This window comes from Symphalangus syndactylus, chromosome 20, assembly GCF_028878055.3.
Source record: "Symphalangus syndactylus isolate Jambi chromosome 20, NHGRI_mSymSyn1-v2.1_pri, whole genome shotgun sequence".
Lineage (NCBI taxonomy): Eukaryota > Metazoa > Chordata > Mammalia > Primates > Hylobatidae > Symphalangus > Symphalangus syndactylus.
Window position 1 is genome coordinate 53,183,267 of NC_072442.2, and position 117,457 is coordinate 53,300,723.

Consider the following 117,457-nt stretch of genomic DNA (forward strand, 5'->3'; position numbering starts at 1 on the left):
CAGATCTAGCACTTTACAGCCTAGCTGAGTCCCCTGCTAGGGAGGGGACCTGCCCTTTGTCTTTTGCCCCCAACTGTCAACCTTCTGCCCCCTACCTCCATCTGCAATCCCAAGAATGCCCTGTATGGGGAGGTCTGAGTTTAGGGAGCACCCGTGGATGCTCTGATGATGGCCATGGGTCCCGAGAGGGGAGAGAGTGACAAGGGTGACCCAGTGTCCTGGGTGCACATATGAGTGGGGCAGCTGGGTCTAGCCAGAGCAGTGACAAACGCATGCACACATGTGTTCACCCACATACACGTGCATGCTCACATGCACAAACACTGCACACACGCATGTTGACACTTCAGGGGGTGGAGGGTGCTGACTCTGGTCCCGGGTGACCCAGGCAGGGGCCCATTGTGATGGGTGTCATGACCTCACAATGTCACTGGTGCTGAGCACTCTCCCACCTGCCCACCTGCCGTCTCTATGTCTGGAGCTCCTGGACATAAGACCTAGAGGTATCTGGTTCTGAGAAGAGGAAGTTTTGCTAAGTGAGAGACACAGCTGACTCAACTGACTCAGGTGAGTGTGACCTGCTCTGTTCCCCCCCTGCTGACCTGGGGACAGTCATTACCTGATGGGCAGTGCTAGCCTCTGGGCAGGTGCCGAGGAGGGTCATCCCTGAGCACTCACCAGGTGCCTGTTCTGCACTGACCTGGTGGACTCTGTGGGGTGGGTGCTGTCCCCAGATGTACCCATTCCACAAGTGAGATGTCTAGGGTCAGAGAGGAGGTGACTGGCCAAGGGACCCAGATGTGATCCTGGGCTGTGCTCTCAGCCCTGCTCTGTGCATGCCCTGACCTCTGTGGCCCTAGATTCCAAATCTGCCCAGGGTTTTCTGGCCCCTGATGGGGCAGAGTCTGGCCCTAAAAGAGCCACTGGGATGGAACTCCTATGGGTGTGGTGGAGGGAGGTGTTACTCAGTCCAAGTCTGTGTCCTAAGCTGGGTCTCCGCAGGAGGAGGTCTCACCAACTCAGACTTCACGTGCGGTCACTGAGGGTCTCTGTGGGACCCACTGGACACATGGGGTCCCTTGTCTGGGAGTAGGGAGCCCTCTGCCTGTGGGCAGTTGTGGTGGAGGACCTTGAACACTGCTGCTCTGGGGCCTGGGCAGGGAGGACTTGGACAGTGGGGACCTGTTCGGGAAGGCCTGGTCACTGGGGGACTGGTCAGCGAGGACATGGTCAGCGGGGAATTGGTCATCAGGGGCCTGGTCAGCAAAGGCTTGGTCTCTGGGGCTTAGTGAAAACCTCATCAGTGGGGACATGGTCAGTTGGAGCCTGGTCATCAGGGGCCTGATCAGTGAGGACCTAGTCAGAAGGCCTGGTCACTGGGAAAACGGTCAGTGAAAGCCTGGCCAGCAGGGGTCTGGTTAGTGGGGGCCTGGCCAGATGGTTGCTGGGTGACCTCAGGCACGGGGTTTGTCCTTGGAACCTCCTTGCCTCCATCCATAGCAGAAATGAGTCATGGCACCCTGGAAGGCTACTGGGAGGAGGAGGTGAAAAGATGTGTGGAATCCGACCTTGCCACTCACACCCAGCATTTTACAGTCTAGCTGAGTTCCCCCTAATGAGAGGCCCTGTCCTGTGCCCTCTACCCCCTAGCCCCCATCTGCATCTTCAGGACTGCCCCGTGTGGGGAGGTCTGAGGTTGGGGAGGACCCATGGATGCTCTGACGCTGGCCACAGGCCTCAAGGGAAGGTGACGCTGATTAAGACTTGATGAGTACTTGGGTGCACATGTAAGTGGGACAGCCAGCCCTGGCCAGAGACGTTATCGTGCACACACATGTTCACCCACATAAACGTGCATGCTCACCTGCACAAACACATTTTGACACCTTAGGGGCTGGAGGACACTGACTCTGGGCCCTCTTGACCTGGGCAATGGCCCATTGTGATGGGTGCCATGACCTCACAATGTCACTGGTGCTGAGTTACCACCCACCTGCCCACCCGCCCACCTCTGTGTTGTGCAGCATTTGCACACAAGACACACACAGGTGTCTGGTTCTGTGCATAAACGACTTTTCTAAGTGAGAGACACAGCGGCCTGAGCAGACTCAGGTGAGTGACCTCTGGGCAGATGCCGAGGAGGGTCATCCCTGGGCACTCACCGGGTGCATGTTCTGCGCTGACGGCATGGACCATCCTCTCCTTTGTCCTCACAGCGACTCTGTGGCGACGGGTGCTGTCCCCAAATGTAGCCATTCCACAGGTGAGATGTGTAGAGTCAGAGAGGCAGTGACTGGCCCAGAGACCCAGATGTGACCCGGGCCGTGCACTCAGCCCTACCCTTTGCCATGCTGGACTTGAGCTTTGACCGCTGAGGCCTCCCTACCCTAGATTCCAAATCCTCCTGGAGTTCTGGAATTCAATGATGCAGGGTCTGGTCCTGGAAGAGCCACTGGGACAGAGCCCCTGTGGGTGGGGTGGAGGGTCCAATTCTTGGTCCAAGTCTGTGCCCTAAGCTGGGTCCCCACAGGAGGAGGTCTCACCAACTCAGACTTAAGGTACGATCACTGATGGTTGCTGTGGGACCCACTGCACACGTGGGGTCCTTCGTCTAGGAGTGGGGTGGGGAGCCCTCTGCCCTCCGGCAGTTGTGGAAAATGAAGGAGCCCTGGAGGGCTGCCCGGAGGGTGATGATCATCTCTCCCGGTCAAAGGGGCTTGGGGACTGGAACCCTCCTGCAGCGTCCCATTCTCTCTGTCTGATCCTCTAGAGGCCTTGCCCTCCGTTTGCCCCGAGTATTCCTGGAGGGGACAGTCTCCCTGGGTGTTCTCTAGGACTAAGGCCCCAGCGTTCTCTTGTTCTTTCTTGGTGACCCAGGAAAACAAAGTCCCCTCCTGTATTGACAGCTGGAAATTGTGGTGTCCACCGTCCTCGACCTGAGACGGGGTCTCCACGAGCACAGAGGCTGCTCTGGAGTCAACAGATATCTTTTCACCAAACCAAACTGCTTGGCTGGTGTTGTTCCTGAAGCGGCTTCACCGGCCAGAGTGAGTGAGAACTGGGGTAGAACGGAGCAGTCACCAGATGTCTTGCTTCCTACAGAAAACTGAGTATCTTCCTGGTCCCTGAAAGATCCTATAGAGACATCCAGTCCCTGACTCCACCTGCCTCCAGGTGCCCAGAACAGCCCATCGTGGGGACTTCACCCTCAGCAAGTGGACGCTGTTTGTCCTGCCGGGGCAGGTGTGTGTCTGCCTTGGGGTGTTCGGGGACAATAGGCCTCTATGTGCAGGTCCCCATGTGCTCAAATCCTCAGGAAGGAGCCCACCACTGGTTGGAGGCAAGGACTTCAGAGATCCAGTCGGGGTGGGGCCACTGAGTCTGGCCCCTTGTCCTCTGGGAGGGGTAGTGGAATGGGGCTCACCAGACTGGAGTGTGTCTGGGAGTGCAGCGCACGTGGTTTGGCTGTTCTCTGGAGCTCTTGGGTGTGGGAGAGCCTTGGGATGACTTTGTCTGGCAGTATGGAGATGGATGAGGACCCGGATAACCTGCCTGCCCAGGGGCAAGGCAACATCATCATCACTAAGTATGAGCAGGTACAGGTTGGGCCGCTCCCTTGAGGGAGGCAGGGCCTCGCCTCTCCCGCTGTGCCCTGGTCACAGGGCCCTGGGCTTCCTAAGATCACAGGGTGGGGAGGGGCTGCCCACCTCCCTGGGCCTCCCACACCTCTCACCTTGCCCCCCCTACCCTGGCCTCCTCTGGGTTTCAGGGACACCGAGCTGGGGACATGGGGCATGAGCAGGTTGATGTCGGGAAATACACCAATCACCTCGGGATTGTGCAGTAAGTCCTCTGTCCCCCCAACCCCAGCCACCAATCTCACCTCAGGGATGGGTTTTGTTTTTAGAAAGGCCTCTCTGAAGCAGGACATGTCTCCCTGGCTGGGCCAACCTCCTCTCCAGGGTGAGAACTCCTCCCAGGCTCTCCTGCAGGTCCAGCCTGGGGTCAGGGTTAGGGCACAGCCTCATGACACATTTAGGAAGCTCAGGAGAGGGGGTAGGGACAGAGAGGGGACTAGAGCAGGCCCGTGGGCTCTCAGCACTGTCGTCTCCAAGTAAGCCCGAGAGGAGGGGGCAGCCTGAGGATCTGGCCCTGTTCCCTTGGGGCCTGCCTTGGTGAGATCTGAGGGTTGTGGCCATAGGGCAAAGGGGCACCTGGCCTGGCCTTTGGGCAGTTGTATAGCAGATCTCTGAGGGCTCAAGGGGCTCAGCCATGAGGAAGGGGCACAGGGACTGTGAGGGCCTTGGCCCTGGCCCTGGTAGGTTGTGGAAGAAGAAGGGCAGGGCCCTGGCCTGGGCTTCTCACTGAGGCCAGGGTGACAACAGAGCATGCAACTGAAGGCCCCGGGAGTGGTGCAGGGAAGGGACCTGGGCCTGGTAATGGGAGCCCAGCCTGAAGCCGGCCGCTCAGGACTCACAGGATGGAGAGAGGGAGGAGCCTGGGGGAGGGGGGCAGGGTGAGCCCCTGAGACCTGCCACTTCTGGAAGGTACCTTGAAACATTTGCCCTTGGCTGGGTGTGGTAGCTAGTGGCTGTAATCCCAGCACTTTAGGAAGCCAAGGCAGTAGTATCGTTTGAGCCCAGGAGTTCAAGGCTGCAGTGAGCTATGAGCATACCACTGCACTCCAGCCTGTGTGAAAGACCCAGACCCTGTCTCAAAAAAAAAAAAAAAAAACAAAACCCAAAACTTTGCCCTTGTTAATCCTCCCTTCCCCCCTCCCCCCAAAACAACAACAACAACAACAACAAACCACAAAAAATAAACATTTGTTCTAGGGCAACCTGGCACTCAGCCTTTTGGGGAAAGATGGGAGTTCTAGGTAACAATGTTAACACCTAGAACTTGATTCACTTTTAGATTTCACAGGCCTTTATTTGATTCATCGTAGCAAAAGGAAAGCCTGTGAGAATGCAAGGGAGGCCCTGGCTGCTTTGCTGGAGCCCCTGGGAGGCACCCCACACCTCTGCCACTGCAGTCTGTGTGCTCCCAAGCAGCTGATGGCCTTCACATTAGGGAAACTGCAGTCCTCGTCACCCATGCCTTTGTCCTCCCATTCCTTCACACTCCCATTCACACCCACACAGGCTTGTCCCCCACAGAACTTGATAGGAGGTCACATGTGTGTGAATTGCCTGTGTCTGCTTTGCAGGGTTGAGCAGGCTGAGGGTGTGTGCCTCTGGGGACGCTGGGCTGACAGCAAATCCCGACAATATTTCAGCTTTAGACTGACTGGGCCTTCAGTGCTTCCCCAGGCCTCTGACATAACATGGGAAAAAGAAGCCCTTAGGGATGGGAGGTGAAGGCCCATTTATAATTAACAAAGAAGAATGCAGTTGCCCCCGCACCCTACTGGTCACCTCAAGTTGGTCAGAGAGATGGATTTGAGACTGAGCTCCCATCTCCTCGGCTCAGCACCTGATGAAAGCCTTCTTCCTTTGCAATACTCATCTCAGTGATTGGCTTTCTGTGGGTGAGCAGCGCAGGATCTAGGCTGAAGCCCTGAGGCTTCAGTGACAAAATCTGTTTTTCATAATGCGATCTGTCTTAATTGTCCTCAGGAATTAGTATTTGAGTGCTCTCTAGATTCTCCTTTGTCTGTTTCCCTCCCTCCCTTCCTTCCTTCCTTCTCTCTTTCCTTCGTTCTCTCCTTCCTTCTTTTCTTTCTTTTTTTGAGACGGAGTCTTGCTCTCTTGCCCAGGCTGGAGTTTGGTGGTACCATATCAGCTCACTGCAACGTCCACCTCCCGGGTTCAAGCGATTCTCCTGTCTCAGCCTCTGGAGTAGCTGGGACTACAGGCGCGCGCCACCACGCCCAACTACTTTTTGTATTTTTAGTAGAGACAGGGTTTCACCATGTTGGCCAGGCTGGCCTCGAACTCCTGACCTCTAGTGATCTGCCCGCCTCGACCTCCCAAAGTGCTGGGATTACAGGTGTGAGCCACCGCGCCTGGCCGTCACTTTTCTTAAATCTCACTGGTGCTCGCGGGCTGAAGGGTCAGGACGGACGAGAGGCGAGCAATCCCGGTGGCACCAGGCATTCCCCACCCGCCCGGGTCGCCAGCAGAACGGACCCTAGGCAAATGCGCGCGGCGGCTGCGGCACAGGGAGGTGAGCGGCTGCTCGGCCCCATCCTAAGGCAGCAGAATATGCCCAGAGCTGGTCCCTGGCTCCGGGCGCAGGCCGAGTAGGAGCTGGGCGAACAGAGGCGTCGGGCAGGCCCTTCCAGCCGGGCGGACAGCCCGCTCTCACCCAGCCATCCGACTCCGCTTGCGTCCTGGCAGCGCGGACCCTGGGGCAACTTCGCTGCGGTGGCCAAGCCCGGGGCGGAACTGGCCCGCACCCCTGAACCGAGCAAGCCTAGGAGCAGGTGCGCCGGCGGCGCTGTGAAGCGGCACTCATGACAGGCAGGCTGGGCGCCGCCACCCGGAAACCTCCGGCGGACCACCAGCCAGCCCAGGCCGGCGCTGGGGCTGCAGCGCCACCTGCAGGCCAAGGAGTTTTTTTCTGGGAGGCTGGAACTGCGGATGCAGTGAAGGCACAGGTTCAGTGACGTCACAGGTGCGCAGGCGCACTGGTGTGTAACGGATTGGCTTGGCCTTACCCGCGTGGCTTGGCCTTACCCGCGAGGCTTTGCGGTGGTTGCTTGGCTTGGCGGTGGTCGCTTGGCTTGGCGGTGGTCGCTTGGCTTGGCATTTCTGGCTTGGCGGTGCTCTTTTGGCAGATTGGAAACCGCGGGCTATCCTGCTGGGAGGTTGTGGCCGAGGCAGTAGCTCGCTACTGATGGCCTCCTGGGGTGGAGAAAAGCGGGGAGGGGCTGAGGGGTCTCCGGAGCCGGCAGTCTCCGCCATGAGGAAGACCCCTAGCGTCGGGAGCCAGGAGGACCAGTGGTCCTCGGGCTTCTCCTCCAGCTGGTGGAAAAACAGCGCCAGCAGCGAGAGCAAGCACGATGAGGGCGCCTTAGACCAGCCCCAGCATGACGGCCGCCTGGAAGATCTTGGCGAGCTCCACAGAGCTGCGCGGTCGGGCGACGTCCCTGGGGTGGAGGGCGTCCTGGCTCCTGGAGACACTGGCGTGGACAAGAGGGATGGGAAGAAGAGGTAATGGCCAGGCGAAGGAGACGGGCGTGCCGTCCTGTCGAGGACACTGGCTTTCTGGTGCCCACAGGCCCCACGGCACCCGGGATGGGGAAACGTCAGAGGGGTCAGGGGCCCAGGCCTCTTAGTGAGACGGGATCAAATATAAATGATTATCACTATTGCAAAAGTGTTCGTCTACTTTACAGGAGTTTTCTTTAAAAATATTGCACTTCCCAACTGTGTTTATCCATTTTCTCAATTTATTCATCAAACATAAGCTGAATACCTATTATACAGCAGACATATTCTACTGAATATAATTAGAACAAGATGTGTTTTTCTACCTGCTGGTTAATTGTTACGTTAACAGTAATTTTGTTAGAACAAGATATGCTGTTACCATTAGCCAAAAGATTATCATAATAAATATTCTGTATGCTGAGGACCCTTTTCTTAGATCGTGGAATGTCCCATATTATCCTTTCCCAGATTTGTGGCAGGAAGCCATCACCAGAATTCTGAGTCTCAAGTATGTTAGTTGGATTTAACAGAGCTAAGCCTCATCCGTGACTCATGAATATCCATGTATAAAAGGAGAGCTTTGGCAGGGCACAGTGGCTCATGCCTGTAATCCCAGCAATTGGGGAGGCTGAGGTGGGCGGATCACGAGGTCAGGTGATCGAGAGCATCCTGGCTAACACGGTGAAACTCCGTCACTACTAAAAATACAAAAAAAATGGCCGGGCGCGGTGGCTCACGCTTGTAATCCCAGCACTTTGGGAGGCCGAGGCGGGCGGATCATGAGGTCAGGAGATCGAGACCATGGTGAAACCCCGTCTCTACTAAAAAATAGAAAAAATTAGCCGGGCGTGGTGGCGGGCGCCTGTAGTCCCAGCTACTCGGAGAGGCTGAGGCAGGAGAATGGCGTGAACCCGGGAGGGGGAGCTTGCAGTGAGCCGAGATTGCGCCACTGCACTCCAGCCTGGGCGACAGAGCGAGACTCCGTCTCAAAAAAAAAAAAATACAAAAAAAATTATCGGGCGCCTGTAGTCCCAGCTACTCAGGAGGCTAAGGCAGGAGAATGGCATGAACCTGGGAGGCGGAGCTTGCAGTGAGCCGAGATCGCGCCACTGCACTCTAGCCTGGGTGACAGAGCGAGACTCCGTCTCAAACAAACAAACAAACAAAAAACTTGCTTCAGCAGCAAACATATACTAAAATCGGAACAAAATGGAGAGAAATTAGCATGGCCCCTGCCTGCATAAGGATGATGCACAGATTTTTGAAGTGGTCCCTATTTTGCGCAGTCACTAGAAGTTCATTTGACTATTTGCTGACTAGCTCCAAAGAAACAGTGTGAGTCAAAGCAAACTGGGTATCACCTAATATTAAAATTGTGATTTTTCACTACAAAAATATGCAGTAAGGTGATCAATGGAGCTGAGTAACGGGTGGGATGTTGTGTGCAAATACATTGTTAGTATGTATCTCAGAAATGAGAGAATGTCAACTTGGATCTCTTTCATGGAAATGAAAAAAAAAAAAGTAGAATGTTGTTTTCCATGTCAGTTGGAGATGAACATGGGGACTGAGCATCGTTCTAACAAAGATCTGCCAATTCAGAGTTGGAGTCTGTATGGAACAGTAGTCCAAGCTAGGTCTTGACATCTACTAGCTTTCTCCCCTTGGTGTGATTGATGAGCTCAGTAATAGTGGACAGTGATGTTACCTAGTTTGATGAAATAATATATTTATAAGTAAATTTAGTTACAAACTATGAAATAGCTGTGATGCCCCAAATTATAAGCCACAAAAAATAGAACTAATAAAACTAGAACTTAATAACAGTTTTGGAAAACTGCAACATTTGAATATTAGAACCTCTGGGAAAAATACACATTGGGTTTTATTTGTGATTCCAAAACCATTTCGGCAATAAAACTCAAGAACAAATTATTTCATTGCTTCACTGTTTCTCTGAGCATTTACAAAACGTTATCTCGTTAAATCTTTAACAACCTAGTGAAATAAGGCAGTAAAATCCTTGCTTTTTAGAAGAATACATTGAGCCTAAGAGAAGCGACTTGTCAGAGAACAAATAGGTGCTGGTAATAGAGCTAGGACGCTTTCCATTATGCCAAGCTAATGTGAATTAATTTACTGAGCTATACTCCCTTCAATTCATGAGTACTTCATCTTTTTTTCTTCTTTAGAAGCTTAAAGAGAAGTTGGTAGAACTCACAAATTGAAGTATATGGGATAATTAAAGTTCTGATATTAACTCTGATATTGTTTGAAATACTCTAAAAATTTAATATATATGGTATTTTTCATTTGTTTTAAAATAGTAATTTCATTTATTACATTTTTATCCATAGCATTCAGCAACTAGTTCCTGAATATAAGGAAAAACAGACACCTGAAATTCTTCCCCAAAATAACAATCCAGGTAAGACTTATGATAGTGAATTATTTTTGGTGGTCCTACCATAGATAAAAAAGAAGTAAGAGTAAGGAAGTTTTGATCATGAAAGAGCAGTTTAAAAAAATCTTTATTTCTTTCTTGGTAGGTTAGATTTCTTGGTAGGTTAGATTTCACAATTATTTAAAAAGTTAATTGTAGGTCATTTATTTTTTCAAACAATCTGGTCTGAAAAAAATTTAATTATGGTCCCTAAAATCCTATGTGATATATTTGTATAAATAAGAAAAAGATATTTTTAAGTTAGTAAGTTGTATGTTTTCTTTATGGTCACATTATAATGAATGAGACTTGTTATGAAATTGGAACTTCTGTTTAATTTTTAAAATAAATGACTTATGTTTAGTAAATGAATATCAATCACAGTTGACCCTTAGCAACATGGAATTTAGGGATGCTTGATTCCCTCTGCAGTCAAACATCTGTGTATAACTTTTGACTCCCCCAGGAATGTAACTACTAATAGCCAACTGTTGACCAGCAGCCTTACTGATAACATAAACAGTCAATTAAGATATGTTTGGTATGGTATATGTATTAATATGCCGTATTCTTACAATAAAGGAAGCTAGGGAAATAAACTGTTAAGAAAGTCATAAGGCAGAAAAAATACGCTTACTGTTCATTACATGCAAATGGATCATTATATAACTCTTCATCATAGTCTTCAAGTTGAGCGGGCTAAGGAGAAGGAGGAAGAGGAAGATTGGTCTTCGCTGTCTCAGGTGGTAGAGGTGGGAGAAAATCTGCTTATAAGTAGACCCCTGCAGTTCAAATCTATGTCGTTCAAAGGCTAACTATATTACACAGTGATTTGTGTCACTAAAAAAAAGAAATTAGTTTCAAAACTGGAAACTCAGCATACCTTTCTGGCACCATAAACAAATGGCAATAAGAACTGTGAAATGGCTAGGTGTGCTGCCCACACCTGTAGTCCCAGCAAGTTGGGAGGCCTAGGCAGGAGGATCGCTTGTGTCCAGAAGTTCCAGACCAGCCTGGGCAACATAGTGAGACCACATCTCTACAAAAACAAATAAAAAATTAGCTGGGTGTTTTGGTGCACACCTGTAATCCCAGCTACTTGGGAGACTGAGATGGGAGAATCGCTTGAGCCTGGGAGTCAAGGCTGTAGTGAGCTGGGATCATGATCACAACCTGGATGACAGAGTGACACCCTGTCTCAGAAAAAAACAAAAACAAAAACAAAACCCTGCCAAACATACCCAATGTGCACTAATACTAATGGGAAATTATTTATTAAAGATACCTTCTGAGTGCAGAAGTCAGAAAAGCAATTCCTTGTTGAGAAGAACAGGTCATGTTACATACTTATAAACCAACAAGGTGTCACTATTATTGACTTTCCCCCTAATCTGAAATCGAATGAGGTATATTTACTTCATTAGAACAAGATGTGTTCTTCTACCTGCTGGTTAGTTGTTATATTAACAGTAATTTTGTTAGAACAAGATATGCTGTTACCATTAGCCAAAAGATTATCATAATAAGTATTCAAATAGCCCAACTCTAGGCTCAACAAATTATAATAAAAGTATGAAAATGTTTCACAATAACAAAAAATGCTTCTGTGCTACCAAGATGTGATGCCTAATGCATTGGACAATCTGAACTGTAAGAGGACACCTTTAATTTAGTACATATTAATCAAAGAACTTCTCTAAGTTAGGTTTTGCACGTTATGGGAGACAAACATGAAATAGACATAGTTTTGGTCTTTGAGGTGCTCATAATAGAATAGAGCTTTCTCTATTTAATTTCTGTTTTTTTCAACAGAATTTTCAAGGAAATCATTTATTCATTTGTCCACTTAACAAATAATTATCAAATGTCTTTTAGGTACTAAGCATTTTTTTTCTAATGTTACAGAATACAAACATTCAAAAATACTGTTGGGGCCAGCCACAGTGGTGCATGCCTGCAATCTCAGCACTTTGGGAGGCTGAGATGGGAGGATCACTTGATCCCAGAAGTTCGAGACCAGCCCAGGCAACATGACAAGACCTCATCTCTACTAAATTAAAAAAAAAAAAAAAAAAAAAAATTAACTGGGCATGGTGCCAAGTGCCTGTACTTCCAGCTACTTGGGAGGCTGAGGTGGGAGGATTGCTTGAGCCTGGGTGTTTGAGGCTACAGTGAGCTATGATCATGCCACTGCACTCCTGTCTGGGTAACAGAGTGAGACCCTGTCTCAAAAAAGAAAAAAACGAACAAACCAACAAAACCCAGGAGCTTGTTATTATCATTGTCATTTTAATTATTTGCTGAATTATTTATTCAGCATGAATCTCTGTACCTTCTCGATTTTACTGTGAATCTAAAACTGCTCGGAAAATAATATTATTAATTTTAAAGCACATACTCACTGAACTTGCTATTACCCTAAATTATAAAAAGACAGAGTCACCTTGAAAATTGCAAATCGCCAAAGATCAAGGTAACAGAATATGAGTACTATCTCCCAAACTGAAGCATATAAAAACACATAAAGCAATTAATTTTAATTGCATACTTAGGCAAAAAAAATTCACAAAAATGATTGAATATCTAATCTTATTTCATAATTGTAAACAGGGATTTAGTACAATGTGAATCAAAACTGGTCCATCCATGAAAATAAAATGAAAGACAATTTTTATTCTAATTTTAAATCAGAACTTATTATGCCTACTTTATCCCACAATTTTACTGAAAGGTTAATCAGATAAGAAGGACAGATTATAATTACTTAATATTGCCATAGTAACTTATGTACCAATACCTGTTAAGTATTCACCAAATGTCAAAACTGTAAGCAGCGTTGCTATTTAATATGAATGATGCAACTGAAACCAGTACCATGTTATGGTCTATCATATTATTTGCTATTATATTACATAAAATTTTAAGATAAAACCAAAAATTTAGTCAGGGGCATAGCTGCTGGGCAGCAAAGAGGCAGAAGGATGATGTGGGCAGAAGATGGTATGTTTGGCAGAAGGAGCAGCGAGTGCAAAAGTAAGATGCTTGAGTGAACTTTGCAGAGTTTATGAGCAGTTCAGTTTTGCCAGTGCAAAACGTATGAGATGTGAATGGTTGGGAATGAAGTGAATACCTAAGGCAAGCTCATGACAGACTTTTTTTTGAGACAAAGTCTCACTCTGTCACCCAGGCTGAAGTGCAGTGGCGTTCTCTTGGCTCACTGCAACCCTGCCCTTACAGCTCTTATTTTGCAAATAAATGTATGAAGTTTATCCAAGTATTTGAAAGTAAATTCTGAAGATAGTGGTGCATTGAGGAAAGACCATCTCATTATAATTAAAATAGTTCTAAAAGTATATTTATTATGTTTTTATAAATCCTGTGTCTCTACAATACATAAATACAATGCTGTCATGTATATTTAAGCTTAAAATGGTTAGACATAAATTCTGTTTTAAAAAATTTATATCCATGAAGAATCTTAATGGAAAACAAAATATATAATAGAGACTGCTGAGTGAATGAAAGTAAGTAATAGTAAACAGTAAAAATGTAGAAAAGTGAGAGATGATAGTTAATTAAACTTACCTGGATGAATTGTAAGCATAGGACATGTAAAATGTAATAAGCCTGAATGCGTAGTGTGTTGTGGGAGAGAGCAGGATGTGGGACTGTTTCTGTGAAGAAAGCATGTATACAAGTTAGTCGAATTATTGTGTTATTTACATCCTAAAAATGAAAACTTCATTTTCGGATTTTTCAGATTGGCATCCTACTAATTTGACCCTTAGTGATGAGACTTGTCAGAGATCCAAGAATCTGAAAGTTGATGATAAATGTCCATCTGTATCACCATCAATGCCTGAAAATCAGTCAGCAACCAAAGAATTGGGACAGATGAACTTAACAGAACGAAGAAAGATGAACATTGGAGTTGTACTTCTCTTAGGGAATGATACTTCACATGACCTGTGCCAATCACAGCTACCAGAAAACAAAGAGAGCAAAGAAGGTAACAAAGAAGCATAGAGAATTCAGTCCTAGAGTGCCTCTGCTTGGCTGCATAGTGCTATAGTTCTGACTTAAAAAAACTTTTTCTGGTGAAATGTGCTTTGTGTTTACTCTCCTTTTGCACTGAATAGAATACCTTTTGGCAGGATATTTGTATTCTTCCTTTAACCAAAGCAACATCTAGATAACAGAGAATTAGGGGAAAGCATGATTTTCTTTAGGAAGTAGGATTATATTTAGAATGCAGGGACTAAGTATGTTTAGGGACTAACATAGGATTATATTTAGGATAACTTAGTAGAGACCTAAAGACTGCTGACTCAAACACAGTGTGGTTTCTTTGCTTTATTTTTACAGCTCTGAATTCACAGCTGTTAGTTCTAACTATATGCACTATAACTTAAAAGACACCTTCCCACGCCTGTAATCTCAGCACTTTAGGAGGCTGAGGCGGGTGGATCACGAGGTCAGGAGTTTGAGACCAGCCTGGCCAATATGGTGAAACCCCGTCTGTACTAAAAATACAAAAAAAACTAGCCGGGCTTGGTGGTGAACGCCTGTAATCCCAGCTACTCAGGAGGCTGAGGCAGGAGAATCGCTTGAACCCAGAAGGTGGAGGTTGCAGTGAGCTGAGATTGCGCCACTGCACTCCAGCCTGGGCAATAGAGGGAGACTCCGTCTCAAAAAACAAAAACAAAAACAAAAAAACCCCTTCCAAAAACAAATATTAAGTGACTTCCTATCGTTTCTATGACTTTATGTATTATATAATTGACTTTTCAAGTCAGTAATTAATAAGACTTTTTGAGAATTTGCTGCACAGTATCTCCTTGGCTGTGTCCACATGAGCTACCACCTTGCGTTAATAAATGTGTTCGCTAGGGATGTTGGTTTTGGCATTGACAGTGTTCTATCACCAATGCAAATAAGACCAGGGACCACTCTTGAGAATATTAATGTCCAAGCATCTTAAAATTATACATAAGGCTTTCATAATGTGACTTCTGCTCAGCTCTCCATCTTTAGCCCTTTCCCCCGTGTGCCCTTTCTCTGGCCTTACTGAACTGCTGGTCCTGTCCTGCTGACCCATCCTTTGATTGCAGGCAAACACATACACTCTTTCAGGCCTCTTTCTGCCTTTTGTTGCTGCCTCTCATGCTCTCACTCTTTCCTGTCCCCTACCCCTTCTAATTAGGCTAGTCTCACTCTTTAAGCCTCAGCTCGGGCAGGATCTCTAGAAAAGTCATCTCTGACATGCTTTCTTTTCACTCTTTAAATCCTAGTGCCTAGCACATAGCAAGACTCAATACATAATTGCTGAGTAAAATAGATAATGACCCTTCGTACAAAAATGATTTTCAAGATTGTTCCCTACAGTCAAGGAGCAAAGGGAATAGATGTGCAAAGCAATAATTGACAGTTCGGGTGGTGGAGATGCAGTAGAAAAATCAGTAAAGTTCTAGGGCAGCCCTAAGGAAGGAGATACCTAGATACCTGTTTACCTGGGGAAAGATAGCCAAGATGAGGGTCAACTTCACCTAGCAGTCTGTTTTTTATTTTATGTATTTTATTTATTTATTTTTAGCAGTCTGTTTTAAAAGATGAAAACATTAATACATTTGTCAGAATAATACAGGGAAACATTTCAGATGTTAGGAAGAGGTTGTACACCAATAAAGGTGTCCCCAGTCATTTTGGAAATCATTAATAAGGTATTATTATGAAGTGGAGAACAGTATGCAGCATTGCCTAATAATATTGCTACTGCATTCCAAAATTTTGTTTTGTTTGTGATGGCTTTGTTCATTGATGTTGGGTGGATGAATCCGTGAGTGAATCTTCAACATGATTGTATATCTTTAACCTGGTGGCATCTAGTGTCTCCCAGAAAGTGGTTTGTTGAAGTTTTGGAGAATTAGAAGTATTTCTTAAAGAACTAAGTATTCCACCAAAGATCAAGCTTCATTTAAACTCTCAATTTATGAAATAAAATGAAATGTAATTTAAAATCTATTTTTATAAAGACTATGTCTTTTATCTAACTGTTCTAAGTAGTTTAACTGAACGTTTGGATTTTGCAGCAGAACCAGACTTGGAGCTGGTATCAGAGGAAGCACAAGAAAGACTTAAAGGATGTGAAAATAAGCAGCCACAGGTGTGGAAACATTTAAACTAAAATCTAAATTTCTGGTTTAATAGTCTTTTTTTTTGCTTTAATAATACAAGCTAGCCCAAATGAAATTACCTCTCAGACTAGTCTTTGAGAATCAATAGATCCTTACTTAATTTTAAATACATTTAAACTAGTTATAAAACACAATATTGTTAGAATCTATCATTACTTATAGCTAATCTTTACCCTTGGAGTAGAGGCAAACATTCCAGAATTTTGTTTGCTCTTCCATTCTTACAATATCCTTACAGGATAAAGAAGGTAATGTCAATTATTGACTTATATTATTAAGCAACAGAAATTATGAACAATTTAACAGTGATGGCCACTGAGTTGGATTCATGGTAAAAGAGTAATCATGGCCAGTGGCTCAAATTTTGCAGTTTTATATTGCCAGTTACTAATGCCTAGGTTAAAGATGTATTCTGCCTTGTGGCCTTTCATTGACTTCACGGTCTACATTCAGTGAGAGTGGGGTTATGAAATCAACCCAACTGCCTATTAAGGGAATCATACCTTACAGAATGGGATCTTTGGTGTTAGGGTACAAACAATAACTTTCTAACTTTTTAGATGCAGAAACTTAGTAAGAACTATCTTTAAAGTTTTAGTTAGTGTTATTAGGGGATCGTAGTATATATTAGAACTGAACTGAAGAAGATAGTCTACATATATAACCCTATGATGTTACAGTATATAATTTGAATGAAAACTTAAGAACTTGCTTTTCTTTCTGATTGGTGTTGATTCGGGCTCCTAATAATTTAAAGATTGCCTACACTCCAGTTAGTAATCTATAGAAAGAGTACTTTACATGTACTGTAGGGGCTCACTTTTCAAGTGAGGAAGCCTTTGTAACACTAGAAATCATCTGCTAATTCATTTTTGGTAGATTTAACACATAATGAATTAAGTTTATTCCAAACAAACAGTGGCAAAGTTAAGTTTGCTGGTTCATATTTTTCTCCTCCTTTCAGCTAAGACAATTTTTTTTTAACTTCTTAGTTACAAGCCAGTGATATGGGAGTAGCTAAACCTAGATGAAGAAGTTTAACAGTTGAATTTTCATTTTAATTATTTGTGAATTTTTCTTTGTTCATAACTGTTATTTAAAGACAAAGCTATTTTTAAAACATGTGGCCCAACAGAGAAGACACCCAAGAAACAAAACAAGCAAATTAATCTTCCACTTTTGCATCTGCAGAAAACGTCTCAAGAACCAGAAATGGCTAAGAATTGTGATAGAGAGGATATACCTATATATCTAGTACTTCCTCATGTGCAAAAATCTGAGGAAATGTGGATTGAACAGGGCAAATTAGAGTGGAAAAACCAATTAAAACTCATCACAAATGAGTTAAAGCAGAGGTTTGGTGAAATTTGTGAAAAATACAAAATTCCGCCTTGTCCTGAGGAAGAGCCACTACTTGATAACTCTACAAGGGGAACAGATGTAAAGGATATTCCCTTTAATTTGACAAATAACATACTTGGTTGTGAGGAAGAAGATGCATCTGAAGTATCTGTCTCAGTGGTATTCGAGACATTTCCTGAACAAAAAGAACCCAGCCTCAAAAATACCATCCATCCATACTATCATCCATACTCTGGGTCCCAGAAACATGCTTGCCAGTTATCTTCTGAGCTTCATTTACGTGAAAATAAATTAGACTGCGACAATGATAACAAACCAGGCATTGGACATATTTTTAGTACAGATAAGAACATTCATAGTGATGCAGGCACTAAGAAAGCAAGGAACCCAGAAGTGGTTACAGTTGAAATGAAAGAAGACCAAGAGTTTGATTTGCAAATGACAAAAAATATGAACCAAACTAGTGACAGTGGCAGTACAAATAACTATAAAAGCCTGAAACCTAAATTAGAAAATCTGAGTTCTTTACCACCAGATTCTGACAGAACATCAGAAGTATATCTACATGAAGAATTACAGCAAGACATGCAAAAGTCTAAGAATGAGGTCGACACATTAGAAGAAGAGTTCCTGACTTTGAAGAAAGAAAATGTTCAACTTCATAAAGAGATAGAGTTTTACTTGCTGCCACTCTTTGTTTTTTCTCTATCAATTATCTGGTCCATTCTGATTTTCCACTTAGGAAAAGCATATGAAAAGCATACAGTTTGGTTGTCTACATCTGTAATTGTGTGTAGAAACAGATGATTTCTAAGTAATGGGAGTTTAGGAAAATTTTCTCATAATCTTTGTTTCTTAATCGACTTAAGTCTCTCTGTCAGTCTTCCAAGTGGCGTATGGATTGTGAAACTCATTTAGCCATATATCATGTGACCTTCAGAACCAGGAGAGGCATCAAGAAAATCGATAAAGGAAATGTGATGAGCTTGAGGGCTTTTTCCTTTCACTGACTTAAAGATGAGTTGTGTCTAACAATAAGATGGGAATACAGTAGAAAGGAAGCAATGACTAAGAGATATAAAAATGTATCTAGCAGTCATGGTGGCAAACACCTGTAGTCTCAGCTACTCGGGAGCCTGAGGCAGGAGGATCATTTGAGGCCAGGCGTTCTGGGCCGTAGTGTGCTATGCCGATCAGGTGTTCACGCTAAGTTCGGCATCAATATGGTGACCTCCTGGGAGCGGGGCACCACCAGATTTGCTAAGGAAGGGTGAACCAGCCCAGCTCGGAAATGGAGCAGGTCATAAGTAACTCCCGTGCTGATCAGTAGTGGGATCGTGCCTGTGAATAGCTACTGCATTCCAGGCTGGGCAACATAGTGAGACCTCATCTCTTACTAAAAAAAAAAAGAAAATTAAAAAAAAGTATCCAGCCCTGAGAGCTGCAGCAAATATTCCTGGCCAATGAATCTGTTTATTGTGCTTTTCAGGTTTATCTGTTTAACTCAAACTGTTGGAACTTAGAATTGCATCATGACCACTTTAAATATTTTTCAACAACAAGTATATACACCTTAATATATTTGTTAATATAACCACTCTCCACTGTTTCTGTTGAATCAGACCTTTATGTTATGTTGCTTAATAAAGTACAGTAAGTTTTGGCATATATATTTTTTTCATATAAGTAGCATAAATGCTCAGCCAAACACTTAGTATATGATGCCAAAGTAGAAAGCTGAGTCTTCTACATTGATTAGGGCAGTTCTCCCACCCTCCGCTAAGGCATTAAATTATTTTGCCCAAGTCACACTTTTAACCTATCTGATTAATTTGCTGAATTTGTCTGATTCAGCATTATGGAATTGTATTGTCTCTTTTGGTGCCACAAAATGCTAGGTAATGGCACTTTAGGGGTTTTGGATCAATCATTTTAATCTTTTTTGGCTTTAGCCCAGTTATCAATAGACAGTGAGCTAAAGTGGATTTTATACTGTATATCCTCCAGCTATAAACTTTTATGGCTATTGAATGTGAAATTTGGGAAGCATCTCATTTTCAGAATTCCACCCTAGCTCAGCAGTTTCACTCTGCTTTTTGTGTTGTGGCAGACTTGTATTTCAGTAAGCACCTTCACCTTTTTGATATCCCAGGATTCAAATGAAAAAAAAAAAAAAAAAAAGACAAAAGTTAGTGGGGGAAAAGAATAGCTTAGTGCAGAAAAGGGAAAGCTTCCTTTCTTTTCCTGAAACCCCACAGTGTCGTATCCTCTCAATCTGGCTGTTTAATATGAAAGTCAAGTGGCAAAGACAGAAGAAGACAATGCTTTGTGTCTTTGTCTTCTTATTTCCATGTTTGTGCCAGTCAAATAAGGTAAAAATTCATAATACATAGTGAAGGGTGGTTGGGATAAAAGCACAAAATTAAGACGGGCCCTGGTTGAAATTTTGGAAAATGCCATCTCATTCATTGAAACAGAAATGAAGCTGACTTTACAAAAATGTTGATGATAAAATTATAATAATTATAATTATATGATGATAGTTCCAGATGTGGTAAAATTAAAGCAAGCACCAAATATTTTAATGACTAAAATTATGATAATTGAACTGAGTCAAGTGATGAAATCAATGAAAACAGAAAAAAGTTCTTTGTATTGAATAAAGCAATAACATCCTGAACATCAAACTCTCACTCAAGGTTAAAGAAGAAATGGAGAAGCACAGAAGTAATAGCACAAAATTATCAGGAACCCTAACCGATGGTGCTACTGTTGGCAGTGATGATGATGGACTAAATCAGCAGATTCCTAGGAAGGAAAATGGAGAGCATGACAGGTAAGCCTATAGCAAGGTTTAACAGGAGACAATTGGTCAGGCGCAGTGGCTCACGCCTGTAATCCAGCAATTTGGGAGGCCAAGGCAGGTGATTCACCTGAGGTCAGGAGTTCAAGACCAGCCTGACAAACATGGACAAACCCCACCTCTATTAAAAATACAAAATTAGCCGGGTGTAGTGGTGCATGCCTGTAATCCCAGTTACTCAGGAGGCTGAGGCAAGAGAATCGTTTGAACCTGGGAGGTGGGGGTTGTGGTGAGCCGTGATCATGCCGTTGCACCCCAGCCTGGGCAACAAGAGTGAAACTCCATCTCAAAAAAAAAAAAGCAAAAACAGAAACAAACAAAAAAAAACAAACAGGAGACAATTATGTGCTATGAAATGAATCCTAATTTGGGCTAATATTCATGATGAAAAAATTTTATACTTTTACTAGGATATTCAGCCTTCCTTGGTTATCAGAAAAATGCAAACAATGAGACACCATGTTTTCCAATCATGTTGATATTTTATTTAAAAAATAGGAAGTATTGGCAAATGTGAAGAAAAAGGCATTTTCATACACTTGTTAAGTGAAATTGATGAATCCTTTTTGCAGGGTAATTTAGTAGCATGTATCAAAATTTCAAATATGTCACTTCTTTAACCTAACAACTTCACTCTTGGGATGAGATCCTACAGGAAAATATGACTTGTGTAAACACATACGCATATGTGTTAAGGACATTTATTACATGTAGTATGTGACATACAATAGGCTAATAGGTTAAATATATATAATATTAAGTATATATGATATATTTATGTTAAGGATATTTATATATGTTACATATATACTTATGTATAAGGATATTTATTATAGCATTGTAATATCAAAAAGTTGGAGATAGTCTACATCCTTAGCAATAAGGAAATAGTACAATTGTCATACCCCGAAAATAATGTAGCATGCAATCATTTTAATAAGTTGTTAGACCAGGAGTGTACTGATTATTTCACAATTAAAGTCTATTTAAAGCCTTTAGTTTGATGACACATCTTAAGCCAGTTTTGTTGGAATTCTCGTAATATCTGCTGAGTTACAAAAGGAAGCTAGCTACATGCTACATTGACACTGTACCTTGTTAGCAACAGAATTCTAGTTACTAATTTTTGTTTTTTGTTCTCAATGCGTGAGTGCTGAAATAACAGATCCTCAAATTAATCTGAATATTGCCAAGGGATTGCACATGGGGATTCATATTCCATATAAGCATTTCAATATACTGGGTAAAACTTACTAAAATACAACAGAGGATCTTAGCTCTACTGAATCAAGAATTGGACAGCTGTTTTTGTAAAGTGCCAGTAAATATTTTAGGCCTTGTGAATTATAAAGGGAATAAGTGTGGCTGTATTTCAAGGAAATTTCCTTATGAAAACAGGCAGTGGGCTGGATTTGGTCCACAAGCACCAATTTGTTGATCCTTGTGCTAAAACCAAGGTGCTGTTATGCAGTGAATCCTCTTTTTAAAGGTACCCTACATGCGTGCCATTATCCTTCCTTTTAAAAGATAATGTATTTCAGTAGGAAACACACCATATTTTTCAACAGTAGCTTCATATAATTTAGACAAATTTGATTTACAAAATAAGATTGTTTTCTGCACTTGTCCCCTTTTATTCTTGTTGTAGAATTCCATATTTTGACTATTACTTTGTATATTTGATGAGTATAAAATATTCTAGAGTTAGATGATTTTTATCAAGCAAGAAATACTTCTCCTGAAACTTTCAGTCTTCCTTGGTCTTTATGTATAAGCATGAGCAAAATGATAATCAGCTTATATAATCTAGAAATGTTCAAGAGGCCTTTTGGTTTTATAAGTTAATGAATTTTTATTTAATACCTTCATCGGGCATTTCAAAAATTCCATATAGATATGATTTTAAAAAACTTTTAAAGGGTAAAAATATAGTATATATTGAATTGAAAAATACAGCTATAGTATATAGCTGAATTGAAAAATACAGCTAAACAAGAAGAAAATTAGATCATCTACAGTCATGCCCGTAGGTATGTTGGCCTTGAAAGAATGGTTTATACTCATGGATTCAGATTTCTTGTCCATTCACTCTTGAGCTGACACCAGTAATTTTCACTCCCACCACTCTTCCAAGATTGTTGTTCTCAAGTTTACCACTGATTTGTAAATCTAGACATTGTTTCTCAGACCTCATTTTATTTAACCTGTCAGCAATATTGGACCCAAGGGAAAACTCTCTCCTCCATAACAGTGTCTTCACTTGGCTTTCAGGATCTCACTCACCTGGCTTTTCTTCCTGCCTTTCTAGTCCATCTATCATAGTCTGTTTTGCTTTCTTCTCATATCCCACCTTTTACACATTGATATGTCCCAGGACTCAGTCCTCAATCTTCTTTCTCATGACTTTTACTACCTTGTGTGTGTGCTAATGATTTCCAAATGTGTGTCTCCAGCCTAGATCTCTCTCCTTAATTCCAGACTTCTATACCAACCTGCCTACTTGACATCTCTGTTTGATTGGTCACGAACTGTTGGGTATCACAAACTTACCAGGTCCAAGATTGGGGTACCGATATTCTTTCTCATACCTACACCTCACATAGTCTTTCCTACTTGCATTAATGGCAACTCTTGCAGTTCCTCTGCTAGAAACTAAGGGGTCGTCCTTGACTCACCTCTCTCTCTGACACCTCACATCTAATCTGTCAGCAGATCTTGTCAGGAGCACCTGAAAATATATCCAGAAGCCAGTCATATCTTCCATTTCCAAGCCACCACCATCTGCTGTCTAGATGCATGTAATAGACTGTTAATTGGTCTGTGTTTTTTTTTTTTTTAAAGAAACCTCTTTTCATTAGTCAACTCAGTGGCCATATTTAAAACATAAGTCAGATGATGTCATTCCTCTGCTCAGATCCATCTGATTGCCTCCCATTTCACTCTGAGTATGTGTCAGGATTCCTCCTCATACCTAGAAGGCAACACACGATATGCCCTGTTCTCTCTCTCACTTTAACTTGTTTCTTATTCCCTTTGCTGTGCTTCAGCTACACTGAACTTCTTGCTCTTCGTTATCTATCACAGTTGCTTAAACACTCCAGGCACACCTTTGTACTGGGCAGTTCCCTGTGTCTGGGATGCCTTTTCCTCAGATAGCCTCCTGGCTTTCTTTTTCCATTCCTTCAGTTCTTTACTTAAAAGCCCCTCTCTCAGTAAGGACTTTTCTGGCCATCCTAGAATTCCCACTACCCCTCCTCTCACACTTGTAAACATTTCATTTTCCTGCTTTAGTTTTTCTCCTCTAACACTGTATATTTTGCCTAATCTATCTACGGTTATTGTTTCTTTCACTCCCATCAGTAGGATTTTTGTGTGCCTAGAAAAGGGCCTAGCCTGCAATAAGTAGCTACTCAATAAATATTTATTTATTTATTTATTTTTTTGAGATGGAGTCTCGCTCTTTCACCCAGGCTGGAGTGCAGTGGCGCGATCTTGGCTCACTGCAGGCTCCGCCCCCCCGGGTTCAGGGCATTCTCCTGCCTCAGCCTCCCGCGTAGCTGGGACTACAGGCGCCCACCACCTCGCCCGGCTAATTTTTTTTTTGTATTTTTAGTAGAGACGAGGTTTCACTGTGTTAGCCAGGATGGTCTCGATCTCCTGACCTTGTGATCCGCCCGCCTCGGCCTTCCAAAGTGCTGGGATTACAGGCGTGAGCCACCGCCCCCGGCCAATAAATATTTATTAAATGAGCAACTGAAGTTTACCCTTCGGGGTATTGTTTTAAACAGATTGATTCTCAGGTAAAAAAAAAAAAAAAAAAGAAAAAAAGAAAAAAAAGGTTTCATATGGATTCATTCTAACACTTTTTCCTGGAAATTATATGCATTTTTGGATTTTTTGGCTCTTTGTAATAAGCTACATTCTTTGTATTAACAGTTTTCCATTTAGAGAGAAAAGCTCAATATTGTGGTTACTCACTATTCTTTTACTAATAATCATGATAGTTTTACTTATGATAAAATGGATCAAAGGAATTACATAGTTCATTGGTAATTTATAAAGAAAATTAAAATATAAGGGTAGTAAATTTAATGGACTTAAAAATTGTTTCCAATCGATTATGAACCTTCAGTATTTGAAGTTAAAAGACCAAGTTGGAATGTGCTGCTTTCTATAAGAGAGCTATGCTCATCAGGCACTCTGTATTCTGACAGAGCAGCTGTTGACCTTACATAGGGTTGTGGGAGGAGCGGACTCGAAGCATTGGCAGACTCCCAGTGGCATAAGAGGGTTGACATCATCTGGAGAAACATGGCTGAGTGAGGCTGCTGTGGGTTGGTTATCACTCCCAGGCTTGTGGATTGGAGTGAGTTTGTATTTGATTGGCTGTCTTTCCGAAGCAAGTGGCCCACATTGATATTGGTTGGTGAGAGAGGCCAATGGTCACTGATGATTGAGTTCACCTGGTGCCTGGACGCCTGCATCCGAGAGCCGTTCGTGGACAGCAAGAGGGCGCGGGAGCTGCAGGGGTTTCTCGATGGAGTCAAGAAGGCCCAGGAGCAGGTGCTGGGGGACCTGTCCATGATCCTGTGTGACCCCTTCGCCATCAACACGCTGGCACTGAGCACTGTCAGGCACCTGCAGGAGCTGGTCGGCCAGGAGACGCTGCCCAGGGACAGCCCCGACCTCCTGCTGCTGCTCCGGCTGCTGGCGCTGGGCCAGGGAGCCTGGGACATGATGACAGCCAGGTCTTCAAGGAGCCCAAGATGGAGGTAGAGCTCATCACCAGGTTCCTCCCGATGCTCATGTCCTTCCTGGTGGATGAATACACTTTCAATGTGGATCAGAAACTTCCGGCTGAGGAGAAAGCTCCAGTCTCATATCCAAACACACTTCCCGAAAGCTTCACTAAGTTTCTGCAGGAGCAGCGCATGGCCTGCGAGATGGGGCTGTACTACGTCCTGCACATCACCAGGCAGAGGAACAAGAACGTGCTCCTCCGCCTGCTGCCAGGCCTGGGGAGGGCGACCTCTATGCGGAGCGCTGTTCCTGCGCCATGGACCGAGGCCAGCCCAGCCTGGAGCCTGCTGCCGCGGCCCCCCGAGCCTCGGGCCGGTGCGTCATCGCGCCCGTGCGCGCTGTGCTCCGCCTGCGCCGCCGGGTGTGTGTGCTACGCAAACGACACCTCCTGCAGCAGGGTGAGGGGCCCGACGTCGGGAGCGGGGCGCCCAGGCCGGGCTGCAGCCCCCAGGCGCCACGCGCGGACCTGGACCGGCCGCAGTTCTTCACCTTCGACGGCCCCGCGGAGCTACCCTCCAGGACGCCACGCAAGAAGCGCAGGCGCAGCCGCCTGGTGCTTTACCCGGAGACCTCGCGCAAGTATCGGCCGCCCGTGGAGCACAGGAGCTGCGCGCAGCGCTGCCTGCTGCTGCTAGTCACCATCGTGGGCTTCCAAGTTCACAACGCTATCGAGAACCTGGACGATAACGCGCAGCGCTATGACCTCGACGGGCTGGAGAAAGCGCTGCAGCGCGCGGTGTTCGGCTAGCCCGCTGCCGTAGCGCGCATCGTGGCGCTGATGCGGGACTACCTGGCCACGCATGTGCACAGTCGTCCGCTCCTCCTGGCGCTGCACGGGCCCAGTGGCGTGGTTAAGAGTCACGTGGGCCGCCTGCTGGCGCGCCACTTCCGCTCGGTGCTGGAGGAGAGGGCAGCTCGTGCTGCAATACCATGCGCGGCACCACTGTCCCGAGGCGCGCGCCGCACAGGACTGCCGCGAGGAGCTGGCGCGGCGCGTGGGCGACGTGGTGGCGCGGGCTGAAGCGGAGGAGAAGACCCCACTCTTGGCGCTGGATGACGTGGAGCTCATGCCGCGGCCGCTGCTGGACAAGCTGCACGGCTTCCTGCAGCCGCAGCGCTCCCACCACTTCCACAGCGCCATCTACGTGCTTCTCAGTGGCGCCGGGGTCACGCGCTTCGTGCTGCAGAACACGTCCAGCGCGCTGCCCTTGCGCCCCAACGGCTCCCGCAGTGCCGAGGCCGCAGCGGCGCAGGCGGAAGAAGACCTGCCCGCCAGCCTGCTGGCTCTGCTGTCCCGGGAGCATCCGCTGTGGCAGGCCGCGGCCATCGTGCCGTTTCTGCTGCTGGACAAGTGGGATGTGGTCAGCTGCTTCCGGGACGAGATGTCGGGCGAGGGCTTCTTTCCTGACCAGGCCCGCGCGGAGGACCTGGCCGCGCAGCTCAGCTTCTACCGCGTGGCTGGCCGCGAGTTTGCTGTCACCGGCTGCAAGCAGGTGGTGGCCACAGTGAACCTCCTGTAGTGGAGGCGCAGGACGGGACGTTTGGGTTAATGGCGGCAGTAGGAGGGCGACCAAGGACCTTGTGGGCTGGTGCAGGCCCCTGAGGTTTCTAGTGAATTTGTGGCTGCCCGGCTGGTGGGTGCGGATCAGCTTGGAGCTCTGCTTCCAGGTCCACACCCGCCTGAGAGTCCCGAGTCTGTCCCTGGGGGCGGCAGGACAGCAGCCACTTCCCTCCTGAACTCGCCCATTGCCCTGGGCGTCCCAGGCATGGTCTGGTGCGTTCTCCCTGTGGCCCCAAGAGGTGGGTTCCCATGGTACAAGGATGATCTCAGGGCCAGCAATTCCCGGAATCACACAGCTGGGACGTGACCCCGCCTCTTGGGGGTGGTCACGTGTTGCTCAGTGCTGGGGTGGAGTTCTCATTCCGGCCCCCCTGGAGATGACCCCGGAGGAGGCCACAGCCAACCATGACAGTGCTGGGGTCCTGGCTGTTTTCTCCACCCACCCCACCCCTCACTCAGGTCGTGTTTTCAGGAGCTCAAGGCTTGCGTGTCTTGACCCTAAGGTGAGGGGAGCGGAGGCGCCTCAGGCAGCCTCTCCCCCTCCTTCCTGGACCCCCCAACCCCGTGCCCGCCAGCCCTGGCTTGGGCTCACTGGGTGACCGAGAGCCCGCGGGGCAAGCGGGAGGTGCCTAGGCCTCTCCCCATCCCCTTCTTCTCCGCACGTGGGACCCTTAGCCCGTGGCGAGCCCCTTGGTCACCACGATTGCGCGACCTCCCTTTCCCTGGGGCCTTTTGTGCCCCGAGTTCAGCCCACCGGCACCCTCTGCGCAGAGCGCCATCCTCACGGCAGTCAACCCCACACTCTCCACGCTCCGCCTCCCGGAAGCCCTCCTGGACGCCTCCCGTGGATGGGCCCACCGCACCCACGGGTGCTTTAGGGGAAGGTGCTTTGGGCGCTTTTTTGCGCCGTGTCTCCTCGGGGGCGGCGGTTGCATCGGGACGGTTCTCGCCTCCTCCCGCAGCCCCGGTGTCTGGGACGCACCCGGCAGACTCACTGCTGCCGCCTTGTGGCGCGCCCGGCCCAGCCGGTGGCTTCTGTGGTCGCCGGGGGCGGAGCGCGCAGCTGGGCCCTGAGTACCCCAGGCCGCCCCTAGCCTCTGTCCCCGCTGCCGGCCCCTCTGCAGTCCCAACCCAGGCCTGCCCGGGAGGAGTGCGCGGGCGGCGATGACCGGTCCCGAAAGGGGTTCAGAGGGCAGCGAGGAGGTTTCACGCCGGCTCGGGGCGCAGTCGAGGTGGGGGCACCGTGAAGGTGGAGGCGGGGCGGCGCCAGAAGCCCCGAGTCGAGCGCACACGGCGCGCGCCCCTGGCAAGTGGGAATCCTTCAGCCCCGAGGCCTGAACTCAGCCCGAAGACCGTGCCCGCCAGCGCTGGTGTCCCTGGAGGGGCCCCGCTAGCTCCCTGAGCAGAGGTCCTGTGGGTCCCCGGAGGGTGTCCTATTCTCTCCCCCTCCTCGCATCCATTCTCGACCTGGTGGTTGGTGTCTGTGGTCCGGTGCGAGGGCCGTCTAGTGGAGACGGGGATTCAGGACGCTTCAAAGTCTGGGATCTCTGGGCGGATGGCAGCGGCTCCCGCGAGCTCGAGCTCGGCAGGCACGCAGGTCCTGGGCCCAGGGCGGGAGCGCTGGCGAGAGGGCTGCCCCGTCCTGCCCAGAGGATCCTGAGGACTCCCGCTGCTCCTGGAGTCTCGGGGAGGGGTCTGGCTCCACGGGGTGGGGGTGGGGGCTACCAGGAAACCTTTGCCTCCTGGGGCTGTGCAGGACCGGCTAGCCAGCGCTGGGAGCCAGGGCTGAGTTCAGCCCAGGTCTGTCCACCCCACCCCCAGGGCTAGGGGAAGGAGCTGGGAGAAGGAGCCCCACCTCTCCCAGGCGAGTATCTGTTCCAGAAGCCCACACAGAGGGACACCCAGCTCTGGTCTGGCCTTCGTGTTGGCTTCAAGGTGGTAACGAGAGAGCTGCAGAGTGGGGGTGTGTTTGCCAGTCCCTGCATGGGTGAATGTTGGGGTGCCCACTGCTCCCCAGGCAGGACTCCCAGGACTGTCACCTCCCCTTCCCACAGAGCACCCACCTGCAGGTGTCACCTGCCGGCAAGCGTGGGCCATTCATCCACCTGTCAGTCAACAACACCCACTGAGCATCCGCTTGTATCAAAAGGTCAGACTTAAGGGGAAATTTTATCTTTTTCTTTCTTTCTTTCTTTCTTTTTTTTCCCACACAGAGTTTTGCTCTTGTTGCCCAGGCTGGAGTGCAATGACATGATCTCGGCTCACTGCAACCTCTGCCTCCTGGGTTCAAGCGATTCTCCTGCCTCAGCCTCCCGAGTAGCTGGGATTACAGGCGCCCGCCACCATGCCTGGGTAATTTTTTTGTATTGTTGGTAGAGACGGTGATTCACTATGTTGGCCAGGCTGGTCGCGAACTCCTGACCTCGTGATCCGCCCACCTCTGCCTCCCAAAGTGCTGGGATTACAGGTGTGAGCCACCGTGCCCGGCCTCTTTTTATTTATTCCTAAAATATTACATTGAGGCCAATTTCTGTGCTTAAGAAGAATGGGCACCAAGTGCTGGGGTGGGGGCTGGTTATAAATGAGGCCACAAATCCTGCTTATTAATAAATTATGTGGTTCAAATCTGAAAAAAAAAAAAAAACACTTGAAAATAAATGTTACCTTCACAGCATATCATGAAGCACATGTTTTTGAGGCAGAATTCTTGGGTTTGAGTTCTGGGTCTGCTACTGAGCAGCTGTATGGGCTGAGGACAGTCACTTGGTCCTTCTGTGCCTGTTTTCTTTCTTTATAAAATTCTTAATATGTTACTGACCTCACAGAATTGTTATGAGGATTATATGAGTTTGACACATGGACAGTGCTCAGAATGATGCACAGTACCTGCATAGTAAGTCCAGAAAAAGCTAACTAATATCATCCTTAAAAAAGGGTTTCCCTTATGTAAGAATGTGAATAATATTTTCCAAATAGGTTTTAGTGCCCGTAAAAGCTTGTTTTTATTGAAAAGGACAACAATGAGAAGACCCTGGTATATTTATTTTTATCACGTAATACAGGTAACATGTTTTTTTCTTTTGGTTTTACTATGAGAAATCTTGACCTAAATTTAATTCTTTGTAATGATATTAGTAGTAGTAAGTTTCTTTATCCCTTAATGTTGCTGTTTCTGTTTATAGTTTAACGTCTGTTGTAGAAAATTACTGCATTTTACATTACCTGTAAAAAAATTACCTATACACTTGATGAATAGAAGTAACACAAATGCAGACATTTTATATGATAAAACAGTTGTATTAGATATTCTTTGTATTTTACATCTTTGCTATTTTTCTAAAAGGAATTGTTTTTTTTTTCAGGCCTGCAGATAAAACATCTAATGAAAAGAATGAGGTATTGTAAAAAAGTAAATGATCTAAAATATTATTTTTAAAACACAACTTCTAAAAGGTAAAAATGAAAAAAAAAGATGTTTTGTTGTAAAGCTGTTTGCTTAGAAAAAGTGATTAAGAAACAGTAACCATTGATAATGATACCTTTTAAGAACAATCTGTCGCTTTAAGAAGTACCTGTATTTTTGCTCATACAAAAAAACGGAGAAATACCGCTTCTGTGCATTTAGTACATGCTATAAATCTTTCGAGGACATTTTGAAACAGTATTATTTATCTTACAGGTCAAAAACCAAACACATCCTGAGGCTGACTTTGCCGACTCAATGGAGCCATCTGAAATAGCCTCAGGGGATTGTGAGTTGTCTCACTCTGTTTATGAGAATTTTATATTGCTAATTGAACAACTTCGAATGGAGTGTAAAGGTAGGACCATTGCATAAATGCAAGGCTTTTTGATGTATCCTGCAGTAGTGTGTGTATACATTGCTGAGAACTGACGTGTGATAGTGAAGCTCATCTCAGAAATATGCTCAGTGTTAAAATAGAGAACTAACTTATACTCTACACCAAAGAGCTATGATAACTCCACTGTACTTTTCTCAGTGTGAGTGGCACTCCCAGTCTTTTTGTTGACTCTGTTTCTCTCCTAATCCTTCCCCCAATGTAAGGTTACCATTTTTTTCTCCACCTGGAATACTGCAAGAATCTTAGGAATCTTAGAACTGTTTTCCCAAATACCGCACCTCCTAAAACCATGGTCTACTCTGCAATCATAATGATAAATTGTTAAAAATTTGGATCTGATCATGTTACTCCTTTGCTTATCATTCAGCTACTACTTCTTATTGCTATAAGGTTAGAGATCTGAATCCTCTAGCTTTATCCTGCATCATTTTTACTCTTCTCTTTCTCTGTGTCCCACCCTGTGTCTTAGATGTTTGTTCCAGCACTGATAGTTTCAGTGAGGTATAACTGATATATGATAGACTGCACGTATATAAAATATACAATCGTGTGCACATTTGAAACCACCATAATCAAGAGAGTTAACATGTTCATCATCCATAAAAGTCTCTTCTTGTCCCTTTGTATTTCTTTATTAAGAAACTGCTAAATTGTTTTCCAAAGTATTTATATTGATTTTGCATTCCAACCAGAGGTATATGACATTTCTTGTTGTTCTGTATCATCACAAGCTCTTATTATTGCTGTTTTTAAGTTTTGAAATTTTAGCCATTCTGATGGGTGTGTATTATGCATGTCATTATGGTTTTAATGTGCATTACCCTAAGGACTAATAATGTTGAGCATCCTGTATATGCTTATTTGCCACCTGTGAACTGTCTTTTCCAATCTATGTAGCTTATGAACATTTAAAATTGAGATTCGATTCAATCAGCTTTTTTATGTACACCAAAGATAGTCAAACCTTTTCATTTTCAAACTGTTATCTTACTAAACGTAGTAAATATTTGAAACTTGTGACAAAATGGTCTCTGTCACAGCCAATCAACTCTGCCATTGTAGTATGAGACCAGCCATAGACAATACATATGTTAAAAAACACAGCTGCGTTCCATTAAAACTTTATTTGCAAAAATAAGAAGCTGCCCCACAGGTTGGATTTTACCCGTCCCTATTATGTGATCATGATTGTGAATAAAGACAGTTTTACTTCTTCTTTTCAACTCAGGTAGCTTTTATTTCCTTTTGTTTCCTAACTGCACTGGCTTCAGTACAATGCTGACTAAAATAGTGAAAGGAGACATTCCTGTATTGTTCCTGATCTTACAGGGAAAGCATTCAGTTTTTCATCATGACACATGTTAGTTCTAGGTTTATCAGAGATGCTCTTTATCATGCTGATGGCATTCCCTTGTATTCTTTGGTTACTGAGAGGGATTTTTTTTTTTAAATCAGGACTGAATGTTGTATTTTATCAAATGCCTCTATCTACTGAGATGATCATATGGTTCTTCTCTTTTAGTTTTTAATGTGGTGAATAACTTATATTTTAATGTCAAACCAACCCTGTATTTAGGGATAAACCCCACTTGTTTATGATGTATTATCCTTCTAATATATCATTGGATTTGATTTGCCAAAGTTTTATTTAGAACGTTTTAAAAGACAATTTTTTAGAGTAGTTTAGCTTCACAGCAAAATTGAAAGGCACAGAGATGATCCCTGTACTCCCTGCCCCCACACGTGCGTAGCCTCCACAATTATCAATATCCTCACCAGAGTGGTACACTTGATCTCATTGATGTTCCTGAATTGATAATCATAATCACCCAAAGTCCATAGTTTATATTAGGGTTCAGTCTCGGTGTCTTATATTCTGTGAATTTGGACAAAGGTATAAGGACATGTATTTATCATTTAGTATTATCCAAAGTAATTTCAGAGCTTTAAAACTCCTTCGTGCTTCATCTGTTCATCTTTTCTGCCTTCGCTCCCCAACTCCTGGCAACCACTGACTTTTTTTACTGTGTCTATAGTTTTGCCTTTTCCAAAATGTCATATAGTTGGTATCAGACAGCGTGTAGCCTTTAGACTGGCATCTTTCACTTGGTAATATGCCTTTGTGGTTCCTTCATGTCTTCTCATGGCATGATCGCTCATTATCGCATGGCTGTACCAGAAGTTGTTCACTTACCTAAAGGAGGATATCTTGGTTTCTTGAGAAACTGGTTAAATTTTTACGTCCATATTCATGAGGGAGTTTTCTCTTTTTGTAATATCATTGTCAGATTTTGGTTCAGGGTAATGCTAGAGTGACAGAATGAGTTGTATTTCTCCTCTATTTTTTTTTGAGGGTACGGGGAGAGGTCATGTAAAATTGTTATATTGCTTCTTACATATTTGGTAGAATTCACCAGCATAGCTATCTGGGCCTGGAGTTTTCTTTCTAGGAAGGCTTTACTTGTGCTTTCTTTTATAGATATAGGACAGTTCATGTTATTCCTTCTTAAATTGGACCTTGGTAATTTTTGTTTTTCAAGGAAAGTGTCCGTTTTATCAAAGTTGTCATGTTTAGTCACGTAAAGCTCACCTTATTATATTGCTATTCTTTTAGTATCTGTAGAATCTATAAAAATGTCGTATTTGGCCGGGCGCAGTGGCTCACCCCTGTAATCCCAGCACTTTGGGAGGCCGAGGCGGGCAGATCACGAGGTCAGGAGATCGAGACCATCCTGGCTAACACGGTGAAACCCCGTCTCTACTAAAAAATACAAAAAAATTAGCCGGGCGAGGTGGCGGGCACCTGTAGTCCCAGCTACGTGGGAGGCTGAGGCAGGAGAATGGCGTGAACCCCGGGGGACGGAGCCTACAGTGAGCCGAGATCGCGCCACTGCACTCCAGCCTGGGTGAAAGAGCGAGACTCCTTCTCAAAAAAAAAAAAAAAAAAAAAGTCATATTACTATGTTTCTGAAATTAGTAATTTACATCTTCTTTTTTATGATCAACCTGGCTAGAGTTTTATCACTTTTATTGACCTCCTCAAAGTGTGTGGTTTTACTGATTTTTTTTCCTATTGTTTTTCTGTTTTATTGGTTTCATCTTTGATGTTGTGGTCTGTTCGTCCTGCTATAACAAAATACTATAGACTGGGTAGCTTATAAACAACAGAAATGGATTTCTCACAAAAGTCCAAGATCTAGGTGCTGGCAGATTCGGTGTCTGGTGAGGGACCAATTCCTGATTCATAGATCTCTTTTTTCCCCCTGTGTCCTCACATGGCGGAACAGGTGAATGAGCCCTCTGGGGTCTATATATAAGGGCAGTAATCCCATTCATGAGGGCTTGGCTCCCATGAGCTAATTACCTCCACAAAGCCCCACCTTCTGATAACATCACCTCTGTGATTAAGTTTAAGCATACTAGTTCTGGGAGGATGCAAATGTCAGACCATAGCAGATGCTTATTATATCATTTCCTCTGCTTGCTTTGAGTTTAATTTGTTGTTGTTCTTTTTTAGTTTCTTCTCTTTTTTTAGTTTATTAAGATAAAAGTCAAGACCATTGACTTGAGAGTCTTCTAATATAGACATTAAGTGCTAAAAAATTTTAAGTACTGTTGTAGCTGTGTTCCACAAATCCTGATATGTAGTATTTTCATTTTCATTCAGTTCAAAATACTCTCTAATTTCTCTTTGCATCATGTCTTTGACCTAGGGTTATTTAGATGTGTATTACTTTGTTTTAAAATATTTGAATATTTTGATGAGATATTTTGTTACTAATTTGTGATTTCATTGCCATGTGGTCAGGGAACATACTTTGTATGACTTAAATCTTTCTGACTTAATTCTTTCGTTAAGATTGATTGCAGGCCGGGTGCAGTGGCTCACGCCTGTAATCCCAGCACTTTGGGAGGCTGAGGCGGGTGGATCACGAGGTCAGGAGATCAAGACCATCCTGACCAATACGGTGAAACCCCGTCTCTACTAAAAATACAAAAAATTAGCCAGGCGTGGTGGCAGGATGAGGCAGGAGAATGGGGTGAACCCAGGAGGCGGAGCTTGCAGTGAGCCCAGATCCCGCCACTGTACTCCAGCCTGGGTGACAGTGAGACTCCGTCTCAAAAAAAAAAGATTGATTGCAGAACCTAGAATGTGGTCTGTTTGGTAAGTGCTCACGGGGTACTTGAGAAGCGTGGTGTTGTTCAAGTGTACTCCATTCTTGCTGATTTGCTGCTCCCTTGTTTTATCACTTATTGAGTAAGTGATATTCAAATCTCAGACTGTACTTGTGAATTTGTCTATTTGGTCTATTGATTTTTGCCTCATATATTTTGAAGCTGTTATTAGGTGCACAGACATTTGAGATTATATGTTCTTGATTAACAGAACTTTTTTTTTTTTATTTTTAGTAGAGATGGGGTTTCACCATGTTAGCCAGGATGGTCTCGATCTCCTGATCTTGTGATCCACCCACCTTGGCCTCCCAAAGTGCTGGGATTACAGGCGTGAGCCACCGCACCCAGCCGATTAACTGAATTTTTTAAAGTCATTAGGAAATGACTGTTTACAGCTAGTAATTTTTTTTTTTTTTTTTGCTGTGAAATCTACTTTGGTATTAACATAGCCATTTCTTCTCAGGCTTCTTTTGTCAACTCTTAGCCTGGTATATCTTTTTCCATTCTTTTGAACAATTTATGTTTTTACATTTAAAGTGCTTTTTTTTTTATAGGAAGCATGGAGTAGGTTCTTGCATTTTTATCCAGTCTGACAATCTGCCTTTTAATTGAGATTTTTAGGCCAGTTCCATTTATAATGTGCTTATTGATACAGTGAGGTTTGTCTGTCATCAAGCTGTTTGATTTCCATTGGTCCCTCCAGTTCTTTGTTCTCTTCTTTTTCTGCTTTCTTCTCAATTAGTCCAGTAATTTTTATGATTTATTTTTATCTCCCTTTTATGGCTTATTAGCGATAACTGTTTTTTTCTATCTTAGCAGTTGCACTACAATTTATAGTATATGATTTTAACTTATCACAGTCCACCTTCAAAAAATATTATGGCATATCATATATGGCATAAGAAAATTATGAATGAAAACCCAAACATTGTATGTTCTCACTTGTAAGTGGGAACTATGCTATGAGGATGCAGGGGCCTAAGAATGATACAGTGGAGGTTAGGGACTTGTGGGGAAATCGTGGGAGGGGGGTGAGGGATAAAAGACTACGGACTGGATACAGTGTATGCTGCCTGAGTGATGGGTGCACCAAAATCTCAGAAACCACCACTGAAGAACTGATTCATGTAACCAAGGACCACCTGTTACCCGAAAACCTATTGAAATTTTTTAAAAAAGAAAATTGGAATAGTATACTTTCATTTCCTCTCTCCCAGCCAGATACTTCTGGATTTGTAGGATTATGGTTTTCTTTACATTTAGAAAGTTTTGGCCATTCTTTTTTTTATTTTTCTGTCTCTCTTTTTCCCTCTTTGGGGACTTATTCCTGCTTGAAGTTTTTGCATAGTTCACTGATGTCTCAAATTTATGAATCTTCTCTTTGGTGATGTCTAATCTGTGTTCACTTCCATCCATTTTAGCTTTCATTCCTCACATTGTAATTTGAATCTCTACAAGTGTAGTTTGCTTTAAAGAAAAATCTTCCATGCCTCTGCCTGTCTGCTTGAGCTTAATTTTAATATACAGTTGAGTTCCATATGAACAGCTTGATCTTTCTGATCTTGCTTTTATGATTTGGTCTAATTTCCTGCTCCTGAGGCAAGATCTTTGTGATGACTCTATTCATTGCCATGCGAAGTCTGAGTTTTCCCAGCATCACTCATGGGAATGGACACTCTTTTTGGCACATTGTAAGCACCAGACATGTTTCTTTCCAGTGTTTTTTAGATGTTTTCTTCCCCTTGGTCTGGGGCAGTTTTCTGGCACACATGTGCTGTTTGTTACTCTGCTAGATACCCAGGAGGTATTTTTGCAGATCTTCAGTGTTCTTTCCCTGTACTCTGTCTCCTTTCCGGTGTTCTGTTTTGTGATCTCTGTCTGCCTTGGCTTTACCAGACTCTCAGCTTCATCATCTCATCTCAGGGAATCTGGTGGACTCTATGTCAGTTTTTTCTCTCTGTGCGGTAGCCAGGAAACTCCGTGAAGGCAGGGAGCTGGAGTGTTGGATGAATTTCCTTTGTTTCCTGTCTTACGGGAATCATTGTCTTCATTACCTAAAGTCCACTGCCTGGTAAATCATTGTATAATATATTTTGTCTGTTTTCTTTTTGGTTGTTTCAGGCAAGAAGGTAAATCAGTACTTGCTGTCCATCGTGGCCAGAGGCAGATTGCAGCAGAGCTTCAGCACCTGCTGTCGACTGGCAAAAATGCTTTTCTACCCCTTTGCTTAACTGCTTCCTTCTCACCCTTCATTTCTCAGTGTAGCCATCTCTTCCTCAGGGAAATCTTCCATGGGCCCATTATAGATCAAATTCTCCTATGTGATCATAGAACTCTGTTTTCTTACACCATCTATCTGAATTTATAATTGTCATTTTTGTTGTGTTTGTTCCTCACTTCACTTAAGGCTAAATGAGAGTAGAGGTCTTGTCTGTTTTATCTGCAGAGCTTAGTAGAATGTCTGCCACATTGTAGGCACTCAGTGCTTATTTGTTCAATGTATGAAGAAGACAATGTTAAAAATGCACAGTTTTTTAATACCTAAAAAGTACTCATATATTTTATTTCTACCTTGTTTTCTCCCTGACACAGATTCTGTTAGCCTACTAAGAATCCGAGACATATTTTGTTTGTGGGAATGCTTACTGAAATGTAACAATAATCACTGTGACCAACTTACAGTAAAAATTAAACAAATGGAAAATATGGTCAGTGTACTACAAAATGAGCTATCTGAAACAAAAAAGACAAAATTACAGTTAGAACTTCGAAAAATCGAATGGGAGAAAGAGCTGTACGATTTGAGGTATGACGTTCTAGTTCTAAAGAAATGTTTATACTAAAGACAATATATCAGAATTTTTGTAATTGCTGACTTACCTTCTGCAGATTAACGGGGGAGAAACCTTTTTGGTCTTGTGGAATATGAAATTCTTGGAAATAATAAAACAAATTTATTAACTGTGAACTCTTCTAATAAATAAATGTATATTCTTTGCAATCTAAATGGCCATATAGAAGTCCACCATATAAAATCTTGTTATTCATTTAACAAATTGTAATTTGGGTTTTAAAATTATCTTGTATTTATAATTAATGATGTAAGGAACGTCTTTTATCATTACTATTATTTGTAGACACAGGGTCTCACTCTGTGCCTGGGGCTGGAGTTCACTGGTGTAATCATACCTCCCTGCAGCCTTGAACTCCATCCTCCTGCCTCAGCGTCCTAAATAGCTGGGACTCCAGGTGCACGTTCTCATGCTTGGCTAACTTTTTAAGTGTTTTGTAGAGATGGGGTATCACTATGTTGCTCAGGATGATCTCCAGTTCCCAACCTCAAGCATTCCTTCTGCAAAATTGGCCTCCCAAATCATTAGTATGACAGACATGAGCCATCATGCCCAGCCCAGAACATTTTTTATACAAATGTTTTTCTACATTCCTAAACTGTTTGCTTTGAATAAATTCTCCAATATAGAATTATTGGTTGAAATATAGGAACTTTTTAAAAAGGCCTTTGATCAATATTTCTTAATTTTTCACAAGAATGTTTGTGTTAATTTATAGTTCAAGCAACAGAGCATGAACTGGTCACTTTTCTAGACGCAAAGTAATTTTCAAAAAGTTTATACAGTTTTATTCTTTCTGAAAAATTTTTTTTAATTTCATGGCTTTAGGGATACAAGTGGTTTTCAGTTAAATGGATGAATTGTATGGTGGTGAAGTCTGGGATTTTAGTGCGCCCATCACCCAAGTAGTACACGTTGTACCTCAGTAGGTAGTTTCTCATCCCTCACCCTTCTCCCACACTCTCCCACTTCTGATTCTCCGACGTCCATTATACCACTTTGTCTGCATTTGTGCGCCCATAGCTTAACTCCCTATTATGAGTGAGAACGTGGTTTTATTTGGCTTTCCATTCCTGAGTTAGTTCACTTAGAATAATGGCCTCCAGTCCCTTCCAAGTTGCTGCAAAAGACATTATTTCATTCTTCTTATGGCTGAGTAGTACTCCATGACATATATATACCACATATTTATTCCATTCATTGGTTGATGGACACTTAGGTTGATTCTGTATCTTTGCAATTGTGAAATGTGCTGCAATAGACATACGTTTGCAGGTGTCTTTTTTGATATAATGATTTCTTTTCCTTTGGGTAGATACCCAGTAGGGGATTGTTGGATTGAATGGTAGCTCTATTTTAGTTCTTTGAGAAATCTCTCTACTGTTTTTCATAGAGGTTGTACTAATTTACATTCCTACCAGCAGTGTATAAGCATTCCCTTTTCACCACATCTGTACCAACATCTATTGTTTTTTGAGTTTTTAATAATGAGCATTCTGGCTGGAGTAAGGTGATATCTCCTTGTTGTTTTAGTTTGTATTTCCGTGAATATTAGCGATGTTGAGCATTTTTAAATATGTTTGTTGGCCATTTGTGCATCTTCTTTTGAAAAATGTCTGTTCATGTCATTTGTGTACTTTTTGATGGGATTATTTGCATTTTCTTGCTGATTTGTTTGTCCTTTGTCAGATGCATAGTTTGCAAATATTTTCTCCTATTCTGTAGGTTGCCTGTTACTCTGATGATTATTTCTTTTGCTGTGCAGAAGCCTTTTCTTTTCTTTTTTTTGAGGCAGAGTTTCACTCTTGTTGCCCAGGCTGGAGTATAATGGTGTGATCTCAGCTCATAGCTACCTCCGCCTCCCAGGTTCAAGTGATTCTCCTGCCGCAGCCTCCTGAGTAGCTGTGATTGAAGGCATTGCCACCACGCCTGGCTAATTTTGTATTTTTAGTAAGACAAGGTTTCTCCATGTTGGTCAGGCTGGTCTTGAACTCCTGACCTCAGGTGATTCTCCCACCTAGGCCTCCGTGTCACTGCACTCCAGCCTGGGTGACAGAGCGAGACTCTGTCTCAAAAACAAACAAACAAAAAATATATATATATATATTTTTTGGTTTTGGGTTAAATTGATGAATTGTATGGTGGTGAAGTCTGGGATTTTAGTGTGCCCATCACCTGAGTAGTACACATTGTACCTCAGTAGGTAGTTTCATATATATACGTGTGTGTATATATATACGTGTATATATATATCCGTATATATATACGTGTATATATATATATATACACGGATATATATATACACGTATATATATACACACACGTATATATATATTTTTTTGGTAGAGATGAGGTCTCACTATGTTGCCCAGGCTGGTCTCAAACTTCTGGGCTCAAGTCATTCTCCTGCCTTGGCCTCCCAAAGTACCAGGATTACAGATGTGAGCCACATGTTAGGCCTAAGCCATCTTGAGTTAATTTTTATATATGGTGAGAGATAGGGATCCAGTTTCATTCTTCTACATGTGGCTATTCAATTTTCCCAACACCATTTATTGAATAGGGTGTTCTTTGCCCAGTTTATGTCTTTGTACGCTTTGTGAAAGGTCAGTTGGTTATACATATTTGGCTTTATTTCTAGGTTCTGTATTCTGTTCCATTGGTCTACATATGTACTTTTATACAAGTACCCCCCTTTTGGTTACTTTAGCCTTGTCATATGGTTTTAGATCTGGTAATGTGATGTCTCTGGACTCCTTCTTTTTGCTTGGGATTGCTTTGGCTATTCAGGCTCTTTTTTGATTCCCTGTGAATTTTAGGGGTACTTTCTCTAATTCTGTGAAGAAGGACAGTGGTGTGTTAATAGGAATTGCATGGAATCTGTAGATTGCTTTGGTTAATATGATCATTTTCACTATATTGATTCTCCTAATCTATGAACATAGGGCATATTTCCATTTGTTTGTGTCATCTATGATTTCCTTCAGCAGTGCTTTCTAGTTCTCCTTGCAGAGCTCTTTCACCTCCTTGGTTAAGTATATTCCTAGGTTTTTCTTGTTGTTGTTGTTGCAGCTATTGTAAAAGGGATTAGGTTCTTGATTAGTTTCTCACCTTGGTCATTCTTGACGTTTACTAGTGCTTCTGATTTGTGTACATTGATTTCGTAACATGAGACTTTTACTGATTTCATTGATCAAATCTAGGAGTCTTTAGGGTTTTCTAAGCTAAAACAGAGATAGTTTGACTTTCTCTTTTCCAATTTGGATGCTCTTTATTTATTTCTCTTACCTGATTGCTCTGGCTAGGACTTCCCAGTTTTATTCTAAATATGCATGAAATAAGAAGTAAAATGGACAGTAATTGATGATTATTTTATTCCATATCTCTCATATGCAGATAAAATTAATTCCAAATTCATTGTTGAAACACATATTATCTTTTACTTTTAAATTAAATATTAGATCCTGTCTTGTTCCAAAAAGGGATTTTAAAAAATTGGTCATAAAATACTTGAGAATCAAGAAGATAAGTTGAAAGTGTTACCAAAAAGAGAAACATAAAAAGGATGGGGTAACAGTTATAGACAGCTTAGGCTAGTCTTGGATTATAGTAATCTGCAGATACATGTTGTGTGAATGACATCTGAAGGTGTTATCTTACACTGTAAATCATTTTTATGACTACACATACACTATTTCATGAAGATGAAAACGCATTTCTAGTGAATTTCTAAACTTGTTTGTAAACAGTAACTTATTTTAAATTAGCTAACTCTAAATGATCTGTTCTAATTAATTTTCAACTTGCATAATGTGAAAAAGAAGTAGTTTTCAACTTGTAACTTCACTGAAAAATTTCAAATATGCTTTTCCATAATATTTACCAGGGTTACTAGTAACAGAAACTTACCAGTTAATGGAATATTTCTTTCCTCACTACCTCTCAAATATATATGTCCCTTGGAAGAGATCAAAGTGAGAAATTAAAAACATGAGAACTAGAAAGGAAACAAGAGCATAGGAGTTTTTATGAGGATAATAAACCCACATGGGAAGAGCCAGATCACAAAATAAACTTTTTTATTTTTTAACAAAAGACATTTTAATGTAATCCATGTTTAACTGCAGACTTGCCTTAAAACAAGAAAAAGAGGAGAAAAGAAATGCCGATATGTTGTATAATAAAGATAGTGAACAGTCAAGAATAAAAGAAGAGGAGTGTGGGAAAGTGGTTGAAACACAGCAACAACTTAAATGGAATCCGAGCAGACTTGTTAAGAAATTGAGGACAGTAAGAAATAACTTGGATCTGGTAAATTAATCTTTGGTGTAAACTTCATTTTTCTAACTTTATGTTTCATCAGTATTACTTATAATTTTTTGGCTTCACGTACATCATTTAGGTTTAAAACAAACCAAAACTGTTATTTCCTCTTAAGAATGAACTATGACATTTATAGATAAAATTATTTACTGTAAACCTTGGCACCTAATAGATGCTTAGTCTGTGTTTTTAGAATGGAGGATAAGTTGAGTTTAATCACTAACATAGCTGTTCATTTACACTTTTTTTTATGTTAAAATACAGGCTAAATAGCTTTGAAACTATAAGGACACTAGTTAAATGTTTTGAAAGAAATTTTATTTCACAATGCTGTATCTTCCCATATTTAAGAACTGTTTTTCCTCTTTGACAGATTTAGCTGTCATGTATGCAATTAAGATTTGAGTGATTCTTGAGGGATAAAAGTTCTTGTGTTTTAACAGGCTACTTCCTTTTAACCGTTTTATAAGAGAGGCTCTGCTCTTAACCTTTTAGATTTTCTTTTTCAGTGCTATTAGACCAAAACCTCCGTGTTATCTCTAGGTTGTGCAGGAGAGAAACGATGCCCAGAAGCAACTTTCTGAAGAACAGAATGCCAGAATATTACAATATCAGATTCTGACGAGTAAACAAAAGGAACTAGAAATGGCTCAAAAGAAAATTAATTCTGAGGTATTTTCTTTAGTCATTTTCAAATATGTTTTTGTATGTGAATATATTTTTAAAAAACAACTCTGTGCAACTTGGAAAGTACAATGGATTTTTGAACTCACACACACACACACACACACACACACACATTTGGGGGTGGTGATAGTGGTTCTGGTATTTTTGGCTCATTGAATAAAGTCATGTTCTTAATTCAACTCCATTTGTTTGCAAGAGTCAAGTAGTGACATTCACAGTGGCCTTATCCAAAGGAGAAACATTTGTTATTTTTCATAGAATTAATGATCTTTCCACAATCTCAAAATCCTTGCTACTAACAACAGATGTTCTAGTTTTCAGACATTATTTCATCTTCCTAATATATTAATGGAGAGGTTAGATTATTATTTCCACTGGTAGTAAGGATGAAATGTATAGCCAGTTCAGAGGCCATACTTCAGATGCCGTTTCCCTTACTTTTGAGGAGAGTAACAGTTTGCTCCAAGTAGCATCTCATTTCAGTGCAAAGAGCTTTGAAAACAATGATATGCCATAATATAAACTTGGTGATAATTTATTGGTAAGTGTTTTGTTCTTAGAAAAATAGTTCAGTGTTTGGGAGACTGAGGCGGGTAGATCACGAGGTCAGGAGATCAAGACCATCCTGGCTAACATGGTGAAACCCCGTCTTTACTAAAAATACAAAAAAAATTAGCCAGGCGTGGTGGCGGGCACCTGTAGTCCCAGCTACTCGGGAGGCTGAGGCAGGAGAATGGTGTGAACCCGGGTGGCGGAGCTTGCAGTCAGCCGAAATTGGGCCACTGCCCTCCAGCCTGGGCGACAGTGCGAGACTCGTCTCAAAAAAAAAAAAAAAAAGAAAAATAGTTCAGTGTATTTCCCCGTTTCATGCTTATTTCTGTTTCAGACATTATAAAGAGGAAACATAAGTTATTGTAATAACAGATAATCTCATGATTTTCTAAGAAAAGCTCTGTAACTTCTTTTTTACCACTGGTGTTTTGAAATAAGCCTCTTTTATATTTATATATTTACAACACAGAAGTAATCGTGGTTTGGTGGAAGAGCACTAGAAGTAAAGGAAGGGGACCTAGGGAAAATCCTGCAACTTGCATATTTTTTGACCTCTCCTTTCAGAATTGTGATATAAATGAGTTCAGTGATATATGTACACGTGCTTGGTACAAGGCCAGGTGAAGTGGCTCACGCCTGTAATCCCAGCACTTTGAGAGGCTGAGGTGGGTGGATCACTTGAGCCCAGGAGTTCCAGACCGACCTGGGCAGCATGGCGAAACCCCATCTCTACAAAAAGTACAGACAAATTTAGCTGCGTGTGGGGGCGTGTGCCTCTAGTTCAGCTACCCAGGAGGCTGAAGTGGGCGAATCACCGGAGCCCGGGAGGCTTGATTGCGCCACTGCCCTCTAACCTGAGTGATGGAGTGGAGACCCTATCTCGAAAAAAAAAAAAAAAGCCTAATGTAATGCTTAGATTTAGCATTTATGAATAAATGTAATTCTTATATAACTGATGAGAAAAATGTTAGAAAAATAAATAGCTATAGAATATTCTCAGGAAAAAAAGAACGTTGGAACATTTCCTCTGTCTGGATATATGCAAAGCTACAGCTTTTACTATAGGGTGGTGTATAGGTTAGATGTCAGAGTGTAAAGCCAATTTTTTAATGTAGTCAAATTTATTAATCTTTAATGCCTTTGGGTTTGTTGTAATTTGGAGACAGTCTTTTCCAATTCTGAGATGCTTAAAAATTCTCTAGTTATTTATATTTTACATTCATGGATTCATTGTCTTCAAATAAACTTATGAAGTTTTGGGAATTTATGCTCTACGAGGTTTGAAGTTTCGATAGAATATTTTTTTCCAGTTGGATATCCACTTATGGCAATCTTTTCATTGTATACATATATAGGTTATTCTTTAATTTCAGAGAAAATCATAATATGTCATTTTATTGAGTGCTACTGAATGTTTCCTTTCTTAGATTTCTCATAGGCATCAGAAAGAAAAGGATCTCTTTCATGAAAATTGCATGTTGCAGGAAGAAATTGCCTTGCTGAGACTGGAAATAGATACAATAAAAAATCAGAACAAGCAAAAGGAAAAGAAGTATTTTGAGGACATTGAGGTTGTGAAAGAAAAGAATGATAACCTTCAAAAAATTACAAAACTAAGTGAGAAAACATTAACAGAAACAATACTCCAGTACAGTGGACAGTGGAACAATCTGACAGCTGAGAACAAAATACCCAATTCTGAACTGGAGGATGGGAAACAGAACCAAGAAAGACTGGAAATAGAAATGGAATCATACCGTTGTAGACTGGCTGCTGCTCTAGGTGACTGTGATCAAAGTCAGACAGCAAGAGACCTAAAACTTGATTTCCAGAGAACAATACAAGAGTGGATTCGTTTACGTGACAAAATGAAGGTTGATATGTCTGGCCTACAAGCTAAGAATGAGATTCTTTCTGAAAAACTTTCTAATGCTGAAAGTAAAATCAACAGCCTGCAAATTCAGCTCCATAACAAAAGAGATGCTCTTGGAAGACAGAGTTTGATTTTGGAACGTGTGCAAAGAGACCTCAGCCAAACACAGTGTCAGAAGAAAGAAATTGAACAAATGTACCAAATTGAACAAAGCAAACTGAAGAAATACATTGCCAAGCAGGAATCTGTAGAGGAGAGATTGTCTCAACTACAAAGTGAAAATACGTTGCTTCGACAGCAACTGGATGATGCTCACAAGAAAGCTAACAGTCAAGAAAAGGCAATCAGTACTATCCAAGACCAGTTTCATTCTGCTGCCAAAAATCTTCGAGCTGAGAGTGAAAAGCAGATTCTTTCACTACAAGAGAAGAACAAGGAGCTGATGGATGAATATAATCATTTAAAAGAAAGAATGGATCAATGTGAGAAAGAGAAAGCAGGAAGAAAAGTAAGTATTAAGAAAGATAAAATATTTTTCAACCTTCCTGAAAGAAAATGTAAAGTAATATTTGGTTATGGCTAAATGTTATATCTAGTTGAATATAAAATATATAGATCATAAATGTATTTGCTGTATCAGCCTAGAAATGTACCAGTGAAAAAGAAGTTAAACCTGAAAGATGCTTTACTTTGCGTAAAGAAATTGTGTCACCTATGAAATTTTAAGTTCAGTTACAGTGTTAATAGGTACAGACTAATACTCATAATGTAGTCTTATGCTGCTGAAATGATCATTGCAATGCCTTTATGTGGCCATGTTTTAATACCATGATGAAGCAGGTAAACAGAAATGCTCATACCTGACATGAGTATTTTGAAATTAAGATTCAGTGAGGAGGGTTGCTTTGACCGTTAATTCCAGATTTCCCAGGTGAACTGAAGTATACTGCTGTATTTCATAATACTTTTCCTTCAGTAGTTTTGTAATGTATTTAAGTTGGTATAATTTTATTTTTATTCATATCAATTTGACTTAAATCTGAGACGATTTCAGTCTCAAATTACTTGTTATGACCTCTCAATTCTTTAAAGGCATTTACTTTTTTTTTTTTTTTTGAAATGGAGTCTTGCTCTGTAAGTTTTGTATTTTTAGTAGAGACGGAGTTTCGCCATGTTGGCAAGGCTGGTCTCGAACTCCTGACCTCAGGTGATCCGCCCGCCTTGGCCTTCCAAAGTGCTGGGATTACAGGCGTGAGCCACTGTGCCCGGCCTAAAGGCATTTTCTTTTTATTAAATCATAATTTGGGACAGATGTGAATTTCAGCAAAGCCATGTTACATTTAATCTTACCACTGGTGTTTATAATTTACTTTGAATGTTTTTACAAAGAATTTGCTCATAATTTTCATTTCAAGGCTCACTGCCTATCATTCGGATATAACTTTGACCGATACAAAGGTAATTGTGGCTATCTGTGATTTGTTTGGCATTGAGCCCCATTTTCAAACTAATCAGAGGTGGCAGGATTCACATATAGCAGGAATGGACTGAATAGGTGAGACAGCTGTAGGAGCTGAGGTCAGGAGGGAGGTAGAGGCCAGGTTACCTAGGGCCTCAAAGGCCATTGGAATTTTACTTGTATTCTGAGATAGGAATCTTTTAGAAGGATCTGAGCAGGCAATTGAATATGCAAGGAACTCTGAGGTTGATTTGAGCTTCTAATAAAAAACGGAAAACATTTTACAGTGTGGGAGGTACCACCCGCAGCCCCACCCACATACCAATTTCTTTTTGAGACTTCAGTAGGTTGTTAAGCATTGCAGATGTTTCAGGGAAGAGTGAGTAGTGGGCTGAATCTATTGCCTAAGTTAACAGAAAACTGATTTGGCAGGAAGATAACACCTTCTTTGTCCTTAACTAAATTCAATAATAAACAAGAATGTATGCACATGAGGAAAAGAAGGCGAATCATATATGTGTTGATATTTTTCAAAGTATATATGTTAAAGTTAAATCTTACTAGCATAATTTAATAATAAGGTGATTTATAAATCAGTAACAAAAAATACCTTCACAGGTAGTTATGAGACAATTCCAACAAGAATGGACCGATCTCCTAAAACAACAACCTACATCAGAGGCTACCTCACGTTGTCACATTAATTTAGATGAGACACAGGATTCAAAGAAGAAATTGGGTCAAATCAGAAGTGAAGTATGTATGAAACATAACATGTCAACAGTTAATCTATAGGTGGTGAAATAATGTCAGATGTTTTAGGATACTAATTGCAGTGGATAGCTTTTTTTTTGTATTTTTATTATAATTCATTTTATTACAATTTAATTATCTTTATAATACACTTGTTTCTTAACCTCTGGCTTTCATTCTGTCCTTTTCTCCTCATAAGTACGTACATTTTAAAAATAAGGATCATTTCCAAAGATCCTTAGGAAAATTGGGAATTGTTCAGTATGCCTCACAGAAGTTGAGAGGCTTTTTTTTTCCTGTGAAGTAGTATTTTTTTAGTGATTTCTCTATTGCCATGGTGAGGCAAGCCAGATTAAATTATAGGATAATGTTTAATAGAATGTTCCAGAAAATTGTCTTATTTCTTATCTTTACTTTTGTGAATGGGTACGGAATCTGTGTATATTTATTTCATGAATTTTAGGATAACTTGTACAGAAAGGCCATACTACTGTTTTCCAAAATGCAAATGTTTTAATTTACAAACTACTTGAAATGTTAGGTACTTTCTTCATTTTCCTTTCATTTTAAATATATTGTGCTTTTTTACAAATCATGTATAGTATGTACATCCAAAGTAGAGAATTAAGAGATATATCTAGATTCTACCACTGAATTTTTAAAAACAAGTTTACTGAGAGATAATTCTCATACCATACAGTTTACCTGTTGAACGTGTACAATTCATGGTCTCTTAGTATATTCACAGAGTTGCGTAACCATCACCATCATCAATTGTAGGACATTTTCATGACCCTGAAAAGAATCAGCAATCTATTTTGTTTCCATAGATTAGCCCATTCTAGACACACATCAATTGGATCACACAATATGTGGTGGTCTTTTGTGACTGGATTCTTCTACTTAGCATAACATTTTTAAGGTTCATTGTGTTGTAACATGTATCAGTATTTAATTTCATCTTATTGCTGAGTAATTTTCTACTGTATGGACATACCACTCATTTATTTAGCCATTCATCAGTTGATGGACCTTTGGGTTGCTTCCATGTTTTGGCTGTTATTAATCAGGCTGCTGTGAACTTTTATGTACAAGTTTTTGTGTTTGTATATGTATTCCTTTCTCTTGGGTGTATACATATGAGTTGAATTTCTGGGTCATATGGTAACTCTATGCTTAACCTTTTGAGGAGCTGCCAGTCTGCTTTCCAAAGTGGTTGCACCATTTTACATTCCCATCAGCATTGTATGAGGGTTCTAATTTCTCCACATCCTTGTCAACATTTTTCATATTTTTGATTGAAAAAGGATTCCAACCTAGAGGTATGAAGTGGTACCTCATTGTGGTTTTGATTCACATTTCCCTAATGATGAATGACTTTAAGCCTCTTTTTATGTGCTTATGAGCCATTTGTATATTTTCTTTGGAGAAATGTCTATTCAAATCCTTTGCCCACATTAAAATTGGGTTGTCCTAAATTTCTGAATTTTAAGAGTTCTTTATATACCCTAGGTGTAAGTCCCTTATCAGATATGTTTCCAAATATTTTCAATGGCTTTCCTTTTTATTTTCTTTTTTATGATTTATTATTTTTTTTCCTTTTTTATTAAAAAAAATCCAATTATAGCACAAATCTCTCAGCAGGGGTCAGTGTGGAATAAGAATAGCCAAAGTTAATGGACATGACACAGGCAAGATTAATGCCTAAAGGGTTTCAAAAGTTGTGTGATGCAGATTTTATTAACATTTTAATTGTAATGTATCTTCTTTTTTTTTGAGACGGAGTCTCGCTCTGTCGCCCGGGCTGGAGTGCAGTGACGCAATCTCGGCTCACTGCAAGCTCCGCCTCCTGGGTTCACGCCATTCTCCTGCCTCAGCCTCTCCGAGTAGCTGGGACTACAGGCGCCCGCCACCACACCTGGCTAATTTTTTTTGTATTTTTAGTAGAGACGGGGTTTCACCGTGGTCTCGATCTCCTGACCTCGTGATCTGCCCGCCTCGGCCTCCCACAGTGCTGGGATTACAAGCGTGAGCCACCGCGCCCGGCCTGTAATGTATCTTCTTAATCTTCTCTCACCCTAATGACTTTATATCCCCCCCCCCCCAAAAAAAAACAGAGAAAACTGCTGACAACAACAAAAAGTATCAATATACAAAATTTAACAAAGGCGCTTAGCTGTGCAATGGAAATGAAATTAAATGAGCAAAACTCTGTTAAAGCTGATTTTTTAACAGCACAAAAGTCAAGAATTCAGCAAAGATGGTACTTCCCCTTTCTTGGCACAGACACCAACTGGGTGGTAGAAGGGAGACAGGCACAGCCCCCAGGGCAGATGCCCAGGGACTGGGTGGGGGCCCTGGCCAGAGGGGATGCCTCAGGGGTCCCTGGGAGGAGAAAGATGTGGGACAACTTCCTTCTGCTCCAATCCAAAGGCAGGGCCAACACTGACTCCCTCAAAGACCGCCCCAGAAGAACCAAGGAAGGCCCCCAGCTGCCCCCTGACTCCAGGCAGTGCCCAGGAGTGAGGAGGTAACTCCTCCAGAAAACACCAGCCCACTGGAGGAGGCCCCAGGACAGTAGGGGTGGAGAGGGAGCATCTAAAGTGTCACTGTAATGAAGGGGGCACTAGCATTTTGTGGGGTGGGGGCTGCGTTGCTAGCAAGTCTCCTCTCAGCAGGCACCCAGCTCCCAACGCCCTCCATGAGGGACCCCAGGCAGCTCTGGCCAACAGCACAGCCCGGATTCCAGCCTCCAGCTTCCAGCATCAGCTCCTGAAATGTACTCAAGCCTGACTATGGAGGGCTGGGGGGGTTTTTATTTTCAGTCAACAAGGATTTCTTGAGGCATGACTTTGCTGAGGTTGATGCTCCACTCCTTCACAGACTACCAGGGAGGCCACCCCCAGCCCAGGGCCAGGCTGCCCTCGGGGCCCCGGTGGCTGGGCTGGGGCCAGCTAGCCCTGGGCTTGGGAGACATCCCTGCAGCATGGCTTGCTGTTCACCCCAGTGACTGTATATGGGCACTTTCAGGCCCCTTTGTTCCCCGCCCCCAGCCCTGCCTGCTTCCCAGGCACAGGGGCAGGAGCTGGGCGGGCCCAGTAGCTCGCGGCCGTCCATGGCCCTGTGCCCTCCTGGATGCCAGGGCCCCCCACTGGGGGAGGGGAGATTCCTTTAGAGAGACCTGGAGCCAGCCTCTCCTCTCCGTGGGTCCCTGCAAACAACGTGTGGAGAAAAGCCTGCCTCTCGTTCTCCCTGGAGACTCCATGGTGGCCTCCTCTTAAAGGGTAATGAGCCTCACATGGGATTCAGCAGCTTCACTGGCCCAACAGCCCCCAAGCCAGCCCCAGCCGGCATGAAGGCGGAAAGGGCTGGGCGTTCTCCCAGGAGACCTGAGCCCAGGGTTCTGGCTGCCAAGTGCTCCAGTGAGGACCCAGGCCCAGCAAGCAGACACTGGGGATGTGGTGGGGCCCCAGGAGCCCTGGGTCAGGGTCCCAAATGCCCTCCCCTACCCAGACTGGCTCCCAGGCTGATCCCCTGTGTGGACAGGGGTGAGTGCTGGTCCCGGAGTTCATGTCCCCGAATTATAAGCATCTAATACTTCCAGACAGATGCCTTCACGCCCGCCCACTGCTCCCTGCTGAGACCCTATACAAGGGTGTGTGCTTCCAAAACCCAAACTGTAAACAGCAAACGCAGGAAGGCCACAGCTGAGGGAGCTGGGGCTCCCAGCAAATGGGCAGCTGCAGGTGACACAGTAAGGGAGCCCCAGCCAGCCAGGAAGCATATTTTACAAATGATCTCATCTCACCAAGAGCCAGGGCTAGTGAGAGCAAGGATTTGCTAAAAAAAATAACAGAGGTCGCCAGGATCCCTGCCCTGCGAGAGAGGCGGGGGCAGGCATGGAGCAGCAGCCCCTGGCCTGGGTAACCCTGCTCCCCGGCCCCCAGAGCCAAGGCCCAAACAACCTTCCAGTGACATCTCGGTGACTCTGGACAGGCTGAAAGGGAAACGAGATCCACCTGGGGATTAGGGGGCGCCTCAGGGAGGCCGGCGTGGGGGCCACACACAGCTCTGAACTGGGGCCCAGTGGGGAGACAAGAGTAGAGAAACGCTGGCCAAGCTCCCCAACCCAAGGCCCGACTGCTCACCTCTGGGAGGACCAAGGGCGTGCCCAGAGAGGGTGCCAGGAAAGGAACAAAATGCTGGGGAGAGGGCACTTCGGGAAAGGTCCAGGACCCAGGGAGCTGGGTCTGCAGACACTCACCGCCGGGGAGCCTGACCGGAGATGGGGTGAGAGGTCCCAGTGAGCCAGCTCTACACAGGTTCCCAAGCCCCCCTCATCAGCCCCTAGTCAGACCAGACCCAATCAGACCTCACAAACTCCCGCACCTGCCCACACGCATCAGACGGCGGCTCAGATCCAGCGTCCAGACCGGCTAGCGCTACTTCTCCCCTGCCTTGGAGGACGCTCCACGGCCTCACACCACGGGGCTTTGCTTTTCCTTCGAGCCAGGCCTGGAAGCGCAGCCCCAGGTTTCCTCAGCCCAGGCCAGAAATGTCACCCTGAAGTGGAAGGCGGCCTACCTTGTCCTTAGAACCACAATGGGAGGCTCGTCAGCCTGGGCCACTGAGGCAGGGACATGTGCTACCAAGGTGAAGGTGGACTGGGCCGGAGGAGCAGCAGAGTCAGGGGGCCCCATAGTCAAGTTCCCAAATGTGTTCATTACACTGGGGTCTGTAGAAGGCCTTGGTTCTCCGGAGAAACATGCTGGTGTATCCTGGAGTAAGGGGTGCCACCTGCTGCCCTCCCGTGGACTCGGACCCTCATCCCACCGGCCACAGCCCAACTGGATCTCGGAACCCATTGCGTGACCCTGCAAAGGGGATGGAGTGACCCCAAGGGGCTGCGAGATGCAGAGAGGCAGCCTGGGGACAGTGTGTGGAGGTGGCCAGGACAGGGCTGGCTAAGGAAGGAACATGGGCTCTGCCCCACTGACGGTGGCCGGGGCCACTGGGCACTCGGTGCCCTGTGCGTTCCAGGGACACAGGTCAGAGGCACAGACCTCAGAGGAAGGGGCACAGGGTGGAACCTTGGGAACTCAACATCCCGGAAAGGACAACACCTTGGTTCCCGGTTCCATCCCTCAGGCCTGGGCGACCACACTGCCCACAAACCAGGAAAGCAGGACTCCGGAGGCAGAGGCCAAGAGGAGTGCAGGCCTGGAAGAACCGCCCAGCACCAAGATCGTCATTGGTGTTTCATGAATAACGCAGCCTCATGCCTAACAGCAGCCGGTAGTAAAGAACAGAGCCTGTTCTCGCAGCCTGTAGCAGCCCAGCTCCCACTGCTCCCAGCATGAGATCTCCGGGGTGGCTCCTCTGCCGCAGCGGCCGCCTTCCCGCCAGGCCAGGGCCAGCACCATCGAGCCCTGGGTGTGACCACTGCGAAAGGATCCCTGGCCACTGCGGGCGCCCGGCCCGGTCCGGCCTGGGCAGCTGCGGCGTGCTGCCCGCGGCAGGAAGTGCTCGGCTTCCCGGCGCTCCAGCTCCCATGGACTTTCTCCGACCTCGCCCAGCACCGGCGGCCGCACCGGTGGGGCGATTTATTATGTTTTTAAAATTTATATAATTTTAAATTGTAGAGAGAAGGTCTCACTATGTTGTCCAGGCTGGTTTTGAACTCCTGAGCTCAAGCAATCCACCCACCTCGGCCTCCCAAGTGTTGGGATTATAGGTGTAAGCCGCCATGCCCAGCCTCCTTTTCACTTTCTTGATGGTCTGTGTTCAAGCACAGAAGTTTCACATTTTTATGAAGTCCAGTTAATTTTTTTGTTTGTTTTGCAGTCACAAAGATTTATGGCTGTGTTTTCTTCTAGGAATTTTATAGTTTTAGTTCTTACATTTAGCGGTTCTATTTTGTTACTTTTAGATACGACATTTGGTGAAGTCCACCTTTATTCTTTTGCATGTGGATATACAGTTTTCCCAGAACCATTTGTTGAAAAATCTATTCATTTCTCATTTAGTTTTTTTTACACCCTTGTTGAAAATCAGTTGACCATAAAAGTGTGGGTTTGTTTTTGAATTCTCAATTCTAATATATTGAGCTATGTCTATCCTGATGCCAGTAGCAAATCACATTTTAGGAAAATTCGTTTTCAGTCCTGTTGCTTATTACCAGTTGTCTTATGTAAGAATAGAAATTCAATTAGTAGAATGTCTTTAATTTCACTTTTTGCTTCTTGAAGGAGTATATGGCCAGCTTATGCCTTGCTGACTCTATGACATGATGAGAGTCAGGCTTATGAAGACAGATCCCACTAACTTTTTTTCTCCAGTCATACCGTTTGTCTCTCACCCAGTGCCTCTCTCTTTATCCCATTTCCATCAAATCTTGGTCACAGGATATGCTGACTCCGTCTACTATTTACTGCATTATGTTTTTATTAACTCATTATAAGTCATAGAGTCATGTGTAGATTTTAACTATCTATGAAGGGCAAGATAAAGTCTAGGCTGTCATCTTTCCTCATTGGAAATTGAGCTAATTCATCATGTTGCAGTTTACAGTTAGATACTCTTTTGACCCAGCACCTGGTTCTCTTGTACACTCCCGGAGCTGAATCCTCTTCTTGGCACAGATACTACATTCTCAGAAACCAGAGTTCCCTGCATTTACCTCCTTTTGCTTAAATAGAGATGCATAGCTATGCTTTTATAGTTCAATACATAATTCATTGAATAAATACTTCAACCCATTCAAAGAACAACTTCCAGGAGTGCAGCAACTGGAAATCAGGTCATGTCCAGGCATTTATCAGAAACAAATAGTTGAATTAGTTGTATGAATTTCAAAATTTCAGAGCCAATTTGTGTGATATGGAGAAGCATTTTGATACAACATAAAGATGAGATGCTCTTCCCTTCTCCATACAAATGAGCTTGAAGTAAGGTAAAGGGGAAATTGCATTTAATAGCTTAACACTCAAAGGACACTACATTTGTTTTACTTCTGGTAAAGTAGTAAAGGATTGTTAAAACTGATTCCATAATTTTTTTTTAATTTTCTCATTGAGGAAATGGAAATGAAGATTGAATCCTAGATTGATTAATAATATCCAAAGCTGCTTATCACTTTTAGAATTTCAGTTCATTGAAATCAGGTACAATGTCTGATTTTTGGTTATTAATCAAATATTTCTAGTTTTTTCAACTTTATACTTCAAATTATATATCTCCTTCCTTCTTCATCTTCCTTATTTCATAACTTGGGGGACAAATTCTAAAAGCCTCACTGGCTTAGTCATCAGAATTTGTAATCGAAAGGAACTTTTTCTAAACTTCCTCTGCAGTAGTTCTTACATCCTTCTCCTGGTTGTCTGCTGCTTCCCATTAGAGTTGTTTGTCATTAATAAATTAACCTCAACATTTTTTAGATCTTACTTTAAAGGAGACTAATTTCTACTGGGTATGTTTTTCTATTTCTTATTGTCTCCTTGTTTAAATTTATTTTTCTGGTTATTTTTTCCTAACAAATTACCCAAAGTTGAGTGGCTAAGAACAACATTCGTTTAGTTCACCAATCTGTGGCTTGGGAAAACCTTGGCCAGGACAGCTTGCCTCTGCTCCCTTCTGCTTCACTTGGGATAAATCAAAGGCTGAGGGACTGGAATCATCTGAAGGTTTGTTCACTAAGATGTCTGTTGCTGATGGTGGCTATTGGTTGGAACTTTAGTTAGGGCAGGTTGCCCAAATATCTACATTGGAACTCCTAGGCTCTCTTTGTGGCCTAAGCTTCCTCACAACATGGGGGGCTGGGGTCCAAGGGTGAGCAGTCTGCAGTAGAGAGCCTCTTCTAGCCTAATGTTGGAAGCCACATGGTTATCACTTTCAACACTTTCTGTTTATTTAGAAGCAAGTCACTAAGTTTCACCCATAGTCTATATATAGGATGAATGATTTTGCTTTTATTTTTTGATGTATTTCTTTTTTAGACATGGTGTCTTACTATGTTACCCAGGCCAGCCTTGACCTCCATGGCTCAAGAATTCTTCCTTCCTCTGCCTCCTAAGTAGCTGAGACCACAGGAATGTGACACCACACCTGGCTTCCTTTGATTTTTTTGTGGACCTATTTATGGTACTTATTTATGGTATACACAGTGATATTTTGATATGTGTAAACAACGTATAATGGTGAAATCAGGCTAATTAATATATTCTATCACCTCAAACATTTACCATTTCTTTGTGTTGTGAACTTTCAAAATCCTCTCCTCTAGCTTTTTAAATATTAGCTAACCAAGCCAGGTGTAGTGGCACACACCTGTAATCCCAGCTGTTTGGGAGGCTGAGGCAGGAGAATGGCTTGAACCCCGGAGGCGGAGATTGCAGTGAGCTGAGATTGCACCACTGCATGCCAAGCCTGGGTGACAGAGCGAGACTCCGTCTCAAAAAAAAAAAAAAATTAGTTAACCATATTCACCCTACAATGCAACAGAATGCTAGAATTCATTCCTCCTATGTAGCTGTAATTTTGTATCCATTAACCAGCCTCTCCCCATCTCCCACCCCCCCCTTTACCTTTCTCAGCCTCTAATACCCACAATTCTACTCTCTACTTCCATGAACTTTTTTTAAAATTTTAGCTGCCACATGAGTGAAAACATACAGTAGTTATTTTTCTGTGCTTGAGTTATTTCACTTAGTGTCACTTAATGTCCTCATCCATGCTGTAAATGACATTTTATTCTTTTTTTATGGCTGAATAGTATTCCACTGTGTACATATACCACATTTTCTTTACTCATCAACCACATTCATCTGTTGATGAACATTTAGGTTGATTCTGTATCTTGGTTGTTGTGAATAGTGCTGCAATAAACATGGGAATACTGGTATCCCTTTGATATACTGATTTTCTTTCTTTTGGATAAATACTTAGTAGTGGGATTGTTGGATCATATGACACTTCTATTTTTAGCTTTTTAAGAAACTTCCGTGGCTATACTAGTTTACATTCCCTCCATGAGTGCATAAGAGTTTTCTTTTTCTCCCCAACCTCACGAGGATTTTTTCCTTTTGGTTTTTTTGTTTTTTGGTTTTTTTGATAGTAGCCATTCTGTGGTGAGATGATACCTCATTTGGGATTTTGTTTTCATTTTTCTGTTAGTGTTGTTGAGTACTTTTCCATACATTTGTGGACATTCGTATGTCTTCTTTTTAGAAATGTCTATTTAAATTCTTTGTCCACATTTCAGGGGGGATTATTAACTATTTTTACTGTTGAGTTGTTTGAGTTCCTGGTATATTCTAGATATTAGACCTTTCTCAGATGAATAGATTTGTAAATATTTTCTCCCAGTCTACAGTTGTTGGTTGTTTCCTTCACTCTGTTGATTGTTTCCTTTGTTGTGAAGAAACCTAGTTTTAATATAGCTTTACTTATCTATTTTTGTTTTTATACCTGTGCTTTTTTTTGCATATGCCCGTGATAACTTAGCTATGAAATCTTTGCCTTGACCAATGTCCTGAAGCATTTTCCCTATATTTTCTTGTAGTAGTTTTATAATTGTGGATCTCATGTTTAAGTCTTTAATCCATTTTGAGTTGATTTTTGTATATGGTGAAAGAGAGGGACCTGGTTTCATTCTTCTTTTTACAGATACCCACTTTTCCCAGCCCCATTTGAAGAGAGGGTTCTTTCCCCAGTGTATGTTTTTGACACTTTTGTTGAAAATCAGGTGTCTGTAAATATGTGGATTTATTTCTGCGTTCTCTATTCTGTTCCATCGGTTTAATTTTCTATTTTTATACCAAGACCATGCTCTTTTGGTTACTGTAACCTTGCAATATATTTTGAAGTCAGGTGGAGTGATGCCTCCAGCTCTGTTCTTTTCCCTCAGGCTTGGCTTGTATAGTCTAGCTTTTTTGCAGTTCCATATGAATTTTAGGATTGTTTTTTCCATTTCTGTGAAGAATGTTATTGGTGTTTTTTTGTTGCGAGTTATAAAGGGCATTTTATTTTTATCTTATTTATTCTTTCTCTTTCTTAACTTTTAGATTCAGGGGGTACGTGTGCAGGTTTGTTACACAGGTATATTGCATAATGCTTAGGTTTAGGGTGCAATTGAACCTATCACCCAGCTAATGAGCATAGTACCCGGCATGTCATTTTTCAACCATTGTCCCAACCCAGTCCCCCTTCTTATAGTCCCCAGTGTCTATTGCTCCCGTCTTTATGTCCTTGTGTACCCAATGTTTAGCTCCCACTTATAAGTGAGAACATGTAGTATTTGGTTTCTGCATCAGTTTGCTTAGGATAATGGCCTCCAGCTGCATCCATGTTGCTGCAAAGGACAGTACTTTGTTCTTTTTATAGTTGCATAGTATTCCATATTGTATATGTGCTACATTTTCTTAATCCAATGCATCATTGATGAGCTTCTGGTTTTATTCCATATCTTTGCTATTGTGAATAGTGCTGCAGTGAACATTAGGTGCATGTGTCTTTTTGGTAGAATGATTTTTTCGTGGTGGGGAGTGGGTATTTAACCCACTAATGGGATTGCTGGGTTGAATGGCAGTTCTACTTTTAGTTCCGTGAGAGAAACCTCCAAACTGCTTTCCACAGTGGCTGAACGAATTTACCATTTTCTCCAATAGTGTACTGGAATTCCCTTTTCGCTGTAGCAGCTCTGCCAAAATCTGGGTTGTTGTTGCTAATTTTTTGACGTTTTAGTAATAGCCATTATGTCTGATGTGAGATGGTATGTCATTGTGGCTTTGATTTGCTTTTCTCTGATGATTAGTGATGATGAGCATTTTTTCATACGTTTGCTCTCCACTTTTATGTCTTTTTTTGAGAAGTGTCTGTTAATGTATTTTGCCCGCTTTTATATATTTTTTTAAATTCTTGTTTGTTGATTTACGTTCCTTATAGGTTCTGGATATTAGAACTTTGTTCAATGTGTAGCTTGTAAATACATTCTTTCATTATTTAGGTTTCCTATTTAGTCTCTTGATTGGTTCCTTTTCCTATGCAGAAGCTCCTTTGTTTAACTAGGTCCCAATTTTTCATTTTGACTTTTGTTGCAATTGCTTTTGAGGGCTTATTCATAAATTATTTTCAGAGGCTGATTTCAAATAGTGTATTTCTTAGGTTTTCTTATAGGATTTTTATAGTTAGAGGTCTTTCAAGAGTATAATTCAGCTTTCATTAATTTTTGTATGTGGTGATAGCTAGGGGTCAAGTTTCATTCTTCTGTGTGTGGATAGCCAGTCATCCCAGCACCATTTATTGAATAGGGAGTCCTTTCCCCGTTGCATATTTGTGTCGGCTTTGTCAAAGACCAAATGGTTGTAGGCATGTGGCTTTATTTCTGGGCCCTCTGTTCTGTTCCATTGGTCTATGTGTCTGTTTTTGTGCCAGTACCGCACTGATTTGTTACTGTAGCCTTTGTTTACTGTAGTATAGTTTGAAGTTGGGTAATGCAATGCGTCAGGCTTGGTTCTCTTTGCTTAGGATGGCTCTGGGTGTTTGGGCTCTTTTCTGCTTCCATATGAAATTTTAGAATAGTTTTTTCTAATGCTGTGAAAAATGGCATTAGTAGTTTGATAGGAATGGTGTTGAATCTGTAGATTGCTTTGGGCAGTATGGCCATTTTAATGCTATTGATTTTTCCAATTCATGAGCATGGAATGTTTTTCCATTTTTTTGGTGCCATCTATTTGGCGTCATTATTTTTTTCAGCAGTGTTTTGTAGTTCTCCTTGTAGCCACCTTTAATCTCCGTAGTTAGATGCATTCCTAAGTATTTTGCTTTTTTGTGTGTGGCTATTGTAAATGGGATTACATTCTTGATTTCTCTCTCAGCTTGAACTTTATTGGTATATAGAAATGCTACGGATATTTTTACACTGATTTTTGTGTCCTGACTGAAGTCATTTATCAGTTCCAGGATAAATTGGCAAACTCTTTAGAGTTTTCTAGGTATAGAATCATATCATCAGCAAAGAGAGAGAGTTTGGCTTCTTTTCTTTTTGGATGCCTTTTCTTTCTTTCTTTTTCCTGATTGCTCTGGCTAGGAGTTCCAGTACTATGTTGAATACATGTGGTGAGACTGGGCATCTTTGATCTTGTTCCACTTGGCAAGGGGAATGCTTCCAACTTTTTTTGTTCTTTTTTCTTTAATTTTTTTCTTTACTATTTCATAGAGACAAGGTCTCACTGTGTTGCCCAGGCTGGTCTCAGACTCCTGGCCTCAAGTGATTCTCCTGTCTTCGCCTCCCAACATGCTGGGGTTACAAGCATGAGCCACTGCACTTAGCCCCCACTTCCAGCTTTTGCCCATTCTGTATGGTTTTAGCTGTGGGTTTGTTATAGAGTGGCCTTTATTATTTTGAGGTCTGTTTCTTTGATGCCTAATTTGTTGGGTGTTTTTTTCATGAAGGGATGATGGATGTTATTGAAAGCTTTTTTGCATCTTTTGAGATGATCATATGGTTTTTCGTTTTCATTCTGTTTATGTGGTGAAACACATTTATTGATTTGTGTACTTCGGACCAATTGCATCACAAAAATAAAGCTGACTTGATTGTGGTGAAGTAAGTTTTTGATGTGTTGCTGGATTTTGTTTGCTGACACTTTATTGAGGACTTTGGTGTCTACATTCATTGGGGGTATTGGGCTGTAGTTTTCTTTATTCATTGTGTCTTTGCTGACTTTTAGTATCAAGATGATGCTGGCATCATACAATGAGTTAGGGAGAAGTATCTCCTCAATATTTTGGAATAGTTTCATCAGGTTTGTTAACAGCTCTTCTTTGTATGTCTGGTAGAAATTGGCTATGAGTCAGTCTGATCTGAATCTGTTTTTGGCTAGTAGGTTTTTTATTACTGATTCAATTTCAGAGCTTGTTATTTGTTCATGATTTCAATTTCCTCCTGGTTCAGTCTTTGCTGGTTTCCAGGGATTTATCCATTTCTCCTCCATATTCTAGTTCGTGTGTATACAGTGGTGTTCATTGTAGTCTCTGAGGATCTTTTGTATTACTATGGGATTGGTTGTAATGTCGTCTTTGTTGTTTCTGATTGTGCTTATTTAGATGTTCTCTGTTATTTCTTTATTTATTTATCTAGCTAGTAGCCTATCAGTATTTTTATCCCTTCAAAAAGCCAACTTTTGGTTTCATTGATCCTTTGTATGGATTTTTGGGCCTCAAGTTTTCTCAGTTGTGCTCTGATTTTAGTTATTTCTTTTCTGCTGCCAGCTTTGGGGTTATTTTGTTCTTGTTTTTTAGTTCCTTTCGGCACAGTGTCAGATTGTTAATTACAGATCTGTCTAACTTTTCAACTTATTTGTTTTGCACTATAAGCTTTCCTCTTATGCTGCTTTTGCTGTATCCCAGAAGTTTTGGTATGATGTTTCTTTTTGCTTATTACAAATCATTATTTGATTTCTGCCTTAAATTCTTTCTTTTCCCAAAGTCATTTAGGAGCCAGTTGTTTGATTTCCATGTAATTGTGTGGTTTTCAGAGATCTTCTTGGTATTCATTTCTATTTTTATTGCACGGTGGTCCGAAATAATGGTGTTGTGTGATTTCATTTTTAAAAAATTTATTATGACTTGCTTTATGGTCAAACATGTTGTTGATCTTGGAGTATGTTCATTGCGCAGATGAGAAAAAAGTATATTCTGTGGTTGTTTGGTGGAGTATTCTGTAGATGTCTGTTAGGTCCAATTAGTCAAGTGTTAAATGTAAGCCCAGAATTTCTTTGTTAGTTTTTTGTGTCGATGATTTGCCTTAACACTATCAATGAGGTGTTGAAGCCCCCCACTGTTATTGTGTGACTGAGTCTTTTGGTAGGTCTGGAAGTACTTGGTTGTTTTTGAATGTGGGTGCTCCAGTGTTGGGTGGGTATGTATTTAGGATAGGGATGTCTTCTTGGTGAAGTGAGTCCTTTATCATTGTGTAATGCCCTTCATCCTTTTTTGGCTGTTGTTGGTTTAAAGTCTGTTTTATCTAAGAATAACAACCCCTTGCTTTTTGCATTTCATTTACATGACAGATCTTTGTCCATCCCTTTACTCAGAGCCTGTGGGTGCCATTACAGGTGAGATGTGTCTTTTGAAGATAGCAGACTGTTGGTTCTTGTTGGTTTGTTTTATTTTAGTTCAACTTGCCACTTTGTGCCTTTTAAGTGAGGCATTTAGACCATTGAATTCAATATTAATATTTATATGTGAGATTTTGATTCCGCCATGATGTTTTTAGCTGTTTGCTTTGTACTCTCGATTGTGTAGTTGTGTAATAGGGTCTGTGGGCTATGTACTTAAGTGTGTTTTTATGGTAGTGGGTATTGTTCTTTCTTTTCCATATTTAGAACTCCTTAAGAATCTGTTGTAAGTCTGGTCTAGCGGTAATGAATTTCTTTAGTGTTTGTCTGGAAAAGATTGTATTTCTCTGTCACTGATGAGGCTTAGATTGGAGTGATATGAAATTCTTGGCTGAAATTTCTTTAAGGATGCTGACAATAGGCCCCACTTTCTGGCTTATAAGGTTTTTGCCAGAAAGAGGTCAGCTGTTCACCTGATGCAGCTGTTCTAGCTGCCTGTGAGATTTTTCCTTTCATATTCCTTTCATGTTGACCTTGGAAAGTCTGATGGGCTGTGTATCTTGGGGATGGTTGTAGAGGTTCTCTGAATTTCTTGAATTTTTCCATCAACCTCTGTAATGAGATTGGGGATATTTTCAGGGACTATATCCTCAGATATGTTTTCCATGTTGCTTACTCTTCTTCTCTCTCAGCCATGCCAATGAGTCATAGATTAGTGTCTTTACAAAATCCCACATTCCTCAGATGTTTTGTTCATTTTTAAAATTGTTTTTTCTTTATTTTTGTCTGACTGGGCTGACTCAAAAGACTGGTCTTTGAGCTCTGTAATCCTTCCCTCCGCTTGGTCTCATCTGGTTTTGAAGGTCCCTCCTGTGTTGAATTTTGCAGCTCCAGGAGTTCAATTTGATTCTTTTTAAAAATGGCTCTGTCATGTTTCAACTTTTGGATGTTTATACTGGCTTCCTTGGATTGGGTTTCAACTTTCTGTTTAATCTCATTGAGCTTTGTTGCCACTGAGATTCTGAATCACATGTCTGTCATAAAGCATGTCATTACACTTTAATCTGGTGAGAATTTATTGCCAGGGAGCTAGTGTGATTTTTTGGAGGTAATGAAATGCTCTGATTTGTTGAATTGCTAGAGTTCTTGTGCTGATTATTCCTCATCTGAAAATGCCGATGTTTCTTTATCTTTTTGAAATTCCTGTCATTCGGATGGGGATTTTTGTTTTTATGTTCTTTTCTTTCTCTTGAGGGTTTGTGGTGTGTATTGTGTATAGTTGATTGGCTTTTTTTCTGGGTAGTTTCAGATGGCCAGGACTCTACACAGGTTCCTTCCTTGTGGCTACTTTCCTGCATTGGGTTTCACAGATGTGTGTTGAAGGTATATAATGATTTTTGTTTGGTGGTGTAATTCAGTCTGCAATCCAGGAGTTGGTGCTCTAGAGTACGGGCTGGCATGCCTCTTTTCTATTTCAGCATATTGGCAGCAGTGCTCTGGGGAAGGGGGAGAAGTAGGATTGAGAAGGCGAGAGATAACCCCCTCACCAAATCAGTTCCTGGAACTTGGGAGAGCCCCCTCCAATCACTGGTGCCACACCTGAATTTTGAGGGCTGCACACCTCCCACCCTTAGGGTGGTGGCCCAAGCCAAAAGTTAGGTTGCCGACAGACCTACAACTCTCTGGGGATGTGCTGGTCATCTGGGCTTGGTAGAGTCAGAGCAGGTTGTAGAGTATGTCTGCGGATCTGCGGGTGGTCTGTTGATATAATGTGGGTCAAGGGGGGAGGATCCCCGGGCAGGACTGTGGTTCTGTGGGTGTGCACCTGGTGTGGTGCCTGCAGCCCAGGGTTTTTTGCCCAGCAGACAGCTGTGGGGACCACTCAGCTCTCACTCACCCAACCAGGCCTCCCTCCAGTGTCTGCCCCCAGGGCAGGCCCAACTAGGTAGTTTTGTCCCCCAGCCTTCCGTGCCCAGATCAACTGGACTGTTAGCTGTTTCAGGCAGTGGTGTTCCCTCAGGCAGAGGCTGTGGACAGACAGGTTACACCCTTCCCGGACAGGTCTTGTAGAACAGGGTCCCCAATTCCCAGGTGGCAGACCGGTACTGGTCTGTGGCCTGTTAGGAACTGGGCCGCACAGCAGGAGGTGAGGGGAGGGCTGGAGAGTGAGCATTACCACCTGAGCTTCGCCTCTTGTCACATCAGCGGTGGCATTAGATTCTCATAGGAGCCCAAGCCCTGTTGTGAACGGTGCACGTGAGGGATCTAGGTTGCGTGCTCTGTATGAGAATCTAATGCCTGATGATCTGAGGTGGAAGAGTTTCATCATGAAACCATCCCCACCCCCGCCGTCTGTGGAAAAACTGTTTTCCACAATGCCAGCACCTGGTGCCAAAAAGGTTGGGGACTGCTGTTGTAGAGGGAACTCACCCAGCTCCCACACTGGCATATGAACTTGGGCCCTTTCTTCTCGGCATTGTGAGAGAGGAAGCTACTCCTCTTCTTGAGCTCAGGCCACAGATACCAGCTCAGTATACTTGAGCAGTGTGCTTGAATCCTGGGGGTATTGAGACCAGGTTCATGACTTTGTCTTCTGGTCCCATGGGGTTGGGCATTGGCTGTGCTGGGGGTGGGGGCTGAACTGCTCCCAGGCCTCTGGCAAAGCACTCAGATGGGGCAGTGGAGGCTGTGCTGTGTGCTTACGCCTGCGTGAGTAGCTAGGCAGGGGCCTTGGGAGGGGCTGGTGGACAAGAAGGTACACAGACCAGATATGCTGCAGTCCCGTGGTAAATGCAGCCCTACTGTGTTCTGGCCTGGCAGTAAACAGGAGCTAGAGTCACTCAGAGCAAGATGGAGAGCCTTGGGGAATGGGTGCCTATGGTCATGTTTTGCTGCAGCTGTACCAGGTGCAAAACCTTCTGGGCTGTATGCAGGTTTGAGCTCTGCCTTTGCCTATTCTCCAGCCAGTTCCTCTTGCCAGTTCAGATGTCTGTGTGGGTCCAGGGATCTCTGGGAGCTAGTATCCCAGAGTTCCTTGGTGGGAGTGTGGTGCTGCACAGTTCCTTCACTCACCCTTTCCTTAGTTTCTGGATTGGGGAGCAATCCTAGTGCTTAGTGATTCTGTGCAGGCTTCCCAGATTTCTTCCTCTTCAGCCTTGATGCCTGCATTACCTATCAAATTTCAGTGTTTTCTCTCCAAAGACCTGCTCGAAGTGTGATAATTTACTTAATATTTTGGTTTCTCTCTCACAGAGAGGCATTTCCTGGCTGCATGTGGTGACCATCTTGTCTTCCCCTAAAAACATCAAAATTGGTATTTAATAGAGCTTGCATTCAATCTGTAGACCACTTTCAGTAATAAGGTTATTTAACCAATATTCTTCCAGTCCGTGAGCATGCAATATCTTTCCATATTTGTGTCCTCTACAATTTCTTTCATCGGTGTTTTGTAGTTTTTTTTTTTTGTAAAGGTCTTTACAAAATCTCTCTGGTTAACTTTATTCTGAGGCATTTTATTATTTTGTAGCTGGAGTAGTGGGACTGCCTTCTTGATGTCTTTTTATGCTAGTTGATTAGTAGTGTATAGAAATGTTACACATGCTATTGGCATTATTTTTGTATGCTGATTTTGTGGTCTGCACCTTTGCTGAATTCTTTAGTTTTAACAGGCTTTTTTGGTGGCATGTTTATGGTTTTCTGTGTATGAGATCAGGTCATGTGCACAGGGAGACAATTTGACTTTCTGTTTTCCAATCTGGATCCCCTTTATTTCTCTGACAATTTTTGTATCTGTGTCCTTCAGGGATATTGGCACGTAGTTTTCTTTTGTTGTTGTGTCCGTGTCTGGGTTTGGCCTTAGAGTAATACTGACCTTTAGGATAAACTAGGAAGATTTTGGAATAATTTATGAAAAATTGGTGTTAGCTTTTCCTTAAAAGTTTAGTAGAATTCAGAGTAACTTATCCAGTTTTAGACCTTTCTTTGTTGGTAAACTTTATTCCTGATTCAATTACATTACTGTTATTGGTCTGTCCAGGTTTCCATTTCTTCTTGGTTCACTCTTGCTGGTTATGCATTTCCAGGAATGTATCCATTTTCCCTACGTTTCCAGTTTGTTGGCATGTAGTTGTTCATAATAGTCTCTTATGACCCCATGTATTTCTTTGCTATCTCCTTTTCTGTTTCTCTATGTACTTGAGTTTTCTCTTTTTTCTTGTTTAATATAGTTTGCAGTTTTGCTTTATTACTCTACCTCATTCAGTTCTGCCCTGCCTTTATCATTTCTTTCCTTCTACTACATTTGAGTTTTGGGTCTGTTCTTGCTCTTTTGGTTTCTTCAGGTGTGTTTTTAGGTTGTTTATTTGAAGTCTTTCTCTTTTTTGGATGTAGCTGTTAATTGCTATAAATTGCCCTCTTAGTGCTTCTTTTGTCACTTTCTATAGGGATTGATTTTTTCCCCATTTTCATTTGTTTCAAAGTATTTTAAATTTTCTTTCTTAATTTACTGATTGGCCCAGTTGTTCATTCAGGAGCATGCTGTTTAATTTCCATGTGTTTGTACAGTTTACAAAGTTTTTGTCGTTATTGATTTCCATTTTTATTCCATTGTGGTTTGAGAAGATATTTGATATGAGCTTTTAAACCCAATATATGGTCTATTCTGGAGACTGTTCTATGTGCTAATGAGAAGAATGTGTATTCTGCAGCTTCTTAATAAAATGTTCTGTAAGCGTCTGCTAGGTCCATGTGGTCTATAGTGCAGGTTCATTTCGATGTTTCTTTGTTGATTTTCTGTTTAGATGATCCCTTCAATGCTGAAAGTCAGATGACGGAGTCCCCATCTATTATTGTACTGGAGGCTATCTGTCTCTTTAGTTTCAGTGATGTTTGCCATATATATCTGTGTGCTCAGGTATTGAGTATATATATATATATATATACCTTTATGACTGTTGTATCCTCTTGCTGAATTGATCCTGTTATTATTATATAATGACCTTCTTTTTCTCTTTTATGTTTTTTTTTAAATTAAGATCTATTTTGTCTGATATAAATATAGTTACTCCTGTGTGCTTTTGGTTTCCATTTGCATGGAATATCCTTCCATCCTTTCACTTGCAGTCTATGTGTCTTTACAGGTAAAGTGAGTTTCTTGTAGGCAGCGTATTATTTGGTCTTTTTTTTTAATCAATTCAGTCTATCTCTATCTTTAATTGGGGAATTTAAATCATGTATATTCAAAGTTTTTATGATAAGTGAGGACTTACTCATTTCATTTTATTAATTGTTTAGTGATTGTTTTATCTATCATTTGTTCCTATCTTCCTCTTTTATTGTTTACCTCTACAATTTGCTGGTTTTCTGTAGTGATAATGTTTGATTCCTTTCTCTTTTTCATTTCTGTGCCTGCTCTACCAGTGAGTCTTACAGTTTTTTGATTTCATGGTGGTAGACGTTGTCTTTTTGCTTCCAGATTGAGGACTCCTGTAAGTATTTCTTGTAGGATCAGTCTAGTGGTGATGCATTCCTTCAGATTTTGCTTGTCTGAGACGTTATTTCTTTTTCAGTTCTATTTATTTATTTATTTATTGGAGACAGAGTCTCACTCTGTTGCCCTGGCTGGAGTTCAGTGGCATGATCTCAGCTTACTGCAACCTCTGCCTCCCAGGTTCAAGCAATTCTTGTGCCTCATCCTCCTGAGTAGCTGGGACTACAGGCATGAGCCACCATGCTTGGCTAATTTTTTGTATTTTTAGTAGAGATGGGGTTTTGACATATTTCCCAGGCTGGTCTTGAACTCCTGAGCTCAAGCAATCCCCCCACCTTGGCTTCCCAAAGTGCTAGGATTACAGGGATGAACCACTGCACCTGGCCCCTTTTTTTCAGTTTTAAAGGATAGGTTTGCTAGTGTAATATTCTTGATGGGCAGTCTTTTTCTTCCTGCATATTAAATATATCATCTCATTCTCTTCTATCCTCTAAGGTTTCTTCTGACAAATATGCTATTTGATATGGATTCCCTTGTATGTAACTTGGTGTTTTTCTCTTGCTCTTTGTATTTGACTTTTGACATTAGACTCTGATGTGCCACAGAGAAGACATTTTTTATTGTATTTCTTTGGGTGTATCCAGATGTTTACATCTCTCACAAGACTTGGGAGTTTTTCAGCTATTATTTCATTAGATAGGTTTTCTGTGCCTTTTCCTATCTCTTCTATTTCTGCAACTCCCAATATCCGAAAAAATTTTGGCTCATGATGGCCCATGTATCACATACACTGTCTTCATTCTTTTTATTTTCTTTTTGCTTTTTGTTTGCCTGACCTCATATAAAGACCTCTCTTCAAGTTCAGAAATTCATTCTTCTGCTTGGTCTAGTCTATTGCCAACATTCTCAGTTGTTTTTATTTTATGTATTGAATTCTAAGTTCCAGAATTTCTGTTTGGTTCCTTTTAATGCTATCTTTTTCATTGTTGAATTTCTTATTTAGATCATAAATTGTTTTCCTGATTCATTTGTATTACCTATCTTTCCTATCAGGAATCTTTCCTGATTCCTTTGTATTATTGTGTATCTTACTATGTTTCCTTAAGATCATTATTTTGAATTTTATAGGTTTTGTTTTCTTTGGGATCTGTTACTGGAGAATTACTCTGTTCCTTTGGAGGTGTCATGTTTCTTTGATTTTTCATACTTCTTGTGTCCTTAATGTTGACAACTGTGCAGCTGGTGTAACAGTCACTTCATCTAGTTTTAGGGGTTGACTTTTTTCTGTAGATGTATCTATGTTGTTGGTTGAGTATGGTGCTCTGGCTTTGATGATGGGTGGGTGCATTGGTGTAGTCTCCATATACTTATGCTTTCTTCTGCTGTAATCAACATCAGTGTCTGTAAGTTCCTCAGTGGCTTAAACGGTGTGGTTGTTAGTAGCAGGGGATGCTGTGGTGAGGCCTTGATGGTGATGGGGAGGACAGCAGGCCAGTCCTCAGGCGCATTGATGGCATACGTAAGGATGTATGTGTGATTGGCAGCACCAGGCCATGCATCCCAGTTTTTGGTGGCAGTGGTTACCTGAGTGGGCTGGCCCTTGGGCCTCCAGGTGGTGTGCGGTGGGATCAGAGGTGGCAGTAGCAGGCCAGCCCAAAGGACCTTGGTGACACTTGTGGCACTGGAGATGACAGTAGCAGCTGGGGGCCGGACCTTGGATCCCTTGGTAGCATGCATAGGCACTGGGTAGTGGTGAAAGCAGGCTGCGTGGGCATTTCCCTGGCCCCCTATGAGGAACATTTAGGTGGGTACCTAAGGCAGTGTGTGGAGCAGGCTTGTCCACAGGTTCACTGAAGACATGTGCAGGAGCCTTTGCCAGTGGCTGGTGAGGCAGCCCTGTCTTTATGCTCCTGGATGCCATGTTCAGGTGCCTATGGGGCAGTAGGACTCTCCTTGGTATTAGTGGTAGACGGGGCCTGGGTAAAGGCACACAGGCCTGGGTGGGGTGGGCTGCTCCTCAGGGTCCTGGACAGTGTATTTGAGCACTGATAGCAACAACAGCAGCAGCAAGCAAAGTGGCCTTGTCTTCAGGCTCTCATATGGCTCACATGGGCACTGCCCCTGGTGGGTGTGGCAGGGTTGTTCTCAGGCTCCTGCATGGTACACTTGAGTGGGCCAGTCCTCTGGCCTCCTAAAAGTAGTACAGGTATGCACAGCACTGCCACTGAAGGGGATAGGGCTGCTGTTGGTGGCAGTGGTGTCAGTCAGGTGGCTCCTAGGCTCTAGAGAGCACACACTTAGGATCCCTTTGATCTAGAGTAGTTTCCCTGGTAGGCTATTAGGTGACCATCTATTTCCACAGGTATATGGTGCTGTGGGGCTAGGGATATGGGGGAATTGGTCCTGGCTTTGAGATGATCCTGGCTGGGCTGGCTACCTCAGTTCCCTTTCCTTCTGTCATCAGAGGATCCCTATCAATTTCCTGCTGAATTCCAGTATACTCTCTTTGATGTTTTCCTCAAGGTGTGGTTGCCTACTTGCTGTTTTGGTTTTTCTTTTGGAAAGAGGTGAGTGCTGGGTATTCCCAGTCAGCCATCTCAATGACGTCTCTGTCTATGCTGTGCATATTAAGGAATGTATAGACATGTTTTAAAACCTGCCCAATTGACCCTATAACTATAATTTAAAAGATTTCTACCACTGGAAAAACACACTAATTTCTAGTTATTACCTCCCACCCCACACACAGGTTTTATTTAATGTGGCAGCAGGCTCAGGCTTAAAGTGCAAGACCCTAACCTCCCACCACACACACACAAGTTTCATTTAATATGGCAGCAAGCTCAGGCTTGAAGTGCAAGATCCTACCATCTTTATCACATCCAGTAGGGATGCACCCCGGGTTGTGGTTTCTGTGGTATAACCCCTTGAGTGCATTTCTTGTCAACACAAAGACTTAAGAACTAAAGGGACAAGTTGCCTACCACTCACCCACCCAGCATTCTCCTAAACTGCCAGAGACCCTCCTATTGAACAGAGAGAAAATGAGAGTCACAAAGGAAATACTAGACCATGGCAATTCTGAAATACAGCCTGATGTGTGCTTCCACTTACTTGATTTGGACTTCATGGGAACCGTCCTCTGGCTTTTTGTGGTACCTTCTTGGCTCTTTGTTGTATCCTTCTCATAAGCAATGACCTGTGTTTTCAGCTAAGTAGTTTCTTCGGCCAGCTTCCTCCCTGTAGAACTTCTTAGGTCCTAAGGCCTCTTTTCATTTTTACTGTCTTGGTGTCTTTTAAGCCAAGCTAGCAAGCAGTGCTATTGTTACTGTAATTCTCTTAGAGTCTCTTGTGAATTTTACTTGAGTTCTTGGCATTGGAAAAACCACTTGTCCAGATCTCTTTGAGATAAGCACTTCACCTTATGCTTCCTGTGAAGGAAGTACACTGTTTTGTGTAGTAGGACAGTGCCTTAAGGTGCGTATACCCTTAAGATCTTTAAGGGAATTTGAGGCACCAGCTTAACTCTTTCTGAGGTCTTTAAATAGGGTCTTACACTGACAGTCTTGGCTTCACCTTCAGACTTTCTCCTGGCAGCACCCTGGATTGATCTTATCTCAGAGGCCATTTATCTCAGCAATACAGGTGCTCCTCAGATTAGGATGGGTTTGTGTATGGATGACATTTGCATTTGTTATGTCTGATATTTGCAATTTATAGGCCATCATAAATTGCAAGTATCAGAAGTTGTGAGTGGGTTTTCCTTTTATGATAATTTCCATTTACAGTTACTTTATCCTGATGTAACCACCCCTGTAAGCCAAGAGGCTTACACATATCATTTCATTACTCAACACGTATCATTTTCACAGTATTATAAAAAGTCAGAAAATGGTGAGTCGAACCATGCTAAGTCAAGGACTGTCTATATTTGGGAATCTGACCTGTGGAGAGGCTATAAAAAGGAAACAGATACTTGAACCCAGAAACTCCTGGTTCCTTTATGTGTAGTAGTCTTTCTTTAGCTTATCTCTTGCATTGGTTTTTCTTTCAGCGGCTGTGTAGTAACAGTGCCCTTTCCTTCAGGTTCCAGTATCATTTTCTTCACTATCCTTGAAGCCCTTCCTACCAGCTTCTTCAAGGACCATCAGGCTTCCACTAACAGTCTCTTTAAAACTCTTCTTGTTTCTATGCTTATTCTTCTGTAGGTCCTTTCAGCTTCTGCTTAGCTCCTGGTCCAATGGTAATCCTACATGTTTTAGTAGTTTTTGTTGTTTTGTTGTTGTGCAAGTGTCAATATCTGTATCAGTTATTTCTTGGTATATAACAAAATGCAGTGTCTCAAAACAACATCTATTTTGTTCACAGTCTGCAGTTTTAGGCAAGGCTCAGTGGGGCCAACTCACTTTTTCTTTACTTGGCATTAGCTGAGGTGACTTAAAGCTGGGGACTAGAATCATCTAAAGGCTTGTTTATTCACCTGTGCAGCATTCGAAGCTGGCTTTTGGCTGGGACGTTAGGTAGGGAAGTCAGCTCGAACACCTACCTACGTGAGGATTCACGGTGTGGTTTGGGCTTTCTCATAGCATGTTGGCTGCATTTTAAGGACAAGCGTCCCTAGAGAGAAAGAGTCAGGTAGAAGCTGTGTGACTTTTTGTAACCAACCTTAGAAGTCACACAGCAGTTCTGCCACATTGTGTTCATGAGAAACCAGTTGTCAATGCCAGCTTGTATTCAGGAGAGGGAATGTCATGGGAGAAGTGGCAAGCAATTTGTAGATGTTTTAAAACCAACACTTCATTTACCTTTATAAAATAAAAAACAATCATAATTATTTCCTCTAAAGGAGGAAATTTTCTCCTTTAGGAAATTTCCAACTCAGCACCACTGAAATTTCAGTGCAATTTTTTGTTGTCATTGTTTAATGTGCTCCCTTATTTTGTATAAAGTAACAATGGATTACAAGGTTGTGCTACTGAAGTAAGGCATTTTTCTTCAGAAAAATGGTATGGATCATGCCATTGAACTTTTATACTGGGATATGTGATTGCTTCTTAACTCCAAGTATCATTAATCTTTGAAATTTAACTCAAATTAGCGTAAGACATTTGCAGTTCAGCAAAAGGCTTATGGTATTGGAATCCTTTTTTTTTTTTCAAAATGTATTATTTAGAGTCTTATTTTCAGAGTCTTATTATGGGAGCCATTTATTGACTCAGGCCCAAATAATTCAGTATGATACCCCTAAAACTTCTTTGCAAATTATGGAGAATGAGAGTGGGTTAAAGGAATAAGAGACTTTGTGCTAAAGGGGTGACTTAGAGCCATTTTAAGGAGGAAAGGCATGAAACAGTCATAGGAAAACAGAAGTCTAAGATCAAGTCCAAATGTTGTGTGGCAAAGATGATGAAAGTAAAGGATATATTTTTGTGAATTCTGGTGGTTTTAACTTTGTTTTTAATTTTCTGAGTAGTCCAAGGATCTGTATTTTATGAATCTACAACAGTATAGGTAACATTTTATTGCAACTGAATTTATTTCAAAAATTATTAGTTTTGGCTGGGTGCGGTGGCTCACGTCTGTAATCTCAGCACTTTGGGAGGCCGAGGCGAGTGGATCACGAGGTCAGGAGATCGAGAACATCCTGGCTAACACGGTGAAACCCCGTCTACTAAAAAAAAAAAAAAAAAAATTAGCCGGGGGTGGTGGTGGGCACCTGTAGTCCCAGCTACTCCAGCTACGCAGGAGAATGGCCTGAACCCGGGAGGTGGAGCTTGTAGTGAGCTGAGATCCCACCACTGCACTCCAGCCTGGGCGGCAAAGTGAGACTCTGTCTCAAAAAAAAAAAAAAAAAAAATTATTAGTTTTCTGTTAGACCATTCTCAGTCTACCTTCTTCATTACCAAACTATATTGTTTTACTCATGCAGGTTGACCTTACAGAAGCACAGGAAACTGTACCTTCACGATGTCTACATCTGGATGCAGAGAATGAAGTTCTTCAACTTCAACAGACATTATTCTCTATGAAAGCAATACAAAAGCAATGTGAAACACTACAGAAGAATAAGAAGCAGCTGAAACAAGGAATAGTAAGCCTCAAAAGTTATATGGAGAGAAATATGTTAGAACGTGGTGAAGCTGAACAGCATAAACTGTTGATTGAAGAAAGAGCAAGGAAGGAGATGGAGGAAAAATTAAACGAAGCCATTCTTACCTTGCAGGTTGGTTTGTTTATCTGTAATGTGCTTTCATTCATTTCGCTGCAAATTTTATTTTGGATATATACATTGTACATGTTTTCTCTACTTTCCTTACAGCAATTTGTTTGGTAGACTTCTAGAAGGAAGGTGGTATTTGTTTCTCCATTTAAATATTTTCGTTTCCATCATTCTTATAACTAAATTGATCTTCCATAAGAATAATTCTCACTAGAGAATCATTTAATTACTAAAGCCAGTTGGCATAAAACAAGACTAATAGAAAAAGTAAAAAAAAAATTGTGATTTAGAAATTATACCATACTCTTGAGCTGCTTTTAAGTTACATTGTTCCACTTTTAAAATTTTAACTTGGTTCTGTCATTCTTTGGAGAATTGTTCAACAATTCAGACTCAGATATTAATTCAGTTGGTACTGATGATAAATATGTTAAGCTTGAGCTTCTTTCTTTCTTCACATTTTTCTTAAAGTTGTTCTCTGAATCACTTACTTAAAATTTTTCTCTGAATCACTGACTCCAAACAAAAGGAAACAAATACACCGTAATTATTCAGGTTATAATTACTTTTAAATTGTTCTCTTTTAATTTATTTTAGAAACAAGCAGCAGTATCTCAAGAACAGTTAGCCCAGTTAAGGGAGGATGATACTACTTCAATAAAAACTCAGATGGAACTCACAATCAAAGATCTGGAATCTGAAATCTCCAGAATAAAAACTTCGCAAGCCGACTTTAATAAAACCGAATTGGAAAGTTATAAGAGACTCTACCTAGAAGAAGTAAAAGTTAGAGAATCCTTGTCAAATGAACTGAATAGGTAAGTCAATACACAGAATCATAGAAAATAAGTTAAGCTCATTAATTTGCCTTCAAAAGCATAACTTTTAGTGAGACAGGTTCATGAGATTTGTGGGAAGTGAAAGCTAACTAGATTATACAATTTTGGAAAATTGTAAATTATAAATAGTAAATGAACTTAACCTTTAAGTAAAATTGAAAATAGTAAATGAACGTAACCTTTAAAATCTTAGTCCAGGACAGTTCCTGTCTCTCCTGTTTTTTTGGTTTTATGTGGCTTCTCCCCACCCCTTAATATTCTTATATAGTTAACTTGATCTATTAGGGTTTCAGCTAAATATTTACGAAGCTTCATCATTTAGACAGTGATACCATTATAAAAATTGCTTGTCAGTATTCCCTTAATTCAAAATATTAATGAATTTCATTAATTTCTGGAAGATGACAGCTGAAAACTGAAAGGGTCAAGTACGACTACTCTGGGCACATTCTGTCACTCAGTAAATTCACTTTGCTTGATTGTGATCATTAGAGGGTGCCTTGAGAAGAAGTGTCCTGTATAGTTTTTCCAATCCACATAAAGGCACACTTGTGAAGCAGAGAATGATTAACTAGGGTTGAAGGGAAGTATAACTTACTAAGTGATAAAAAAATAACACCTTGATCAGCCTGAGGGGGTATGTGGAAGACAGAAAGGGCAGGCCTCACCTCTGATACATGGGCCACAGTGTTAGGAGCTGATTGTCCTCGATGCTGCTTTAGTTCTCTTTGATTTCAGCAGTCTTATTCTCCCCAAGGAGAAGTCACCTTGAACAATTCCTCAGTGCCAAATGCTCAATGTTTTCCAGATAATGGGTGAAATATACAAGGGTGGTGAAAGCAATTGTTTGAAAATGTCTTTGAGAGATAGTTCTTTAGACAATCTCTAACTGGTTTACTAAATACAAGTATTTCTAGCTTTTATTTTTACTTTTAGTTTTTTTATTGTATATATTTAAGGAGTACAACTTGATGTTTTGATATATTTATATGTAGTGAAATGGTTATTTTGTCAAGCAAATTAATATCTTCATCATTTCACACAGTTACCCTTGGAATACAAGTAATTCTAATGGCATCCTTAAGAATCGTATAAGTAGAGTCGTTCCAGATGGGCAACAAGTGTTAACTATGAAGCCATACATCATTGATAGTCTTTTCTGTCGCCTCCCTCTCTTTGAACTACTTGTTTGTTAGAAATCCTTCTAGAAATATATGTACTTCTTTAGAACAATGTTAAAACTATAATTGGATACAGTAGGCATGCTCTAACACATTTTCAGAGTTAAAACACGGCTTATGGTATATTCCATTTACTCTTAACGGCAACTTTTAGAACAATCGAAGTCATTTAGGAATCACTTAGGAAAAAATGAAATACAAAGCATTTGTCTTTTGCAATCTTCATAGAACTAATGAGATGATAGCAGAGGTCAGTAAGCAACTTACTGTGGAGAAACAGCAGACCAGATCCAGATCTCTATTCACTGCTTATACTACAAGGCCAGTCCTAGAGTCACCTTGCGTTGGAAATTTTAATGATAGTGAAGGTCTCAACAGAAAACATATTCCAAGAAAAAAGAGTTCTGCTCTTGAGAGCATGGAGAGCTACTTGTTGAAGGTTAGCTATCTTTTTTCCTTTGGCATTCAGATTTCTGATATAATTCTTGTATGTTATTTGGTAAAATAGTTACTTAATTGTCTTGTGTATGGTAAGTAAAAGTAATAATTACCTGTGTTAATAAAGAAAGGAAACAGAAATTTTACAGTTATTTTTAAGTCTCTGGAGCTCTCATTCATAAGAGATTACTCCTTTGTTAACTTTATTCAATAAATGTAACCTAACTGACACATTTTAAATTTCTTTAAAAACTGCATTTAAGTTAGATTTTAACCAAAGGTTTACTTTGATGTGCTTTGTCTTAATAATTGATTTTAGTTTGTCTGGGGTTCACTTTTAATGGGTTTAGTGTGCCTGGGGTCACTTTTAAAGTTTTTCTGCATCATCTCAGGTTTTCTACCCCTCATCATATGTGAATGATTGGTGTCCAAACACTAACCACCCATGTATGTTTATTATTTAAAAGGATCCAAGGTGAATACTTTTATATGTTATAAACCTGCAACACTTGATTAATCTGTTCTTTAAGTAAAATAAATAAAAGCAGATGTGATGCAAGGGACGATTTTTGAGGAACTTCTTACATTTCTGTTTTGTGGGGAAGGGGGTGTTCATTTTTTAGTATTTCTAGGTAAGTAGAAAATTTGTTTGTTTTAAAGTTAATGTAGTAGTTCCAAAGCATACCTAATTTCCTTGTGGGGCATTTTTTGCCCAATCATGTTAGATTTACTAAAAGAGATTAAAAAGCATGATTATATCAAGATATGAGTGCCGAGTGCGGTGGCTCATACCTGTAATCCCAGCACTTTGGGAGGCCGAGGCAAGTGGGTCACTTGAGGTCAGGAATTTGAGACCAGCCTGGACAACATGGTGAAACCCTGTCTCTGCTAAAAATACAAAAATTAGCCTGGCGTGGTGGCGGGCACTTATAATCCTGGCTACTCGGGAGGCCGAGGCAGGAGAATCGTTTGAACCCAGGAGGCAGAGGTTGCAGTGAGCCGAGATTGTGCCACTGCACTGCAGCCCAGGTGACAGAGCAAGACTCCATCTCAAAAAAAAAAAAAAAAAAAAAAAAAGATACAAAGGCATGTCTCCATAATCACACCTTGGAAGAGTTCTTATATAGCTGTTGTCTACAGAATTTTTAGAGTTACGGAAAGAAGGTGTCTTCTAGAGTTGCTAGGAACTTTAGTATTTCCTATAGGAAAACATCAGCTAATACAAGGAGGAGGTGGTTAACATACCGTCTAAACAGATTTATAAAAAAAGGTGGGGGGTGGGGTGGGTTTCTGGGTGGGGCGGGTTTCTGGGTGGGGCATTACACAACAGGATATTTAGAAATTTTTAGCTATGATTTTCAAAAGCAAAATGTTAAAAATAGCACTAATATTGGATCTGTTTATACATCTCCTTTATTTGCAAGATTTTAACACTTTGGACTATTCCTACTGTGAAGTGCTATCGTACTCAGCATTTTCTCTAACCTCAAGAAAAATGGTTATAATTTTGTATGAAATCACACACCAGAGAAATAATATATTATAACTGGTTGTTGAAACAAGTTTTCTCTACATTCATGACATTTAGCATTTATTGCATCTCTCACCCCATTATATGAAGTCTAGAGTCTGACTGTTCCCAGACCAAACTGAGAGTTGGGCTGCTACTTATCATGGTCCAGTAATGAGATGCAGATGAATTGGGGAGGAAGAGAGGTTTTATTTTCTGCAACCGGTTACAGGGTTACAGGGAGGTCCTGGAAATTATTACCACACCAATTCAAAATTACAAAGTTTTCCAGAGCTTATATACCTTCTAAGCTGTATATCTACATGTAAGTGTGCATTCGTCTATAGACATAAGTGATTAACTTCTTTTAATCTGTAACTAAGGTCTAAGTCCTGAAGACCTTCCTCTGGAGCTTCAGTAAATTTATTTAATCTAAATGGGTCCAGGTGCTGGGGCGATTACCCTTATCTTGTCTCCTGCTAAATCGTGGAGTTTTGGGAGTTCCATTAGACCCCCAATAAACTTATTTGTGGAGGCCTGGGGAGTTTCTTCAGATCCCCAATAAAACTTGTTTAATACCAAACAGGTCCTATTAAGAATTCCTTCATTATTTTGTCATACTTTAAGGCCCAGGAAAGGCCTAGGCAAGACTCTTGGTGGGTTTTTGTTACATTCCAGCCTGTATGAGGGCACTGGCTCTTTCAGCTTTTAATATTTAACTTAACTACTCAGTCAGTGCCAAAGCAGTTGTTATGGAGGCCTGCGTTAGTGAGACCTGGCCTGCCACATAGCCTTGCCACTTAACACCATTGTAGTGATAATAGATTGCTATGCCTATGTTTTACTAATTTTTACTTACAGTTTTCACATTCTAGATTAACCCTGGGATCCTTTGTCCTGTACATCAGAAGTACTTTTTATGGTTTTATTGGCTCCTTATTTTCCAGCCTGTAATCTCAAGTATAATTTAGCAGTAGCCTGTCAATAAGTTATTCCTGAAGAGTGAACTTTGTATTTATTGGACTTCGCCATTGGTACTGATTTCACTACATTTCTTTAAAAAAATTTTCTAACTCCTCCCCTCTTTAAAGTGGAGGTAGTTGTGAAGAATGTATGGTAAGATTAGAAAAGTCAAGGAAGAAGAAACTATTTCTATAAGTGTTATACACTCATCTTTCTTGTTCAGGCTGTGGTGGATAAGCAGCAAATGGCGCTCCTCATTCCCTTCTGAGTTCAGAACACAGGAGTCAGATAGATGAACATCGACACACTAGCTCTATTACAGACTCATGATAACTAACGAGAGGATGTGGCTCAGATGTGCAGCCCCAGTGTTTTATCCCAGATTAGGCACTAACCCACAGAGTTCTAAGTGGAGAAAACAAATGCTTGACACCCATTGCAGGTGCATGCTGCTTACTGCAGAGATGACAGCAGACCCGAACTCATGTCACTGTGGGCAGACACATCTTTTGAAAGAGACCCTGAGCCAAGCAAGCACACTGTGTGCTTTGCCCAAATTCACCCATTAGGTAGATCTGACATCCTCTCAAGAGGAAGCTATAGGTAGAGAGAGTCTAAGTCATCACTTGAAACCTGAGGCCAGGAAAATGAAGGTTCTCCTATCATTTATGGCTGGATTTCAGTGATAATTGAAATTAATCCCATGTCTTTGTATGTACTAATTAATGATGAGAAGTTGGACAGACATATGCTAAATGGTAAAGAGAAATCTGTTTTGTGTTTTCAGTTTTTCTATAAATAACTCACAACATGGATAATTGACTTGTTGATTGATTTTCCTAAACCACGTCTTATTTGGAGGAGAATGAATAGTTCTTTTAAGGAACAGTTTTCTTAATTTCTGCTTGCTTGGTTCAACTAAAGATTTTCTCCATCAAGTTTTCTGTTCTGCAGTTTGAAAAATGTGTTCTTTATAAATTGAGTGTCTTGACTGGTACTAGCCAGAAATTACGATATTAATTGTTCTTTAAATTTGATTCATAACTTACAATTTGGAGAGCTACTATTTTTTGTCTCATGCTTAAACATTATAGAGCATCATGACAGTTTATAGATGCATTTTCTCTTTTTTGTTGTTGGTGTTGTTTTTGAGACAGAGTCTCACTCTGTCTCTCAGGCTGGAGCGCAGTGGCGTGATCTCTGCTCACTGCAACCTCCGCCTGCCGGGTTCAAGCGATTCTCCTGCCTCAGCCTCCTGAGTAGCTGGGACTACAGGTGCACACCACCACGCCTGGCTAATTTTTATATTTTTAGTAGAGACGGGGTTTCACCATATTGTCCAGGCTGGTCTTGAACTCCTAACCTTGTGATCCACCCACTTCGGCCTCCCAAAGTGCTGAGATTACAGGCGTGAGCCACCACACCTGGCTTCTCTGAGTTATTTATTTATTTATTATTATTATTATTATTTTTGATGCGGAGTCTCACTCTGTCGTCCAGGCTGGAGTGCAGTGGCACGATCTTGGCTCACTGCAAGCTCTGCCTCCTGGGTTCACGCCATTCTCCTGCCTCAGCCTCCTGAGTAGCTGGGACTACAGGCGCCCGCCACCATGCCCTGCTAATTTTTTGTATTTTTAGTAGAGACGGAGTTTCATTGTGTTAGCAAGGATGGTCTTGATCTCCTGACCTTGTGATCCGCCCACCTTGGCCTCCCAAAGTGCTGGGATTACAGGTATGAGCCACCGCGCCCAGCCTGAGTTATTTTTAAAAATCTGTATTTCTTTTCTGAATATGAAGGAAGCTGCTGGCATAGAATAACTCCAGGCTCAGTGAAAGATCTGAAGCCCACTCCTACCTTGTAACTAATTGGTTTTGTGACCTCGGGCAAGCTGCAGTCTCTCTGAGCCTGTTTTGTTTGTTATGTAAAATTAAGGACTTTGACTAAATCAGTGACATTCATACGTTTAAGTAAAACTCTTTTTTTTTTTTAAGAATAGAACTTTTTTAAATTGCATAAAACCACATTATAGAAAACAGAAGTAGTGCTGCCTGACTAAAGGAAGGATCAGTGCTCTGAAGCTGTGACTTTCTTATCCCTTAATCCTTCGGCGTCCTCTGTGGAACCTTAGATTTCTGTGGGACATAGCTTGAAAAGGATCATTTCTTGAATTATTACTTTTATAAGGCCTGGATGGTAATGCTGTTGTCGTGTTACTTACTCTATAAAGCCTATCTATAATGTTTTTGTCACAGAAATGTTATGGAAAGGAGTCTCAAAATATTGGTAAACCTGTTAGTAAAACAAAAAAATTGACTTGACACCTAAAATTTGTAAAGGCATTAGATATCATTATCCTTATCACCACAAACTATCTCAGACCCTGTTCTAGGCATTTAGTGAGAGAATACTTATTCTAAAAAAAATTTAAATAAGAGCACTCTAGATAGGGACACTGGCAATAAGTTTGAAATATTCCCACACCTTTCATAATTAAGTAGATAACTATAACTTGTCAGATGCTTAAAAAATGGGTACTAATTTCTGAAAAGAAATCAAAGTTGCAGTTAAATAACTCTATATTGTTTTCTTAGTTTTTAATTCTGGACACTCATGAATCAAAGAAACTAAGATTGAAAACACTGGCTCCAACCTATATTTATCCTTGTTTTCATGTAAATTTTCTGAAATCTTTGTGTCCGTATGAATAAAGAAGTGTTAATCATAATAGAGAGCATAATATTTTTAATCTTTTGCCAGTGGAACTTTCACATGGCATTGCAACAATATTGCGTTCTTCAAGTATGTATTAAAGATTCTGTGCTGAATTAATAGCAAAGAACATACTTTGAAATTATTATTTTCTAAAAGTGGAGAATGGAGAGTTCATTTTAAGGAACTATTCATTAAAGTGAAAAACTGATTAGACCTTGATAAAGGGCAGAGTTTTGATAAGAATGGGAAAGTAATGCATTCATTGCAAAATATGACTTGAATTGTTTAACCTCTGTACTATAAGGGAAAACATCACACTTTTGAAATGACATAGATCCAACACACCAATATTAATTGTACTTTTGTGAGATTAATCTAAACAGCATAACACATATATGTTCTCCATTATCTAAGCTTAAAATAGGTAGGAATTTATATGTTTTTTTTATTTAAGCAATCTTCAAGTTAGGTCTAGTTTGTAAAAGTATTATTTAAAGGCCACATTTTGTAATTGATGCTCCTTACCATGATAATGTCTCTTCTTAAACATTGTAAATAATATTTGACTTATTTCAGATGCAGCAGAAGTTGGAAAATGATCTAACTACAGAAGTAGCAGGTATGTTACCAAAATTTATGGATTAAATTTAGATTAAGTAATATATATGTGAAATAAACTGTGAACGACATCCCTTTCCATTCTTGGGCTAGTAGATACTACATTAAATATTCTTTCCTGTATACATCTAATGAAAGATGTGAAAACTTGAACATGTATAATGAAGAGCATACTTATGCCTCATGAATTCATCCGTTCCATAGCTTAAAAAAAATAACTCAAGAAGTCTGGCTCTACTCTTTACTTCTGCCATCCCTATGGAATTGTCAGACAGCACACAGAAACTGTTCTCAGAAAACAGAGGCATCATCAACTTCTCAGGGTTATGGTAGTGATTTTTAAGGCCAAAACATCCCAGTCTCATCTAGTAACCTATTCAAGCAGTTACAGTTTATAAGCAGTCGCTTGGGAGGTAACACTTTTAATCTCCAGTCATTTACAGTGTCATTGGTTTACTTTTGCCCTCAGGTAAAGTTCCAAATTCCTTAACATGGAATATAAACACCCACGTTCATTTGGTTCTTGTCAAGTTACTCAGGCTTATCTCTCATCACTTACTGTACTCTGCCCCTTTGCTCTAGGATCCAGCCAAACTGGACTGCACAGAATTCCCCAGTGCTCTTCCTTCTCCTCCAGCTCTTTGCACTTGCTTCTTTGCTCTATCTGCCAACCTTTTTTTCTCGTCCTTCAGGTATCCACTAACCATGCCTCCACCAAAAAGCCTACAATATCGAGACAAAACTGGGATAGGTGTCCCTCTTGAGTTCCAATAGTGCCCTGTTGTATACCTGTCAGGGTATCTATGACTTGGTATGGAAATTGCCTAGTTGTCTGCTTTTTCAGGTTATAGCATGTGATTGCTGAGGGGTGGACTGTAGCATCTTCATCTTGTAACTCCAGGGCATAGTCTAGTACCTTAGCACGTGGTTGTTGAATAAATAAATGAAGAATGAGAAAACCAGAAGCTGTGATACACAACCACAATGATCATTAATTCAGTGTGCAACTATGGGCAGATTCTTATCTAATAATAAGTTAGCATTGTAGTCATACATACTTTTCATTCTTGTTAACACTGAAAAAGCTCTCAACTCTTTTTTACTGACTTGCACTTAGTTAACTATGAAATATATAGAATATAATTCTTTGGCCAGGCATGTTGGCTCACGTTTGTAGTCCCAGCACTTTGGGAGCCTGAGGCAGGCAGATCACTGGAGCCCAGGAGTTTGAGAGCAGCCTGTGCCAACATGACAAAACCCTGCCCCTATAAAAAATACAAAAACTTGCCAGGCACAGTGGCTTATGCCTGCAGTTCCAAGTACTTGGGGCTGAGGCAGGAGAATTGCTTAAGCCTGGGAGGACGAGACCGCGGTGACCTGTGATCACACCACGGCACTGCAGCATAGGTGAAAGAGTGAGACCCTATCTTAAAATAATAACGATAATAATAGTAATAATAATAATATAATTCTTGCCTTTTGTTTTCAGCTGCTACTAAATATGAACCTGGATCCTATATAGCTTCTCCTCTAGGATTTACACACAAGGAAAATCTGAATCAAGATCCAGTTTTAGAAGCAGCAAAAGAATATGCACAGATTTTAGCAGAAAATACGCAGTCTGAAAGATAAGGCAATTTTATTTCTGGGCTATTCACATGATATTTTGTTTCCCATTAAGTATATGATGTGAACATTTTTACTAAAGGGAAGTATTCTATATTATACATGTCTGATGAAAATTTATATAGTATTTTAAAGAATGTTTCCTGGCCTCTTCAGCTAACTTTTAAGTGGATTTTGCAAATGAAAACCAGTATTACTGAGTTTATTACTAAAAATACCAAAAATTAGCCAGGCATAGTGATGGGTGCATGTAACCCCAACTACTCAGGAGGCTGAGACAGGAGAATTGTTTGAACACAGGAGGTGGAGGTTGCAGTGAGCCGAGATCGCGCCATTGCACTCCAGCCTGGGCAACAAGAACGAAACTACGTCTCAAAAACTAAGTGAATGAATGAAGGCATGAATGAAATGCAGCACCTGCTCTCCTCTCTATACAGTGTTTTTGAAATGAATAATGCCAAAAGCTCTCCCTAGTGTTCTGTGACTCAACAACGTTCACTCAGGCCGGGCGCAGTGGCTCACGCCTGTAATCCCAGCACTTTGGGAGGCCGAGGTGGGCGGATCACGAGGTCAGGAGTTCGAGACAAGCCTGGCCAACATAGTGAAACCCCATCTCTACTAAAAATACAAATAATTAGCCTGGCATGGTGGCAGCGCCTGTAATCCCAGCTACTCAGGAGGCTGAGGCAGGAGAATGGCTTGAATCCGGGAGGCAGAGGTTGCAGTGAGCTGAGATTGCACCATTGCACTCCAGCCTGGGCCACAGAACGAGACTCCATCTCAAAAAAAAAAAAAAAAAAAAATTCACTCACTAAATATGATCTGTGTTTTTTTTTTGTTTTTTTTTTCCTTGCTTCTCCCTACTACAGGACAATTAAATGAGCATGTGCTCTGGTTAGATGCCACAATTGAGAAATTAACTCTGACTGGTTTTCTCAGGAGTAAACTGGTAAATTCCACAAAAGAGTAAGCCTCCTGCAAGCTTTGTCCTCCCCAAGGGCCTTGAGTCCTGGAGGTATGGTTTGATTTGACTTTTTGACTTTTGACACTTATTTATTCTCAAGTATCGTGAAGAAATAACTTTTTACAATTTTCTTTTCCTTTCCTACCACCACGATATTAGTTCAGATCCTTGCCTTACATTAAGGCTGTGTAAATAACGTTATGATAAATCTACATTAAGGCTGTGTAAATAACCTTACCATAAATCAGAGGACTTCAGATAGGAGGGGAATTTGATAGCTGATCAATATCACACCCCTTCTCCTCACCTCTTCTGAGAAAACCACGAAGCCCAGAGCTATAAAGTGACTTAGATAATGACACCAGAGGGACAAGTAGAACCCAGGCTCCTGGCCTTCTGGCCTGTCTCCTGTTTCTACACCCTGCCTTTCATTTTGAGGCTTAATCTCTCATCTCTTAAGGCCACTTCATAGTCTGTCTCTTTTCTATGTTAATAAGCAGAACTAGGCTTGCTCAAGAATACAGGAAATTGCACATTTATAAGACATCAGATTGATTGTGAGCTGTGCAAAGCAAAAAGATTACATTTCCTAAAGATCTGTTTCCACTCAGTCCCGGCCAGGCCAAGCCAGTAGCTCACATTTTGTGGCCATTTCCACCACCCTGTGGCGAAGGCCTGGTACTGCACACATGGCTTGAAACAACCCCCAACAAGCAGCAGGCTGCAACTGGCTTGAATGTATTTATGCAAGTGGATTTTGACCCACGTTTTTTTTCTATGTCCATGAATGGAGCTGTATCGGCCTGACTTGAGCATTATTGTTGCTGAGATATAAGGAGGTTGCAGAGGAAGTGGAAGAGGGAAATGCCTCTAAAATTCATGACTTTTATTTCATGAGAATCATAAAAGGCAATTGAGAACCATCCTAAGAACCTGCTCATTATAAATCATGCCCTTTAGAAACTACTTTGGAATCTCTACATCCCTACACCTGTCTCTGAGCTCCACATGTGGAATCTTCCCAGACCCCATGACCTTCATACACATTTCACCATTTCCCAGAGCCAGATTTTTATCACACAACCAGAATCCCAATTCTCAGTTGGATTAACAACAGATCAAAAAGATGTTTTTTTTAAAAAAACCCATATTGGTTCGTAGTCTCAGAGGTAACACAGTGATATACACAGGCCTATGCGATTGTTTATAGTGGCTCTGGTACCATCTAGAATTTCAGGAAATTTAATTTATAGATATTGTAGAAATATAGAAGATGAAAACATACCTTACATGAATGTCACCCCCTTTCAAGTTGTGAACTAATTATTACGATATATGAGTATATGTCATAGGCAGAGCATCTATGAATAGATTTAAAAGTCTCCCAAATCATACCAGTTCATCTACATTTACTGGTATACACAGTGATCATTAGGAATGGCCTGTGGTTCATGTGAATGGATACAAGAACTCATAAGCGAGGATGGCTTCTTCCAGAAGAATCAAGAGTGGGTGAAAAAGTGAGGCCATTTGTTATTTCAAACAACAAGAGGTCCAGAAGCAATATGTTTTCAAAGTTAGCTCAACATTGTCATTAAGGACCCAAGCTCTTTTTTTTTCTACCCCAGCTCCCATACTCAGTGTATTAGCTTGACCCTCATGGTCACTTGTAGACACAGCAAGGCCCTGCTGAAAAGAGGGACATTTGCACCTCTGTGTCTCTCTTATTAGAAGACAATACCTTTCCCAAAAGTCTCCAGCAGACTCGTCCTGGGTTCCCATTGGCCAGGATTGGTCACATGCTGTGTCTTAGTTGCAAGAGAAGTTGGAAAAGTACTCCACGGGTATCCCTATTGTGGGAGGTGGGGCCTGCCTATAAATAGGGGGATGAGTTGTTAAATGACTGTACAGTAGAACACTAATTACACTACCAATAAGTGTTACCTTTTCATAGCCCAACCAAATAGTTACAGATTGTCTCTCTTTATTCTCAAGTGATCAGTATTGCAATTTGAACTCTTTCCCTGTAAGCATCATCTTACTCTCTATTGTATGGAATACTTTTCTCTCTCTACACACACGTACATATACACACATATACAGTGCATATATGTACGTATATACACATACATATGCACTTATACACATATACGCATGCATACACATACATATACTCACATACACACATACATGTACATACACATACATACCCATACACACACATACCCATACACACACATACATGCATACCTACACACATATACACATGTACACATATACGCATATACATGCACACACACACACACACACGGCTTCACTGTGTTCATTCAGCCAGCAAATATATATTATGTCTATTAGGAGCCAGACACATTGCTAGATGCTGACGATACAATAGTGAATCGGGTGGGCATGGCTTCCACCCTCACAGAACTTATGTCCAGGAAGGAGAGATATCCAGGGCATAGGTAATGGCAGGTTGTGATGGAGCGATGAGGAATGAGATGGAAGGGGAGTGGCCTCATGTAGAGTACTGAAAGGCCAGGTGGGCAGCCAGGGTGCCCTCCACCCCTCCTTGGCCTGAGGGCACACTTAGTGTTCACCTTCCCTACCCCAGGCAGTGGGGAAGCTCTGTGGCTCTGAGCACTGGGCAGTTGGCCAACCTGGGGAGTGCAGATGAGAGCCAGGAAGCTTTGGGTGACCTTAGGAACAGCAGGAGGGACAGAGATCGATAAGCAAATTTGGGAGGTAGAAGAGATGAGAAGAAGTTAGAGGGCAAGAGGGGAGAGGAGTAAGTAGACCGAGAAGAAGGAGACTTTGTAAGAAGGGCAGTGTTTCCAAAATACCTTGACACTGGGATTTGACAGCACAGGAGGGATGAGCCAGAAGTGGGGGACAGAGTGGCCTGCCCATCCTGGGACTGGGCCTGAAGACAGCTAGGTATGGCCTTGATCTTCTGTTCCAAATAGTTCCCCCAAACAGGCAACCTCCTAGCAGCAACCAACACCTCTTTTCCGTTGGGATTTGAGGGAAGAAGCGCTCACTTGTTGCACCCAAGGCCCCTTCAACCAAAGATAACATACAAGGAGCACATGAGGTTGAGCTTTAAGAATGGCTGTAAGCACTGACAAGCAATGATTTTAGGAGCAGGGGTAAGAAGGCCTTTTGCCCAAAGCATACCTTCTCTTAAGCTTGCAGCCCACTGAAATTGTTCAGATCAAGCCATGGCTTTTCATTACTTAAAGAAAAATAAAAGAATTCAAGATTCTGAGGTCTGAACAAGATCCTTTTGAGATTACCTCCAGATAATCTTGGGCCTGGGGGACTGGACCAGGAGAAGCTTGTAGCGATGGGAAGGAGTAGCCTGGAGCCATTGGACCGGAAGAGTGCAGAGCTGGAGACAGGGATATCTGAGAGGGAGCTTTCCAAAACAGAAATGTTAAAATCTTAGCCATTAGTAGAACCAACTCCACCATCAACAGGTAATGTTCCATGAAAAGAAGAGTTCAGTTCTAAGCCCACAGGGCTGAAGCCAAGAACATCAGCTCAGAACCAAGGGGAGGGAACAGAGCTTAGAGTATGTGGATTTCATATTTAAACTGGATACTCATCCACAGCAAAATACCAGAAACCCAGATGCTGGGAATCATTAAGCGCATCAATTGCCAATTGTTGTCTTGGTTTCACTGAGATTTTACGCTGGGTAAATTATCTAATTTCTCTGACTCTCAGTTTCTTCTTTCTTTTCTTTTCTTTCTTTCTTTTTTCTCTTTCTTTCTCCTTTCTTTCTTCTTTCTTCTTTCTTTCTTTCTTTCTTTCTTTCTTTCTTTCTTTCTTTCTTTCTTTCTTCTTTCTTTCTTTCTTTTCTTTCTTTCCTTCTTCCCTTCTTCCCTTTCTCTCTGTCTCTCTTTTTTTTTTTTCGAGACGGAGTCTCACTCTCTTGCCCAGGCTGGAGTGCAGCGGCGCGATCTCGGCTCACTGCAAGCTCCACCTCCCAGGTTCATGCCATTCTCCTGCCTCAGCCTCTTGAGTAGCTGCAACTACAGGTGCCCGCCACCATGCCCAGCTAAATTTTTTTTGTATTTTTAGTAGAGGCAGGGTTTCACCATGTTAGCTAGGATAGTCTCGATCTCCTGACCTTGTGATCCGCCCGCCTCGGCCTCCCAAAGTGCTGGGATTACAGGTGTGAGCCACCGCGCCCGGCCCAGTTTCTTCTTTAAAATGGGGCCGTGGACATTCACCTAGTGAGATCCCTCAGCCCCTACTCGGTTACACGTTGTGCGTACACAGTGAATGAAGGCGTTACAGGTATGCAGGTTGTGGGGTTGTTGGATGTTGTAGCCACTGCTTTGAGAAATACTAAAGTTTTCCAGACTGAGGAAAAGGTTATCTATTTGTCTACAGCTCTGGAGCTTTCAGCTAGTACTTCTGGGTTCAAAATCTCTTAGCTGTGTCTCCACTTAATGATAACTCTCCAGGGATTCTTTACAATTCCATGAGGTTGCTCGCCTCACGCTTGTCAGCATCCTTGCTACCTCAATGAGCAGTTTTCTTCTGTGAAAAAGAAATGAGGTTTTCAAATTCACCTGAACATGAAAAGGGGCAGCCCAGACCCCCAGGGAATCGCCTAATTGGCAGCTCAGCCCCTACCCTCAAGTCCCCACAGGCCTGCAGCCCATCTGCTCCTGAAGTGACTCCAGCCCCTGGACTTCTTCCCAGGTCCTAAACTACTTAAAAACTCCTTAGACAGAATGTTTCTTCTAAAACAGATTATCATCCATTTCTCCCCCATGAAAGGGCTCCCTTAGTTTTGATTTTTTTTTTATGATGAATGATTTCTATCGTGTGTGTGTGTGTGTGTGTGTGTGTGTTTGATGAATGGATTCTATCGTGTGTGTGTGTGTATAATGTATAATGTATTAACATAGAGGAATCTCCCTAGTTTTCTCATAAATGAATTATATAATGTAGTTATATATAACTGGAAAATGTATAATTATACAATATATGTAGTTATAATTAGCTATATGCCTCCTCACAAGAATGAGAGCTCTTTGAGGACAAGGATGTGTTTTCTCCATCTCTGTTTCTATAGCTAAGTTTTAAAATACATGCAAATTAAAATGAATGAACCTGTCACAAACTTGCTGTGAAAATGCATATCTATTATAAATTTTTTAAAAGGACATTTAAATAGTTTTTAAAGTAATAAAGCCATCAGTTTTCTATAACAAATCAGGAAAGAAATGATTTAGAGTCTTCAAGTTATTTCTAGCAGATCACAAAGTTCAGACCCATAAAGAAAAAGATGAATAAATATGAACACAGAAAAGTCTTTAATATTCACATTATCAGAAAAATGAAATTATAAACAAAATCAAAGGCAAACAACAAACTGAACAAAAACAAGAGCAATACACAGGAGGGCCAGGTGGTAATTCCCTTCATTTGCAAAGCATTTATACAAATCAATATAACAAGGTGAACAAGCAAATGGAATAATGAGCATGGGACACAGCAGCTTACAGAAAAGAAGAAATACAGTGGCCATTCATGATCTAAAATGATCTAACTCATTCCTAATTAGTGAGTTGAAAATACAACTACATACAATTTTCAGCATTCACATTGGCATTTTAAAATTTTGCTAATACACCTTGTGAATTAGATTGTGATAAAAGAAGTACTCTCACACGTATACCTGCACAACTTCCAGAGGGAAATGCAGCTGTTTCAATCTGTGTTTAAAATGCACATACCCTTTGGTCCAGAATCTTACTGGGAGAAATAGTCATTATGGATATGGTTTTTTAATACCATCAAATATAAAATATACAAAAGATTCTTCTTGCAAGCATTGTTTATAAGCAATGAAAGGCTTAATTGTTTGCTTTTTTGTAGCTTATGTTGAGCTAATGAGTTTCATAAAATTAAACCAAGTTGTAGGAGTGTTCTGTGCTGGAAAACTTGGTAACTGGCACATAGATTCATCACAAAATTAACACTTTGTTACTTAAGAAATAGCTATGTATTGGGAGTCCGAGGTGTGTAGATCACCTGAGGTCAGGAGTTCAAGACCAGCCTAACCAACATGGTGAAACCCTGTCTCTACTAAAAATACCAAAAAATAAAAATAAAAAAATAAGCCCAGTGTGGTGGCATTTGCCTGTAGTCTCAGCTACTCAGAAGGCTGAGGCAGGAGAATCCCTTGAACCCAGGAGGCAGAGGTTGCAGTGAGCCAAGATTGTGCCATTGCACTCCAGCCTAGATGACAAGAGCAAGACTCCATCTCAAAACAAAAAAAAAAAAAAGAAAAAAGAAAAAGAAATAGCTATATAGATGAGAAAGCGGTAATTTAATCACCATAAAAAGTGAAAACTACTAAAATTCTGAAAAATCTGCCCTCACCATTGCCCTTTATGAATTACAAGCTCTTTATTTTAGCCACAGATGACTCTATACCCTTCCAGGAAGACTCCAGCACTTTCATTTCATAAACTCACCCATTTGTTCTTGCTGTTCCCCTGTTCAAATGCCCTTCCTCCCTCTCCCTATCATACTCCAGTTTGTCTGCTAATTGAAATCCAACTCTGTTCTTCAAAGAACAACTCATATGCCACCTCTTTCTTGGGGATCAAGCCTTCACAATATTTGACAGGCAGTTCTCTGTCAGACTCATTTAATTCTGCCTCAGACTACAGTTAATTAACTGGCAGTGGTTGACAGCACTGTCCGTGTCTTCTGGAATTCTCCGTAGGATCCGGCACAGTTCTGCACAGAGTGGATACTTAGTAAATGAAAAATCACTGTGCTTCTCCCTGAACACAGAAAAGGAGTAAAAGAAATAAAAATGGGGAGATTGGTACAACTGGTTTGGTGGCAGAAGCAAGCATCATAATGCCTGTCAAAACCAGCAACTCAGCCCTTTTGCGGGAGGCGGGGAAGCCCTGATTTGTAGCATTTACCGATCTCCATGGTGTAAATACTCCCCACATCATGGCTGATTTCCGATTACCAACATGCAGACACAGAACTCGGAGTTGGGAAGAGATGCATGCAATTGGCTCTCTTGAGCTGAGCTGATCCAGTGCAGCAGTGTTCTGGTCCCCGGTTGAAAGTTACATCAGTTATTTGCATAGTGCAACACATGTTCATACCAATGAATCTTAACTTTCAATCAAATAATAAGGTAAGTTTATTGACATACATTTTACATCTTCTTATTTTGGGGAATTCAGGACACACTACCCGCAAAATATGGCACCTTGACATCTTGAATCTTTTCTGATAAAGAAACTCAAGAAAACTGCACAAGGAGAAGGTCACTGTGACCCTCACGCAGCCTTTCTCCCCTGAAGTAGGTTATAAAACCTCCAGAGGATTTTCTGACTCTCCCCAGAAGCAGGTCGCAAGACCCTCAAGTGAGAGGTGCCCTCCCTATACCTGGAGGACAGGAGCATCCTTCTCTCTGAAGACACAAAAACAGAGAGAAGAATCTGCACAAACAGGTCTTGTAAGTTCCTGCCAGTTTATTACACTTAGCTCACTCCCCTTTGTCCACAACTTTCCACTCTTCATCAAACCTACTATAAAAAACACTCAGGTTCAACTGTTTCTTTGAGTTTTCAATTACTTTTGAAGGCACCTGAGTGATATAAAATTTATATTAAATAATGTGTATGCTTTTAGCAAACTGTCTTTTGTTATAGGGGCCTGAGCTAATGAGCTTAGCATGGTAGAAAGAAAGATATTTTCCTTCCCTACACTATATAATTTAAACAATGTGTTTTTGTCAGATCTTTTTCTTCACTCAGTGTCTAACTTCTTCCCATTTCTGGAACTGCTCTGAAACTCTCCTATTCACAATCCTGTGGCTGAGAAGAACCAAGAGACAGAAAGGCATGACAGAAACAAGACACTTAGTGTGGCCAGGTGTGGTGGCTCACGCCTATAATCCCAGCACTTTGGGAAGCCGAGGTGGGCCAATCGCTTGAATTCAGGAGTTCGAGACCAGCCTGGGAAACATGGCAAAACTCTGTCTCTATCAAAAATACAAAAAAATTAGCCAGGTGTGGTGGCACGAGCCTGTAGTCCCAGTTACTTTGGAGGCTGAGGTGAGAGGATCACTTGAACCTGGGAAGCAGAGGTGGCAGTAAGCCGAGATTGTGCCACTGCACTCCAGCCTGGGTGACAGACTAAGACCCTATCTCCAAACAAATAAACCAAAAAAACAACCACTTAGTGTTTATTAACATATAGTTCCATGCAGCTATATGCTGCACTCTACTTTTCCTTTGCTTCCTCTCCTCCTGGGTTTGAGGCGGAAGGCAAGCAAGCTGGGGAAGAAGGCAGAAGAGAGGACATATAGAAGAGACAAATACACCTAGAGTGGACTCGCAAGGCTGTAATCTATACACCTAGAGTGGGCTTGTAAGATTGTAATCTATACACCTAGAGTGGTGTTGCAAGGCTGTAATCTATACACCTAGAGTGGGCTTGTAAGATTGTAATCTATACACCTAGAGTGGTGTTGCAAGGCTGTAATCTATACACCTAGAGTGGACTCGCAAGGCTGTAATCTATACACCTAGAGTGGACTTGCAAGGCTGTAATCTATACACCTAGAGTGGTGTTGCAAGGCTGTAATCTATACACCTAGAGTGGGCTCGCAGGGCTGTAATCTATACACCTAGAGTGGTGTTGCAAGGCTGTAATCTATACACCTAGAGTGGGCTTGTAAGGTTGTAATCTATACACCTAGAGTGGGCTCGCAAGGCTGTAATCTATACACCTAGAGTGGGCTCGCAAGGCTGTAATCTATACACCTAGAGTGGGCTCGCAAGGCTGTAATCTATACACCTAGAGTGGGCTCGCAGGGCTGTAATCTATACACCTAGAGTGGGCTCGCAAGGCTGTAATCTATACACCTAGAGTGGTGTTGCAAGGCTGTAATCTATACACCTAGAGTGGGCTCGCAAGGCTGTAATCTATACACCTAGAGTGGTGTTGCAAGGCTGTAATCTATACACCTAGAGTGGGCTCGCAAGGCTGTAATCTATACACCTAGAGTGGTGTTGCAAGGCTGTAATCTATACACCTAGAGTGGGCTCGTGAGGCTGTAATCTATACACCTAGAGTGGTGTTGCAAGGCTGTAATCTATACACCTAGAGTGGTGTTGCAAGGCTGTAATCTATACACCTAGAGTGGGCTCGCAGGGCTGTAATCTATACACCTAGAGTGGGCTTGCAAGGCTGTAATCTATACACCTAGAGTGGTGTTGCAAGGCTGTAATCTATACACCTAGAGTGGTGTTGCAAGGCTGTAATCTATACACCTAGAGTGGGCTCGCAAGGCTGTAATCTATACACCTAGAGTGGGCTCGCAAGGCTGTAATCTATACACCTAGAGTGGTGTTGCAAGGCTGTAATCTATACACCTAGAATGGGCTTATAAGGCTCTAATCTCTCTCTGTCATTTCCTTGCTGACGCTGAACTGTGTGTGTCATGTGACTAGAGATGAAACAGGAAAGGGAATGCGTCGGAGCCTTTTTTTAAAACTACAAACTGTTTCTCACTACCCTCTGGGTAAGTAGAATATTCTTAATTCCACTCATGCTACCTACAATGGCCGTTCTCTTATAGACATCATGTTTTTAGCATGTTATTCCTAGCAAAATCTTCAAGGAGTATAATAGTAGGTTGCCTGGTTCATTCTGTTTGATCATTATGAACTCAGAATCAATATTTGAATTTTTAGAGCTTGCTGTTTTCAGAGTCCTGTGTTACAGGCATCTGATAAGAATGACTGCATAGTTCTCCTAACTTCTATAATAATTTTCCTCGAGTATGATCTCGGTATACAGACTTAATGCTTATGACAGGTCCACATTATTTGAGTAAACTGACTGAAAACCAAGAGCTGATTGAGAACGCCTCTTAATCTAGCAGCTGCATTATCAATTTGTGAGCATATTCACATTTTGGTTTTTGAGGGAGAAAATACAGTAAAAAAAAATGAGGTCAAACTGGGATTTTCAAGCTCAGTGATTGGCTCTAAATGAAGGCATATGAATCTTTGCCTTTCAGTTGTGTGGAAAATCTGCCAGGGGCTAAACTTTGTTGTTAGATTGGCCTAAGGAAGCAAGACAAGCTAGCTGAGATGGGATGGAGAGGGAAGGAAGAAAGAGAAGGGAAACGTGGCTTCCTGTGGTTTTATGAGGGTCACATCAGCCTTAGGAAGTAGGGACAAGCAACTAAACATATGCAAATGAAATGCAACTTTTCAGAGGGAATTTGTTAAGTTACTTCATTAGCACTGAGGCCAAGGGCAGTCCAGAGCTAATGCAAAGTAGATCTGACGGTTTCCCTTTGTTTGCGTCGAGGTCTTCAGGGCAGTGGGAGTTAAGGGGTGAAAAGGCGGACAGCCATGTCCTTGAAAGGGAGCAGAACCTGTAAGCTCTCCCAAGCCCTTCTGGCTTGAATGCTGGTTTTTGTCTCCCGAGGGCCATTGCTCTGCTCCCTGAGAGTCCAAGTAATGAAGCACTTGATTAAGACCTCATTAAAAGTTCACTGACTTTCATCATGACTGGAGCCATCACTGCAGCCCAGAGAGATGGAGGGAGGACGGGGCCAGCCTAGAAGCATAAAACCTGGGTTTAAATACTCTTTTTGCCACTTCACAGCTTGGTTTTCTTCCTGGTACATTTTTAATCTCTTGGTAATGCCACTTTTCTCATCTCTAAATAACTCCAATTCTGTGCCACTGTGAGAACATGATTTGAAAGCCTTAGTATTTTGTGTGTCCTTATTCTTTTTTTTTTTTTCTTTTTTTTGAGACAGAGTGGCTCTGTCACCCAGGCTGGAGTGCAGTGGTGCAATCTCGGTTCACTGCAAGCTCTGCCTCCCGGGTTCACGGCATTCTCCTGCCTCAGCCTCCCAAGTAGCGTGGCGCCCGCTACCACACCCTGCTAAATTTTTTTGTATTTTTTTTTTTTTTAGGAGAGACAGGGTTTCACCGTGTTAGCGAGGATGGTCTCGATCTCCTGACCTCGTGATCCTTGGCCTCCCAAAGTGCTGGGATTACAGGCGTGAGCCACTGCACCTGACCTGTGTGTCCTTATTCTTGTTTTCCACCCCTTTGCTGTCTTCATCTGGTTGTTTCAGGCTCTTTAGGATCTGCCGAGGGCATGTATTTCTTGCATCACAGCGCTGTGAAGCGCCCTGAGACTGCACAGGCCTCTGAGAAATATAGACAGGTTATAGGGAAAGCAAGATGCTCTAGCCTCTGGCAGATGTCCATGCAACCCACCCAAGCCCCACAAAGGAAACAGTGCAAGCAGCTGAGAATATCTCTAGCCTGTTGATCAGACCCTACCCAACTGACATTCAGAGGCATACAGATAGTCAGGTGTGCCCCTTTGCACAAATTCTAGCTCCTTCCATGAGAACCAGGAACCAAGCACAGCAGCAAGTCAGTGTTCCACAGAACACTCATTTTTCCAGACTGTTGTCATTCTACCATTGAGGGAGGATGGAGCTGAAAATTCTGGGCAGCTTCCTCCAACGAGCCCAAGAATCTGAAAGGCCACCCTCACACCCACGTACTACTCACCAGACACAGCCAGTGCCACTGAACAGCCACAAGTTTTGTTTTTGTTTGGTTTTTGAATTCAGACCTTCTTTTTGAGGCTTGGAGTTTCCAAGATGGAGTAGGGACCCCTCTTAGGGGCCTACAGGGCCCACCAAGCATAATGATAAAGGAAAATCTTGAGTTCCTTCAAAAGAAATTCCAGGTACCTAACTAGCCCTAAGAAGTAAATGAACAACTTGATAAGCAAGAAGGTGACAGTGGCCTAAAACAATAGCCAAGTAAATGAGAGCCATGAGTGAGGTATAGAAACTGATTCCCTATAGAAACTAAAGATAACATCTTAACATATATCCGTGAATTGTTTTCCAGAAGCCCTGACCCCTACCAAAGGTTCCCCTGGCACATCCACCTGAGATAAAGAGCTGAGGACTGAATTCTGATGACCATTCTTTGTTCTAAATTCCTTCCTCAGAGGCTTGGAGCCAGTCACATCCCCAGGCCAGACCGCAACATTCCTTCCTGCTAACCCCAAGTTTTTAGACAAAGCTTCACTTCCTTAACCAGTCACAAATCAGAGTCTTCCTCCTGCTGCAGAGAACCTTGGTGTGAAAGTTCTGCTTTATTGTGCCAGGTGAGCAGACTCCAGTTCAGTTCAGTAACAGAACTGAATATCCACAAGTTTAGTTTTGTTTTGGTTTGGTTTTGGGGCTTTCACCTTCTCTTTGAGGCTTGTACTTTCCAAGGCCATACCCTAGGAAGCCAGAAAATGACTCCATCCGCTCCAGACCCTCCTGCAGATTCTCTGAAGATTCTATAAGAATTTTCATTCTCCTAACATCACCTCCAACCTCAAGTAGCCTCTCATTCTTCCTTTTTTACCTAGAGTTGATATCTTCCCTTGTTCTGGGCAAGGGAAAGAATCTTTTCCTCCCAATATTATTGAGGTATAATTGACAAATAGAAATTGTATATATTTATGGTGTGGCACATGATGAAATACACATACATTGTAAAATGACTACCACAATCAAGGTAATTTACACATCCATAGCCTGACATAGTTACTGTGTGTGTGTGTGTGTGTGTGTGTGTGTGTGTGTGTGTGTTAAAACACTTAAGTTAACTCTGTAAATTTGAAGTCTGTAATACTTGAAATTCTTGGCTATTGTTGTCATGCTGTTAGTTAGATTTCCAAAACTTATTTATCTTACAACAGAAAGTTTATATCCTTCTTACTTCATCAAAGATTCTAATTTCATCCCAAATTCTTCCTATGCTCTGGTGGATGGTATAAACTTCATATCTGATTCCTCTACTTAAAGCCAAGTTTCTGAAATATTCAAGCTTTTTCATCTCTTGCAGAATAGCCATGCCTTTTAATATTTTGGTTATAGATTTATAAAGCTCTGCTTCAGAGCTCAAAAATCAATGGAGCAAGTCTTTGTTCTTGCTGATTTTTCCCTAGCCAGAGGCAATATTTATACAGCCTCCCAATGGCTACGTGGCTGTTTAGGGGTGACGATAGTGGCAGTAGCTGGTGACAAAGATTGTTGGCTTGGCCAAACTTTAGTCAGCCTCCTGAACCTTCTTCGAGGGCCATCTGTGTACTTCCATGTAAGATTCAGCCGTGGCAAAGAACTCTGCTAAGTCAGTTTAACAAGAGGCCCTCATCCTCAATATCTGATCACCCTCAATATCTGATTAGATTCCTCATCCTCCACTAACACCCAGGTGATATTGGGTCACCTTGGTCTGTGTTGAGCAAAAATGCTCTTAGGTCAGTTTATCCAGAATCCCCCTTCCCCCTGATGTTCCTCTTAGTAACTTTCTTTTTTTTCTTTTTGAGACGGAGTCTCGCTCTGTCCCCCAGGCTGGAGTGCAGTGGCGTGATCTCGGCTCACTGCAACCTCCGCCTCCTGGGTCCACGCCATTCTCCTGCCTCAGCCTCCTGAGTAGCTGGCACCACAGGCGCCCGCCACCACGCCCGGCCAATTTTTTTGTATTTTTAGTAGAGACGGAGTTTCACCGTGTTAGCCAGGATGGTCTTGATCTCCTGATCTCGTGATCCACCCGCCTCGGCCTCCCAAAGTGCTGGGATTACAGGCGTGAGCCACCACGCCCGTCCTCCTCTTAGTAACTTTCTACCCACTGACTCTACTCCTTGGCTGTAAATCCCACTTGCCCATGCTGTGTTTGGAGTTGAGCCCACTTTCTCTCCACCACTGCAAAATTCCACTGTTGTCGTCCCTATTTCTATTGCAATGTTCCTGAATAAAGCCTTCCTTGCTGTGCTTTAACAGTATTATTGAGTAATTTGTTTTTCTTTTATACTGGCAAAAGAGGGATTAGAGGTAAGTGGAACTGGTATCTATTGGTTAAAGCCAAGAAATTAACACTGTTCATTCTTCTCCCAAATTCAAAATGAAAAAAAAAAAAAAGACATAAGTGTCAAATGGAGATAATATTAGCTTGATTATTGATAAAAGTGGGATTGAATGACAGAGCCTAGATGTACAACCACATGGACTTGCTAATTCTTTGCCCTGGGAATCAAGCATTTTCTCCTCTGGTCACAGGTCCAGCCTGAAGCCTATGGGCCTTCCCAGGTGCAATGCTCCATGGAGAAGCAAAGGAAACTTACACCCTGAGGAGAGGCCGGTTCCAAAAGAGATCCAGCAGGCCTGGCATCCTCTTTGACACTTACCAATTAAGCATGTCATCAGGGAGAGAAGAAGGTAAAACAAGGGTCCTAAGAAAAACCAAACAGAGATTGTTAGCAGAGGTTGGGAAGGGTAGCAGGGAGCAGGGGATAAAGTGGGGATGGTTAATGGGTACAAAACACAGACACAATGAATAAAATCTAGAATTTGGTAGCACAATAGGATCACTGTAGTTATTGATAATTTATCGTATTTTTTTTTTTTTTTTTTTTTTTTTTTTTTTTTTTTTTTTTTTTTGAGACGGAGTCTCGCTCTGTCGCCCAGGCTAGAGTGCAGTGGCGCGATCTCGGCTCACTGCAAGCTCCGCCTCCCGGGTTCACGCCATTCTCCTGCCTCAGCCTCTCCGAGTAGCTGGGACTACAGGCGCCCGCCACCGCGCCCGGCTAATTTTTTGTATTTTTAGTAGAGACGGGGTTTCACCGTGGTCTCGATCTCCTGACCTCGTGATCCGCCCGCCTCGGCCTCCCAAAGTGCTGGGATTACAAGCGTGAGCCACCGCGCCCGGCCAATTTATCGTATATTTTAAAATAAAGAGTGGAATTAGAATGATCCTAACCCAAGATAAAGGCTTGAGGTGATGGAAACCCCAATTTCCTTGATTTGATCATTACTTATTGCATGCCTGTATCAAAACATCATATGTACCCCATAAATATATATAACTACTATGTACCTATAACAGTTAGTTTTAAAAAGAAAATTAAATGGAATTGGAAACACATCCCATTTAATACAAAGTCATTACTTACTAATAGTATTATAATAAAATTCTGAATTCTGTTTGCTAAGATTTTGTTTCAATAATTTTGCATCTATATTCACAGCTTAGATTGTTCTCCATGTGTGTACTTTGTGCTATACTTTTCCAGTTTTATTCAGATATTGTGGTTTCATGGAGTGCCATATGACTCTGGTTTACTCCTGCAGACCTCCGCCCCCTTCCTTTCTTGATCCCCTTTCTGCCCTAGGAGGCTGACTGCCATGAACCACATTGAAACTAGTGTCCCAAAGAGTTAAAGACACAAAAAACTAACAGAAATTCTTGAGTTTGCAAGACAGCAGATAAGAAGAAAAAAAATTTGCTGAAATGTGAAACTCCCTTGCTTATGAGATAACAAAACTGGCTGAAATTGGCTGGAACCAATATGGCTGACTGGAGTCTGTGCAGAACAAGCTTGCTGACCTCACAGCCTAAATTTCCACTGCATGTTTCATATTAACGGTCCCTGAATTTGCACATGTGACCCATGAGGAGGCATGAAGGGATAACTGTGTGTACATGAGGACATATCAGACCTCCCCTTTCCTTCCACCAATCACCTGCTAATCCCAGAATCCACCCATTAAACCTTGGCTAATAAAAGTACTGCCATAAAGCCAGCATAGGAAGACAGATTTGAGTTGGACTGCTGTCTCCTTGTTGGTCTACCTACAATAAAAAGCTTTTCTTGTCTCAAAACCCCAGTGTCATAGCACTGGCTTCTAGTGCATAGGGCAATGAGCTCTTTAGCTTGGTAACCACATCAGTGACTCCCTTGACCTATGGCTTCTGGTTGGCTTTGACCAATGAGAAACTCAGGAAGAAAATTTCAGGGTGGAAGGAGAATGAGACTGGAGCATTTTTTCTTCCAGCCCCTTCTCTGCAAGGTCAACAGAAGCTGTCTGAGTCCCAGGAGCAAATATCGCAGCTGCTGTCTGGCCTTCCTTCCAGGTTCTGAAGGAAACTTTCCCCTACCCCTTCAAGCCTTGGGTTGGTAATAGGACTTCACTACCCAGCTGACATTTCCACACCCTTCCCATACCGTTATTGCCTAACGTGAGTGTGACATCTGTTGCCTGCTGGGAAGCTGACTGACACACGTGGTTAAGCTGACTTAACAAAATGAGCTGGAAAGCTTGCTATTTTTATCTATGCTCTGGAGCACATTAAATATTGCAAGAATTTCCTATTCCTTGAAGGTCAAAGAACTGATCTCTAATGCCCTCTTAGCCTAGTATTTTAGGAATAAGATGGTTCTTTGACAAATGTTTAAAATTTTTCTCATGATTTTTTTTTATTTAGGTTTCTTCTTCCTCAGTCAAGTTTAGTAACTAATATTTCCTTTAAAAATCACTCATTTCCTTAAAAGCTTTATATTTTTTAGCATGGAATTATTTGCAGAATTCTCTTTTCCTGTTTTCATCCATTCAGAAGAACTTTCAGAATAATAAAACTTTGCATGACACCCAAAAACTTTGTAAGTAAATAAAAAGGAAAACTAATTTTGTTCTTATGCAATTGATTCGTGAGGCATAATATTTTTTTGTTATACTTGGCCACCCAGAAACTATGTACTACTTTCTTAAATTTGGGGACAACTGCATTGTTTAATCTGCATTCCCCTAGGGAGAGGTCAGAAATTCACTCTCCCAGACTTCCATGTAGCTAGGGCATAGATATGTGACTTAAGCATCACCAATAAGATTTATTTACAAGAGAGTTTGGGACTTCATGATGCAAAGTCACAGGCACCAATTGAGAGCAATTTCTGGTGCAGGTAGTGAACACAATATCTAACTTTCAGAGGCTACATTGGCTTTAAAGGTTGTATCCAATGCCCAGATTTAAGTAACAAGTTGAGGTCTCTATGCTTAGTTGTGGTGGTAACAGCGTCTCCATGGAAACTCTCAAATGCCTTAAACTGGTAGTTGTAACTGTCTCCATAGCCTTATTCCCTGGCCCTCTTGGAGAATGGGTGAGGTACCTGATTGTTATGGGCTAACTGCGTACCTCCCGAAATTCATGTTGAAGCACTAACCCCCAGTATCTCAGAATGTGATTGTATTTGGTGACAAGGACTTTAAAGAAGCCATTAAGGTAAAATGAGGCTGTTAGGGTAGGGACCTACTCCAACCTGACTGGTGTCCTTGTAAAAAGGGAGACACCAGGGATGCCCACACACAGAGAAAAGGCGATGTGAGAATAAAGCAAGGAGGTAGCCTGCTGCAAGCCAAGAAGAGATGCCAGAGAAAACACTGAATCTGCTGACACCTTGATCCTGTACTTCTGACCTCCATAATTGTGAGAAAATAAATGTCTGGTGTTTGAGTTACCTATTTTGTGGTATTTTATTATGGTAGCTCTAGCAAGCTCATACATTGATATTGTTCAATATATTTATTTCCCGCTTGAATTTGCTAAAATGAGCTTTGTTGTTTGGAACTAAAAACACTGATTCTACACATTATGTAATTGTAGGAATGGTTTCCATTTCTGGTATGGCTGAGTTAGTTCCTATTGGACTAGCCCTCCTGCAGATGACAACTATAAACTCTGAACAAACTTTTAAAATTTGATATTTAAAACTTTTTTAAAATTCCTCCAACTACTTAAAGGCATTGGAGAGAAACCAAAAGTAGGCATGTACCAGAAGGGCCTTGACACTTGATAAATGGGAACAGCACTGGGTGTTTCACGTTTTCACAACTTTTAGGCTGAGGCCAGGCCCTAATCTTTACCATATGGGGGTGGCTGAAGCTTTAATGGAAAAGTTGCTGATTTTTCTGATACAAAGAACTATTAGAAAGAGTTTGAGGAGATCACAAACCCTGGACAGTGAGGAGGGAGACTTAGAAAGGACAGAGCCAGGCGGGGCGTGGTGACTCATTCTTGTAATCCCAGCACTTTGGGAGGCTGAGGTGGGCGGATCACGAGGTCAGGAGATCGAGACCATCCTGGCTAACATGGTGAAACCCCATCTCTAACAAAAATACAAAAAAATTAGCCAGGCATGGTGGCAGGTGCCTGTAATCCCAGCTACTCGGGAGGCTAAGGCAGGAGAATGGCATGAACCCAGGAAGGTGGAGGTTGCAGTGAGCCAAGAACACACCACTGCATTCCAGCCTGGGCAACACAGCAAGACTCCATCTCAAAAAAAAAAAAAAAAAGAAAAGAAAAGAAAAAGAAAAGGCAGAGCCATAGAGGGACCACCAAATCCTGAATATATACTTAGATCAAACTTCTGGCTAATCCCCTCCCTATGCATGTGTGGGACAGACCCCAAGCAGCTTAGATAAGAGTAAAATAACTGAACTGAAATTCACGTTGCTGCCCAAGAAACATAATGTTCAGTTTTAGTCTAATCAAATCAATTGCCCACTAAAACAAACAAAAATCAATCCTCTTAAGAAGAATATAAAGGAGTCCAGAGTTTCCACAATACATTTTTAATGTCCAGGTTACATTTCAAAATTATATGACAAATTCATAAAACTGAAAATGTGACCCATTCTCAAGAAATAAAATAATGGGGAGTTTGAATTAAGATGTTAAACCATCATTATAATTATGCTATAGGAAATAAATAAAAATATACTCACAACGAATGAAGCAAATCATTATTTCAGTAAAAAAAAACGACAGTAATAAAAGGTCCACATGGAGGTTCTAGAACTAAAAAATATAATATTTGAAATAATTATATAAATACATATATAAGAATTCAGACACATACACAGGAGTCTGAAATAAGAAAGAAACAAGAGCAGCAGTTCCCACAAGGAAAATGTTTTCTTTCATCCAGATTAAAAGTCCTGATTGGCTGGGCACAGTGGCTCATGCCTGTAATCCCAGCACTTTGGGAGGCCGAGGCAGGCAGATCACAAGGTCAGGAGTTCAAGACCAGCCTGGCCAAATGGTGAAACCCCTCTCTACTAAAAATACAAAAATTAGCAAGGTGTGGTGGCACGTGCCTGTAGTCCCAGCTACTTGGGAGGCTAAGGCAGAAGAATCACTTGAACCCAGGAAGTGAAGGTTGCAGTGAGCTGAGATCATGCCACTGCATTCCAGTCTGGGCGACAGAGCAAGACTCCATCTCAAAAAAAAAAAGTCCCGATTATCCAGAACCTAGGAAAAAGCACCTTGGCCATGGCCCTTCAAAGACCGCCAGATACTTAATGAGAAGGTAAACAGAAGAGGCAGAGAAGAGGTACTGAATCTATTAGAAACAATTGTTCCTGCAGTTGCCTTATTTTGCCAAGATAGAACTTTTTGAAGGTGATCTTCTACCATCACTATCACTTTGTTTAAAAAGAGAAACTTATAAGTAACGAGAATATAATTTCAGAATATATGACAGTCTCCCAAAAAGGACAAATGACAACTTTGCATTGACATCTAAAAAGGGAGGAAGGAGGAAGAAGAAGATATATTTGAAAACTACTAACACAATTCAAAATGTTATTTAATGGTACTGTACCATACACAATTGTTTTCTTGATACAAATCTTTCCATTTAGAATCTATATTTCACATTGCAATGTATTTTGATACTTCATTTTTGTCTTAATCCAGTTAAAATGTGAAAATCCAATTTCACATTAAGAAAAACACAAAATTCCTAATATCATTTTACTTAATTTAGAATATTCTGAGTTAGCAGAAATATTTCAAGAAGAAAAACTTAACTTCTTCTTGAATCTTTTTACCTATGGGCTGGGAAGAAATCAGATGACTGCAGGAATGATTCTGATGGTAAAGGCCACAGAAATGGGGCTAAAGATATGTCCCGATTGGTCGCATCACACCTATGACCCAGTGTAGCCCAAGGCCCAGGACACTAATGTGAAGCCAAAGGAGTTTATTGCATGGCTGAAAATTTTGCTGTGGATCAGCCATGGGAAAATAGCTAGTATACATTGATCTAGTGCCCTGAGGAAATACAACTAGATTCTCACTTGGTCAGTGGGGTATCTGAAATCCAAGCTTGCATCTCAGAATTCAGTCTGGCCATCAGGGTTGGCTAATACTGATGAATTAGAGTCCAACTACTTCTGGTCCAAGAGTGCTTCAAAGTTTCCTCTGTGTCATTCATAGAATTCTTTAATATTCCACCCAAGCCTGGGACAGCTCCTAGTTTTCCAATATCAGCCAGGCCTGCTTATCTGCTCAAGAAGCCTACATATAAAATTTGTATTGTACCAAGCCTTCTGAAGTGGATAATTCCTTAATTTGGAAAAAATATGTAGAAAAACGTTCCTAGATCAGTTCATCATAACATTTATCTATTTTCTCATCATTTTTATGTGTTCTAATTTTGATGACTTTCAGCACAAATCAAAACATTGTTTGCTGCCTCCAATTTTGAAATTTGACGGTGGTTTCATCCTCATGCAATCTCACATTGTTTTCTCTTCATACTGCACATTTTATAGCTGCAGTGTCACCTTGAGTCTCATAAAAATACCAGTTGAAAGACAGAGCATTGTTTTATCCTCATATTCGTTCTTTTCTTGAAGCTATAGCTTTTCCAATGGCTATGATTTATGTTTTTTCCTAACCTTTCAAAGGAGGTTGATCTAGTATTTGGAGTAGAGATAGATTTTTCTCAGAAATTGCATAGTTACCATTTTAATATTTTATCATTCTGAGGACATAATGGCTTAAATTTACTCTAGCATCATTTTGTCAGATTCAAGACCCAGCAGCAGGAAGAATAAGGGAGCTTAGTCCTTTCTTCACAGAACTCCTCTTTCATCTTTGTTGTGGCAATTGGAAGATATGTAGCCAGTGAGCTGGTGGCTCACTACCATGCCTCTTTATTGGGGCACATCTGTGGCAGCTCTCCTGCTTTATGCCAGCCAGGACCACCCTGGGAGTATGCATCACAGAGCACTTCCCACTGTGCGACCTCCAACATGAGGTGCTTTTCCTAGAGGTGTAGGTAGCATTTGCATCCAGCCCATCCCTCCATGGCCACAGGGCCCAATACCCACCCTCTCCACTATCCCTTTCTGATCTAAATTAAAAGGTATCAAAGGATGCTTTAGATCAGAAAGGCATTTATTTCTTAAATGAGCTATTCTTTTTCACACAGGAAATATATGTTAGTTTAAACATTCTCCTAATGTATATTGAACACATTTCTTGTATATTGAACACATGCAACTCAAAGTGTCTAGTGTCTAGTGTGAGGTCATGTACTAATATGGATACACATTTTTCGTTATTTTTATTTTTTGTAGAGACAGAGTCTCACTATGTTGCCCAGGCTGGTCTCGAACTCCTGGGCTCAAGGGATCCACCTGGCCCTGAAATGGAAAAAGTTCCCTTATCCCCCTCGCAGGGTGTGCGACAGAGGGAGTGGCTTGCTTTTTCAGTGCCCCGCTGCTGAAACCTCTAGGGGAGCATACAGACGGGAAGGTTGTGGGGCTCTGACCCCACGGCAGTGTCTAGGGGTGGATGTTTACAGCTCCTGAAGCCTCAGTGGGCACGTGCTACCATGTGCTCTTTTAATTTTGCCATCTGTAGGTGGCTTGTGTTAACCAGCTCAATTAGACCCTCTACCTTGTTGCAAGGACAGAGAGCTTTCTGTATCCCGGGTTCTCACCTTGGTGTACTGGAATAATCGGATCACACCTGGGCTTGGAGAATGAGTACAGAGTTTTATTGAGTGGAGGTAGCTCTCAGAAGATGAGGGAAGGCAGAAGGGGGATAGAGTGGGGAGGTTTTCCCCTGGAGTCAGGCTGCTCAACAGCCTGGGCTGTCCTCCAACTGCCCCAGTGAAACTCCACATGATTCTGCTTCTGCCAGTCGGTGGCCTGCCAGTGGGCTGGTGCCTACCAGTGCATTCCTCTCGACGTCCAGCCACTTGTGTGCATTGTCTGCTAGGGTCTCGGGGGCTTTTATAGGCACAGGATGGGGGCATGGTGGGCCAGGGTGGTCTTGGGAAATGCAACATTTGGGTGCGAAGGCAGGAGTGCTTGTCCTCACCTAGGTCCGTGGTCACAGGCCGGGGAGTGGAGCCCTTATCAGGGACCATGCCCTCTTCTACCCAGCACTTCTCTGCCTCCCTTCCATAGCACCTCGATCTCCCAAAGTGCTGGGATTACAGGCATGAGCTACCATGTCTGGCCCAAAATTTTCTTAATTTTTAAATAGATATGATAACTTTTAAACATTGAGACTTATGTGCATCCACCCATAAAGAGTTAAATGTGTGGGATCAAGCCACCATCTTTACTCAAGCATAAACTGCAGTGCACATAGGATTCGTCTGACCAGCAGACTTGCCTCAGGAAACCACTCCCTTGTTCCTCATCCATGTGTTTTAGTGGGGCTCACGTCATGCTCACTACCACAGAAGTGAACACATGACCTACATCTTACCAATCAGTGGTCCAGTCCCGACTCACATTGGTCTGGAGATGAACACGTGATCCAGAGGGAGCGTCTTCCCTAGAACCTGGCTTTATAAAAGGAGCTATGAGAAAGGATGGTCCTCGTTCTCAGGGGTCATGGGCTCTACGGACCATATGGGCTGGTGGCTGCTGGAGGCCATCTTGCAGCTCTATGGCAGGAAGCTATCTGAGAAAGTTGCCAGGCAGAGGCAATAATTTCCAGGATATGAAGAGAGAGACAGAATCCTGACACTGATGTTACCGGCTCTGTTACCATATGTGCCTGATGCCAGATCTTTCTTGGATATTCCATTTACATTTGTAATGTAATTGCTAATAAATTATCTACCTCATTTAAGGTACTTTGGGCTAGATTTCTGTCACTTGCATGCAAAGTTGTGCTGACCTTTTTATAACTGCAGCCTACCTTCTTCTCATTTCTCTTATCTCTTCATCAATGAACATTTTTAATAACTTTCATATTCCACCGGATTTATATGAATTACATGTTCTACTCCATATTTCCTATGCTAGCTGCCAATCACTATGAACAAAATAACAAGAAGGGGTGGATTGAATGAAACTAATATTTACTGAGCACATGTGTCAGGACAAATACTGGGCCCTTTATCTCAATTGCCTTAATTTGCACAACCATCCTTTGTTATTAATTCTCACAACCACTCTAAGGTTGCTATTATTTTCACAGTTTTATGAAAGAAGACCCCCAAAATTTCTAAAATGAATTCTAAAATCTTTTTGCCGTAATCACTTGCTTCCTCTTCCCTTCCCCCTTAATTTATCTCACAGGGATGAAATGTAATAAAGTCAGGTTAACATGACACAGTGCAGAACACTACATTGCCACCCTTAGGTTTCATGAAAATCTTTGATCTTTTGTACTATCTTTCTTTGATAAAAATACAAATGTTTTTGTATATTAAAACTTTTTAAATTGGGATATGCCTATGACTGATTATACATTTGATGAATCAATTCCTTTTTCTTGAGGAGTTCTTATCCAGTCAATGGCACATTATACAGTAGAGCCATGTGAGAGTTAAGGAAACAAGGCAATGAACTCCTTCTACCGAAGCCAAATTATGCTGCTTATTTATGCCTCAGAGTGAATGAGTTCATCTGATGGTTTCTCAGCTCCCAGTCAACAGATATTAGGCACAGAAGCCTTTGGAGTAGAGAAGGGAGTGATACATCTCCTAACCAAGGCATTTCCAAAAGAAGTATTTAATCACCATCATTTGCCCAAAAGGTGCTGTGAAAATGCCAGGAGACTGAGAACTCAGAGGTCAGAGAAGGTTGTGGGCTCTAGGAGGTGTGCAAAGGTGCTAGAAGGGCTGCTAGAAAGACAGAGGAAAACAGAAGACAACGCACCTATGAAGTCATCACGGCTCCAGGCCAGCCCTGCCCTGGATTTTCTTTTGGGCATTCTGCTTGATATTTGCATGAGAACTTGAATTTACAGCACCTGAGATTTTTTCTATAAATGTTAGCTGTCATTTACAGATGCAGGCTTTTAAAAAGGGATAAACGTGAACTCCAATCTATGAATGTAAAACCCATCATTTTGTTGTTCTCTGGCTTTATTCCATGTGTCTATGACCAAGGTATTTTTCTCTCATTGGTCATAGTCCATGGCGTAATGTCCTGGCCTTATATCACTATCGACTCCTACATTAACTTAATGACTATTTTAAATAGCATCCTTTCAATTATCTCATTTGATTCTCACTGTCCTGTTGAACGTAAGGAGGGTAAGTTTTATTATCCCCCTTTTTACTCAGTTGACTTGCCCAGAGTAGACTCTCAATGACTATTTATTGAATACATGAATACATAAAAATGAAGACACTGATTCAGAGACGTGTGTGTGTGTGTGTGTGTGTGTGTTATTTGCCCTAGGTCACACTGGACATCAGAAGAGGAATCCAACCTTGCTGGTATCCAGCCAGAAGATTTTGCCTGCAAATAATAGTCTTTCCTGAGCCTTAACCTGCCAGTCCTCCTGGTAAAGGATCAAAATGACCCCAAGGTGAACGACGCAGGAATCAAATGGAGGAGAAAGTAAGTTCTTTCACAGCTCTGGGTCTTCAGAGCCAAGTCACATACTGGGAAATGCTGGTGACACAGATGATGACTCTCAGCCTTGTCACCAGGCTGATAGGAAGGAGGGCAGAAGTCTCCACTCTAGAGAACTGAATCCCTTGATCTTCTGGGAGATAATACTTTTAATTTTCATCAGTGCAAGAGTATGTCTCAAACCAGAAGGGGTTTGCCTAATTCATCATGCTCCCAGGCCACACAATGGGACCCCTGACAAGCAGAACATTGGAGAGGGAAAGAAATGGACATCATGAATGCTCATGAATTGCAAATGCTTCTTCATTAAAGGATGTTGTCTTGCTTGGGACCATCTGCTTGATATAACTGGGTCCAGGTCCTCGGGCTGGAAACATCTGCCACTTTAATAATTTTACCTCTTAATTAAAGCACAACCAAAAGGAGGCCAAACATAGCTATGACCCTGGACATATCAGAGTTTAGGCACATAGACTGGAGAACACACTCGCGTTGGTTCTATGTGACTGAGAACACACAGGTGTGCTGTTCACTCAATGCATGCATTCCCTACCCAGATGAAACAAATTTAGGTAATTGAATCCTCTATCCCATTGACTTGAAGTACTATTTCAAAGGCACTTTGTCTTGAGTTTAATTGATCTTCCACTGGTAGGGCCTCCTGACCAGTTGTCTTTAAGCTACTCTGCCCTGCAGCATCTTGGTCAAGTAGTTAATGATCTATAAATAAACACTTTAATGCACTAGGGGAGATACTATTTAAAGAAACCCCACAGCTAATCCTTTTGTACCACAAAGAATTCTTTTGTAATGCAAACAGTCACCCTTTAATTGGTCTATTTTGTAAGTTCAGCTTTTCATATCAATTTTCACATACATCATCAAAGAAATAGCGTGTAGAAACACTCTAGTGTGTACACAGTAAAGCAATAGACAAATGGTAGATGACAGTAGTATTTCTCAGTTAGGGAGACACCCACACCATTTTGAACTCAGGTCAAACTATAAGCATGCCACAGAGATTCTGAGTCTACATCTATCTTTCCTTCCCCCACACTCTGCACTCCATTAGTCTGAAATCTCTCGAGAGCTTAGATGCCTACATTTCTTTTATTTCTCATGTTGTCTTATATTGGGTTATGCTCCTTGAGATTCTGCCAAAGTGACGGAGCAATAAAGTCCCATCATTTGTTCATTCTTTATTCATTCAACAAATACTTATTAAGCATCATTTTGTGCACTGGGAATACAGCCACAAGCAAGACAAGGTAATTTCCCCTTGGTGCTTTGTTGAAGGAGAGTAAGGAGAAGTAAATATATGAATAAATACAGAATGCTCAATAAAATGTCAGTATTGTTATCTATGATGACAAATAAACCAGGGGATAGAGATGGAGATGCAATTTTAAATAGGTTTTGTCATGGAACTCCCCTCTTAAGAAGTGTCACGTAGACCTGGCATGGTGGCTTATGCCTGTAATCCCATCACTTTGCGAGGCCGAGGTGGGCGGATCACCTGAAGTCAGGAGTTCGAGACCAGCCTGGCCAACATGGTGAAACCCCATCTCTACTAAAAATACAAAAATTAGCTGGGTGTAATGGCAACAAAAGCCAAAATCGACAAATGGGATCTCATTAAACTAAAGAGCTTCTGCACAGCAAAAGAAACTATCATCAGAGTGAACAGGCAACCTACACAATGGGAGAAAATTTTTGCAACCTACTCATCTGACAAAGGGCTAATATCCAGAATCTACAATGAACTCAAACAAATTTACAAGAAAAAAACAAACAACCCCATCAAAAAGTGGGCAGAGGACATGAACAGACACTTCTCAAAAGAAGACATTTATGCAGCCAAAAAACACATGAAGAAATGCTCCTCATCACTGGCCATCAGAGAAATGCAAATCAAAACCACAGTGAGATACCATCTCACACCAGTTAGAATGGCCATCATTAAAAAATCAGGAAACAACAGGTGCTGGAGAGGATGTGGAGAAATAGGAACACTTTTACACTGTTGGTGGGACTGTAAACTAGTTCAACCATTGTGGAAGTCAGTGTGGTGATTCCTCAGGGATCTCGAACTAGAAATACCATTTGACCCAGCCATCCCATTACTGGGTATATACCCAAAGGACTATAAATCATGCTGCTATAAAGACACATGCACACGTATGTTTATTGCGGCACTATTCACAATAGCAAAGACTTGGAACCAACCCAAATGTCCAACAACGATAGACTGGATTAAGAAAATGTGGCACATATACACCATGGAATACTATGCAGCCATAAAAAATGATGAGTTCATGTCCTTTGTAGGGACATGGATGAAACTGGAAAACATCATTCTCAGTAAACTATCGCAAGGACAAAAAACCAAACACCGCATGTTCTCACTCATAGGTGGGAATTGAACAATGAGAACTCATGGACACAGGAAGGGGAACATCACACTCCGGGGACTGTTGTGGGGTGGGGGGAGGGGGGAGGGACAGCATTAGGAGATACACCTAATGCTAAATGACGAGTTAATGGGAGCTGGGCGTGGTGGCGGGTGCCTGTAATCCCAGCTACTCAGGAGGCTGAGCCAGGATAATTGCTTGAACCCAGGAGGCAGAGGTTGCAGTAAGCCAAGATTGTGCCATTGTACTCTAGCCTAGGTGACAAGATTGAAACTCCCTCTCAAAAATAGAAAAAAAAAAGTATTAAGTAGCATAAAGCTAAGCAAAAAGCAAGAGGAAGGAAGGCATGGGAGTATCTGAGTAGGGAGGATTCCATGGAAAAGAATCAGCAAGTGGAGCAGCCCTGGCATAGAAACACATTTGGTATCTTTGGGGAACAGCAAGATGACTATTATGTACAAAACAGAATGAACGAGGGCAATGGTGGTAGGAACTAAGATATAAGAGGTATGTAGGGGCCAGGTCATGTGGAGATTTGTATGCATAGTAAGGACCTGGTCATAAGAGGTATTTACCTAAGGGAAAGGAAGAATACCACATTCCAATGGACTGGGAAACAGAAGACCATCATATTCTGTTCAGCTCCTTATTCTCTGGAGAAAAAAGAATGAATGCTTCTAAAACCCAAGGCAGCATTAAGAGCCTCATCCTAAAGTGTCAGTGAGGACCCTAAGGACCCTTAGAGATCATGGCCCAACATCCTCGTTGAACAGTTGTACCCTGAATAAATTCTGGGATTCTATGCAGTTCAAGCTCAGGGAAATGTGCAGCCATCAAAGGTAATTTTTGAAAAATCATTTAAATATTTATTTGAAATGTGAAAGTTGTCAGAATTGAAATAAAGTCACTCATGTTAAGAAACCCCTGACAAATAGAGTGAGGGAAGGCCACAAAGAGAGGGTTCTTATGCTTATTTGCCTGTTAATGAAAAAGACTCTATAAAACCTCACCTTACATAAAGGTCATCACGATTTCATACAAAAAAAAAATACTTCTGCAAGGACATCTGTCCAGCAGCTCTCTGTCCAACCTCAGACTGGCATCATCCTTGTTATTGATCTTTGTAGCCAAGGATAATTATTTTAAGACAAATACGTAATCCTCCTCACTTTTTCCTCTAAAAACTTTTATCTTCCTTTACCTTGGGTTACCTCCCTGAATACACACATAGTTTACAATGGCATGTGTATTGCCACTGCAATTCTCTATTCTTAAACATCTTTTCTTTTAGAGAGTCTCTCTGTGTTATTTAGACTGACAGAAGAATCACAATGGAGATTAAATGTACAATTCAGTCAAGACTACTTAAAACTCCTCTCTTCTCTTCTTCTATTCTTCTCTTCTCTCTCTTCTGTTCTTCTCTTCTCTCTCTTCTCTTCTTCTATTTTCTCACAACCCACCTTTGCTTTATTATTGTTTCTATTTTTACTGTTCTCTCACCTTTGTCCCCAAAAGTATCAGACACACTGAGCTCGTAGATTCAACTCTTTCTTCCTTTACGCAACCATCCCACGCTCTGCCACCCAACTAGAATTCAGCCAAACACTAGTCTAGGTGCTGCTGTGAATGAATTTTGCAGATGTAATTATTAACATCCCTAACAAGACAACTTTAAGTACAAGAGATTACCTGGGTGGGCCTGACTGAATCAGTGGAAGCCACATAAAAGAAGAGATAGGCAGTCCCTGATGAACAGACTCCAAAGAGCAGTTGGATCTACAATTGTTTTTCTCTCACTGGATCTTCCCTTCTTGACTCTCTGTAAACAACTGCTTTGGCCTGTGTCTCTGAGGTGCTAGCCTGTTCATTATCTCTTCTTGACTGCCCAACCTATGAATTTCAGACTTGCTTGGCCATCCTCACAATTACCAAGCCAACTGCTTGTGATTAAGTCTACTTGTATCTAAATAAAATTTTAGCAAAAAAAGCCAACAATATATAAAAGGGATAATACATCATGACCAAGTGAAGTTTATCTCAAGAATTCAGGATTGGTTTAATATTTGTAAGTCAATCAATATAATCCTTCATATTAACGAACTGAAAATGAAAAATCACCTAATCATCTTGACAGCTGTCAAAAAGATTTGACAAAATTTACCATCAATACCTGATATTAAAAATGCTTCTAGCAAAGTATGAATAGAAGAAAATTTCTTCAACCTGATACAGGACATCTGCAAATGATGTATAGTAACATCATACTTAATGGTGGAAGACTGAATACTTTTCTACTATGGTCAAGAAGAAGCCAGAGATGTATGCTCTCACCACTTCTATTTAACATTGTTAGTGGAGGTCCTAGCCAATGCAATAGGGCCTGAAAAAGAAACAAAGGCATCAAGATTATAAATGAAGAAGTACAGTGTTTACTCATAAATTACATCATCATCTACACAGAAAACCTGATGGAATCCACAAAAAAAGCCACTACATGGGGGAAGCAGCCAAAATGGTTGAATAGAAACAGCTCTGGTCTGTGGCTCCCACTGGGAAAAATGAAAACAGCAAGTGAGTTCTGCATCTTCAATTGAGGTACCCAGGTTCTCTCATGGGGACTGACCAGGCAGTTGGTGCAACCCATGGAGAATGAGGAAAAGCAGAGTGGAGTGGGGGCTTACCCAGGAGCTGCAAGGGGCAACAGAAACTCCCTCCCACAGCCAAGATAGGTAGTGAGGGTTTGTGCTACTCCACCCTGAAAACCATGCTTTCCCCACGGAGATTTGCAAACTTTGGATCAGGAGGTCCCTTCATGAGCCCAACACCACCAGGGCCTTGGGTCCCAAGCACAGAGCTGTGCAGACTCATGGCAGTTGCTTGAGTGGGCAGCCACTCAGGCAGGCACTGAGACACAAGAGTCTTTGCATACTCTGGCTCTGGGAACTCCAGTGACACAGGAGATCTGTCCACACCTCTGGGAAGGAGGCTGAAACCAGAGAGCCAAGTGGCCCCATTCAGCAGGCCCCACTCCCACAGAACTCCACAAGCTAAAACTCACTGGCTTGGACTCCCCCCTGACCAGCACAGCAAGCTGGCGACTGCCTAAGAAGACCAAGTTCTGGGGGGCAGGGAGGGGTGGCCACCATCACTGTGGCTCCAGTTGGCCATTTTTCCCACTGCCAGTGCCAGCAAGACTGAGCAGTTTGGACCAGGAGCAATTCTCCACAGCACAGCATAGCAGCTGTGACAGTTCATGTCCAGGCTGCTTCTTTAAGTGGGACCCCGAACCATTCCTCCTCACCAGGAAGGGCCTCCCTTCAGGAGTTTTAAAATCCCCAACCAGGGGTTTATGGACAAATCTCTGATCTCCCTGAAAGGAGCCCATAGGAGGAGGGGTGGCAGCAGTATCGTGGATCAGTAGTCTTAGTCTTTTCTGCCTTCCAGATCTAGAGAGTCAAGGCAGCCCAGACAAGGGGGATTCCCCCCAGTGAAGCAAACCTGCTCTGCCACAGGGCTGCCAAACTGCTTATTTAAGCAGGTCTCTGATCTCATCCCTCCTGACTGGGTGAGACCTCCCAACAGGGGTCTCCAGACACCTCATACAGGACCATTCCAGTGGGCATCAGTTTGGTACCCCTCTGAGACAGAGCTCCGAGAGGAAGGGGCAGGTTGCCATCTTTGCTATTCTGCAGCCTCCACTGGCGATACCTCCAGGGGCAGGAGGAATCCAGGCAAATAGGGTCTGGAGTGGACCCCCAGCAAACTGCAACAGCTCTGTGGAAGAGGGCCCTGTCTGCTAAAAGAAAAACAAACAGAAAGAAACATCAATGAAAAAGACCCCACAAAAACCCCATCCAAAGGTCAGCAGCCTCAAAGATCAAAGATAAATAAACCCACGAAGATGAAAAAGAATCAATGCAAAAACACTGAAAACTCAAAAAGCCAGAGTGCCTCTTCTCCTCCAAATGATTACAACACGTCTCCAGCAAGGGCACAGAACTGGTATGAGGCTGAGATGGATGAACTGACAGAAGCAGACTTTAGAAGACAGTAATAACAAACCTTGCTGAGCTAAAGGAGTATGTTCTAACCTATTGCAAAGAAGCTAAGAACCATGATAAAACATTACAGGGACCATTAACCAGAATAACCAGTTTAGAGAGGAACATAAATGATCCGATGGAGCTGAAAACACAACATGAGAACTTCACAATGCAAACATAAGTATCAAAAGTCGAATCGACCACGCAAGTGAAAGGATATCAGAGCTCGAAGACTGTCTTGCTGAAATAAGGCAGGAAGGCAAGATTAGAGGAAAAAAAAGAGTGAAAAGGAATGAACAAAACCTCTGAGAACTATGGAATTATGTAAAAAGATGGAACCTGTGACTGATTGGGGGTACCTGAAAGAGATGGGGAGAATGGGACCAAGTTGGAAAACACCCTGCAGGATATCATCCAAGAAAACTTCCCCGACCTAGCAAGACAGGCCAACATTCAAATTCAGGAAATCCGGAGAATCCTGGTAAGATACTCCAGAGAATATCAACCCCAAGACACATAATCATCAGATTCTCCAATGTTGAAATGAAGGAAAATATGTTAAGGGCAGCCAGAGAGAAAAGCCAGGTCACCTACAAAGGGAAGCCCAGCAGACTAACAGCAGACCTCTCAGCAGAAACCCTACAAGCCAGAAGAGGTTGGGGGTCAATATTCAACATTCTTAAAGAAAAGAATTTCCAACCTGGAATTTCATATCCGGCCAAACTAACCTTTATAAGTGAAGGAGAAATAAAATTTTTTCAGACAAGCAAATGCTGAGGGAATTCATCACCAGCAGGCCTGCCTTGCAAGAGCTCCTGGAGGAAGCACTAAATATGGAAAGGAAAAACCATTACCAGCCACTACAAAAACACACTGAAGTACACAGACCAATGACACTATGATGCAACTACATAAACAAGTCTGCAAAATAATCAGCTAGCATCATGATGACAGAATCAAATTCACACATAACAATATTAACCTTAAATGCAAATGGGCTAAACGCTCCAATTAAAAGACACAGAATGGCAAGCTGGATAAAGAGTCAAGACCCTCCAGTGTGCTGTATTCAAGAGACCCATCTCACATGCAAAGACAGACATAAGCTCAAAATAAAGGGGTGGAGGAAAATTTACCAAGCAAATGGAAAACAGAAAAAAAGCAGGGGTTGTAATCCTAGTTTCTGGCAAAACAGATCTTAAGCCAGCAAAGATAAAAAAAAAGACAAAGAAGGGCATTACATAATGATAAAGGGGTCAATTCAGCAAGAAGAGCTAACTATTCTAAATATATATGCACACAATACAGGAACACCCAGATTTATAAAAGTTCTTAGAAACCTAGAAAGACACTCAGACTCCCACACAACAATAGTGGGACACTGTAACACCCCACTGTCAATATTAGAGAGATCACCGAGACACAAAATTAACAAAAATATTCAAGACTTAAATTCAGCCTTGGATCAAGTGGATCTGATAGATATCTACAGAACTCTCCAACCCAAAACAACAGAATATACATTCTTCTTGGCACCACAGGGCATTTATTATAAAATTGATCACATAGTTGGAACTAAATCACTCCTCAGCAAATGCAATAGAACTGAAGTAATAACAAACAGTTCTAATTAAATTAGAACTCAAGATTAAGACACTCTCTCAAAATCACACAACTACATGGAAATTGAACAATGTGCTCCTGAATGACTCCTGGGTAAATAATGAAATTAAGGCAAAAATCAAGCAGTTCTTTGAAACCTTTGAGAACAAAGAGACAACGTACCAGCTAAAGCTGTGTTAAGAGAGAAATTTATAGTACTAAATGCCCACATCAAAAAGCTAGAAACATGCAATATAGAGGATATAAAAAATACAGCTTGACCCTGTATTTTTCCCTTAGAATAATTCTTTCCATAAATAAGACTTTATTTTTATATATAAATTCGTCCTATAGCTGGTCTTGGATCATAAAGTTAATGATATAGTTGATAAAAATCTAGACCACACATTTTTGTGGTCTTTTGTCACCCCAGACCACACACAAAAAAAACGTTCTCCAAGTGGATGCTCAGGTCAGATTATGATGCTTTTAAACAAAGACACTTACTGAAGCTTAGAATGTAAAGCACACAACTATTTGCAGCAGCAATAATCTTTCAAAAATGACTAAAACAAACTTTTAAATATAAGGCATATAAAACAGATTATTAAGGATAGTTTTCCAAACTGTATCTAGAAATGCAGGAAAATATGTATTGCCTTGTAATAAAGTTAAATAAATATTCTTTCTCAGTTCTATAAACACTATAAGAGGTTATAGTTTTATTTGGTTCCCATAAGTTAAAAACTTTGATTGCTTTTACATAAATTCCTCCAAATTCTTAGCTACTCTCAGATTTTTATTAATGTCTTTTCACAAAACACAGAGATTATCTCTAACTTCCTTTCCGAAATGTGCTTTTTCATTGGTTTTAATAAGTATACTTAATTTTCTAGCAATAAACATGAATTAAAATTTAAGGTTCAAGGTAATTCTAGAAAAAGGTAGACACTGTCTATTTCTGTTACACAATTTGTTATTTCTTCAAACTTCCTATAGTAGCAAGATAAATCATCAAATAACCTGTTTGAGATACAAAACTTTGATAGAAAATATTTGATGAGTATCTTGATTAAAACCTAGAATATGTATACATTAGTAAAATAATCAGCTATATTACAGAAATCTCTGTTGGCTCAAACAGGTTGACCTCAATCCAAGTTTACACTTGATATCACTCCATTGGCTGAAGGAGGAAATTCAAACCTCAGGGTTTGTTTTTCCCAGGACAGATAGTAGTGATA

The 117,457-nt window shown here is 41.8% G+C and overlaps 1 protein-coding gene, 1 long non-coding RNA gene, 1 other non-coding gene and 1 pseudogene across 3 annotated transcripts; all 4 read left to right on the forward strand.

Annotated features, from left to right (window-relative positions):
- Positions 1 to 466: 466 nt before the first annotated feature.
- LOC129469392 (uncharacterized) lies at positions 467 to 6,355 on the forward strand. Its single transcript, XR_008653019.2, has 4 exons — positions 467 to 567; positions 3,103 to 3,243; positions 3,770 to 3,843; positions 6,342 to 6,355. It is a non-coding gene; the product is annotated as an uncharacterized lncRNA (long non-coding RNA).
- Positions 6,356 to 6,687: 332 nt separating this feature from the next.
- On the forward strand, positions 6,688 to 82,649 carry CCDC144A (coiled-coil domain containing 144A). The gene is made up of 19 exons (XM_055255895.2): positions 6,688 to 7,157; positions 9,515 to 9,585; positions 13,361 to 13,609; positions 15,690 to 15,763; positions 16,986 to 17,830; positions 19,070 to 19,071; positions 19,863 to 19,992; positions 29,743 to 29,776; positions 30,060 to 30,201; positions 37,012 to 37,225; positions 41,399 to 41,582; positions 42,138 to 42,266; positions 44,261 to 45,214; positions 72,453 to 72,746; positions 73,341 to 73,561; positions 74,992 to 75,202; positions 80,964 to 81,006; positions 81,588 to 81,697; positions 82,495 to 82,649. The coding sequence occupies exons 1-19, from the start codon at positions 6,841 to 6,843 to the stop codon at positions 82,525 to 82,527; spliced, it is 4,257 nt and encodes a 1,418-aa protein (XP_055111870.1). The 5' UTR covers positions 6,688 to 6,840; the 3' UTR covers positions 82,528 to 82,649.
- Positions 8,331 to 8,438, forward strand: LOC129470820 (U6 spliceosomal RNA). The gene has a single exon (XR_008653343.1). It is a non-coding gene; the product is annotated as a U6 spliceosomal RNA (small nuclear RNA).
- On the forward strand, positions 25,076 to 29,491 carry LOC129469390 (torsin-4A-like; annotated as a pseudogene).
- Positions 82,650 to 117,457: the final 34,808 nt, after the last annotated feature.

Coding starts and splice junctions, on each gene's coding strand:
- CCDC144A (XM_055255895.2), top strand. CDS start 6,841: ATGGCCTCCTGGGGTGGAGAAAAGCGGGGAGGGGCTGAGGGGTCTCCG. Junction 9,586..13,360: donor TCCCCAAAATAACAATCCAG/GTAAGACTTATG, acceptor CGGATTTTTCAG/ATTGGCATCCTACTAATTTG. Junction 41,583..42,137: donor TAAGAAATAACTTGGATCTG/GTAAATTAATCT, acceptor TGTTATCTCTAG/GTTGTGCAGGAGAGAAACGA.